Source organism: Martes martes (genome assembly GCF_963455335.1).
Source record: "Martes martes genome assembly, chromosome: 9".
In the NCBI taxonomy this organism is placed as follows: domain Eukaryota; kingdom Metazoa; phylum Chordata; class Mammalia; order Carnivora; family Mustelidae; genus Martes; species Martes martes.
This window is the reverse complement of record NC_137896.1, coordinates 139015035-139157061: the sequence shown is the minus strand read 5'-3', so window position 1 is coordinate 139157061 and position 142027 is coordinate 139015035. Positions and strand designations below refer to the sequence as shown.

Below are 142027 nucleotides of genomic sequence, written 5' to 3'. Positions count from 1 at the left end.
CTCAGCCCTCTCTGCTGCTAGTGCGTAGGACACCAGCCGGCAGGCATCTGCCTTCCAGCGAGAAGGAAAAGAACTTTTCTTCCCAAGGAAGGACGCTGGCTGGACCGAAGACCTCACTCCCTGAGGTTCAGGAAGTCTGCAGAATTACCATCTCCTCCGAAGTGCCCCACAGAGAGCCCCTGAGCGGCCCTCACTGATGATAGCACAGACCCGGTCCGCCCCAGCGCTGGGCACTGTAAAACGTGAACAGAAAGTAAAGGGCCACCGGACATTCGGGGCAACTGCCTGCAGGGGAAGAGGACGTGAGCACACACCAGCCGGTGCGCGTCCTCCAGAGACCGGGCCCCTCGACGCCGGCAGCATTCCTTGCTCGGCCCGTCCGGCCTGTTCAGGGCTTCAGCCGCGCACATACATCGCGCTGCCGTATGTTAACTGGTAGGAGAAAGCATATGAAATGGCCACTCTTACAGGGAAAAGGAGTCTAACGCTGCTCATTTCCCATGTTCGACATAACAACTTTAAAGAAATAGAAAGGATGGAAATAGCTCGGGGTCTAGGTCAGTGACCAAGGAAGAAAAGGGAGTGGAGGGTTTTAAAATCACCAAAGTATAGCAAGATCTGAGTTTAACGTTTACAAAGCAGGCGGATGCACAGTGTCTGGTCTGACCTTTCAGCAACTCTGTAGTCACGATTATCATGAACATATGCAAAAGTCCACATGTAAGTCAGTCTCGAGAAGTGCAAGACTGACCCAACGCAGCTACCGCGGGACGGAGCCCCACCTCCAGGTGCCTGACTCCACGCCCTCGACGTCCGTCCCCGGAAGCGATGGGGTGAGATGGGAACTCGGGGCACCGGGAGACAGAGGCGGCGGGAAGGGTGGAGGAGGGATAATATGCGAACGGGGAGAGAGAAGCCTGAAACACGGGAGTTCGTGTCGCGGAGCCAGAAGTTGCACGAATCCCCGTAATTAGAGAGCCTGGTGCTGGCAGCGACTCTTGAACGCACCCAGGGGAAAAACACTCATGACACTGATTCCAAGAAGGATAAACTTGAGATATTCCAGATGCGAAGCAATTAAACCCTCACTTGGAAAGAATGACCCACATAACTGCAAAATGTCCATGTTAAGAAATCTAAATCTATATATCCACAGAAAATGAAAAGAAAAGACCCGTCGGCTTTCTGGAGACCAAATTAGCAAATGTGGCACACACTCGCACACACACAAGCATATGCACACCCGCACACCTGGACAGCTGTGCTAGCACAGATGTGCACACGCCCATCGTGAGCCATGAAAAATAGGTCAAACAAGGCACTGGGGCCGCTGGGGGCGGCCCTTGGCGGGAGGACTATCGCCTCCCTGTCCTCCTGCTCTCCTTGTCTAGAAGTGAATCCTGTTCACACACTAAGACCTGAGCTTCCTGAATCCGACTCAGCTCCCTTTGGAACCAGGGGAACCTGTGTGACTCAGGAGACCGGACTCCACGTTCTCTGCCGCAGGCAGCCTCTAGGACAGACAGAGAAAGAAAATGTAGGCAGTGGAGGGTTGGAGACGTGCCTGCAAAGTCACTTCCAGCACGTCCCAGGACCAACTGTTTACAAATGTTCACGCAGAGAAGAGAGGACAGTCTGCAAACAGAGCCCGCACCGGGTGAACTTCCCTGCGGCTCACAGCAGTGGAAGGCGGACGTCTGCAAAAAAGTCCGAGACGTGGCTGAGCCGTATTCCACGGTATACATGGGCCACGTCTTCTTCATTCCTCATCCCACCGTCTGCATCAGCACGGACGGGACTGGAGGAGATGACGCTGAGTGAAATGAGTCAAGCAGAGAGAGTCAGTTATCATAGGGTTTCACTTACTTGTGGAGCATAAGGAATAACACGGAGGACATGGGGAGATGGAGAGAAGGGAGTTGGGGGAGATCGGAAGGGGAGACGAACCATGAGAGACTCCGGGAAACAAACAGGGTTGCAGAGAGGAGGGTGGGGGATGGGAGAGCCCGGTGATGGGTACTAAGGAGGGCACATAGCACACGGAGCACTGGGTGTTGCACGCAAACAATGAATCGTGGAACACGGCATCAAACACTAATGACGTACTGCATGGTGACTAACAGAACTCAATAAAATAGAAGATCCAGACACGAAGTACGACCACCTGTGTTGATGCCCCCCCACGAGGGTTGCAGGAACTCCGCGTTCCCTCCCCACCTATAGACCTCTGGCTCTGCTGGAGAAAGCAGCGCCTCAGGCTCCGGCTGGGCTGTGGGGACCAGCACCTGCCTCGTCTCCGCCCCCCGGAGCAAATGGCTGGGGCTCCGTGCTCCTCGCGCCCGGCACCTGGGCGACCAGAATGTCCATGGGGACGCTCGTGCCTCCTCTGGGGAGAGGGACTCCCAGCCCACAGTAGGGCGAGTCCAGGCCCTTTGGGGTCGCAGGCAGCTCCCTTCTGTGCATCGCTGGGAAGGCACACTGCGGGATGGTCACGGAAGCCGTGCTCTGACACCCAACTTTCGCTACTTGGTTCAGATTTTTCATCCCAAGTGAATAAAACATCTTTGATCTTTCAAATGATCTGTTTGGAAATGTGTAAAAACAAAACAAGTTGAAACTCTGTGAATCCCAAGGAAACAACATTCAGTATTAGCAGACAGCTCTTATGACCTAGGGCAACGCTCTCATGCACCTGACTCCCCTCCTTGCAGAATAAAGGACAACGAACCGAACCGGCTCTCAGCCACGCCTCTTCTAAACTTTGCAAATGTCAGCAAGTCCTCAGGCCGCTTATTTCTCCTTTTGAAAAAAAAGGCGGCGCCACTTGCTGTGTTCTACGTCCTGCGAGGATGGATCCAAGCGGAGGTCACAGAGCACACAAACTGAAACGTGTAGCCTTGGGAATGAGGGTCGATTATTTTTAGACATCATGAGCTTGGCTTTATTGACAACTTTTATTAAACATACCTTCCTTGCCAAACGCCGCAAGACGCCACGCTGTGGAGGTCCCCGTGGGCGGACGCCGTCGGAGACGCCGGTCGGTGACACGGGAAGGAGGGCTCAGCGCAGAGCAGCCGCCCCGAGAGCCTGTAAGTTCACAGGGTGCCGTTCTTTCTTTTAGAAATCTGTTTGCATTTTAAAGATTGTTGCTACATTTTCTTATGTAAGCTTTATGTACTGCAAGGTCTTAATTAAAGATTTTTAAATGTTGAGTAAAATGCTCACCAGTCTAGTTTGTAATATATATAATAAACCTGTCATGTAATTTAATTTTTTAAACAAGCTTCTTATACAAATTGCCCATGGAACTTTTATTTAGAATTTAAGGTCATTTGAGGCTTAAGGTAATACAAACAAAGTTCTCCAAACTGCTAAGGTCCTTTTTGGGGCTGCATTGCTATACACCATAATCAAGCCAGGTTTGGTCAGCTATTGGAAAAACAAATCTTTCTCGGTCTGGGAGCTCGAATGCCTCAGGCTGTGCCAGATGAAGTTTTCATTACTGAGTCATAAATTCCTAAATGCAGTGTATTCTAGAAAAACAGACACACCTTTAACATCAACATTTTGATCTGACAAAGGCCTCAGAGATTTCTCTCGCTCTAAAAGTTACAAAAAGGTGACCTTGATTCCCAGAAGGAACTTGCGGAGGACCTGGGCTCACTGAACCGGTGAGACACAGCGTGTGGATCAGGAAGCAGAAGGAACCCAGAATCCGTCCCACCTGCGCTAGGCTCCGGAGCGCGGGCATACTCCTCCAAACTTCAGTTTTCTTCCCGTTAACAGAAAATAACAATACTCACCTGCTAGGGCCAATGTGTGGATTAAGTGTGCTGCCTGGTGAGGCGCCTGGAATGAGGTCTGGCCCAGAGAGTGGAATCAGTACACGGATTCATTCCGTACCAGGCACTGGGCGAGGAAGGGCCAAGGCAGAAGGTGCTGGAACTTCAAGGAGCTCAACTCCCTCCTGCAGCGTGCTCGGCGCGCGTGAGGAGAGGGGGGACCGTAGGAGCAAGCAGGACTCGGATGTGGCAGGGCGCGGGGTGCCGTACCCACGGCCGAATTCACTCGCCTGGATCCCATCTTCCATGGTCACCTGTGCACAACAGCAGCCCCGAGTCCGCTCCCGTGTAGACAACCCTCATTTCCTGCATTGACCCACGAGCAACCTAAACCAGGCCTCCTTCACACATTCCCCAGGTGCTTTTAGAGTAGGAGGATAAATGGGGCGTAGTAACATGCACGACTCAACGCAGACCCACGAACCGTCTCAGAAGCATCAAGGTGTCTGGAGCGTGAGTCCCGAGTGGGCCTCGGCGTGCCGCACGCTCCGTGGGGACACCACCCGCCACGTCCCCGCGGTTCCGGGCACAAGGTCACCGCTCAGCCAACGCGCTCCTCTCTACGTGGCCAGCCAAGAAAGCGACCCATTGACCGACCTGAGCGTGAGGTGAAGAGGCGACGGGGGCCTCCGTGGTCAGCTCCACGGCTCCCAGGGCTGGGGATCGGGAAGACAAACCCAACGGGAGATCTTTCAAAAAGCAGATTTTTGTAGTTTCCAGATAGCCACTGTTCTTCCCTGGGGAAGAGGAACGAGTACGACTTGTATCCCGGTTCTTTCAGGAAGGCGAAAGTTTAAGCTTCCAGCTAAATTGTTAATCTGCGGAAATGGGTCTCTATTGTAAATGCTTGAAGGTACCGTTCGTTTCCATTTTGCTGGTTTTTGTAACGTAAAGCACACGTGATCGAGCTGCCCTGGGAGGGGAGGTGGCCTTCAGCCCCCGGGGTGGTTGCTCGGTCTTCTCGGAAGCTCGCTGGGCGCAGGCAGCCGGAGCGGACTGAACAGGCGCCCGGGAACAGGATTTTGAAAACACTGCACCGTCATCTGGTCCATACTGATAATAGCTACTAGGAAAACAACCTGGGGGCGCCTGGGTGGCTCAGCAGGTTAAAGCCTCTGCCTTCGGCTCGGGTCATGGTCCCAGGGTCCTGGGATCGAGCCCCACATCGAGCTCTCTGCTTAGAGGGGAGCCTGCTTCCTCCTCTCTCTCTGCCTGCCTCTCTGCCCACCTGTGATCTCTGTCTGTCAAATAAATAAATAAAATAAAATCTTAGAAAAAAAAGAAAAAGAAAAGAAAACAACCTGACTTGGGGCGCCTGGTTGCCTCAGTGGGTTAAAGCCTCTGCCTTTGGCTCAGGTCACAGTCTCAGGGACCTGGGATCGAGCCCTGGGTCAGACTCTCTGCTCAGCGGTGAGGCTGCTTCCCTCTCTCCCTCTCCCTCTCCCTCTGCCACTTGCCCGGCTTGTGCTCTCTCTTCCTCTCTGTCAAATAAATAAATAATTATTTAAAAAAGGAAAAATAAAAACCTGATTTGCATAAATAAAGAAAAAATTGTTCAAGACAAAAGCATCAGTGTTACTTTATAAGTAAGTTGTTAGTTTACGCTTGGAAAATCTCAAAAAAACTCTGGGAAACACATTGATATTAGCTATTTCAACTCCTTCTTTGTTTATCGGAGCATTTTTATGAATAAAATGTATGCGACTTTGTGCCGTTCCTCTACAACTCTACCAACAGCGTGCCTCTGGGGTCTTCCCGAAGACACACCTCACCGGGAAGACAGACGTCCACGTCCAAATGAACACATTTGCGCAGCGTTGCGAAGCGTCTGTTAATATGCATTAAAAGCTGTAAATACGACCTTTGACCTAGCAGTTTGGCAGTTTCTCTGCCCAAGCACGATGCTACAGGAAACCCGAAACCCAAAGACGGATGCGACACGTTCTGCGGGAGAGCAGTGAGGACACTCCATAACAAACAAGAAATCACTTAGAAGTGGGAAAAACAGGGAAATACTGAAGTCTGAGAAGCAATGTATAAAATAGTCATGCACAGCGCGATTCCAGTCACTTTTTATTTCATATAAAGTCCCGGAAGAAACAGTTTTTTCTTGATACTATCACATATTTCCAAATCCACGTACCAATGTCTCTAGTCCCACGTCTACTCGCCACACAGCACACGTGCGCACCCGCCAAAGAACGTGCGGCAGTAAATGGTACTTGAGCCTACGACACTGGGGGGAACGAGGACGGCTCATCTGATATTTTCCCTAATCATCCAGATGATCAAGAAGACATGTTATTTGTGTTAAAAACTTTTTGGTCGGGGCGCCTGGGTGGCTCATCGGGTTAAGCGTCTGCCTTCAGCTCAGGTCATGATCTCAGGGTCCTGGGATCGAACCCCGCATCGAGCTCTCTGCTCAGCGGGGAGCCTGCTTCCTCCTCTCTCTCTGCCTGCCTCTCTGCCTACTTGTGATCTCTGTCAAATAAATAAATAAAATCTTAAAAAAAGAAAAAAAACTTTGGGTCAACTATGGACTTAATGAGCTAAAGTGGACACCAGGGGAAAATTTAAAAAGAGAGTTTTTGTTGTTATTTTTAAAGAATATGCGTTTGTGCCAGAATTCAAGAGCGATTACATAGAGAGTTTATTTTTCTAAGAATATTTATAAAAGGTCTGGAGAGATGTTTTATTTTTATATTCTTCGAATATGGTACACATGTCAAATATAATTGAAATAATACTAAGTTAGTTGTTTTCCACACAAATTGTATCTCCCTGTTGGCTTAAAACCACTTGCTGTTAAGATTTTTTAGGTAAAAACAAAGTTTAAATTCCTCCACACCAGAATTTTCTCTCAAAGCCATTTGTATCCCGTACTTTAAGCAATGGAGACTCTTTGAAATGAGAACAGTTGGCCGTCCTTGCTCTGTGCTTCTCTCACGAGGCATAAGGACCTCTGCTGCGGTGCATGACACTGCTTGGGTACGAAAGGCAGCCGCGATCGCCACCTCACCGGGCGAAACCCGGACGAGCGATCCCAACGACACCTGCGTCTCTACGAGGACCCCGTGACCCAGGGTGCTCTGTCCTCAGTCCCCAAGAGAGGCCGCGCCTGCTTGTCACAGGGGCACCTGGCGGGCGGAGGGCCGTGCTGCTGCCCCGTACCCCACCCCGTGAGGAACAGCACCATGAAGAATTATTCAGGTCAAAGTGTCGGCAGTGCTGAGGCTGAGGAAACCTGAATTAAATGAAACTTCCAATGATACCTTTTTCTCTCTCTCATCCTTTTTTTCACTTGTGTATACTCCCTAACACCAGATGACAGACTCTACTCTTAGGCACCTCTTAAGGGAAGAAAATCACCAGCTTTCTCTATTAACCTAACTATGTGGTAATTGTGTGATTTAAAGCACATTTGCTTCAGCAGCAGCAACAGCAAAACAAATCATCCGGTTAGAAACGAGCAGGGGGGGCGCCAGGGGGGCTCAGTGGGTTAAAGCATCTGCCTTCCGCTCAGGTCATGGTCCCAGGGTCCTGGGATCGAGCCCCGCATCGGGCTCTCTGCTCAGTGGGGAGCCTGCTTCCCTCCCTCTCTCTCTCCCTGCCTGCCTCTCTGCCTGCTTGTGATCTCTGTCAAATAAATAAATAAAATCTTAAAAAAAAAAATGAGCAGAGGACTGGGACAGACATGTCTGCAGAGAAATACGCAAATGGCCAGTCTGCACAGCAAAGTGTCAGAGAAATCAAGTAAAAACCACAAGGAGAGGACAGCTTACACTCGTTCGGGTAATGATCAGGTGGTAGAAAGTATCCAGTGCTGGCAAGGACGTTCAGACTTCAGAATTAGAACCACCGGCACCGTGGGCGGGATCGTGAGTTCCTGCGGCCACCGTGGAAACCCGGATGCAGGCACCTCAGATCTCGACGGACAGAACCGCCGAGCGATCCAGCATCCCGCTCTGGGCATACACCCAAAAAATGCAAGGCAGCACCCCCAAGACACGTCTGCACTCCCACGTTCTCACTGCAGCGCTAGTCACAATCGGCAAGAGGTGGAAACAGCCTCACGGCGCGTTGACAGACGAACGGATGAAGAAAATGTAGTCTGAATGCGCAACGGGGTCTTGTTCAGCCTTAAAAAAAAAAAAAAAAAAACGGGCTTGTGACACAGGCTGCAACACAGATAAGCCTCAAATCTTGCACTAAGTGAAATAAGCCTGTCGCAAGAGGACAAATGCCGGTGAGCCCACTCCCAGGAGACATGCAAAGTCTGCAGCACCCCGGAGTAGAAAGGCGGGTGCCCGGGGCTGGGGAGGGAAGGGCGCCTGGTGTGCAACGGGCCCTGAGTGCCAGTTGCCGAACGCCGCAGGTACACTTAACCCTCCTCAGCCGTGTACTTAGGAATGTTAAGGTGGCAAATTGAATGTCCTCTGACTGTAATAACAATTGGAAGTGAAATTTAAAGTTTTTAAAAAGTACACGTGCTCCTGCAGTCATGGGCATAACCTCCCAGACCGGGAGAAGCTCGGGGCGCGGGGCGGAGGCAGCAGGGGACTGAGGGAATGCCCATATCTGCCCCACAGCCTGCCTTTGTGGACGTTGTCACCACCTGTTCTTCCAGATGACGGCCAGCTTTCCCCTCTCTGTTTGCACCTGTTCCTTGCTTTTTTTATTTTTTAAGATTTTATTTATTTGTTTGAGAGAGACGGAGAATGGGAGAGAGAGCATGAGAAGGGGGAGGTCAGAGGGAGAAGCAGGCTCCCTGCTCAGCAGGGAGCCCGATGTGGGACTCGATCCCGGGACTCCAGGATCACGACCCGAGCTGAAGGTGGTGGCTTAACCGACTGAGCCACGCAGGCGCCCATGTTTGCACCTGTTTCTGTCCAGCTGCCCTCCACCCCCTGCCACGCCCCAGCTGGCCACTCCTGCCAGACTGACCAGAGGGAACTGTCCAGTCGGTACAGGAGAGCAGCAGGGTCACCACTTCAAGGAGCGAACGAAGGAAGGATGGCACCGTTTTCTCTGCAGGAGAGCGAAGAAGGGAAGCGCAAGCACCTGTGAGTGTCGGTCAGACACCCACCTGCTGCAGGTACTTCTTCCGAACCCGTGCAAGAACCTGGTGGCCCGCGCTGCCGAGAGCCTCGCCTGGGGCCACCGGGCTGCCGTCGACCAGCCCTCCTGCCCCACCTCTGTGCTTTCCCTATGTCGAGGGCCTCTAGCTGCTTGGATATCTTTAGCAGTTTCTCCATTTTAACCAAATTCTCTCCTATTCGGACCAGACGGTGCCCTGGCAGTCGTGTCACCACTGCCCGTCTGTTGGACAGTGTGTTCATCAGGGGACCTCTGGGCTGTTTGCAGCTGGGGATCATGCGTGCAGCTGACGTAAGCGTTCGCGTGCACGTTTTCTTTCTCGCACCGGGATGTACTACCTACTATCAGAGGACGCGCTCCCTTTTCCCAGGTAGGTTTCTAAGAGTGGATTGTTGGTCACTGGGCTGACGTGTTTGATCTTGAGAAACTGGGACAATTTAGACAAGTGGCCGCGCTGTGTGTTGTCAGCCGCCACGCGGGACAGCGGACAGTGCTCGTCTTCGTGGTGGACACCCAGCGTCTGCCTGGAGAACGAGCCCTGGAAGGGGTGTGTTTCCCCGACTGCTGGGACCCCGGGATCTTGGGACTGCTCCCTCGCTCTCCTGTGGCCTCCGCCGCTCGGCCTTCACGCCCTGTTTCTCGGGAAAGCGTGGGCCTGGCGGCTCCCAGCCCCGGAAGATCAGCGGTGGACTTGACTCGCTTGACCGCGTCACGGGCTGGGCTGTCTGCCCCTCCCCCACAGCCTTCCACTCTGTCGTCCGGAGAAGCGCCGCGCCGGGCCCGGGACCCACACCGGCCCGGGCTGCCTCTGCGAAGAGCTCGAGTCCGCGGTCGCGCGCACGGACGCCTGGACTCGCGTCCTCACGGCCCCCTCCAAAAGCTCCTCTCGGGCACCTTCCTTCACCCAGAGCCCAGGGTGACTATAAATAGGCCACAAGGCACAGCTCTGTTGCTCAGAGTCATAAACAGTCCTTCCTGGGACATTATTCCCTTCAGAAAACATCTGACTCCTGCAGTTTTCTAGCTCTGGGGGAAGCACAGAAAGAGAGGGTTATTTTAGAAATTATTTTTAACTTTCCAATTTTACACAGTCGTGGCCCTTCTGTGGCCCAAATGGACATTTTCCCATAACTAATACCATGAGCCCAAGGAGAAGCTCGACAGAAAAACCACTAAGACTTAAAGTGTATTTTCTCCTATGAGCTCACAACCTGTGTTTAATGAACAACAGAATCAATAGAAATGAGTTCTTAACTGGGACCCTGTTTGGATGGGCTCTGGGCATGCAGCAGGGTCAGGAGACGGGAACCACAGACTGGGACGCTCGGTAGGTTTCGGAGCCGGGAATCGGGCGGGACAGCCCCTCAAGGACTGGGAGTCTGGCTCTGGTCGCTTACGACAGTCTCCCAACTACTAGTCTTCGAAGGAGGAGGCCAGGACAGTGCAGACACTGACGGCCATGCCCGTGCAGGTTTTCACGGGGCATTGCCGCTGTACCACCCTCCACCCTGATAATCGCTCGCACGTCAGTCACCTAGAGAGAGCGTGTGTAGAGCTTTAAAGAGCATCTGATGCAGAAACAATAACATAAAAAAAAACTCAAATTCCTTCTTTTTCCTCAAATTCTCTCTACCCCGAATCATTTCTTTGTATCCCTTGGTCATATGGATGAATCATGTTTACCTCATTCGAACCCTCGCTTAGAGCAAGTATCCCAGGACGGCGTTCCTTCTGCTACATCCTCTAAGCGTCACAATGTCTTGCTACCCCGTGGCATAAAGTCTGGGTTCTCGCACAAGACTCTTAAGAGTGACTTTCCGTGATTTCTCACGCTCACGTTTAGGTTGTATTATGATGATCCGTATTGACATGAGTCCTTTTGACCATCATTTCATTCTCCCTTTATTTTCTTGAGGTGCATGTCCCCGTATTTAACCAGGTAATACCAGAGACAGACTTTAGTTTTTACAAACTAGTGCATATTTAAGGGCCTGAAGTGCTGTGGTTGGCACCATCCTCATACCCGGGTGAGAGAAACGCGGGACTCCCCCACCTCTCAACAGAGCCCTTCCCCGGCCCCCTCTCCTCCCCTTCCCTGCGCCCTGAAGGCTGGCTTGTTTTCAGCCCCACACAATCACCTGGAAGGTTCCGGCTGGCTCAGGGGTGGCGCCCCTTGCTGTGGTCACCCCCAGCCGCGCTGTCTGCCAGGCCGCTCGCCCTGGGCCTCCTCTGGCAGCCCGGGGAGGACTCGGCCCCGGACCGTCATGGACAGCTGCGCTCCGTTTCCCTAAAACTGTCTCCCACTCTCCACAGCCACCGACCTCTCTCCTCTCTCAAGGGCCCTCCCAGAGACCCAGCTCTTTCTTTTCTGTGAGGACAGAGTCAGACAGGACAGCCTCGGTCCGGCAGCTCCAAACCTGCCAGTCCGTCCGCATTTGAACTCAGTGTTCGTCTTGCCTCCCGGGACAGCCAACGGCCTGGTCTGGGACGAGTCGCCCGCGTCTGGGCCTCCATCCCGCCCTGTGCCCCCACCAGCGGCATCGAACCCCTGCAGAAGGGCCTCCCGGTTCCCTGCCCACTGCTTCTGCCTTCCCCTCGCCACCTTCACAGCTGTGAGGTCTGTGAGGCCCCCACCCTGTGCTCAGCTCACCCCTGGAATGGCTGTTGGCGAGACCGTCCATGGCTTCCACGCCAGTGACCCAAGGACCTCTCCCCCGTCTTGTTGGACATCCCAGGGACCACTGGCCCCACCGTGGTTGCATCTGGTTGTAACTACTTCGTCTTCCTTCGCTTTCCTGTCCTTGAATCTTCCTGGCTTTGCCGACCGCTCACATCCCCAGCCCTGCTCAGTCCGGCCCAGACCTCTCCCCAGAGCTGACTCTCTTCCTCTGTACGTCACGTCTGGTAAATGCAAGCGTCCTGACCTCGACTCTTGCTCCGGCTTTAGATTTACAGCCGAGCTCTCCCCCCGAGAGCCCCCCTGCTGACCGGCTCCCGCAGAGAATTACCGTGCAAGTCCCCGTTTAAGCACGCGTACGCCCTTCCTCCCACCACGGGGGCCTTGCCCTCCCTCCCTCTCCCCTTCACCCTTCAGTCCGTGACGAACTCGGGGGTTCCACAGGTGCTCTGTAGCCTCTATTCACCCACTCCGACTTCCTTGACCACCACGCCCCAGCACTGGGTCACTTGCCCACCAGCAGTCTTGTAAAGGCCTGAGACTCAGGGTCTTGGCCCGTATGAACCTAACCCTGGACCATATTCACAGCCCTTTGTCCCAAAGAGGACGTGCGTTTGCCGTGCCTACTACCAGGCTTTACGCTTCAGAATGGGAGTTTGGGGGCCACGCAGGTGAGCTCAAACCCAAGCCGAAGCATCGTGTGACGGTTTCTCCCCCCGCTAGAGAGAGGCGTGTAGTTCTGTGAGGTCGGCTTCCTTCTCGCAAGTGCTGGAGTTGCCCCCCTGGAGGACCCGGATTGGCCAGCACCTGCCATCCGTGCAACGGAGTCCGCGTTCCGGCACCGAGGGCCAATGTTCTCCTCCGGCCGTCAAGACTTGCCTCTTCTCACAGGCAGACCTCCAGGCTCACTGTACGTTTCCACAGGGGTAGCCACAGATTCGTAAACGTTTCGTTTGCTTTAATGTTTTTCTGGCATCTTCGTCTGTTCTGGGCTGGGGAGGGTTCCCCGGTCCACGGATACGCCGTATTTTAGAGTGAGCCCCTCTCCGTCATTTGTTGCTCATCGTGATGAAGGACTTTGTGTCATTCTCAACCAATTTAGTCCAGTGAAATGCAAAACGAATACAATGTGCTACGTCCATCCCTGAGTCAGTGAGGAGCGGGTTCACGTGAAAAGGCTCTTTCACGAAGCAGGGGGACTTCATAGCCGTAGGGAGGGCTCTCTGACCCCACATCTCCAAACACCTCATGGCCCAGCACACCGGGGCTCTTCCTTCCTGAGGAGGAATCAGCAGGCCAGGAAGAACGGGGTGGGCCGTGGACGAGCCTGACGGGCAGGAGGTCAGAGAATGTTGGATTGCAAGGGCAGCCATTCCCCAGGGAAGCAGTAGGGGGGTTGTTCCTCGTTCCAGTGCTCAAGGGAAGGCCAAAGGCCCTTTCCTAAGGGGGAACCCTAGCCGAGGTTTGGCTAAGAAGCATTTTGTTCCAAATATCAGTGGAGACAGAGCAGTTCAGCTGCGTCGTTTATGGGACCGAGAATGGGAACTTGGAGGGTGTGCGTCTGGCCTTGTTACTGGTGACCAAGGGGCACTAAGGACATGGGGAAGGAGACACCTCTGTCTCGAAGCAGGAAGGGGGGCTGCCTCACCTTTGGTCTTTCCCGGGAGTGTGGGCTGGCGTAGAGGCCACATCTCCAGCAGCTACAGAAGAACTGTTGTCCTGCGTGGACGTCATCCTGTGTCCGAGGTCTGTCGTCCGTGCACTTCTCTGTGCTGCCATCCTCTGGGTTCTTATCTCAGCTCTGTCTCATCGACCACAGAAGAATCAGCCCACGGCACGTCTGTAACTCTGCTGGGGGTGCTGGCCCCTGCCGGGTCCGCTGTGCGCATGGCACAGGTGGGCGGACAGAGCGTCCTCTTCGGTGGAAAGAACACCGCTGCCCCGGGGCTACACTGAAAATGGACCTTGTTCCGCAGAACACGGGAACCTCGGTGAGACCGTGATGACCCCAGGAAGCAGAAGTTAAGGGTTTTAATTACTTTGTTTCTGTATTTATGTGGTGCGTGTCTGTAGGTATATACCGCACACTCGATCTTTTTCCACTAAACGTGGAACAGCTTTTTGAAGTCCTAGGGTTAAGAAACCCTCCCGGTGTTGCTGCAGACTAGGGGCCTGGCCCAAGTGGGCCCCACGGAGGCACCGGAGCCCCCCAGTCAGGCCCGGGCCAGGCGCTGCTCCTTTCAGAAGAGGGTCCGGCGAGGGTTCCTCCTTCAGTCCACCACACAAAACAAGGTCCCACAAGCAACCCCTGTGCTTCTTCGTGACTTCCACTGGGTAAAAAGCAGTTGCTTCTGATCGTTTGGAATTAAAGGCGATCAGGGCGCCTGGGGGGCTCCGTCCGTGAAGCGTCTGCCTTTGGCTCAGGTCAAGGTTCCAAGGTTCTCCTAAGAAAGAGTCGCGCGTCAGGCTCCCTCCTGCTTCTCCCTCTGCCTGTCTCCCAGGCTCATGCCCTCCTTTCTCTCTCTTTCAAATAAATAAGTAAAATTCTTAAAATAAAATAAAAAGTTATCTGTTGACACGTGCTGTAAGAAAGTTGTTCTCTAGGTGTGTGAACTGATGAGGGTGGTTCCCGGTTAACTTCATTTCAGGACTTTCGTGACATGAACCAGTCCACAGTGTAATACACTGACCTTGTTTCTAAGGAATCACCAGTGTCATTTCACAGGAAGGTCTCTTTTTCAGGATTTACGTTATAATAATAATCCCCTTAGAGGTGCTAGGGGAGACATCTCAGCTAGTTTGGCAAAGTTCAGCCAGAACAAAGCAAGACCGAGTGATACCCTGCTTGTGTTCATTTTTGTCTTTCAGAAAAAATTAATTCTACTTGAATTCTTGTTGTAGCTGTTATCATTAGTAAGAAAATAAGACATGCTTTAAAATGTTGGACCAAAAAAGTCTCAGTGCACAACCTCAGCACCCAACACACAAAACATCTCCAGCTCCATTTTCTTTCCAGGTTCTGAGCATGCGCACAGCTGCGGCCATAATACACACAGGGTTGTGGGAGCTCGGGCTCTTCTGGACAACAAGCACTTGTCTGTGCTGGTCTTTGACGGTCATAGTCCCAACTTTAATGGCTGGGCCACAGCTCAGTTTCTCCATCCTGATAAATCAAATGTTCGTGTGGCTGTGAGCAACACAACATTGTACCACAGTGGAAAACACAACCCGAAGCTTTAGGCGCTTAGAGAGTTAAATGTGTGACATGTACAGTAGCCTATGCTCGTGTACCTTACAGTTCACTAAATAGATCACAACGAAACCAGTTCACCTCATTGCTGGATCCTTCACGTCGAGTCATGAGCACCATGAGCTCCGCCTTGCCTGGGCCTCGTTGGGTCAGTACACGGAAACAGAGATATTAAACTCCTTCTCTCTATCATTCTCAGGGTCCCCTGCATTCCCACAGTTTAAAGTTTATTTTAAACGTTATCCTTTCCCACATTCTTTGGGTTTTTTTAGATAACGTGCATGTAATTAGGAAAATAAATTCAGATGGGAGCTGCCTTTGCAGGGACGGGTGCACAGCACAACGGTCACGGGCTGCAAGGAGGTGTTCCTCCCGCCCGTGCTTATTCCGGGGGAACGAGCTGTATCACCATCGCTTTAGAATAGTTAGGGAAATAAAAACCCAAAACACTGAGTGCAGTTGAACCCTGCCAGCCTGTTCGGTCGTCTCTGAGTGGCTCAGACAGGCCCCCCAGGCCGTTAGGACTTATTCAGCCTTCATTTCTCTGTGGCTTTTTCTGGCAAGGATGCAAGCATGCTAAGGACTCGCTTCAGCTCCGTGGAGCGTGTTGCTGACCGGACATGCGCCCTGACGAATGAAGGAGAATGAGCACAGCCCTGCCGTCGGGAGCCCAGTGTTGGGAGGGACGCAGACAGGAGAAAGGCTGTGGGAAACGCCTGGCTTCCGTGTGTCCAGGGCAGGAAGGAGACTGTCTTGCATGGGGCGAAGACGCAAGTGAAACCAGGTGAGTTTCGCTTCCATTCCGTAGCGCGGCCTCACCAAGGGTTAGTCCCACCCAGCAGTGCTTCTGAGGCGTCCTCATGCTGCTTTTCTGGGCCCTGGCAAGTGACGAGAACGCAAGCAGCTTCTGCTGTGCACCGGGCACAGAGCCTCGGGGTACTTCTCAGGAGCCCTCCACCACCACGCAGGGCAGGACACTGGTCCCTTTCGTTCTCTGCCTGGAGCGGTGCCTGGAACGTAGCCAACAACAGACACTTGTCGATCAAATCAATGGATGATAGAACCGGCGTGTCACACAGTGGATGCTCGTATTAAAGTCTTAGAGGAAGTGGTCTTCGTAGACGAGATGGTATAAAACCTGGACATGGGAACTACAAAACTTCCCCAACGGCCACTTATTAATGGGCATTTCCTGCACCTCAGTTAGCATGCTGAGCCCAGTGGGCACAACAACACAGTTTTTGTCCCACCAGGGAGCTACTGCTGTCCGGTGGGAGACACGGCGTGGAAGCCGGTGCAGAAATACGGCGTGAGCTAGAGGGCAGCTAAGTTGGAGTGAGGACCTCCGGGCACGGAGCTCATGGCCCATCCTCCATAAATGTGTGGCAGAAACTCCAGCCAGAACGCTCGGTGCAAGGATTCCTGCGTTAATGACCCTGTGTGATGCTCCGCGGGCTCCTACAGCTTGCTCTGGGACGCAGGCAGGTCTGTCGGTGACCGTGTTAGATGGCGGCAGAAGCCGAGTAGAGCACTGTCTCCACTTGTGCCTGGAACTGAACGACATGTTGGTCGACGGCGATCACCAGCTCGAGTGGGAGGTTTCGTGGGACAACAGGAGTGGCGCTTCCTTAAGGCTGTTGAGCATCTCCTGTGTGCCCAGGCCTCACATTCATTATCGTGTCTTGTACCTACTTAGCAGATGAGAAACCGGGATTCAAAGACGGCAAGTCACCTAGATGGGCCTTGTCCCACCGGGCTTTTGGGATCTGGATCTGGTGCTCGTCTAACCACAGCACAGCGTGGGGGCTCACAGTGGACGTGTACAGATGCAGCCACTCCCAGGGCAGGCCCCTCAACAGACAGCGGGGAACAGCGCTGGCAGGGTGTGGCCAAGAACGCAGCGGAGAAGAGCTGGTCCCCACGGGGTCCCCGCTGACCAGAGACCCTGCGAGGCTTCGAGACCGCCCTGCAGATAGTCCTCACCACCAGTATCCGCACAACAGTCCTGAGCCCGTTCAGTCGTGGGGCTCAAGGAGAGAATGGTTTTCTTTTTTATTTTTTTAAAGATTTTATTTATTTAGTTATTTGACAGAGAGAGACAGCAAGAGAGAGAGACGGCACAAGCAGGGGGAGCAGCAGAGGGAGAGGAGAAGCAGGCTCCCCACCGAGCAGGGAGCCGGACATGGGCCTCGATCCCACAACCCCCGGGATCATGACCAGAGTTGAAGGCAGATGCTCAATGGCTGAGACCCTCAGGCGCCCTGAGAGAATGTTTTTTTTTTTTTTCCTTACATTTAACTTTCTTGTATTTGAAATAAAAGTACTATTTCCACAGAGCATTGTGAAAACATGTTATGCTCACTTCCTGACCTCGACATGAAAAGCCTGGATTTCCACATTGGTCACGCATCGCTCTCTGTAGGTCACTCCAGAACACTGCTTTTGTCTTCTCACCTAGCGAGGCAACTCAAGAGAGAATATTTTTACTGGGAGAAGTAGGTGGCTTTGAAGCAGGCTGACCAACTTGTCCGTTTGTCCAGGCCTCTCCCACTTTTTTTTTTCTTTTCAGCGTAACAGTGTTCATTGTTTTTGCACCACACCCAGTGCTCCATGCAATCCGTGCCCTCCCTAATACCCACCACCTGGTTCCCCCACCCTCCCACCCCCTGCCCCTTCAAAACCCTCAGGTTGTTTTTCAGAGTCCACAGTCTCTCATGGTTCACCTCCCCTTCCAATCTCCCTCAACTCCCTTCTCCTCTCCATCTCCCCTTGTCCTCCATGTTATTCCTTATGCTCCACAAGTAAATGAAACCATATGATACTTGACTCTCTCTGCTTGACTTATTTCACTCAGCATCATCTCTTCCAGTCCCGTCCATGTTGATACAAAAGTTGGGGATTCGTCCTTCCTGATGGAGGCATCATACTCCATAGTGTATATGGACCACATCTTCCTTATCCATTCGTCCGTTGAAGGGCATCTGGGTTCTTTCCACAGTTTGGCGACCGTGGCCATGGCTGCCTCAAACTTTGGGGTACAGATGGCCCTTCTTTTCACTCCATCTGTATCTTTGGGGTAAATACCCAGTAGTGCAATTGCAGGGTCCTAGGGAAGCTCTATTTTTAATTTCTTGAGGAATCTCCACACTGTTCTCCAAAGTGGCTGCACCAACTTGCATTCCCACCAACAGCGTAAGAGGGTTCCCCTTTCTCCACATCCTCTCCAACACACGTTGTTTCCTGTCTTGCTAATTTTGGCCATTCTGACTGGTGTAAGGTGGTATCTCAATGTGATTTTGATTTGAATCTCCCTGATGGCTAGTGATGATGAACATTTTTTCATGCGTCTGATACTCATTTGTATGTCTTCTTTGTGAAGTGTCTGTTCATGTGTTCTGCCCATTTTTTGATATGATTATCTGTTTTGTGTGTGTTGAGTTTGAAGAGTTCTTTATAGATCCTGGATATCAACCTTCTGTCTGTACTGTCATTTGCAAACATCTTCTCCCATTCCGTGGGTTGCCTCTTTGTTTTGTTGACTGTTTCCTTTGTTGTGCAGAAGCTTTTGATCTTGATGAAGTCCCGAAAGTTCATTTTCTCTTATGTTTCCTTTGCCTTTGGAGACATATCTTGAAAGAAGTTGCTGTGGCTGATTTGGAAGAGGTTACTGCGAAGAGAATGGTTTTAAAAATAAATGGTAAGCCGTGAAGCCATGAAGCCTGAAACACACATGTAATACTTTCATTTGATCTGCATGACAGTGTAGACATCTTTATATTTTAAAGAAAAACACTACTCAATATTTTTAAAGAATACAATTATAGAAGTTTTAACATTTTGTTTTATTGGTGTTTTACCTAGACTCTTTGATCACTTTCTACTCCGAATGACATCAGTCATGTTGTATTGACTTACACTGTGGCCAGTGGGAATTTTGGGGGCTTCTGGTGGAGAGATCAGCCCATCAGAATCTGCACTGGCCCCACAGAACTTGAGTGAGTGTGGGTCTGAGCTCACAAGGAACGCCAGCCTCCCATTCATGGGAGCCAGAGGAAGTCTGGAGACACGGGCCGGCAGGACCCACTGAACACGGAGCTGTGTGCTCACAGCACGGCTCTGACCCGGCGGAGGAAAGAAAGAAATCACTCAGGACTGGCTTCTTTTTTTTTCAAACTTATGTCCAAGTCTGAGTAACTTTCCCAGAAACATTGTTTTAATATTTGATGAGCCAACAGCTTAAGGGCTGCAGACAGACTTCAGGTGGCCCCTGGGAACCCCAGCGAGAAGGGCCCCTTACCTCACGCGAAGTCGTCGCTGTCTCTACTTCCCACCCTTTGCTGACATGGCCCACGAGAACTGTGTCTGAAGAGAGACAGCTTTGCTTTCACTGTTATGATAATAAAAATACAATTATGAAATAATGCAAATGTGCATATAAAACATACAGAAAAGCCAAACCCAACAGTGACCCAGCCAAGTACAGCAGTCTAGCCATGATCCCTAACAATGTCAAAGACAGACTCAGGCCTTAAAGGCTTATTCAAACAGCACCTAAAAATATGCAAACTTAAAAAAAAAAAAAAACTCTACGCAAAAAATTCAAATGCAAGTCTGTATTTTTTAAATTTTGAAATAATTTTAGACTTGCAGGAAATTCACAAAAATAATACATAGGTTTCCCACATACCCATCATCCTCTCAAGTTAATATCTTATGTGATCACAGTACAATTATCTAAACCATGAACTGAATTACAGATTTCATGTCTTCACTGTTGCCCTCACTGCCCCAGGACCCAGCGCAGGCCCCACACCGCCTCTTGCTACCAAAACCCCCTGGTCCTCGCGGCGTCCGCGGTTCTCAGTCTCTCCACGTCGCTAGTGAGAAGAGGGGACGTGTAGAGATCGTCCCTCGATATCTTACCACCGAGGACCCCAACGCAGACCACTCGGCTGCGGCAGCGTCTGCTGGGTTTCTCTGATGCTCAGGTCCCTGTTGCTCCCCTCGTAATCAAGTGTGTTGACTGACCCATTATGCACACATCCGGTGCCTCTAATTCTAATCCAAGACTTGGGTTTACTCCTGACCCTGGCCTGTGCATGCGGCTTGTTTTTCTAAGGATGAGATGGGCACGGCTCTCATATCTTCAGTCTAGTTTTCCTGTTTCTTCGACCCTGGTACACACATGGAGTCTTTCTTAATGCTTATCCCATACCATTAAACAGCTAATTTACCAACTAGAATATAGTACTTGTGTACAAGTGTTTAATTTCTTTGCTACATGCACGCTATGGGATCAGAATGCTGTCAGAGTGACTCAGGCAAGTTCCTTCTCCTTCCGGCCCTCTGGCTCACATACAGCATTCCCTCGAAAGACGGTAAGTTTACTGTGTGGTTTTCCGGTCGTTTGAGGTCCCTTTCCTGATCTCTGACTCTGTTTAAAGTGAAGTTTTACTTACATGGTGGCTTTCCAAAGACCTCTGGTGAGGCTGGCGGAAGACAGCCCCGGGGAGGAGAAGGTGGGCATCTTGGCACCGTGGCCAGTGTCCCCCTGGGCTCCCATGGGGTGCGGAAACACTTCTGAAAGTACTCGGAGCAGAGACGGGACCCCAGACAGGCACAAGGCTACCTGCAGCTCATTCCAAGTCAGACACATCCACCTTTCCTGGCTGCCCCCACGCACAGGGACACTTTTCTCTATGCGGTTTGCTTCTCTGGACATTGGACGAGGGCAGTTTCAAGGTCCAGCAGAGATTAAAGGGTAAAACTCCAGGGGCTGGCAAGAGGCATGTGCACGAGGAGAGAATTACGTCTTGCGAGGATGGGCACGCGCGGACTTTCCGATCTCCGGGAAACTGTGGGGCTTACGGCTCGTCCGTCTGTCCTTCTCACCATCCCGCCTGGAGCTGCTAGGGTCTGACCCTCCCTGACGGTGTCCAGGGCAGAGCCGGACTCCGAGAGCAGGTGTGCCCCCCTCCCCCGCGCACGGGCTCTTCGGGGGAGGTGTGGGAGGCGAGGCGGGGCTGGGCCGTCGCCCTCTGTTCTTATCAAGGGTCAGTGGTTTTCCTTGGGTAAACGCTCCTCAGTTTGTCTTATGCTTAATTGTCAGAGTTCGGAATAGTTGTTTTTGACAATTTTGTCAAGCTTTTTCATGGCTTTTCGAAGAGAGTTACCCCGAGCTTCTACGCCGCCGTTCTGCTCATCCCCGGCCAAGACAAAAATGTTTTCTTCCCTTTGCCTAAAATAGATATTCCACTGCAGAACGACTGTGAGTTGGGGGTACGGGACTTCCCCAACCCCCACGTTTGCTTTTTTAATCTCCTCCTTTGCCGCACTCTAATCGATTCAATCCAAGGCGTGGGCTGTGGGGAGGGGAGACGAGGCCGACTTATTTTCACCCTGGTTGGATTATATCCTATTAGGTTTGGCCTTGGCTCTAGTCTGTAAGGATTTTGGAGAGTGAAATATCACTTTACATATTTGTTCTCCCTGACACATTTGCTTAATCCAGGAATACGGTAATCAAGACTTTTACAATGAAACCCAACGTGCTAATGAAATCTCTGAATAGGGATAGGCCTGGGAGGGGTTAGGGTTAGGGTTATTCTTCGAGTTTTCCGCAGCGTTTGTGCTGGAGCGGAGCAGTGCCCTTCTCAGATTAGGGTCCTGTTCAAGCCCCAGGTGCAGCTGAGCGCAAGGAAGCCAGCAGAGTGTTCACAGCTCGCACGCGGCAGGTTTGTGGCGCGACATAGAGAAGGTGAGGCCCACCGTGAGGCCGACTCAGACTGAGCTGCACACGCATTATGTGGGATCTCCGGGGACACCCGTGCGGCACCACCCGCATCCTTCCGCAGTGCTCGCTTTAAGACTCCCGCGAACCACAGAGAGGCGCCCGGTTTTGGTGAAAGTGGCTGTCGAGATCTCCTAAGTACTGTTTTTCAAACATCGATCATCTCAGAAGAGAATTCAATTTTTTAGTTCTGATGTTAAATCATTCTCCAAAAACCAACTTATGTGTTTGAAAAATCACAATCATTTTACCTCCTCTCATTATTAAATCCTCATTAACTTATAATCAAAATCAAGAACATATTTTAAGAAATCCTTCTGTTTCCAAAAGCCTTCCAAAAGCCGTGTTACCAGGAGTAATGGGTGGTTCCTCTGTTTGCTAGGCTATTCCGCAACGTCTACAAAGAAAGTGAAAAGGCCTATTTTCACTCACTACTGCCACCTGGTTTGAGGGAATATTTGTGATGTAATGAAAATGCGGAAACTATTTCAATCCGAGATATTTTCAGTGACTTTCTGCAACGTGAGGATGTGGCGCTCCGCTCTGAGCATAACTGACAAGGTTCACCGTCATTTTAAATCTTCAGCCGGCTTCATGGTACACATCTCAGGGTGCGAGTGGGAATGAAGCTTAGAGAATACAGTGTTTCTTTGGTTTTATTCATACTACCCGGAAATCAGAACATGAGCCGCAGACGATTTAGTTGCTGAAGTCCTTAAGTATTTATCCACATTTGTAAGTGCTCATGCCTATATTTTGTATAATTTACACAGTGCAGATTTTTATTAAAATACCACCTTTTGTCTTACCCTAACTGATTAAGTTTATGAAACAATGTGTTTGCTGTGATATCTGCATTTTTTTTCTAATTCACACGAAAATACTGACACCTTAACATATGCACACGTCAATCCAGACTCTCAGTTTGAAGGTAACTGAGTAAGTGAACGTTCCCCCTTTGTCCTCTGGGAAGTCACTGAAAAGCCACAAGGGCAATGCATTTTTAAAGAATGAGGAAAACTCCATTTTTAAAAAGCACATCAGCAGGTATAATCCGCAGATTCCCTGTGAATTCTAAGGAACGTGGAAGAGAAGTCGGCCTCGGTGCGCAGAGAGAACCTAAGGGCAGGCGGGTGTGGAAAGCAGACGCGCTTCCGGGTGCCGAGAAGCAAAGGCCAGACAGGAGGCCCCCGGGGAAGCGAACACCCAACCCGGCCCCACACCAGCCCTTTTCACACCGTGGGAAGGACAGGTGTGCCCAGGAACCGAGACAAACCACATGTGCGGAAAGCGGCGCCCTTCTGTGGCGAAGGAAAAGTGAGTTTCTGCATCGGGCAAACCGCGGGAGGAAGAGTACAGCTCCTCTCACCTGCCAGGGAACTCCAGAAAACAGTGCTCGGAACACCCACTGATGCGATGACTAGGGACACGGAAGAGCAGGGACAAGATTAACAAAGGAAGGAAGGAAAGGGAGGGAGGGGACCGGGGTGGGGCAGGGAGGGAAGGAGGAAAGCAGGGGGAAGGGGACGGGGGTAGGGAGGGAGGGAAGGAGGAAAGCAGGGGGAGGGGACGGGGAGGAAGGAGGGAGGGAGGGAAGGAGGAAAGTAGGGGGAAGGGGACGGGGTGGGTAGGGAGGGAGGGAAGGAGGAAAGCGGGGGGGGGGGACGGGGGGTAGGGAAGGAGGAAAGCAGGGGGAGGGGACGGGGGTAGGGAGGGAGGGAAGGAGGAAAGTAGGGGGAAGGGGACGGGGTGGGTAGGGAGGGAGGGAAGGAGGAAAGCGGGGGGGGGGGACGGGGGGTAGGGAAGGAGGAAAGCAGGGGGAGGGGACGGGGGTAGGGAGGGAGGGAAGGAGGAAAGTAGGGGGAAGGGAAGGGGACGGGGGGTAGGGAAGGAGGAAGGAGGAAAGCAGGGGGAGGGGACGGGGAGGAAGGAGGGAGGGAGGGAAGGAGGAAAGCAGGGGGAGGGGACGGGGTGGGTAGGGAGGGAGGGAAGGAGGAAAGCAGGGGGAGGGGACGGGGAGGAAGGAGGGAGGGAGGGAAGGAGGAAAGCAGGGGGAGGGGACGGGGTGGGTAGGGAGGGAGGGAAGGAGGAAAGCAGGGGGAGGGGACGAGGGGTAGGGAGGGAGGGAAGGAGGAAAGCAGGGGGAGGGGACGAGGGGTAGGGAGGGAGGGAAGGAGGAAAGCAGGGGGAGGGGACGGGGAGGAAGGAGGGAGGGAGGGAAGGAGGAAAGTTGGGGGAAGGGGACGGGGAGGAAGGAGGGAGGGAGGGAAGGAGGAAAGTAGGGGGAAGGGGACGGGGTGGGTAGGGAGGGAGGGAAGGAGGAAAGCGGGGGGAGGGGACGGGGGGGTAGGGAAGGAGGAAAGCAGGGGGAGGGGACGGGGGTAGGGAGGGAGGAAAGGAAACTACAAAACCAAGTAGCCACATTGTTTCCAGGGGTCTGTATCGCAACCAAACATCTCATGGATCCCAAAAATCCGTGCTATGGTCCAGGAAGATCAAGACGCAGAAAAGCAAAATCCTCAGGAAGAGACGGAGAGCAGAGAAGAGAAGAGGAGCCCGAGCGAGGAGAAGTCAGAAAAGTAAGGTCCCGTCCCACATGGTGGCAAACCCAGAAGCGGCATCTGGGTGAGGAGCTACCTCAGGAAGCTCAGTAGAAAGCAGGAAATTAAAGCTGGAAACAAGTGAAGAAAGGTTGAAAAGACTTTCCAACAGTGAGTCAGGCCTCAAAGTCTTTGTGGCGACGGGGTCAGAAAGAGGAGACTCGGGAGGGCTGGGGAACAGAGCTGACCTGGCCCAAAGGAGGGGCTCAGCAGGCAAACAGGTGGAAGGATCCTGTGGGATGGGCGCCCCGAGCAGCCAGACCCGTACTGGACTCCAGTGGGAGCTGGAGCTGCACGGGGGACACAGGACAAGCAGCCACGTCTGCGGCCCAGAGGCTGGCGGGAGACCCCAGGTAACCGGAAACCCCAGACGGTCACGCACGGCCGAAAGGGTTAGTGAGGAACGAGCTCTGCGCACGGAAGGGGAAGGGCGCCCGGGTCCCACGGCCCGGCTTGGGGTCCAGGCTCACACCACCCGGGGGGTCCCCCGACGGGGCCTTGCAGCGGGAAGTACTTCTGGGCTGGTAGAGCGCGCAGGCCCTCGGCAGAAGCACACTTTCTCTGCAGGTCTGCGACCGGAAGCCGAGACACAAGACAGCCGCCAGGAGATCGATCTGTTTCCGATCAAAAAATCACCAAACCGCACGGAAACAAGGCCTTGGCGGGCAAGAAAGAGCCCAGACCTGAGCAGAGTAAAGGACTCACGAAGGGCTCCCAGCGTTGGAGTTCTCACACGCGAGATGTGGAGTCGCAGCGGTCACACAGGCACAGCAGAGGCCAGCGGAGCGAAGCCAGCACGAGAGACTAACAAAGAGAGGAAGCACATCTGGAAATTCGGCTGGAGAAAGTCCAGTCAGTAAAAAGGGGGAGCACCGAAACGTAGAAGTTGGTGGCGCATTGCGCCGCGGCCACAGCTGAAGGTGAGTTTAGGGAACAAAAGGTCGCATCTGAAAACATTCTCCGAAGCACAGTCCGATGAGACCAGGAGACGGGAAGACGCGCGAAAAGCGTGGCCACGGCGAGGAGGAGGCTGGCACTTCCTGCGAGCTCGGGGGAAAAGAGGGAACCAGAGAACACGACAAAACTTCAAGGACGTTTGCTCAGAAGGCTTCCGAATGGTTGAAAAGGCAGTCCCGGGCCCAGGGAGCCCAGTGTGCTCTGACCCTGAGAAAAAGGGTCAACACTGAAAATAAACCCACCAAAGATCAAAGGGTTTTGCTCCGCCCCTTCTCACGATAGACAGAGACGGCTGCAAAAGGACCATAGACCTAAATACAAACCCCAAGCGGTAATGCCGCGAGGAGACCCCTGAGAGACTGCTCGAGGCGGAGGGTTTGGCAGAGACCGCTCAGGTTCACAGAGGAAACACCGATGAAGAGACTTCACAAAGCTCTTGCGCTCTAAAGTGCGGTGTGAAGAGAACGGGAAGCGGGCCGCACGCCGCGAGAAAATCCTTGCACATCGGTTATCTGGTTTTATCAAAATATATAAAGAAATTGCAGGACTCAAAAAACAAAACAAAACAAAATTAAAATGAGGAAAACACTGACCTGGGGAGTCAACTGCGTGTGATACAGGAAGGGCAGAGTATAGCATCCCTGGGGAAGTGAACGTGGATGCCGCGACCCAGAGCTGCAGAGCCGTCGGACGCCGGGCAAGGACCGCGCTCGGGGCCTGATTCTCACAGTGTCTGCCCACGGGCGCCCTGCCTCCCACCTGCCGCCGGGGGTCCCACTTCCCACCCCATCCTCAAACCCGCCTGTTCTCCAGCCAGTTAACGGCTTTGGAGCCGGGTTTCACCACCCCCCACCCCGCACCGTCCCAGGATCTCCTTCCATGCCCCCTCTTTGTCTCGGCTTCCCGTCCTGCAAGCCCCCCTCGAGGGCACTGTGCCGTCCACTGCCGCGAAGCTGACCACACTCCACACAGCAATTACCTCTAGTCCCCAGTTCTTCCCACTTCGTTACAGGCCCCTCTCTGGACACCCCAGATTTCAAGAGACCAGCGGGGCCCTGGCTCGGCCTCTGTCCCCCACCAGGCCTTCCCATCTGAAAGTCTCTGGGGAGGTGCCAAGGCTCAACCCAGGAGACATCCTGCACCCACCCTCCCTCCTGCCCACAGCCCAAGTTCCACTGAAACCAGCTCACGCCCACCCTCCTCCCAGCCACACACCTTTACACCTCGCTGGAAACCCTGGCGGGCTCCCTGCGGTGAAGAGAAGGCAGGAAGGAGGGAGGACTCGCGCCGGTGGCCTTTCTGAAACTCTCCCCCACCCTGTGTGAGCCCTTCCCTGGTGACAGAGGGCGCTTGCTTCCCGACCTCGCCCTTCTCAGGGGATTCAGTGCCCACGGGTGCTTCTGCTCGGGAGACATTTCCCGCAAACCCCCCAGCACCGCCCTCTCCTTCTCTGTTTCTCGCTGGAGTATCTTCACCTCCGAGGGACCTCTGCACCCCTGAGCAGCTCTCTTACCCCATCCAGAAACTCCAGTTTTGTTTTCTTTCTAGCATTTCTCACTTTCTAAAATTACTGTGGTGGTTCTTGTTTTATGTCCTGGGAACCGTGCATCCCTCCAGGCTAGCTCCGTGCGCCCGTATCCCCAGCACACCGGTAATACCGAGCGGAAGAGGCCCTCAGAAAAGTGTTTCACAAACCACCTGAGTCCGCCTTGGAGACGAGGAACTGCCAAAGAGCAAAGAGAAACCGCCCACCCGGGGACCCCGAAAGTCTCCCCCACGGGCGCTGTTCTCAGGCAGCGGACTCCTTCCAGTGCAGGCGGGCCTGGCTGGCGTGAGTCGGTTTGGGCTGGAAGCCTCATTCCTACAGGGATGACCGTCAAGGAGAGCAGGAACCGGTAGGAAGGGACCCTGAGAAGAACTCAGGCTTGCAGACTGGTATTCCAAGGAGGCCTTGTGTGCAGACGGAGAGAGAAGAGCCCTGCGGGCTTCTGCATGAGCCGGGCCATCTTCTGTATACAGACGGCATCACACCGTGGAGCAGAATCACATCGCTTCTTCCCTTTCCGATGTATCCTATCCGAACTCTCCGTGCCAGAGAAGAGCTGGACGCGCGGGGTACGCCGGTGCGTCTGGGGTTCTTCCGGTGGCCGAGAAACACACTAGTAACTGCGATCGCCGGAGCTAAGCTTGGGGAGCTGCTTACCGAGGACACAAACGCCCGGCCCAGGGCCTCTGCGCACGCAGCCCTGCTCCCAGCCCCGCAGGGCAGGTGTGTTCTGGAGAGGCCGAGTGAATTCTAACCTGTCGCAGGGAGTCATTTGCCAGCCACAGTGTGCGGTGGGCGGAAAGCCCAACGTCCCCTGTCTGCCTGCAAAACCATGTCAGAGGACGTGAGGGTCCCGGCCCAAGGCCGATAGGCACATTTCAAAGTTTTGGAAGAGGCAGCCGTCTCATAAATTCACAGGACAGTCGGATTTCACTTTTGCCTCAGTTTTAGGCGGAGTGATCTGACTTTTGGGTGGAAAATCCGTCATGTTCAAAGCTCTTGGATCCGCCGTCCTCACTGCAGGGAGCAGGAGGGGCCCAGCCGGCGTCTCTCACCTGACGGACTTGTTGGAGTGCGTTACGTTGTTGGAGATGTTTTCAGGAAACCCTGTGGCCGCATTTGAACTCTCCTAGAAGCAGTAAGGTAAACCACATTGAAGCAAGATTAAGACGGTTCTGCACAAAGGATTGGCGCGGTGACATCGGGAACACAGGAAGGAGTTGCAACGTTCATTGCCATCTTTGTAACTGTCTGCAGCTCTGACGGACAGCTGGCGATGCTGTCTCAAATCCCTAACCCACTGAGTGGGAACCTAGATGACTGAGGGTAACCGAACAAACAGAAAGCCGAGAACGCTGAAATTTACGGGAGGGCGTATGGGAAATGTGTGTTTTATACCACAGATGGCAAGGGCCGGCTCAAACTGGTTAGTGCTGCTGGGTTAGGGTTTCTTTCTTTCTTTTTTTTTTTTTTTTAATGTTGCTAATTCTAATTGAAACCTTATTTATTTGACAGACAGAGATCACAAGTAGGCAGAGAGGCAGGCAGGGAGAGAGGAGGAAGCAGGCTCCCCGCTGAGCAGAGAGCCCGATGCAGGACTCGATCCCAGGACCCCGGGACCATGACCTGAGCCGAAGGCAGAGGCTTAACCCACTGAGCCCCCAGTGCCCCTAAGTTACTGTTCAATCCATTCTTTACCTTCTTGGGTTATTTTCTTTTCAATTCCAAGTTTTCCATTTAGTTTTCTCCTATTATATCAACTTTCTGTTAAATTCTATACTTTATCGTGTGTGTGTGTGCGTGTGTGTGGTTTAAGTTTTTCTTTAAATCCCAACCAGTCAGCACCCAGTGTGAGTTTCAGGAAGAATCTGCTGGTTCTATCATGCACCCGGGGGCCATCACACGTGCCTCCTTCACCCCCACCACCCAGCGCCCCCACACCACTCCTCCCTCCGGCAACCCGCAGTTTGTTCTCCGTAGTAAAGTCTGTCGTGTGGTTTTCCTCTCTTTTTCCCTCTACGTTCGTCTGGGTTGTTTCTTAAATTCTACATATGAGTGAGACCCTATAGTATTTGTCTTTCTCTGACGGACTTATTTTGTTTAAATAATACCGTCTAGTCCCATCCACGTTGTTGCAAGTGCCAAGATTTCGTTCTTTTTTGTGACTGAGTAATACGCCATCGCACGTACCCTAACTCCTTCACTTTCCAGTCCTTGAATGTATACATCATCACTTGTTTATGATAATTCAATGGAAGATGAATACTGTGTCATCTTTGTAAGTTTAAAAGTTTAAATTTTGTAAGCTTCCAAGGATGTGAGGCCATAGCACACAGAGCCCGGGGGCACACGCACGCAGAAAGCCACAAAGCCACGTGTGGGACTGGGAATGCACAAGCTCGGGGGCGCTGACCTTTGAGGAAGGAGAGGTCCGGAAGGCTGGAGGGGGACACTTGGTTTTGTTTCCTGCTGGGTGGCAATAATGCGGGTCTTTGTGCTTTTCCTCCTGTCTTCAGAGTTGCCTCTGAACAGACGCTGACACGCGTGTGTGACGTACGGCTGTCGGGAAAGCACCGTGGGAGGAGAAGCCGGAGAGGGAGGACCGCGCTCTCGCGAGGCTGCTTCGCTGCTGGGTCAGAGCGAGGGGTCCTGACCGGAGACTGTTAGAAAATGCTAGGGCTGAGCCGACAGGGGCCTCATTTACGGTGGTGACACGGGCGGGTTGGGGTCAGCGTGCAAGACGAAAAGGAGAGTCAAGAATGACTCCTAAGTAGTCCTGCGGCCGAGGAAACGGGCGGACGGAATTCCCACCGGCTGAGAAGGACCAGGCCTAGCAACGGGCCAAAGTGCAGTTTGGGGCAGGTTATGTTTGCGATGCTGTTACCCGCCCGAACGCTGTCGAGTGTGTGGTTGGAGGTAAGCGGGGAGTTCAAGGAAGAAGCCAGAGGGAGCACGACAGCCCAGGTGAGCTCCTGAATTTGCGCTCTCCCATGGGTTCGCCGAGCACGTCACTACTTGGAGAGGAATCCCTCGGACAGAAACCCGGAGACTAGTTAGTCCTCCACGTTGGGCAACTAGGAAATAGCCACATCCAAACAGGTAGGACGGGGTGAGACACACTGTCACCTAAACCCTTCTCCCGGGCACAACACCAGCCCCCAGCTTCTCCCTGAAGAGCAAAGGTTTGGGGTCAGACACCTGGAGCCCCGACTCTAAGGCTGCCATCCAAGGGGCGAGCTCCCAAATGACTGAGCTCTGAAAGCCACCGTGGTTCTGTTTACAAGGCCCCTGGCTGCAGCAAACCGAGACGCGGTTCTTAGTAAGAGGGAGGACACTCACGGCACCTCCCCCTACCCCCTGGGCTCGGCCCCGAGGGAGCAGCAGAAACACCCACCTCCCATGTTCTCTGTCCCCTGTGCCTCTTTCCTGGAGGAGACGGGACCGCATCCTTCATGAGCTGCTGCCTGACGGTCCAGGCCCCAATGAGCACACATCGGGGCGCCGGCTGTGACCCCGCTGGGGCCCCGAGGGGCCGGCGGACACTTACCTGCTTCCTCCCTCTGGCTTGTTCCAACAATGAAACCACGCATCTCTTTGGAAGACTGGTCCCGCATCAGACACCCCATCTTTTAAAGCTGCCTTTCGAAGTGTGGACCCCAGACCGCCGACCTCGGGCAGCAGGGCTCGCGTTCACGAGGCCCAAGGACTGCAGCGAACCGAGCAGCGGCCCTCAGTGGGCCCCGGCACCCACACCAACCCAGGCTCAGGGCCCAGGGAGCGGGTGGGAATGTTTACCTCCCAGGTTCTCCCCAGAAAGAGCCGAGCTACTTGCTTTCTCAGTGCTGCCTCAGGGCCCAGCTTCCCATCGGCCTGCGTCTGGGTGCTGACCGGGACCTACCCTTCTGGACACGGGTGGTCGTTGGCACATCTTCAACCCCCAGAAGCCGCTCTGAACAAAGGAGATCGTTCGGGCGACCACGGGGTTCCGAGAGGCGGCCTAGAGCTCAGCAACAAGGTTGGGCTGCTACAGGAGCCCAGGGGACGGGACGCCCAGGAAACAGCAGGTACACGGAAGAGGAAGAAGCACGCGGGGGGCATCTAACAGAGGAAAGAACACGACGGACCTCGGAAACGGAACTTGGTAAAGGGGCGATCTGCGATGTACCCACCAGGAAGGGCAGAGTAACAGTCGCGGAGACGCTCGCGGAGACGCTCACGGAGGGCGGAGACGAGGACGGCCGAGGCGGGAAGTTAGATGAAGAGACGGAAAGTATGAACACGCACAAGACAGAAGTCGCAGAACTGAAGTCCAGGAGTGAACGGTTAAGAAGGAATCCTGGAGACATTCTCGGTACAAAAAGGTGTTTTTATTAAAGCACAAGGACAGGTCCCGGGGCAGGAAGAGCTGCCCCGGATCGTGCAGAGCCACGGTTGTACGTAGGTGGGGTAGAGAGGAAGGACGTTTACAGAAGATTTTCATATGTTAAAGAGGACACAGGATCCTAGAGTTAAGGCTCTTAGCCAGCTAAGGTTGCTTTTTGCCTCTAGCAAAGCATTAACATTAAGACAGCCGTGAATTCTTTGAGGATTATCATGCTCTGCTTGTCTCAAGGATTTGTGGACGCGCTGCGCGCTGCGAGTTGTAAGGAAAGTTAATTTTATCGACATTTCTTTTACCTTCATTCTCCTCATCAGAGGACACAATACTTGAACTGAGAAAGTCAATGGAGGGGGCAGAAGGGAGAATCAGCAAATTCCAGGGCAGGGCAGTGGAATTCATCCCGTCAGAAGAGTGGAGAGAAAAGGAATGAAAAGGAGTGACGACAGATGAGGGACTTCTGTGAGCCCAGGGATGCGTCGAGGGTCCTGGAAGGAGAGAGAGGGAAAGGGGCAGGAGGCTTACTCAAACTAGTAATGGCTGAAAACATCCCTCACCCGAGGAAAGAAGCAGACATCCGGAGAGTCCCAAACAGGGGCAGTGAGGCGGCGCTGGGAGACGTCGCCCTTTAAACTGCCGGAGAACAAAGACAAGGATAGAATCTCAAAAGCAGTAACAGAAAAGCCACTTGTTATGTCGAAGGGAAGCCCCATAAGACTATCGGCGGATCTTCCAGCAGAAACGCTGAAAAAACAAAACCCAAAAAGCAGAAAACACCTGCCAACCAAGAAGGCTCGTCCGAGTCGTCCTCCGGAACTGAAGAGGACAGAACGAGCTTTCCAGACAAACCGAAGCTGCAGGGATTCATCACCACAAAACCAGCCCAACAGGAAACTCTAGAGGGGTTGGTTCTGCAGCTGAGAGGGAAGGGCTCTCGTTAGTAAGAAAGAATACAACTCGCGGGCGAAGGTCACGATGTAGTTAAATTCAGAAAATTCTGATACTGTAACGATGATGGGAAAATCACAAAACTCTAGTATAAATAGTAAAAGAAAAGTATTGGGGCGCCTGGGGGGCTTAGTCGATAAGCGTCTGCCTTTGGCTCAGGTCATGATCCCAGGGTTCTGGGGTCGAGCCCCACGTCTGCTCCCTGCCCGGTGGGAAGCCTGCTTCTCCCTCTGCCACTCTCCCTGCTTGTGCTCTGTGTGTCTCTCTCTGTTAAATAAATACTTTTAAAAAATTTTAAAAACTATTAGTAACTATACAATAGTTTTAATGGATATGAATTGTAAAAAAATGTAAATTGGGACATCATGGAGAAAATGAGGGTTTATAAAGCTTTTGTGTGCATCACAGTTGTTATCAGTGTAAAGGGCACAGCTGTAGCTCTAAGATGTTTTGTGTAAGTCTCACGGTAACCACAAGCAAAAACCCGCAGAAAATGCACAAAAACAAAAAGAACGGCATGAAAACGTACTGACCATGACGGAAAACCATCATAAATGGGAAGGGAAGCGAAGTGAAACAGAAGAACTACACAACAGTCAGAAAGCAATGAACAAAGTGTCGACAGTTAAGTCCGCAACATTCCAAAGTCGCTTCAAATGTAAGCAGACTGAAATCACCATCACCGTCAGGAGACTGACTTGGAAAGACTCAAGTGAGCTTCACTTCAGACGTGAGGACACCCTCAGACCAAGAGTGCGGGATTGGAGCCCTAAAAAGCCAGGGGTCCCTACACTTATGTCACACAGCAGAGACTTTAGGCCAAAACCCGCAAGGAGACGAAGGTCACTACGTGATGACAACAGGGTCGACTGACGGAGCCCAGGGAACAGCCGCGATGACGCACAAAACACCAGAGCGCCCTGACTGCACACGGCCGAGGCTGGCGGGCCTGAAGGGAGAGAGACCGCAATGCAGGCCCGGGGGAGGGACGGCAACCGCCCGCGTGCGACAGAATGCATCATCCAGACAGAAAATCATGAGGAATTGGACTTGGGCTACTTGTCGGAGCAGCCGGACCCACAAACATTCCGTGCTGGGCGGCAGGACCACAGGCAACGTTCTCCAGGACAGATCAGCCCACGAACCACGTCCTGATGCATTTGATAAGGCGGAAATCCCATCAGACATCCTTTCTGAACACAGTGGTACAGCAGTAGAAATCCATTACAAGGAAAAACTGGGAAATCCGTCGGTCCGTCCGTCCGCATGTGGAGACGAAGCAAGGAGCACGCAGGACCCGCCCGCCGCCGTCATCACACTGCACAGGGAGCGCGCGACAGCGTGTCTCCGGGGGTGGGTGCGAACGAGGTGCTCACCCCTGCCGCTTCTGTTCAAGAAGGTGCTCACCCCTGCCGCTTCTGTTCAACGAGGTGCTCACCCCTTCCCACTTCGGTGCTGGGAGTCCCGTGAGGACAGTCAGGCAAGGAAACAAAGCGGGGGGGCGAAGCGGAGTGGGAGACGCAGACCTCCGGCTGGGGAGTGACTGAAAGACCACACCGGGGAGGGACAAGCACAGTGACCTCTGCTCGCAGATGACAAGCTATTGTGTGTAGAAAGCCCCAGTGTTCGTTAACAGATGAATGGATAAAGAAAATGTGAGGTTATATATATGGAAATCCTGGAGTTTGAGGAAATACGGATGGACCCTGAGGGCATTACCCTAAGTGAAACAAGTCAGTCCAAGAAACACTGTATGATCTCAATTACACGGGATTCTAAAAAAGCCCAAGCTCGCAGAAGCAGAGAGTAGTAGGGTGGGGGTCACCCCAGGCTGGGAGGTGGGGGAACCTAACATACTGGTCGAAGGCTACAAATTTCCAGGCATAAGAGGAACAAGTTCCAGGTCGAGTGTCCAGCACGGTGACTAAGTTTGGGAATATTGCATTAGATCACTGAGATCCGCTAAGAGAGGAGAACACCAGTGTTCTCACCAAAAAATAAGTAAATAAATAAGTAAAACAATGGAGATGATGATGGGTTAACTCGCTCGGTGGATCCTTCCACAGTGTGTCTGTACATCGAACCATCACACTGTGGGCTTTAAATACTACTGCGACTGCTAATAATAGTAAATAAATACCAGTGTATTTGTCAAGCATGCATTACTCAACCCAAAAAGAAAACAAGTCAGGCAGCCAATCACCGTGCTGGGTTTTGACCTTCAGGCCAACCCCAGGGCCTCTTCTTTACCCAGAGAAAGTAAGAAAAACAAGACATTAACTCATCATTTAAAGAACATTTATTTAGGCACAACTAGGCCATGTCAACATAAGTTGATTCTCCCACTAGAAATGAATAAACATAACCTCACGCAGAAGAAAAGTCCGAGCCATCTTCGTCCAACGCAGGGCAACTGAAACCCGCGACAGCATGTCTCAGCTACCAACACACAGAGAGGTGGTTTTTTAGGAAATAAAGATCATCTTTAAGTATTCATACTCTAGCTTGCCCCTACAACTAGGGTTACTAAATACCTTCCTTAAGCAGATTCCTTCTTCTCTAGGCGCTCTGCAAATAGAAATACGTGAGTCGGTATTCACGCCCTGCCCTTAAGATCCTCAATTAGAATAAGCAATTACCATATAGAGAGCCACTTGCGGGCTTAGGGCAGCTTGAAAAGGAACACCAAAGGACTGTGACCATATGAATTGGAGCATATTAACTATTAAATAGGATGTGTGATAAAATTAGTATGAAGTATTTAAACGTATGTAAGTTAACCATTTATAGAGAGAGAAAAAATCTTTTACATATTTGATAAAAGTTTAAGAAAAAGAGCAGTATTTTAGAACTTATATTAAACACTGCCTAACTGCAGAGTAAATCCTGTCCGTGGAGAAATAAATGTTTTATAATTCTCAAAGAAGAAAATAATATAAACTTTAATTCATGGCAACATAGTTGGCTGGGAAAATGCCAGTTTGACCTCGAAGCTTTCCCTCCCACCAATCGAACTGTGAGTCTGTTTTTGATATAACTGTGATTCTGTCTCCAGCTTGAAAATTCAAGTCCCCGGGCTGTTGTCCCTCGAAAGAATACAACGCCGTCACTTCTGCGGGCTCGTTCGGACAGCCTGGAACAAACAAGCAGAGGTACTTAGACTCCGCACGCGTCTGATGGGAAAGCCTGGGAAGGGTGTAGAGCTAAGACATAAATTCACTCCCGTACTTGATACTCCAATGCCTTCGTGCATGGGGTCTGTGAGATTTTCATCCTATTACTAAACTTGTGTTTTTCTTCTTCAAAAAGAGCAAGTGTTTGGTAATAATACTTCCTAAATCCACACAAGTCAAACTGCATATTATTATATACTTGACTATGCATTTAGCAAATATTTGTGGTTATAATTGTTGGACTTCTGGGTGATCTCTAAGATAACACCACAAGCCAACCCTTGAACAACACAGGTGTGCACTTACACATGGAATTTTTTTGTGATTAACAGTATGATAATGTAAATGTATTTTCTCCTTCTTTCCTTTTTTCTTTTAAATTAATTAATTTACTTGACAGAGAGCACAAGAGAGCACTGGTAGAGGCAGAGCAGGGAGCCCCGAGCGGGACTCAATCCCAGGAGCCAGGACATAGAATCAAAAGTGATATGTGGATTTTCAGCTGCTTGGGGTTTGGTGCCCCCAAATGCCACGCCCCACGTTGTTCAAAGGTCGAACGGTCATTATGGTTTCCATGAATTATAGCTGTTATGGTCACGGTTGTATCATACAGGATTTAATTGAAAAACCATGCTCCAGGATGGAACTAGACGGTATTGCGCTAAGGGAAATAAGTCAGTCAGAGAAAGACAAATATCATATGAGCTCATTCGTATGTGGAATTTAAGAAACAAAACAAATGTGCAAAGGAAGAAAAAAGAGAGAGAAACACACAGAAATCGAGAAACAGACCCAGACTCTTAATTCTAGAGAACTACGGTTACCAGAGGGGCAGTGGGTAGGGTGGGGATTGAAGAGAACACGTATCGTGCTGAAAAATAAAACAAAATGTTACAGAGGAGAGAAGAGGAACCGTGCTCAGGAGCCGTTGGTTTTGAGGGCTCCGGCTCCGAGGCATTTTGCCGGTTCGTGAGCGCTTTCCCCACGGGCTTCGGGGCTGCTCTCGTTTCCGCGCTCGCCCTACACTGTCGGAACAGAGACAAAACTCAAACTAGCGCAAGAAGAAGGTCTGCATAGGCTTAATCAGAGTTTCTCTCTCTCTCTGTTTTAGGATTTTATTTATTTGACAGACAGAGATCACAAGTAGGCAGAGCAGCAGACGGGGGCGGGGGTGGGGAGCAGACTCCCTGCCGAGCAGAGAGCACGACGCGGGACTCCATTCCAGGACCCTGAGACCATGACCCGAGCCGAAGGCAGAGGCTCAACCCACTGAGCCACCCAGGCGCCCCTTCATAAGAGTTTCAAGACAATGTGTAGAATTTTTTGTATTGTGTTAGGAAGAAAATACTTTGAGAACTGAGGAGTTAATATGCGTAAAATACAGTAACTTTACGAACTGTGCACCAGCACAAGAAATAGAGAGAAACAGATACTTTCTGTTCATTCATGCTTGTGCGCATATTAGGCAATTCGATGGTTGTTAAATGCGTCTTAGTACAGACACACTGTACTAAATAACCGAATTCTGAAACTCAGTTACTTATTTAACCCAATAATACTATAATAATAAGAGATAAACCAAATTTGGCTTGTCGGTAAGAAATAAAAAGTCAAGACTTGCATGACACCGCGCTGAGCGAGACTCGCCGCGCGTCACCCACACACGGCGGGCGACAGTCCTTCCCGTGAGAGCGGTGCCCCGGGGTTGTCCGAGTCCTGCAGAAACGACCCCAGCGGCCACCCAGGGTCACATCACAGAGACTCCGGGGCTCATTATTTTTTCTACCACACAGACATGCTCTGCCCGTTTCTGTAATCTACACCATGTGTACTTGCAGTCTGTCCATTTTAAGGAAGAAGAGCAGACGGGTGTCACCGAGAAGAAGAATCCTGGTGCGGTCTGGGCACCATCGAAACCAGCGGAGGGACAGCCAACACACACTAGTGAGCCCTCATTCCTCTGTGCGCGACAAGCGCAGTGGGACACCAGTCCTCAGGACAGGCCTCTCTGTCCTTAAACCAGAGGAATGCAAGCTGGTGTGAGAGGGAAAGTCGTTCTGAACAGCATCTTCTCATCAGTTTACTCACCGCCCACACACGAAGCTCAACCTCTTCAACCCGAGTTAACGGACACCCTCAAGAAATTCCTCCTCTCCCGTCTCCCAGACGTCTCGGATGACGCAAAGCACAACCCGGACGAGCCCCAGTGAGCATCAGGGAATGTTCTGGAAGTCATCGCCGTCTCGGCAGCCGCATGTGTAGCACTCTGCACAACGTAAGGCATCTGAAGGGACGAGGATGACGGTGACAGGTGCAGCCTGACCTGCGCTCGCCCGTCCCACATCTCTGGTGAGGGGCTGCCGCTGTCACCCCACTTCACAGGGCATCACGCTCGAGTGGAAGTGGGAGGCCATCTGTCCAGGGAGCGGAGAGCCGAGTCTCCGAAGTCCGTCCCCGGGGACTCCTGGTCACCACGGACCTCCTACCCCGAGGCCCTCTGCACCACACGACTGTTAGACTGCCGGCAGCACACAGAACGTCGATCTGGCTGAGCACAGCGTTTCCCAGGGGAACTAGTGTGCTTCTGCGCATCACCGAGTCATCCAGGCTCTACAGGTCGTAAGAATGTCGGATGAGGGTCCCGGGTGACCACTGATCCCTGAGCTGGTTCCCCCCGGCGGGAGGAGCGCACCCTGTGATGACTAATTAGAGGAAGAGGGCGTCGGGAACCGAGGGTCCCCGACTCGGCTGTCCGGTTGCCTCTGAGCTGTACTTTCCAGACGGACGAAGGACAAAGTGCCGACGGGAACGCAGTGCAGGCAGAGCAGGTGGTTTCGAGAGAAGGCAGCGGCACTGCGGGGCTTCCCCCACCCGAACTCTGGGCAGATGGGGAGGGCATCGTGGCTGACAGCGAGGGAAGAATGTGGGCAAGACAGGCAGCCAGGGGGGGCCCAAGAAGACTCAGAAGCTGAAGCCGTTTCAGGGAAAATCCACGCACAAGAACGCAAGGCGGGGAGCCCAGCCCGAATGGAGCCCCTGCAGGCCGCAGCCCGCAGGCCCCAGGGCCAGGCCCTACTGCCGTTTCTTCCAGCAAAATGACTTAAGGTTCTCCTTTACTGTAAATGTTAGGGTTACTTCCCATAAGGAAAAGTTTAATGCCCACAAAATAGCTTATTTAAAAAAAAAAAAAGTGGGTCTTTTTCTTCCGGGGAGGGGGTATGACCTTCCAGAAAGGGAGAGCCCCCCAGGGACCACGGAAACCGGCCTCACTGCTGATGGACGTGTCTGGCGTGCACAGATGCCTTCCCTTCTGAGTGATACACGCCTTCTAGTTTCCTGCTCCTGTGTTCAAGAAATACGGAGGCTCGTTGAAGCAATGAGCCATTTTCATCATCATATCCAGCTTGAATTCAAACACGGGCTACTCTTCTCTCCCAGGTCCGGCCCACAACAGGAAACAGATCACAGGCCCCAGTGACGGGCAGCTGCCCTGAGGCTTCTAATTGGAGAGGCCACGTCTCCTGGGTCTCACTGTGTCCCTCCCAGTTGCTTTCTCCGTGGTCTGCGTCATGAGCCACATGTAAGCAGCATCTCCGGCCCCGACACGGCTCAGGAATCTCAGCCTTCCGGAGGGCGTCTCAAGGCAAGCAGACGTAAGAGCACAGACACGTCCTCGGTTTCGGGTACATTTAATGTAGCGGTGAGCTGCGTGACTGACCTGAGTCCCCAGGTCGGGGTGGGGTCTGTCACTGTGTCCCTGCTGGCCCCCTCTCCCTCAGCAACTCAGCTTGTCTGTTGACCTCAAATTTAAGAACCGCTTTAACTGCAAGATATCTAAGTGTAGGTCTAATTCTAGCAGAGTCTCCTAAAAGACCGCTACATAAAATTCTAGACCTGTAAGCTCCTTGGGTATAAACATTTACACGTTCGCCACTTTTGCTTCTGAAGGATGTGTATCCGACGGTCAAATTACTGGCAATGTCAGTAGTCTCCAGCTGGCTGCAAATCACATTCAAAACAGCAAACTACATTTTAAAAGCCTCTTAGTGTTTTCCCACCGTGCGGGAGGCCACAGCCCAGCATGCTCAGACCGTTAAGCCCGGCGGCAGCCCCTCGGGCGCAGGGTGAACGCAGCGTTCCCGGACAACGCCGGGCGGGAAGCAGGCTCCACACCGGGGGAGTCAGGCTGAAAGCAAGTGGGAAGTCAGAAGCCCGACTCCATCAGGAAAGCATCAGCTTCCGTGGAAGGAACTGTGCTTAAGAGACATTTTTGAAATATCTTTACACATTAAAAGCAAAATGTGTACTTAGCTACCTTGACATCCATTTACATCAAAGCAGTGATGCTCCGTAGTTTACTTTCCCAGGAGTATGTGGTTCTGTGACTCCAGTGACAAAAGGTGACGGGAGAAAATAAACAGGTCATTTGACAACTGGTCCACCTTTGCCCTCATTTTGTGTCCCATTCACATTTCTAAATAATTGCTTAATTCCTCCAGGAACGTTTTATAAAGAATATTGAAATAAGACAGTGAGGGACTGTTTTCATCATAGCAAATCCTAATAAGTTTTACGAAGTAGTTCCCAATAATGGCAAAATATCTGAACATGAAAAATAAAAAAAAAAATCCTTAAAATATACAAAAATATTCACGGGGCTAAAACCCAGAAAAGATGTGATGATGATGAAGTTGTAATTCACAATGAACAAATCTTGTCATTCTATGGTGACAAGACTGTAAAAGATCCTGCGGTTTGCCCTCGGACGGGCCCCTGCGAGTCAGAGGGGCTCCGTCCCAAGCTGGGGTGCCAGCCCCCGACCCCTCCCCCCCCAGGAACTGCGCACGTGCCACTTACGGTTCCCCGACGCCCTCCTTATCGCAGATGAGTGCAACTAGGAGAGCAAAAGCACAGCATTTTTCAAACGAAGGACTTCTCCCAACCAGGTACAGAGCGCGTAAACCAGAGGAGTGCTGAATACCATCCCGGAGTTTTATAAACCGCCATTTAGTTAGAAAGTTTGTGACTATAAGATGCGCATGAATCATTTTTAACACACAGATATCGTATTTACCTGCTCTCTCCTGAAAGCTGGAAAGTTCAGGGTAGAGCTCATGCTTGTTTCCGTTACCTGCAAAACAGGGAAAAAAACGGGGGCGGCATTTAGAAGACTTATTAGCATATCATACATAAAAGCAGGTATCTTAAATCCCTAAGATTGCTAGAAATATCATTATTTTATTACACTTTAAATCCAGAGGAATGCCCGAATAAACCCGGAAAGTACACCGGATATAAGGCAGAGGGTAAACATCTGGTATCTGTAGGGTTAGAAACGCCAAAACTACAACTCTTGACCTTGGCACTGCGCGGTCACAGATAACACGCATACTTCCTTTTCCCAGAAGCAATCACAGACTACCTGCATTTTTAAAAAGTGTGTAGCCCCCAAGGCAGTGATTTTCAAACATCCTCGTTTGCTTAACTCTTAAACTAATTTTTAAACAGCACGTGTTCACTTGAATGTTTTTTTTTTTTTTTTTTTTTTTTTTTTTTTTTTTTTTTTTTTTTTTAAATTTATTTATTTGTTAGAGAGAGAGCGAGTGAGCACAGGCAAACAGAGTGGCAGGCAGAGGCAGAGGGAGAGGGAGAAGCAGGCTCCCCGCCGAGCAAGGAGCCCGATGTGGGACTCGATCCCAGGACGCTGGGATCATGACCTGAGCCGAAGGCAGCCGCTTAACCAACTGAGCCACCCAGGTGTCCCTCACTTGAATGTTTTTAATTAACACCTAAAATTGTTCAACGTAACCCTAAAACTTGTAAAAGTCATGCTCTGTGGCATATTTCAGCCTCAGTTATTTAAATTGAATGATCGCATCTCCTCCTGGGATAACAGAACCCAAATATCATCGTGTAATAGTAAGAAGAGGAACATGCAGGAGAAGTGCAGCCTCCGATTTTTCCTTGAAGTGAGCGGAGCGGTTTTAAACGCGCTGGCAAGGAAGCGCTGGCAAGGGAAGCAGTAAAAGGCTTCCACGTGTGCGTCACACGGTATCTGTCTTCCTAGTGAGGACACTTCAGAAACATTATGTACTTTAAAACTTATGCACAGGTCAGATCTCATGTGATCACTCAGAGTTAAAAAAAAAAAAAGACTCAGTGCCCACGTCTCGGGACTCACTGGCAATAGGAGTGTATGCAAATGAGCCACCTGAACGTGAAATCAGAAACAGGCCATCCCTTTTGGGAGGAGAAGGCGGCCGCCCAGGAGAGGAGGGTGCAGAGTACTCTGAGGGGGTGCGGGGAAGGAAGACCAGGTCCGGTTCCTGGGCACCTTCCTGGGGGGCTCCACGTAGGCACGTGAGAGGCCTCGCCAGGACCCGGTGTGAGCGCTGTGACTCCCTCAGGCCCCGGTGAAGGGGGCCGGGCTCGGAGCGTGAAGGAGGGACCACCTCCTGCCCTCGAAAGGACTTTGGTATTTCTGTTCCTCCTCGCGGAACTTACCATGTGTTTCCGCCCAGTGAGGGCAGCTACGTCTCCAGGAGGGGTCTCTCCCCTCCTGGACTGAAAGTTGTTCAAAGACAGGACGGAAGTCGGGCTCGTCTCTACAGGCTCAAAGCCCCAGCACAGGCTGGTGAGCGAGAGCGGATTATTACGTGAAGCGCCACCTCCTTTAGTTGCTGCTAACCCTCTGCGCCTGGAAGGCAGGATTCCAGGAGTGACTGTCCTACAAACCCGCGATGGAGAGAGGGATAGGGGCCAAAGCCTGGTGCTTCGTAAATCTGGTCTATTTGAAAGCCACCGTGTGAAATCCTGAGCTCCTGAGAACACACGGCGAACTTAACATTCAGAATGTGAATGTGTGAATAGACAAGAAAACCAGGTTATTCCGTCCCCGTTTCAAACCAGCAGGATGACTGCCTTTGGGAGAAAGGACAAGTAACAGAAACGAAAAAACGTTTACGATGAAGCTCTTGGTGAACGGGAGAAAGCAGATTCTGAACGAGAACAGAAGGGTCCAGCAGAGGATTGTCTTCGGTATTTAGAAGAGGCTGAGCATTTATTTTTTTCTTCAACACCCATCAGTCCTTCTATTTGACACTAAAGTTTAACAATATAGCTTGATCTCTTAACAATAATATTTAATAATGTATTTGAATGGCAACAAAAATACTTACTTTGGGCGCCAGCGCTCCGCGGGGCTCGTGCAGGTGACGGCGGTGGTCTCGACAGCGGTTTCGGAGGTAAGTCTCTAGCCTGGGAGGAGCAAAAAAAAAAATGCACATAATTTTAAAATACTTTTTTACGTCGGCGCATCTAAGGGCAGAATAACCCTATACGCCCGCTGAGAAAACACCGTAGCGCGCTCCTCTGGGCCGCATCTGGCCGGAACGGGCCCCACCCGTGGAGGCTGCAGGGGGACTCTCCTGTCACGGGAAGCGCGCCTCCTCCGGCGCCTCAGTCGCGGGGTCCCGGGGGGCAGGGACGACGGAGGCTTTGTGCGTCCTCTGTCCTGCTGCACCACGGGGTCAGCTGTGGGGCTCGGAGCCCAAAGCCCCCGACCTTCAGGGCCTCAGTGGTAGCGGCCGTCGTGGGCGTCACTGTCTCCGCTCCCGGCCGCGCGCCGGAGGGAGGCAGCTGTGGGAGACGGACCACGCCGCCCCTTGGAACTGGGAGAGAGGACGTGTCCCAGTTAGACTTTTCCACAAGAACGTCACGTGACTGACAGCGTGAGGGAAGTCGGGGGTTACGGGGAGGCTGAGACCAAGGGCGGACCGCGCTACGGAACGACCGTCCGGGGACCGCGGGGACACGGGACCGCGGGGACACGGGACCGCGGGGACACGGGACGGCGGGGACACGGGACCGCGGGGACACGGGACCGCCGGGACACGGGACCGCGGGGACACGGGACGGCGGGGACACGGGACGGCGGGGACACGGGACCGCCGGGACACGGGACCGCGGGGACACGGGACGGCGGGGACACGGGACCGCGGGGACACGGGACGGCGGGGACACGGGACGGCGGGGACACGGGACGGCGGGGACACGGGACCGTGGGGACACGGGACGGCGGGGACACGGGACGGCGGGGACACGGGACCGCGGGGACACGGGACGGCGGGGACACGGGACCGCGGGGACACGGGACGGCGGGGACACGGGACTGCGGGGACACGGTACCGCGGGCCTCCTCCGCTCCCGCGCGGCTCTCCTGGCGTTGGCTCGCTGTCCGTCGCTCTCGTACTTCTCGGTGAAGGAATCCAGAATCTCATAGAGGTCCTCTGCTTGCGCAGGCCGCGGCGTTTCTCCGAATAAAATGTCATAGGCTCGGATGTCTCGACAGTAAAACCTGGCGAGAAATCTCACGTGAGGCCCTGACGGACCCGGGTCTCTTCTCGAGGTCCAAGGAGGACCGGCACCTGCGTGCAGGCCTGTCTCCGCAGCTGGCGCTTCCTGGGAACTCTTTTCAAACCCGCGTGAAGCCCCTGCATCCACCCCCCAAGCTCCTCTAGAGCCAGTCCCCGAAAATGGTCGGACACGCATAGCTTTCCGCCGATAATATAAAAAGCCCATCACGTGTACATACAAACACACACACGCGGGCGCCTGGGGGGCTCAGAGGGTTAAAGCCTCTGCCTTCGGCTCGGGTCATGATCTCAGGGTCCTGGGATCGAGCCCCGCATCGGGCTCTCTGCTCAGCGGGAAGCCTGCTTCCCCCCTCTCTCTGCCTGCCTCTCCGCCTACTTGCGATCTCTCTCTCTGTCAAGTAAATAAATAAAATCTTTTTTAAAAAACCACACACACACACGCATAAACACGCGTGTGCAAATGTACCCCCGCTGAAGCCGGCACACCTAGAAGCACATACTTTGTACAGATTTTTATTTTTAAACGTTCTTACAAAAATGGTGCTTTGTAATATGTAACAGCAAATATGGCTTTGTAATTTCTTTAAAATGTTTACTTGTGTCAAAATTATCTAAAGATTTGCCTTACATATGTAGAAGCCCTGCAACTGAGTAAGAAGTATATTGGCTTGAGTTTATTCAGGATTTATGGGAACTTCAAGGAGAAATTCTCCCGAAGGCCTAGAATCAGAAGTTTCTAAAAGAGTTCTTCATTTAAATTTCTCAGATTAATAAAACCAGAAGTAAAAACATCTCTCTTGGCTCTGTAAGGAGCTCTGCAAACCTCCGGTTTTCCTGTTCCTCCTACTTTCCAGCTGCGTGGCTTGCACGGTCGCACGACCGTCCCAGGTGCTGATGAGCTCCCGAGGGACGGCCCAGTCTCCTCCGCACAGGCTTCCTTCCGCGGTAGGGGGCTTGCCGTGGGCACCTGCCCGGCCCGTCCCCACAGGCTCACAGCCCGCGGGACGCTGACAGGGTCTGGAAGAAGCTACTCGGTCCGTCAGCCTCTCCTGTCTCTGAGCGGCCAGACTAATATTTTAGTGGAAATTTAGAAGAACAGTTTGGGGAAAAACTAGCCAGATGCCAGTTTCAAGCAGAAGTTCTTCTCCACCTGTTAAAGTATTTCTAAATCCCTTTTTTTTCTTTTTTTAATTTCTTTTCAGTGTCCCAAGATTCACTGTTTATGCACCACACCCAGTGCTCCACGCAGTACGTGCCCTCCACAATACCCCCCACCAGGCTCTAAATCCCTTTTTAAAAATCAAAATTCGTCTCTGTTTCATGGAAGGAAGACAAAGACAAAGTATAGTAACAGAAAACCTCTCATCTGAGGGATATTTTGACTGACCTACAAGGTGTATAAAACATACTTAATGACAGAGCCAACTGATGAATATTATGGAGCCATTAACTTATATTTAAGATTCTTCTAGTGCTAAGTGGAAAAAAAAGGACTCGTAATCAGCTCTGGTATGATTAGAATCAGACGTGGCCAAACAAGTGGAATTTATGCTCAGGAAAACACTGGAAGGCGATAAAGCAAAAAGTGACTAGTGTTACTCTTAAAGGGGTAGAACGGCTTTTTTAAAATAATTTTTTGTATTTTCTACATTTTCTTAAGTACATGTTACTTCATATTGAATCTTTAAATAAATAAATATACAGTTCGAGTCGAATGTTGTGTTAGAAAAGAATACACAAGGTTACTCTGTAAACTCTGAACTGCTACACGGACCTCTGAGCTGTCACTTTTCTCATCACACTTGCCTGAAACTGGTGATGATTACTCGGCCTGCACTTACTTCCGATTAGTGTCTTTCCTTTCAATCAAACAACTGCCTTCCAAAGACACGCCGGCGAAGAGCCCTCTTGACTTGCAGTACGTAAAGACAGCAGCAGAGCTTCTCAGGGCGACGTTTCCTTCTAAATTCCTGCAAAAGAGAAGGTTTTGCGTCATGGAATCCCGCCGGGCCGGGCCCTAAGATGACGGCGCGGGCAGCACTGCGCGTCTCGCTCAGAAGGGAAACGCAGTGTCTGTGTGTCCCTTCCTGTCGGCCTGGGCGAGTCGTGCTCAGCGCGGGCGGGAGCAAGGCCGGGGCACGGGGAAGGACACGGTACTGAAACCATTATAAAAGGGTGTGCGAATGCCGAGGACAGCACTGCACCGAACACACGGAGAGTGGATACTTTCCGACCTTGTCTCCCTTTCTTGAAACAGGAGTGTACCTTTCAAGAGAACTAAGGACTGTGGGTTCTTCTTACACTGAGTATTTTCAGGGAATTTAGAAACCTTTCTAGAAGACTGTATGGTCTGCGTTTTCAGTGTTTCTACATTGCTTGAATGACCCCAAAATAGTTGTTCATTAACAGAAGGGTAAAATGCACTCTACGTACTATACACATCACTCTAGTGAAAAGCTTCTATTTCAAATTTTCCATAATTCAGTCTGAAGGAAATCTTTTTTCTTTCTTGATCAATGCTGCCTTTTATCAGTTAATGAAATTGGGCTTGGCTCCTTCAGAGCTTAAAGGTAAATTTTATGTTCCCTCCCAGTAAATGTAACGGCCTACGTTTCTGAAGTATTCCGTTTCTTTTGTTTTGTTCCAGTTTCAAATTTTCTCATTTTATCACACTGGCTGTGCTTTACAAATTTCTTATTTCCAAACAACCTCAAACCCTCTGGGACACATATAAACCATAAACCAGCTTCGTTTCAACTGAAGCTTCCTCTTAGGGCAAAAACATGTATAATCTTTAAACCATTACTATCCAACAGCTGTCCAGAAAGTACTTTATGGTACTCACCTTCCCAGGGGCCCAACTGCCACAGTGAAATTCCCTCCAAGGGTCAGGTTACCACCTTTTGCAAAAGCTTCTACTGCTCTGTCATAATTCAAAATTATTACCAAATCTGATACCTGAAAATGAAGAGACCCATTTCTTTAAAAATAATTGTGTACAAATGTCATTTAAAATACATGCTGATTAAAACTCAAAATACATACCATATGATGTAGCAAGAACTTCAATGTAGACAGTGAAAGAAAAAGAGAATCATTTTTATTTTGAGCAGAAGACGTAAGCCACGGCTCTTTCCACGAGTTAGCACAGCAAACACCGCGGAGCATTCACTATGCACAAACACATCCTGGGGGGCTCCGCGCACACTCCCGGTCCTCTTGGCAGGCTTGTGATGTAGGCAGTGACAGAGGTCTAGTGAGGTGACTGGACTGTCACAGTGAGAGCCAGAAGAGATCCAACAGAGGTCCTCAGAAAGTACTCCCTTCGACTACCCATGCCAGGAAAGGCAATCAAAGCCCAACCAGCTAGGACTCAGGGCGTAAGATCCAGGGTCCTCAGTGACATTTCCACACTGAAGTCCCTGGCAAGGTCATGTGTCTACACTGATAAAGAGCATGTTGTCCACTTTCTTTTAGGGGCAGAAATTCAGAATAATAGAAGGAAGCTAGTAAACTATTAGTTCATGCCCCTACTGACTTAACTCTCCAAGTAAAAGCAAAAATCAGAATGTGGGAATAACGCCCCAGACAAGCCAGCGTGGAGGAGGTGCTCCCCGCCGCTGCACACAAGCCCAGTGAGAGCCCAGAAGCGTGGAGAGCCCTCGGGGCTGGAGGCCCGAGCCCGGTCTGGCCCCTCCTCGAGAGCTGGGTGACCGGTGGCGTTCTGACCACTCTGCATCTCTCATCGTTTCCTGCGTGCGCTCTGCCTCACTCACCCCTCTGAAGATGGAGGGGTGTGTCACGCATACCCTAGAAAAGGAAAGGCGCACCCACCGAGGCTAAGAATTTGGGCTAAAAGTCCAGCTCTTTGGGTGTGAATTCTACTTCTGCCTCTTGCACATCGTGGGATCTTAGGCAAACAATTGAGCATCTTGAAACCTTAGCTCGTTTCTCTGTTTTAAGGTGGGTATGATAACAGGAGCCACACCTGTACGTAGACTCTGCAGACAGGTAGGCACGTGCAGAGACACACGCATACAGTTGTTTAAAGGGTTAGCCGAAATCCTTTGTAAAGCCTGGCGTGTTCACCACAACTCAATGAGACATGCAAAGGCCAAACAAACTGCTGTTTCAAAGATTACTTAATTCATATAGTTCTTTAATGTTTTATAATGTTTTCAAATCAATTTTTCATGGGACTCACAGGAGATACCACCAAAAGAGACCGCGCTTGAAAAGACCTAATAGAGATCCCATGACAAGTAGATTCTTTCAAAAATGCTAAATTTGAATCATTTTATGAAAAAAATACAGTTGAATTCCACAGCACGAACTAAATACACCAGCTAACTGACCTCTAGGAAATACTTCACCGTGAGTCCTATCAACTGTTATTTCCATCTCACGTGTGGACAGTTTCTAAAGACCGCAGTGTCGAATAATAATTACCTAGCATTTTTAAGCAAAATTAAGTAATATTGCCCATGATTGTGTGAGCTATCTCTTACGTGCGTTTTCAGGTAATACATATAAAATTGCTTTGCCCCGTGCTTGGTGTGTACACACGCAGAGAGCGCACAGCCCTGGCCCCGACCGTGTGCAGACCCGACTGGTACTGTCCCCTCTACCTGTGGCACCGCAGTGTAATTAAGGGAAAACTCTAAACGTCAGCGAAAGAAAAAGATGACCCTTTAATTTTCTGGGTCACCTCAATCCAGCTCTCTCTGAAGGAGAGTAAAATGACCCTGTGTTCCTTGGTGATGTCGCTCGTGAGAGAACCAGGTCAGACCTCCACAGAGGTGGAAGAGGGGCCACGTTCCAGGTTCGTTTCCGCAGCTTAGAGGAAAAGCAAACAGATTCCCTGAGAGAAAACTGGCGAGCGGGCGAGTAAACAGGTAAGACAGACGTCCGCGACCCAGACATGGGGTCCGCTCTCTTAGGAGGTCTGCAATGAGACGTCGCTAAGTAAGATGCCGGTTCTGCCGTTAAATGCGACCCTTTCACTAAAGAATGAAGCAAGCCTGATCGCCCTGCAGGAGAAGCTGGCGGAGGCGTGCTAACCCCAGACGACCCCCGGAACAGGGTGCTGCGGCCGGGAGCCCACCCGAGAGGCCGTCATCACCAGGAGTCACAAAACGAATCCATGCGAAGTTGGCATTTGAAGTAATCCGCAGGCCGGACGGGGCACAACCGGGGGCTACCGCACGTGAAGGCACACCGTGTGAAGCCTGGTGTGCCCGGGACCCGAGCTCTACGGCCCGCCACGGACACCAGCAGCCCCGAGAGCCCAAGCCACAGGGGGCCAAGGACAGCGTGGTCCCTGGGAGGCGCATCTGTTCCAGAGACACGTGGAAGGTGGGGGTGGGCAAAGGGTGAACGGGCCGAGCTCTACTCCCCATGAAGAACACGGGAGACACCGGGCAGTCCTTAAGCGGGCATCTCTCTGGAAAATGAAATACGGGTTCCGTCGGTGGTGAAATGAGAACAGGAGGTAGTCTCGCAAGTTCTGTGCAGTAAGTTTCAGCTGCTTTTAGAGAAAACCGCAATTGTCTGTTTCCACACTTACCTCAATTCCTACTTCGAACCCTCCACCGAGCCCAGCTATCCCGATGGCTGAAGGCGCAGACCATTCTAATAAAAACAGAGACACGGACGTTACTCTAACATTAAAGCCCCTTGGCACAAATATGGGAAGGAAAAATGCTACAATGAGAATGAACAGTGTTTCTTTTAAAAATAATGAGAGTCTGGCATTTCTCCCTGCGATTTTAATATTATTTAATAAGCATATATATACGCGTGTGTGTGTGTGTGTTGGTATGTGTGTGTATAATCAGTAAAATACTGATTACAATATCAATTCACAGCAACATTTCACAGAGCTAGTCTACAAATGAAGGACTGGATCCCCATGTAAGAAAGAGCCAACGACACCATTAAATCAGGGTACAAGACCACAGTTTGGTTTAAAGCTTTCTTTTTTTTTTTTTTAAAGATTTTATTTATTTATTTGACAGACAGAGATCACACGGAGGCAGAGAGGCAGGCAGAGAGAGGGAGGGGGAAGCAGGCTCCCCGCCGAGCAGAGAGCCCGATGCGGGGCTCGATCCCAGGACCCTGAGATCATGACCTGAGCCGAAGGCAGAGGCTTAACCCACTGAGCCACCCAGGCGCCCCAAGATTTAAAGCTTTCTAAGAGCTTTCACCTACTACATTCACCTTTCTGAGGTCAAACTACTGAAAAAATTGGATTCAAGTTGAGTTTGCTTTGACTGAAAGGTGCTAAGGTCAGAATTAGAATAAGGTATTTCTGCGGGTGGGTTTCTGTTCAGAGGTTGCTCACAGACAGCACCCTCCTCCAGACCCCCGGCACCTAGTAACAAACCATGGGTGAAGTTCAAAGGGTCATCATTTCCTGCAGTATGAAGCACCTTTTTAAAGTTCCTTCACCAAATGCTACATAAATTATGAAACTAGAGGTATATTTTTATGACAATTACCATAGATAAATTTGTGAACAAGATATTATCTATTTCATCAAAATTCAATGTGCAGAATGTTGACAAAACAACTTTAAGAAATGTGACATCGTTGGGGCACATGAGTGGCTCAGTGGGTTAAGCCTCTGCCGTCAGATCAGGTCATGGTCTCAGGGTCCCGGGATCGAGACCCGTATGGGGCTCTCTGCTCAGCGGGGAGCCTGCTTCCCCCTCTCTCTGCCTGTGTCTCTGCCTGCTTGTGATCTCTCTGTCAAATAAACGATTAAAAAATCTTTAAAAAAATGTTTGAAAGGTATTAGATACTGAGGCTCACGGACTCACAAATCCACGTCCCTTAGTCTTTATAAACGTGCGTAAAACATCCAACTATGGAACCCTCGTACTAAACACACATAGCATTTGATCACTGCAACTCTCAATATTTATATGTTTTACAAAATAATTGAGCTGTATAATTCCATTTTTTTAGTTATAACTTTATCACTGATATAAGAGAGCAAAAGGAGTCAGGAGAAGTTTATTATAATCACTTTCAAGGGCAACACATAATAAACTGCTTCTATTGTAAATCTCTGAGGACAAAAACTGGTCTTTTTGTACCTAGTAGAACAAGAAATAGCCTACAAATTCAAGATTACTAAGATTTTAACAAGTAAATTTCCTTACACTTGAAAACTAAGTACAATAATTCCACTTGAATTAGGGGAAAAGATTAATTTGATGGGGGGAGTGTGGGATCGTATAGATAAAGTACTTTCTGAAAAGGCTTCTTAGCTTCCTAAACCTAATTTTGTATTCTAGATAACAGGATATTGCTCGGATACATTCAGAACTAATCTACCAGGCTTAAGGGAGTTTCGATTACAGAAATTAGTGTCATATAATCCCAAAGTTGTTTTCCATTTCCTATGTTAAGAACCGTCCCTGTCTGAAGACCGTCCATCTGGCCAGGATCTGGGGAATTTGCTGCTTCATCGGGGCAATTACCCTCTGCAGACAGAGCAGCTGGCCTTCAGGACGGCGGGGGAGGGAAGTGTAGGTAGAAAGGGCCACCTGTGGGGCGCCTGGGTGGCTCAGTCCTCAAGTATCTGCCTTAGGCTCAGGTCATGACCCCAGGGTCCAGGGATCCAGCCCCGCATCGGGCTCCCTGCCCAGCGGGAAGCCTGCTTCTCCCTCTCCCACTCCCCCTGCTTGTGTTCCCGCTCTCGCTGTGTCTCTCTCTGTCAAATGAATAAATAAATAAATTCATCCATCCTTTAAAAAAAAGGCCACCTGAGGTTCTGAGAGACCCCGGAGGTTGTCAGGCCTCTCCCTCTGCAGACGGCCCCCCGTCCACCCCCGGGGGAACCGCTCACAGACACTGAAGACCCTTAGTGGGTCTCCACTTTGTCTGGTGTGACCCGGAGGTCTCTCAGGAGCCCTGGTTGTTTCCATGTCATAGTCAAGGACTGAACCACGAGATGCTGGGCCACAGCTTCGGGGAGAGACTCCAACTCACTCTGGGGACACGTCACAGGACACAGTGGACCTGACCACCGAGGTTCAGTGGCCACAGGCCCCACAAACTCCCAGATGTATCTACGGTCATTGTCCTACGCTCTCTTCCAGATTAAAATTAACTTACCTACACTCGAAAACATCTATTAAGAGAGAAATATGTTCAATTATATGAGCAAAATGAGAATGTTAAATCAGTATAAAAAGCATTTTAGTTGGTTATGACGCATGTGCATACATTTTAAATGTTACTATAAATACTGGCTAAATCTTTGGGAATTGAGGGAAGTATGTTTTGATTTCATCTCTGACAAACCAAATGTTAGATTTCACCCCAGAAAGTAAAACCAAATTGTATGGTCCCGATGTGCTTCCACCTTTAAAGTACAGGCTTTAAACGAAAATTTCAGGTTTTATCCTTTCCTGCGGGAATAGCCAAAAGCTTACAGATGGCTCTGATCTTCTTATCAGCTTCCAGAGAACAAAAGAAAAGTTGTCCCACAAAGCTGAAAATGAGATTCATATTCCACACCAGAAATGCAGATATTGTCACATCCAGTATCTGCTCCATGGAAGGAGTACAGAACGTCTGTAAGACAAAGCCAGATCTACGCGCGCAAGTCTCGTGGACGGGACGTGCGGACTGCGCGCTCCAGGGTGACAGGACCAGGAGGCTCCCTGCCGGGGGTGCCCAAAATGAAGACAGTCGACTTACTTCCGTCCGGAAGACGAGCCAGCACGACCCCACTGCCTCCTCTAGCAGTTACTAGAAATCCAGCTTTTATCACCGACAAAACCGCAAGGCCCTTGGCTTTAGCGATGACGTGGGCTGCAAAATTGAAGACATCAGGCAGGTGAGCGTCTGGAGTGGACCTGCCTGGACAGACGGGCCTTAAGCCGACGGACGCACAGAAGCTCTGACGGGCGGGACCCCAGGCTTCTCAGGACCGTCTGGGCGGCACCGGAGAGCCAAAGAACACTCGCCAGCGGCGCCCGGGCCCACTCCCCTACCGGCCCGTCCTTCCCCGCGCTGTGTTTCCAACGCCCTGGTACGCCCACAACGCCGCAGCGGATGGGATACGTGATGAGATTCTTTTAGTGGACATGTACTAGCAGGACAAATAATTTGGAAATTTCAATTAATTGAGAATATAACTCATAAAAAGCAGGTTACTGTTTTAAAGGAAATGCGATCCACAGGGAACCAAGTACGAAGGAGAAAGCCAGGAGGGCGTCCGGCAGAACCTGGTCTCAGAGCCGCACAGCTGGCTCACCTTCTACCAACACGAAAATTACATGTGGACACAGAGAAACCAAGTGATTTGCCACTTTAGAAGAGTTTTAGCTTCCGTTCAAGTATTCAAGTACCACGTGCGTCCCAGCGCACTGAGGACAGAGTTTACACACTTGGTTACATCACATAGAATGAGTTATCAGCACACGCGCCCCCAAACACCGCCCCCGCCCCGTGGATTCCCGCACACAACACCGCATCTCCCAATGACAAGGGGAGACGGCTTGGTCTACTGTCCTTGGTCAAATATTCCACCAAGAAAGCCAAATCGGATCCTGTACTCAAATACAGGGAAACGCTCTTGAGGAGGCCCTAGAACACACGTTTCTGGTGTAACTATGCACACCACTTCAAAATGTCAACGGCAGAGTCTCCGAGATAACGTGTTCACGAGCACGAGGTCCACACGCAGACGTGTGGAGCCTCGGAGCCCAGCAACGCACAGCAAACGAGGCTGGGCTCGCGGGCGGCAGCCCACTAGGCCTGACTTCCTCCGGGATTCTGCAGGGTTCCAAGTGCACTGTATGAGGCTGGGACCTTACTATCTGTCACGGGGGGTTATTTCTACAGCCATGTGTTGGCAGAACATCTTCTCCTACAACTCACTCTCCACTCTCAACGCCCAGACAGTCAGGACGGCCTCTATTTAGACAGAACAAAAGTAGATGGACGTATTTTCAACGTCAGGTTTGTTTTTAATAGATTTTCCATCCAAATTCGGGGACACTAAAATACCAATAATGCCTAAATAATTTGTGAATTAGCTTTTCATTTATAATATAGATGCACTGATTCCAGATTCCCTGATGGAATTTTACTGCACAAATTCCTTGAGAAATAATCCATACTCAGATGCTTCTATGTTGGGAAATACAATTTACCCATAAACTGGGCTAGCAGGCTGTTTGCTGACGCAGATACATATCAGAAAGGTCCTCTATCTCCTGTTCCAGAATATCGCTACTGAAGACTCAGTTTCTCTGGCTGAATTTTCTTCAGGCCCTAACGCAGTACTTATCAAACTGGCATGTGCGGACAGATCACTGGAGATCTTGTGAAAAATGCAGACTCTAACTCCTTGGGCCTCAGTGGGGCCTGGAGGTCCTGCATTTTTAACAAGCCCCAGGTGACGCCCAGCTGCTGGTCCAGTCTGCACGTGGGGTAGCAAGGCTCCTCAGAGCACTGTCTTCATGATGGGAGCAGTAGTGTCCGGACCCAAATAATAATAATTATTATTATTATTATAATGATATATATATGGTATTATATATTAAATATAATAATATTACAACAACAAATTAAACTTTTTTAACATTTAAAGTTCGGCTAAACAACTTTAAAAAAATCTGGTGTAAGAAATTAAACTAGTTTTAAAAAAAGAAGTTAAATTCGTTTTGTGATGCGGGATCAGTTTCCCAGGCCCCTGATTAATGAAGAGGGAAAGCTGCCGGAAGCTGTCCCCGAGCTAGTTTGCATATGAATCTCTGCTCCTGGAGCCACCCTGTAGGAATAACTGGGAGCAGCCGGTTCCCAAAAGCCCGTCTCTAGCCTCTGGCCTCCTGCTTCCGCCACAATCCCGCCCAGGCCACTCTGCTCCCAGGGTGTATTTGGCAGGTTTTGGGGGGGGGGTAGAGGCGCTATTATTTTAACGATCCAAAGAATCTCGCACACAGCTGGGTGAGGAATGATTGATTCATGTCTTCCCCAACCCCTACAAAACGTAAATACCTGACCTCAAAAAAAGAAAACCCGAAGTTAAAATTGGTTTATGAGACTGGCTAGTGATTCTGCAAAATAAGCTTGTAAAGGCCTCAGAAACCGAGGACGATGACAGGGGAGTTTGGGGCAGCCCAAGTGGGCACTACAAGGAGGAGGCGGGAAGGGGGCCTCCACGGGGGCGGAGGGTGGAGGGAGGGTGGGGGAGGGTGGGGGAGTGTGGGCACCCCAGGAGCCCAGCCGGCAGACCAGCCAGGAGGAAAGCGTGTTCTGCGGGCCTGCTGCTTGGGGGCCTCCGTCTGAGTGCACCAAGCGACTAATACAACGCAACACAGAGAAACGAGAGGCACGTATTTTATTTACCGGGAATGATCTTATCAGGTCCGTTTCTGGAAGTTATTTCCGTGAATTCTCTTAGAATTTTAGCTGCCTTTTTTGCTTCTGATTTCAAATTGGAAGGTATAGGATTATTCACTGAAAGATTAAAAAAGGAGATTTTAATGAAAAAAATCTAGTAAACAGGAGTTAGAAATTTATTATGATTTCAGTTTTTCTCACGCACAATCGAGCATTGACCGATTCCATCCTTCTAGACAAAATAAGTGACCTGGAGACCCTCAAATTATTGTCTCGTCTCTGTTTTCCTGATAAAGTAAATTCACTCTGAGATTGGGAAACCCTAAATTCTCAAAACCCCAGAAATTATAAAATCCTGGGCTTCTAAAAGATCTTAAACAAAGTCTGGTCCAATCTCCTAACTACGTGTCTGCTCTCTGTAACTCTTAGCTCACCGCAATACTAGTTAAAAGACATTAAAATTTGAAGAATTAACAAAAGATGCAACTTACAACTGTGTATAATACAAAATACAAAATTTATCCGGATGTTTTTGTCAAAATCGGAACTATCTGCACAGATTCTCCTTGTGAGTACAGTTCTGAGAGACTCTGGTGTTTGCACGGCCTCCGCTCTCAGGCTTGCCTGGGCGGCGAGTCACGCAAGCACGGGTTTGTCCCCGTAAGCACAGACACCCCTCGCAGACCCGTCGCCGGCGGGACGGAGCGCCCTTGCCCACGGGAAAGGCAATCTGAGCGGGCGAGGAGACCGCCAGGCTCCGATGTCGAGTCTGTGGCCTTTTTAGTGCAAAGACGACGTCCTCAGCTCCGCAAGTTCACTTGCTTCGGTTCTTTCCGTTTCTGTTCTCGATAGATTTTGGTTGTTCTTTAAATACTTGAGCATATTTTAAAAAGTGTCGTTTTTTTTTTTTAATCCTTGTCTGATAACTGCATCATCTCTGGCCTTTCCGGATCTGCTTTTGACCGATCTTTCTCCTAGTTATGGGTTAGATTTTCCTGTTTCTACCCACTTCTAGCAAAACCGGACAGTTGCCGGACCCGCTGAATATGGCCGCGTGGAGTGTCCAGACTCCGTCGTCGTCTCTGGGGCCGATGCCCTTGGCGGCAGGCAGTGCCGGGAGTCACGCGTCAGCTCAGTCTCCCCAAGGCCTGCTTTTGCGGGAGCCTGGGCGCTTGTCAAGTGCTGGGGACAGGAGCGCTACAACCACCGCGCGGCTCTCCGGTCTCTCGCTGCGTCCGGGGGCTTCACGCGCTCCCCCCCCGCCCCAGTCACTGAACTGGAAACTGTCACCTCCTGGCTCCCCGGTGGTGGCTCCTGGCTCCACCGCACACACGGGGATTTGCGGGGTCCCCTCGCAGAGTTCTTGAGCCCGCCCTTGCCCTGGCCCCCTGGGCCTGCGTCTCTCTCAGGCAGCGCAGCCCGGTCCGGCCCCAGCTGCCCGGGAAGGAAGGTGCCTTCAGGCAGGAAAAGCGGCGGCCTCCTGGCTCCGGCCTCCCCGAGGTCCCAGACACGCTCCCCGGGCGCCCCACATGTGCAAGCAGACGCCCGCTCTATTTTGCCCAGTTTCTGGGGCTTACAGTAAGCGGCGGTACGTTTCTGTCATGAACCTCCCCGCGTGCTTTTACTTGCCGAGTCACCTTAAGTATCTTCCCGTTCTGTTCCCGTCAAACCTCTTAACGCCCTTCTCTGTTTCTTATTCATTTGTAAAGTAAGGAAATTAACCTTTTTCTAGAAGATAAGTCACAAATATTGATTTGCTGTTTGTCATTTGTCTTGAATTTTCCTATGATGGTTTTTCTTTCTTTTTTTTTTTTTTTAAGATTTTTAAGATTTTTTTAAAGATCCATTCACTTGACAGAGGGAGCACAAGCAGGGAGCAGGAGCGGGCGAAGCAGACTCCCCGCCGAGCAGGGAGCCCGCGGCGGGGCTCGAGGCCAGGACCCTGGGATCACGACCCGAGTCAAACTCAGAGGCTTAACGGACTGAGCCACCCAGGCGCCCCTTATGATGGTTTTTCTACTTTTGTCTTCATGAAATCAAGTTCACCTTCTCTTCTAAGTTTTACCAGTATCTCTACTAAACGAAATGATTCCCAAGTTCATATGGAAAAACAAACAAGCAAGAGAATATAGAGAAAAAGTATGTAAAAGAAGAAGAATGAACGAGACAAGCTCTGCCCGAAGCTGCCGCAGACTGCGATGCCTGCGCATTGTACCGTAGAGGCAAAAACAGGCAGAAAACCCAGTTTTACAAAATAGAAAATTCAGAAACTGACTCGAACATATAAAATAATTTACTACATAATAAAGACAGCACCTTAAATCATTGTAGAAAAGCTGTATTACACAATAACTGGTGATCTCTGGGGGAAATTCATGCACCGCTTCATGTAACAGACAGTTGTAAACTCCAAATTCATCAACAACTTGAAATGCCCAAAATCAAACCACGAAAGAACCAGAAATTACGTGAGAATTACTTTTCAAATTCATAGTGCAAAAGGCCCAAGTATGACAAAAAAGAGTCTGTATTTTTAAATGATCAGAAATTATGGCATAAGCAGACTGTGAGCAAAGGGGACACGTGCGGACACCGTGGGAGGCGGCCGCTCCCACCCTGGGCACCGCCAGGACTACTGTCTGCCCGACGCTCACTGACCCCTGCTGCTAAATGTGTGCCCTATTCCCATTTTCGGCTTCTGTAGATACAGCCCTTAGCTGGCAACTGTCTTCGGATAGGGCCCTAAAGGTGGGGACTGAAGAATCAAAGAGACTCAAAATGTCAGCTTTGTATTACATTGCCAAATTGTCTCCCCAAGATACTACCCACATTTAACTGACTGGCACCCAAAACACCACCCACATGTAAAACCACTGAGTATTACCATAAAAAACTGCACTGTTACAGCTGACACTGGGAAAGGCAAAGTCCGTACATCAGAAAAACAGGATGACAAATTTTATTTGAATTTATCTGAATACTAGCGAATTTTTCTTTTGTTCGATTATATTTCCTGTTTCGCAGATTTTCTGCTCATATACCTTGACTTTTTCTGGTTCCATACTCCTTCTGCCCATAATTTTAATCATGTTGCAAGTCTATGTCTCAACTTGCTTTTTTAAAAAAATTACTCAGTTTTCAGCATTTGTTTTTATTTATATGGCAATACTTCTCTGGGTTTTCTACTGTTTTCTTCTTTCTACTACTGTGACTAAAGGCCTTGATTAAAAACAAAAACAAAAACAAAACTGATACAGCCAATATTCCACGTTCTCTCCCTGAGCTTCTGTTTTACATTAAATACTTGGTCCATCTCAAATTGGCATAGGATAGGAAGAACCTAATATTTTTTACATACACAACACAACTTACTGAATAATACACAGCACTTAAAAACGTCACCTTCATGACAAAAGCAAGGAAAATATATTCATATATGTACTCACATACTTAAAAATATGTGACAGAGATGACGTGGTAGTTTAATAAATTATTCTGGAACAACTGGTCATTCAAATAAAAACAAAATAAATTTAGATTATAATATCACATCATACACAAAAAAATTCAATACCTGATTGCCTTAATACTAAAGGCAAAGTTGAATACTTTTAGAATAAAAGTAACGGAAAATATCTTTATTATCTGGGCAATGGAGGATTGCCCTAAACAATGCACAACAGTAAAAGAAACTACAGATACATTCAGCTACAGTAAAGTCAAGAAAAAGTGTGTCAACATACATTTGAAAATAAAATACAAGGGAGAGGCCGGAAGATATATGTCATACGTATAAAGGGCAGCTATCTAGGGTCCAGAATGCATAGAGATCTTTAAAAATCAGTAAAAACACACGTAGCACAACGGAAAACCGGGCACAGTGTTTGCTCAGCTGATTCACAGACGAGGAAAACTCTGGGGCCAGCAACCACCTGAAAAGCTGGACGTGCCCCATAAGGCCATCGCGAGTCACCAGTGCTCATTCCCTGGGTCGGCAGGCGTGGGACGGTTTGCCAGTGCATGTGCGGGTCATGGCAGAAAGAGGGCCCCAGGGAGGACGGCAGGCGGGAGCAGTCCCTACAACCGGCCTATTTCACTCCCAGCTGAAGTCGCAGGTAAAGGTCCCAGGTGTGCTCACTGAGGCCTTGGTGAGTTGAATGCTGGCCCCCAAATTCCTGTCCACCTGAACCCTGAGAATGGGACCTTGTGCGGAAAAAGGGTCTTTGCAGGGTCTTTGTAACTAAGGTTACAAAGTTACAAAGGGTCTTTGTAACTAAGGTCCCAAGGGGAGCTCATCCTAGGCTACCTGGGTGGGTGGACCCAAATCCAGCGATGGGTTTCCTTGTGGGACACAGAGGAGGGAGGACAGCGGGGCCGCCGGCCGTGCAGCATCTACGGGCCCCGCAAGCCCGAGAGCCCAGGAGAAGGGGCCCCGCAGGCCTAGGAGGGGGTTGGCCCTGCACACGACGGATCAGTTCCCGCCAGTCTTCAGCGCCCGGAACCAGCACCGCGCCTGCGGAGGGGTCGCTGAGGCAGTGCTCCCCCGAGCAAACGAGGAAGAACACGTGGAAACACACACATTCAAGGAAGGACACGATTTCCCTCAGGGAGAGGCTGGATCAGGTGCAGCCCTCCAGCCCCGTTCTCCACAGACACCAGCGGCTGGCGGACGCGCACCAGCGCGGGAAAGTGGGCACAACAGAAAGGAAAAACAAGCTGCATGACGACGTAGGGAGCATCGCAACATTCACGGCGACGTTGTGAGGCATGAACAAAAATAAGAATATGTTTTCTATAAAATATAGAATTTATAACAAAATACATATATTTGTGTGTAAAACTTATGCATAAAATATACATAGGTATAATCAAAGGATAATGCTATTTGATTCGGGGGTGGGGTGGTCCTGGGCAAGGCTTCTAGAGGGGGACTTGCTTGAGGCTTGTACTCTTCTCCCTTCACTATGTGGTGGGCCGTGCATGTTAACTGTGTTATCCTCAATAGTCCCTTGTGGGTCTGAAATATTGTATAATGAAGACTGGTTGGCAGAAGCCGAATATTATGTAATTAAATATTTGCTATCTTAGTGGCACCTTATGACCCCTGCTGTAAACATTTATATTACGGATAATGACCCCGTAAGTTGTCTGTCATTTCGAATCCGACCTCGCAGGGCCAGCAACGTTCGTTGCATGAAGAGGCATGGAAAAGCAGAAACTGTATGCTTACCATTTACACACTCTTGTGCACACACAGAGACACCCCCCCCCCCGCCCTGCACACATAGGCAAACAGGCACGAACAGAATTCCAAGGGGAGGACTGGGTGGGAGGCTGCACACTAAACACTTTTTTGTTACGGTTTGCACTTGGATGACACAGATAGCTCTGGAATCGGAGTTTTTAGGAGCCAATAGAGAGTTACTCCTCATCTTCCCAGTCATGTACTTATTTAGAAATGAAACTATCCCGTCTTCATGACGGTACTGAGATACTGAAAGCTGATAGTCTTGTGGGATTGCTCCTTTTATTGGCAATGCTTCCTTCTAAGCACAGAGATGAACACAGAAAAGTCTTCAGAAGCATGTGATTTTTGCAGAGGGAAGCAATCTTAAGACAGCCGCTCAAAATTATGTCAACTTACTAGTAACCTTTAAATCTGTCCTATTATTAATGCTGTGATTATACAGTTTGGATTGAGAGGGTCTCAGAAAAAATACAAACTAGAAAAATTCCAATTTCCATAGTTATAAAGACATTTGGGCCTTTAAAGTCCATTTTATGGAGGTAGTTTTCAGCCGTGACTCCAGCTGACACACTAATGACATACAATTTTTTGTGTTCCCTGTGATCTAGAAAATACATACATGGCAAGGGGCGTTTCCAGCCTCCAGTCTTCCACATTTCCAGTACAGGACGGGGCCAGCGGGCAGGAGCTAAAAGCCACAGGGTGAGCACGCACCGTGACGGCAGTGGCTCGTCTCCCTCTTGGTGGCTGAGGGGAGGGGGTGTGAGTCGGGAGACGCAACCGGAGAACTACCACAGAGTGGCCTGTCCCTAAGGTACACGCCCCGGCTGTCACTCGCATTATAACCGGACGGGGTGTCTGAGTTCCTCACTCCGGTGCGGCCGGAGACAGGGCAGCGCAGCGCACCTTTCACAGGACGGAACAGCGGCACCCAGAGGTTCCGCGTCGCAGGCTGTGTGGCTGGGACGGCCGGCCACCCGCCCACGTGTCCTTCTGTCCCAGCGGCACTTCTCTCCACCCTCCCTCTCCTGTCGCTGTCGCAGCCCCGAGGGGGATGGACGGAACGTCCCCAGGTCAGCGCCCGGGGAGAGCGGCCCGGACCCACACGCACACTGGACTGCGGTCCCTGAAGGAGAGGTGGCTCTTGCTGGGCTAAGTGACTGAGATCTGGAGGCTTTTTACCGCAGCTAGTATCACCCTAATCACCACGTTTCCAACATCACTTCTGCTCTCTGAAGGAGAAAGATGGTGGGGAAGTATCTGAGACTTTCATTCTCAGACTTAAGCTGCGGCCTGTCCTGCATCCGTGCCGTCACTTCACTGGTCTGGAGAGGCGGGAACCTGGGCACCGACACCGAGTGCGATCCCGCCTCTGCTAACGCCCTTGGTTACGGGGTCTCCCTCACACGCTAGTGCAAGTCCCTCTAAGAGGAGCCAAGCAGCAGCTTTGCCTATTAAACGTAAAACATTTAAAAAGATGCCCCTTCTCCACACCAGCAACGCCTCTCAGCGTGCCCTGAAAGTGACAGGGAGCTCTGGGGCCCTGCCCCGCCCGGGCTCCGCGGCTCCCTCCCACCCGAGCTCCCTCCGGCCTAGGCAACTCCCCCTGCCCTCCAGAGCCAGAGGCAGAACAGGACAGTCGGCTGTGAGAGTGACTCGCCCTGGAGGGCGCCCAGGGCTGAGGGAGCGCTCAGCAAGGACGGATCTGGAAGGGGTGCACACGCCTTGGACAGGATGGCCACGTTCTCCCAGCCCGGACCTGCTCAGCGGCTGGCGGGCCACCCTCTTGGGGGGCAGGTCGTCCGCGGCCAGTGGCGCGGGCCTGTGGTTGGCGTCTGGGTGCCGGCAGGAGCTGTGGAGCTCTGGTTTCTGAGTACAGGGGCCTCTCCTGGGCCCGTGGCTGGGTGGGCTCCACCGGCATCCTCTCGCCACATGCCTGACCCCTTTCGGTCTCTGGCGATGTCCCTCCCATGGCCACTACTGGGGAAGGTCGTCACTGTGCCTGCCTGAAAGGAGTCGTCCTCTAAGGGTTGCTGCTGCCGGTCCCGGAGCCCACACTGAAGGGCACCCTGGGAGCTGAGGGGCAGGAAATGGATAGGGGACCCCCCCCCCCGCCCCAGGGTTGGCCAACGGTGGCCCTGGGCCGAGTCCAGCCACCATCTATTCACCTATGGGCTGGGAGGTAAGAAGACTTTCTACATTTTTAACAGCTAAACAAATTAAATCAAAAGGGTAATAATATTTTGTGTGAAAACACATTCTCACGGATGTAACCGGTAAGATCAGTTCTGACTGAACATGCGTGATTTACTTTGATGATGAGGAACATTAACTCTGAACCTCAAGTAGCAACATGTTCTCCCACATGACCACATCTGACTCCTCACAAGACTTGCATTACAAAGATTTCTCAATTATTATCCTTCACTTTTTATCAACTAAAAAAACTATGGTCATTGTTTTCTGTCTTGTGGAAGTGTCTACATATAACCTCAAATTTTGTTTCTTGGCCTGTTTACCCTAATATATGTACTATCCGGCCCTTTAAGGAAAACCGTGGCCAGCCTCTGGCCTCTTGAAATATAACTCATTCTTCAAGATCAACGTAAAATGCTGCTTCTAAGTGAAACCCTTCCGCACACCCCGTCGGACCACCGAGCTGCTGCCGGGCTGAGCGCGGGGACAGGCCGTCTGAGCAGGAACGCGGCGGGGGGTCGACGAGGCAACCTCCGTCTCCTGCCGCCTCCGGGGCTGTCCTTCCTGGGGCTGCAGAGCTTCTCCACCGGGGCGCCCGCCAACCAGGCAGTGACCTGCGGGCCCCAGGGACAAACCTGCCCCCGGGTCTGGTTTCTGGGTTCTCACAAGGACCCGGCAGCCACCGCGGCTGCCGGCACGGCCTTGACCCGCCCGCAGGCAAGGGTGCAGAGCCAGGGGCCAGGGTCCCCTTGTCCCCCGGCCCCCACTCTTTCCCTCCTCTTCACCACCAGCCTGGCCCAAAGATGACCAGTCCTCGTGGTGGCTACCCCAAGCCTCCTGCCTGGTTTCTCGGTTCCTCGTCCTGAGCCCCTGTGGTCACTTCTCCACAGAAACATTCCATTTAGGTAATCGCGAAGAGAACGGCACCCCATTGCTTACATCCGAGTTTTCCCATCATCGTTAGTCTGCACCACAGCCCATATCCTTACGCTGTAGGTCGACCACACGCATCTGTCTGCACCCATATCTGTCCCATCTGCCAGTCAGGGACTCCTGTCTGTCTGTATCTACGTGTCTGTCTGTCCGCCCTGTCATCCGTCTGCCTATTGTAGCCTTTCTTGTACGTGTCCTCCGCAACAAGGCAAGCGCATGGGGTAAGTTCTCTGACTGTCTTACTACCTGTGGCATCTCCAGCACACGCCATAATGACATACGGTAAAACGGCCGGCTGTTGGGAGCCAGGAGGCCTGGTCGAGGGCATTGCCCCACCAGGTTAGGGTTTGAACTGATGCAGGCCTGATCCTGCCGAGGGCCGGGTCGCCCAGCAGATAAGCACGGCCTGATAGTCTCTTGCCTTTTCCTCTCATCCCCGTATCTCTCTCAAATAAAGAGCCCCTTGCTAATCTGCCGCAAACATCTCTTAAACATTATTCTGCACCTCGGACACTAGAGAACTTTAGATGCGCACCGCGACCGACGGTTTCCTCCCTGGGCTGACGTCTGTCCAAGGCTTTCACAGCTGAGCCACTGATACACACCCCGCCTGCTGCAAAGGGAACGTCTTTCCGTCCCTACTTCTCTCCTGTATACTTAGTTTCTCCAGACAGCTTCTCATTTTCCTGTTTTCCTGCAGACCCCAGAATAAGTTACCCAAAAGCACATATTTGTGCTACCTCCCATGGCTTTCTGAGGGATGTGATTACTCAAGAAGCAAGACCCTGTCCCCTATCCCTGGCGCCAGCCTGTACCCATTATAGCTTAACTAGAATAACACGTGCTGAACAAAGAGAAATTATTTGATGAATGCTTGAGTCCTTTGATGTCCTTTGCACGAATGTAACCCCCTGCCCCAAGTAAGCTGCCTACATAAGACGCTCACTGAGTGGCAATAAACGGGAGATGCCTGACCACTGACCAGAACTCACTGTCTGGCCTCTCATTTCTCTCGCCAACACCGCCCCTCCTTTGGGACACCTGGACCTACCGAGGCTGGACACCGACACCTGACACATGTGTTAACTGTATAAAGTATTTGTACAGCTTTTGGGAATTAGAGGTCAAATCCCTGTGAGGACTAGACAGAGTTCATATACATACAAAATCCAATGGATTTAGAAAAAAAATGTGCTGAGTAATAGAACATTTCTCTGCCTCTCAGATGTTATATTTCCCAGACCTCACGAGAGAGGAGGGCCAGAGGGAAGCAGGGGACACGTTCATGGTGCCTTCAAGCAGCCCTTCCCACATCCTCTAAAGAAAGGGAGGACGAGAACAGGGAAGGAAACCCAAGGGGGTCTGATGGCCATGAGACCAGGGCTGCAGCCCCCTGCACGCCCAGCGCCAACAGGGCTCACCCCATGAAGCTCCTGCCAGCCCAGGAGGCATGGGAGGGCCGGCAGTCCTGCCCGCAGGAGGACACTGCACTGTCCTCTCGGCCGGGACTGTCAGAGCCTTGCGCATACAGCAAGGGGCAGCTCAGCAGCCTCTCCAGGGTCAGTAGCACCTGAAGATCCAAAGCAAATCTGAGTGGGCAGTGCTAGCCCAGGCCTGGCGTTGGTCTGAGACACGACTTCCTCCAGGGAGAAAGCAGAGACACAAATCGGACAGAAAACCAGGGCTCAGGGCACGTTTTCATATTTTTAGCACTTGAGTTTGTGATTTGAAGCTCACACCCGCCCAAATGTCTTCTCTTCCTACTTCCCTTTGTGCTCCCAACTTTTTCTTTTTGTACCACTAAACTACAAGCCTCAGGGGCCAGAAGCAGGAGGTCGACGGATCTGTGTCCTGCCGTGCCTCGTGCATATGTCTGGACGCTCACGACAACTTCCTGAATTGGATTAGCAAACTGGGGCAGAAATGTGTTTCCTTCTCCTCCGGAATACCTCCGTCTCATTTCAGAACCAGCACAGTTCGCCTCTTTCACAGACACCATCCCTGGAATGGAGCAGGTGACCCAAGTGTGCAAATCAGAACACATCTCGGGCCACAGCAGAGCTTCAAACCAAAGCCGACCCACCAGCATCTCACCAAGGGCTTGTGCGGAGCTGCTGGAATTCCTCTCTTCCAGGCACTTCCCTTTGGACTTGCTCCAAGATTTTGTCACCACAAGGGGAGAGCCTGAGAGCACAGCCATGCAGAAGGGCACTGCCCAGAGCTGCAGAGAGGATGGGGGCTCTGCCGGCCCCGGGCTGGAGCCCAGGACCAGGGAACAGCTAAAGCCACAGCAGCTCGGCACTGCCCAGTCACTTGGCCCAGCACGTTTTCCCTTTCTGCTAAAGCCAATTTGGATCAGATTTTCTGACACATGCAACTAAAACTTGGTAAATAGTACATAAATCTTATCCCCAGAAGACTTTCTGCTCTGAGCCCTATCAAGCAAGCAGAACTGAGCCAGTCAAGTAAGCAAATTCCACAGTTGAGAGCCGCTATTGCAAACATCCTGCTGTGGGGAAAGGTCGCAGCCTTTTTTGTAAACACGGAAAGGGGGCTATGGGACTTGGGAATTCAGATCTCGCCTGCACACCACAGAGTGGGTCTCTAAGCCCTGTACGCTGGGGGCTCACCAGCCTGGTCACGGCCAGGATGCCTTCGGGTTCAGCTGAACTACACGAGACTCCAGATACTTTGTTTTAGCACAGACTTTATTAAATTTCTGACGAAGTCATATTGCCTGGTCATAGTTACGTATAGCAAATTTCTCTGTCAGAGTCAACAAATAACAATAACAATTTAGACGTAACCCTCCGTTCCTGTCCTCAGCATCAAGTCGTGGCCCATCCACTTCCCCCTGCGCTGTAAGGGATACAGAGAGCACCATCTGCTCAGGAGGCTGGCATCGATCTGACCCTGAAGTTATGAAGATACAGGTCATGACTGAATAGGCCTTTTAACTTTTAAACCATAGTTAGCATCTGAACATTCATAAAAGTTTTGAGTCTCTTGAATCCCAAGGCGAAGCCAATTCTCTAAGAGTTTCCGCCTGAGAGCGAATGGCTGCCAAACCTTGAGCTAAGAAACTTAGCTTAAAAAATTTTCTTTAAAAAGTGATTAAAACAGGGCACCTGGGTGGCTCTGTGGGTTAAGCCTCTGCCTTCGGCTCAGGCCATGATCTCAGGGTCCTGGGATCCAGTCCCACATCGGGCTTCCTGCTCAGCAGGGAGCCTGTTCCTCCCCCGCCGCCCCCGCCTGCCTCTCTGCCTACTTGTGATCTCTGTCAAACAAATAAATAAAATCTTTTTAAAAAAAGTGATTAAAACATCTGAAAATGTCCTTAATAAGACAATTTTATTTTAAATTAAGTTTCTAAAATACTGGGAAGAAAATTTTTACTTTGGAAACTTTAAAAGCTTACAAGGAGCTTAAGCTGTGGAAATGATTTACATTATTAATCATCGGCAATAAACTAGGGGCTGGGTCGCTGGGGCCAACTTGCCACCCGGGGAGAGAAACTGACCACGGTTAAGCACCCTGCACCCACTTCTCAAGGCCAGGGCTCCCCAGATTTTCCTTCGTATCAACAAGTACCAACAATGCTATGAGAGAGGCATCTACAGAAACAGGTTCGCCGTTTAGAAATGGTTTTCCAAATGCCCATTAATTAGATATTGACCAAAATATGAAGCCTTATAACTTCCATGAAATAAAGGTTAATTCGCTGAATTGATAAAACCCTTCCAAAATCAAAGAACTAGAATGCTGCTAAGGAAATACACAGAATAATTAAATTAAATTTTAGCGCAAGGAAACTTCATACATCTATGTAATTTTTAAGAAGGCGTTGGCATAACACCCTTAGCTCAGAAGCCTTACTACAACATCACCGTCCTGAATGCCCCTGCCACTGCCCGCCAACCAGGGACGACGTTTCTCCAGCGGATTCTGAGCTTTCTGTGGCCTTGTTAGTTAAACTACTTCCTTTGACTCAAGGGGACCGAACTTGTCGGTTCCAGAAATCAAACCCAGTCTCTCCGGTCACCCCAGCAGCCTTCCTAGTCCATACTTTTGGCCGCTGGAACCCCAAACATTAGTGTAGCCTGCACTTCTGCCCTCCCCCGACCCCAGGCTGCGGATGTGGGGCAGAGCGAATGCAGCTTGCGGCGTCAGGAGACTCGGTTGACGCGCACTTCAACTTTCCTCCAACTGAAGGGCGGCCGTGGCTCCCAGCCGGACCCGCGCACGCCCGTCTGATCACCAGGCGTGGACAACGACTCTCCCCGCGAACACGGAAAACGCGCGGCGCCTCGGTTTCAAATCGCACGGGGCTGCGCCTTCTCATGACACGCTCGCGAACGGGGCGGCGGGGAGAAGGACGACTGCGCCCAGGGCCGGCGGCACGGCCAGGGGACCCGCACCGGCTGCCCCCGGAGGGCGCGTTCTGCTTCAGCGGGTCGCGGACACCCGACGGCTCCGGGCCAGCACAGACTGACCCTTGTCTTTCAGTCTTCCACAGGGTGCGGGTGCGGGTCAGGGTCAGAGTCAGGGTGAGGGTCAGGGTGAAGGTCAGGGTCAGCGTGAGGGTCAGGGTGAGGATTTTCCCTTGACACAAAGTCTGTTCAGACCGAACACTCGCAAACCGAACACCTGTTCTCCGTACGTTCAACAAGGGGGTGGACGGAAGTCGCGGTCACTCCGGCTGTCCGCACCGCCAAGGCCATCTGCGAACACCCCGCGGACGGCACCGCGCCGGTCATCACGCGCAGCCCCACAGGGAGGCTCCGGGACACCGGCTTCGTCTGGAGGGCGCGGCCCTAACTGACCGCCCAACTCACGGCTCATCGGGGGCCCCCAGGCCTCCAGGACAACAGTCCGAGGACGAGAACGCCGGACACGCGTGTCCCGGAGGCAGAAGAAAACCCGGAAACCCCGTCCCCTCCCGGCAGAACGTCCCGGGCCCGTCAGACCCGGACTCGCGGGGGCGGGGGCGGGTCCTTCTTTCCCACGCAGCCCGGCGGCGGCCGGACGACGCGGAAACGCGCGCGGAAACGGAGGGAGAGGAAACGTCCCGGCGGCCACCCCCGTCCCCGCGCGCCCATCGCGCGTTCCAGCCCGGAGAAGGCGCGCGGCACCGACGGCCCCGCCGTCCCGGGCGCCCGAGAGGCCAGGCCAGCCCGCCCGCCCCTTGTGCCCCGGAGGCTGTCCACTCCCGGGGGTCCCCAGGCAGCCTGGCCGGGCCCCGCCAGCGGCCCGGTGCGCCCGCCTCGCCGCGTCCCTCACGGAAACCGACGGGGAAGGACGGTCCCGGACATCGACGGTCACGAGCGACAGAGTCAAGTCCTTGAGCCGCAGCGGCCGCGTCCGGGGCGGGGGCCGGTCACTCCCGTCCGGGGCGACCTGCGAGCGGACGCGCGTCCCAGACGCACCCCGGCCCCCGCCCTCCCGCGCCGACCGCCGGCCCCACGGCCCGGCTCCACGGGGAAGGGGCGACCCCCGTCCAGGGGGGACCCCGCGGCCCGGCTCCACGGGGAAGGGGCGACCCCCGTCCAGGGGGGACCCCGCGGCCCGGCTCCACGGGGAAGGGGCGACCCCCGTCCAGGGGGGACCCCGCGGCCCGGCTCCACGGGGAAGGGGCGACCCCCGTCCAGGGGGGACCCCGCGGGCCGGCTCCACGGGGAAGGGGCGACCCCCGTCCAGGGGGGACCCCGCGGCCCGGCTCCACGGGGAAGGGGCGACCCCCGTCCAGGGGGGACCCCGCGGCCCGGCTCCACGGGGAAGGGGCGACCCCAGTCCAGGGGAGACCCCGCGGCCCGGCTCCAGGGGAAGGGGCGACCCCCGTCCAGGGGGGACCCCGCGGGCCGGCTCCACGGGGAAGGGGCGACCCCCGTCCAGGGGGGACCCCGCGGGCCGGCTCCACGGGGAAGGGGCGACCCCAGTCCAGGGGGGACCCCGCGGCCCGGCTCCACGGGGAAGGGGCGACCCCCGTCCAGGGGGGACCCCGCGGCCCGGCTCCACGGGGAAGGGGCGACCCCCGTCCAGGGGGGACCCCGCGGCCCGGCTCCACGGGGAAGGGGCGACCCCAGTCCAGGGGAGACCCCGCGGCCCGGCTCCACGGGAAGGGGCGACCCCAGTCCAGGGGGGACCCCGCGGCCCGGCTCCACGGGGAAGGGGCGACCCCCGTCCAGGGGGGACCCCGCGGCCCGGCTCCAGGGGAAGGGGCGACCCCAGTCCAGGGGGCCGCCGGCCTCGCCCACACCCCTACTCACTGGCGACCCCGAGCCGGTGCCCTCGGCGCCCCGAGCCCCGCACAACCGCCGCCGACAGGAAGGGCTGCGCGCTGGGCCCGCCCCCCGGGGCAGGGCGGCGCGGGCGGGGCGCACCTGGGCAGGTGAGGGGGCGGGTGAGGGCGACGCCGTCCGGCCCCGAGCGCGCGTCCCGGAACTGGGACCGGCCGGGCCGCCCCGAGCGGACGGCTGCGGTCGGGGGGGGCCAGGCGGGGCTCTCGGGGCGCGGGCGGACTCCGCTCACCCCCGGATCGCGGTGTGGGGCGACGGGGGACAGTCCCGACCCTCGGGCACCCGCCCGGGACCCCGCCCTCGGGGACGGGTCAGCAGCCCCGCGCACCCCCACCGCGTGCTCCGGGCGCCCTCCCCCGCCCTCGGGTGACCCGAGTCCAACCCCCACTGGGCCCGCCCCCTTCCAGGTGACTCACGGCCCCGCCCCCAGGCCGACCCTCTCCTCGAAGACCCGCCCTCTCCCCCAAGGCCCCTCCTCCCACTCCCGACCCTTAGCCCCGCCCCTACACGGCCCCTCCCCCGGGGCGCCCCTTGGGTCCTCCGGAGGACCGCGGTCCCCCCAGCCTCAGTACTGCGCAGGCGCCGGGCCCGGACGCGCGCCCCGAGGAAGCGCGGAGGCCGTACTGCGCAGGCGCGCGGGCGGGTCGCCCGAGGTGCGCATGCGTCGCGCAGGAAACGTGCCGACGCGCTCCGTGGGCGCCTGGGTGCGCGCGCGGGAAGATGGCTGAGCCGGGGCCGAAGTCGGTGCTGTTCGTGTGTCTGGGTGAGACCGCGCTGGCCCCGCCCCGCTCCGGCTTCCCCAGACGCTCGGGCCGGGCCTCCTGGGTCTCGGGCTGCGCCGCTGGGCCAGGGACGGTGATCGCGGGGAGGCCCGGGACGGGGAAGCCGGGGGTGGGATGCAGCGCCCCGGCTCTCCCCGCGCGGCGCCCCTGCGGCGGCTCCCCGGGCCGGGCCCGCTGTCCGGCCGGGCTCCTCCCTCCCGGGCCCGCTTACGGGCGCGCGGCCTCTCGCCCGCTCGGCCGCATCCGAGCCGGTGCCCGTCGCCGGCGCAGTCCTGTGCGGGCGGGTCCCCCGTCCCCGCGGTCCCCGTCCCCGCGGTCCCCGTCCCCGCGGCCTGCCCACCTCGCCGCCCTCAGCCGCGGCTCCGACCCCGCAAGCCAGGGTCCTTCGCGTTGCGCCCGCCGGGCCCCCTGTGTCCTTCCTCGAGTGCGCCCAAGGCCGCGGGGCCGGCGCACGCCCCCAGGCGCGTCGCAGCCCGGGCTCGCCGGCTCGTTCTCTCGATCCCCGCCCGCGGACGGCGAGGAGTCCGGACCTCTTGGCTACAGAAGCCGCGCCGGGGAGACCCGGTTCTCCAGGGGTCTCACGGGACGCGCGCCGGCCTTCCGAAGTAGAACTCGGGCTCCCTTCGGGTTCGGGATTCTTCCTTTGCAGCGGCCCCGCGGGGCTGTGTTTCTCGGTGTTGGCGCCCCGTGTCCTTGCCCTCCGAGAGGGGACGGCCTGGGTCACCAGTAGTCCGGGACTTAATGTCTCCTGGTGAGGCGGCCTTTCCTGTGCACCCAAGTTCCCCTTCCTTCCGTGCTGGCCCTTCAGGAAGAGGACGCGGGTCTGCCCGTCTGCTTACGCGTCCTCTCCGCTCCCCTTCCTGCCGGTGCCCTGTGATTCGTGTGTCCCAGCGGTTCAGGGCCTAGCGCACCTCTGCGTGGTGGTTTCCGGGCACCCGCATTGCGTTTTCCCCGGGAAGACTCTCTAAGGTTAGATCCAGGTATTCTCTTCTTTGCTTTTCCCAGAGCCTCTGAGTGGAAGTGGTTTACCTGCAACCCTTTGTAGACACCTTTCAATGTGTGAGTTTTATTATATTACTTGGTAGCCTCTTGGGATCACACCTGGATTTAGCCCTCTTGAGGGCAGTAACTCTGGCTTATTTTTCTGCATTTCCAGCTTGAAGACAATTTGTGAGGACAAGTAGGTACTTGCAGAATTGAATTTTTGTCAAGGGAAAGAGAATAAGGGCCACCTTGCTTCACTTTGGTAGTGGGCCTCCATTGATTCTTAAGCTCTCCATTGAAGACTGACTTACGGGATCAACAGATTGGTTAAATGGCTGTTCAGTTCATGTTGGGCGTCTAACAGGAGTCCCTTGCCTTGTTTATTTTACTTAGTGTTGTCGTTTATGCGGACATAATGCACATGGTGGCTATTAATGGGGATGTGTACCGTGTATAATGTGTATTTATCTTCCGTACAATTTTTTTCTTTTTAAGCAACTGCTGTATTACCAGGTACTGTTCTGAGTGCTAGGGATGGGTGGTGAGCAGAACAGGAGTTCCTGCCTCTGCACAGCTCACGGTCTGTCACCTACACCCGAGCACTTGGTCACTCACTAAGCTGGTGATGTGTCTTGAACGGTAGAGCAGGGAAGGGAGTGGGAGTGGAACTTTTAAGTAGAGCAGTCAGGGATGGCCTTACCTACAAGGTGACATTTGGGCCAAGACGTGAGAGTTGAGAAAGCAAGCCTTGGGTCTTTGGAAAAGTGTCCAGGACTCAGAAGAAAGCGGGTGAACGGGTTTGAAATGAGAGTGCTGATCTGGTTCATATTGGCAGGGAAACCACTGTGGCCTGGCCTAGAGACCCAATAGCTTTTTTCAGCCAGACGTTTTTTGGTACCTGAACTCGAAGGTAATTTGAGTGACTGTTTTCTCGATGCCACCATAAATGCGTAACTAGAACTATTCTGGGTGCGTAGGGAAGCTCATTCGTTACATAAAAATGAACACTCTGGGGCGGGAGTCTGTGAACTCCTTATGTAAAGAACTAGAAAGTAAATATTTGGTGCTTTTCGAAAGCAGACCTAGACAAAACATAAACAATTACTCTTGACTGTGTCCCGGTAGACTTCACGTATGGACACTGCAGTTTGAATTCCATGGGATTTTCTCATGTCACAAGATATTATTCTACTTGTAAGTTTTTTCAACTGTTTGAAAAGGTAAGAATCATTTTTGCTTCTGTGGGCTGTACACAGAGGTGTACACAGGTGTACACCTCTGTACACAGAGGTGGTGACCATGGATCATAGTTTTCAGATGCTGTTCTAGGCCCTGTAGAGGACGTGTCTGGTGAGGCCACTTGAGGGCTTGGGCTTACTCTGAAGGAGATAAACCTCTAGAGGATGAAGCCACTGAGCAGAGGTGGGGCGCTTAGAAAGAAGTGCTCAGCTGCTACGTTGAGATTAGACTGGGCAGGGGCGAGGCCCCGGGGGTGAGGCCAGGGGTGCAGAGGAGTGTGTGCTGGGTCAGAGAGGGCATCGCTGGTGGAAGTGCTGAGTGGTCACATGCTGGGCAGGTTTGAGGGGTCAGTGAACGCTGTTTCTCATGATACCCTGTAGATACCCTGTAGATACCCTATAGATACATAGAGCTGTAAGAAGGGTGTATTTTTGAAATGAAAAAAAATTATTCCTTCAGAGCATTTATTTGGGCTCTTTGCATCCTGACGTGGAGAGAGGGGTTCCAGGTGTTTTCCTTTGGTGAGGCTGGTGGCAGGAAAGAGCTGCACTCCTTACTTCGGCAAGAGTATTGGACATGTCCCATGGTTTTGTGCCGTAGAGATGCACTGAACTGTTGAAGGCACTGGTGTTTGTGCCACAGCCAGCGTGGCTGGACGTGGTAACCGTTCGTGCTGCCAGGTTACCTGATACTTGTTAACTGAAACTTACCGGTGCTTCAAATGTGCTGCGCATTGTCGGGTAAGAGACACAGCCCCTGCCCTTGGAGAATTTCGTTTTTTCCCTTTGTGAGGCTCAGATACTGAGTACGTATCAGGCTGCCTGATATGGAAGAAACAAATGGAGACTTAACAGATTGAGCTTTTTTCTAAAGAAATCTGAAGATGACATTTTAAGTTTTTAGAACTTTTCCAAAGGTGGAAACTGAATTACTGTGTTTTACTATGAGCCCTGTTTTTAAATAGTGCATTAATTTGGTGATACCAATTTTTTGAAAACAAGAGATCACGTTATAAGGAAGGAGGATTCTGCTAATTTTCTAAGTAGTATCACTTCTAATTTTTATAGTAGCAATTTTTTTTCCATCTCTACTTAAACATACATCTTGCTCTAAACATAACTATCTGGGAAAAAATATTTATCTGAATGATTATGCCTTGACTTTAAGGCAGTAAGTAAACCTAGTTTTTGTTTTGTGGGGAAAGCTGTTATTTTGCAGTTAATAATTATTTTTAAAGGGATGAGACTAGTTTTATTATATCTTTAGGTGTGAGATTGTAAGTGTTTATTCTGGAGTTTTAAAATAATAACCGTTGTCTTAAACTGAATAGAGTGGTTGCAGATAAAAGTATTCCCAGGGTATATGGTGACAGATAAAAGAGTTACACATCTGTTGGAGCCTTTCAGTAATTAACGTAGCAGGGATGATAATACTTATTTTAAAAACTAAACAGAAGTTCAGAATGTGGTAGGAAGAAACTTTACAATACAAACTAGCTTATAGAGGACGTTGGGGATTAATTCCTGTCCGTTTCGTGGTTGAGTGGTTGATAGACTTCACTGCTGTGGAAACCACAGTCTCTGTGGAGAAGAAAAGTCCTTTATAGATACATCATGAGGCCCAAGTCTAACGCGGAAGCTGAAGAGTAGAGTCAGTGTTGGGTTCACGTAACAGCGCGTCAGTTGGGTCTCACAGCCCGTCGGGAGGTCCAGTTCCACATGCGTATCACAAACCCGAAGATTCTAACGTGAGTCAAGAGTGACCCGTGTCTTCTTAACTCAGCTCCTGTCCATTCCTGGTGTTTTTTGTGTTGGGCTCTGTAGGCTGCCTCCACCGAGCTTCCAGGCTCTCCAGCCCTGCAGTGTCCCTGACTTGTGGGAAGGGTCTTCTCTTCAGACCTTGCCCAGTGCTGGGCTTCTGCGCCATCCTGCAGAATGTGGGACGTTCCCTTCCCAGTGGGCCCTCTGAGTGCACGTTCTGGGCCCAGTTACGGTTCCTGTAGCCCAGACCCACCAGCGCACATTCGTTGCTTATTCCTACAACCCCCTAATTTAAATGTCCAGCAAAATCCTCTCCCTAAGAGATCAATTCCAATCTTCCCCTCTTTCTCTGATGAGGAGTTTTCTCATTACCTTGTTTCTGCTTGTAGCATGATTCCTTAGGGTAATGGGAGTGTTCTGTTGCTCCAGGAGGTCCGTACATAGTTCATGCGTGGAGGGTGGGTCAGGGTGGGGTCTGTGAGCCCCACGCTGGGGACAGGGGAGCTGGAGAGTTAGTTCAGCTGCATTCCCTCAGTCACGCCTACCTAATGAAACTCAGTGAAGCCTTGGCACTGGGGCTCTGGGGGGAGCCTCCTGGATTGACAATACCCTGAGTACTGTCCCTGTTTGATGACGAGGGTGACATGTGTCTGAGGACCAAAGAGCTTCAGGTTCGAAACTCTTCCACAGTCTCCCCCATGCGTTCTAACTTTGGCTCTTTCTGCTTTGAATCTTTTTGTTATGATAAAACTATAATCCTAAGTCTAGCATTTTCCTGAGTTTTATATGTTCTTCTATAGAATTATTGAATGTGTGGGGACTCACGGATCCGTAGCCAGCTGCTCTGAAGTGAGGGTGGTCCTGGGGACTCCCTGAACTTGTAGCCGATGTTGGAAGTTCTGGGCAGACTTGGTGACCTGGAGGGCAGCACCCTTAATACAGCCGACCGACTCCCAACAGACTGCATCCTGAAATGTGTGTGTTTGTGTATTTTATGAAACAGTATTAATCCTTACGTGTAATTTACTTGAGAATACATATTTTAACCCTGTTGTATTTCATTTTAAAATAGGCTCATTGCAACCCACTTCATTGATTTCGTGAGTTACTTATGGGTCACTGAGAGCAACCTAAAAAACAGTGATTTCAGTTGTAACTGATTTTTTTACCTCCTGGTTTTTCGTACTTTGGATACATGGGCAGCGGGTGTCAAGTCATGGGGCTGGGGTTTGGTCAGTGGTTTTCCAGAGGCCCCGCTGTGCACGCACTGGTGGGAAGCTGACCGGCTCTCTTAGGGAGGTGCTGTTGCTGTGTGTCACGTGGGTGAAGTGAATGCTGGAATTTGCCCTAGCGTCAGGCCTGATGCCCACTCTCTGCCTTCCCCTCTTTTTAAGGTAACATCTGTCGGTCACCCATTGCGGAAGCGGTGTTCCGAAAACTTGTAACTGACCAAAAGCTTTCAGATCACGTAAGTACCTTTCTCCATGTTAAAGAGGCCAGCCTGACCGCCTCTGCGGCAGGAAATCGCGAAAAAAATTCTTCTTTTCTCCTGCAGTGGAGGGTAGACAGTGCGGCGACGTCCACGTATGAAGTAGGAAACCCTCCTGATTACCGAGGGCAGAGTTGCATGAAGAAGCACGGCATCCCCATGAGTCACACTGCCCGGCAGGTACCGTGCGGGAGCTTGAAGCCACACATGTGTGTTCTGTGTTGCAGTGGGTCATTGACAGCGGCGCTGTTTCTGACTGGAACGCGGGCCGGTCACCAGATCCAAGAACTCTGAGCTGCCTCAGAACTCATGGCATTAACACGGCCCATAAGGCAAGACAGGTAGAAGAGATCTCGTTTACTTTCTAATCCTGGAGTCCCCTAACTTGAGAACTCGTGAGCTTAACCACGCTGACGTGCTAATGAGTGTTTATTCTGGGTCCATTGACGTAGCCACGGGTTCCCCATTTTGTTTCATTGCTGGTTTCACAGTTCTGAAAGGTGGGCATGATCTTGAAATTTACTTACTAAAATGCATTTATTTTTATTTTATCTATTTATTTTTTAAACAACAATACAAGAGAATAAATCTATACCTTTATTTATTTTCTTTTCATTAAGCTTAAATCCTTGGGGGTTCAGCATCACACGGATTCTGGGCCAGTTTGATGGGAGCCACTGTTTCCTTGGGCTCCAGTCACGTTTCCCAGATTACTGTGGTTTTGTTTGGCTTGTGCATAGAAGCACATCTCTTGCCATCTAGAATTCAGTTTCATCTTGAGCATAAACACCTTCAATTTTACGAAGAGTTGTGTGCTCCCTCTAGTTCTGGAGACCCCACTGATTGCCAGCAAAAATGGCCTTGGGGGGCGCCTGGGTGGCTCAGTGGGTTAAAGCCTCTGCTTCGGCTCAAGTCCTGATCCCAGGGTCCTGGGATCGAGCCCCGCATCGGGCTCTCTGCTCATCAGGGAGCCTGCTTCCCCCTCTCTCTCTCTCTGCCTGCCTCTCTGCCTACTTGTGATCTCTGTCTGTCAAATAAATAAATAAAATCTTAAAAAAAAAAAAAGGCCTTGGGCCACAGCCTTCCGGACATATGCGGCATTTTAGGAGTGCTGTTCCCAGCAGGTCTCGCTAGGCCCCAAGATGGCGGAAAGAGAAAGGCTAAAATGCATTTATAATCACATAAGTGATCCTGGTGAGAGCCCTGCCTAGGACCTAGAGATCTGAATTAGAATCTTCTTTTTTCATTTCTGTCTGCGTGATTGAAACATTTAAGGCCTGCTAACCAGTCTGCTTGTGGTATAAGGTTGTTGCTAGAATAAATGTATTTTCAGCTGTCAAGTGACTTAGGGACACAGGGTAGTCCTGGCATCATTATGGATGCATGTCCTGCAGGCCCGCAGTAGGGCTTCTGGGCTCAGGTTCTGACGTGCTGTGCAGTGGAACGTTGTGGGATGAGGCAGGTGTGCTGCGTCTGCTCCGTTCAGTGTGGAAGCCGCCAGTGGCTCTGCTACCTTTGCAGTGCGGCCCGTGTGACGGAGGGACTGAAGTTCCCACGTTAACTTACTTGAGTAGCTGCCTGGACCTGGTAAGCGCCCAGTGGGCCGCGTGGTTCTAAGATTCACACGCAGCGGCCGGGGGGGAGCGTGAGGATTGTGCCACCGCGGCCTCCGTGGGACACCAGAGCTCAGGGCAGGCCCGCAGAGCTCCATTGCTCGGAGCGTGCCGCCCGTGCCCGGTGCGTGCTCTGGCCTCTTCCATCACCGCAGGGGCCGGCTGCCGAAGAGACGGGCTTCGTTCCTGACTCACAGTGCTTCCTGGACTGTCACGCAGGGAAGGTTACTTTTATCACTCTCACGACTTTGTGGAGACTCAGCTGGATGTTTGCAACTCCCGGCCGGGGCGCCTGGTAGCTCAGCTAAGCGTCAGCTCTTGATTTCAGCTCACGTCGTGCTCTTGAGGCCATGAGATCGAGCCCCACATCAGACGCCCCACTCAGCAGGAGTCTGCTTGTCTCCCTCTTTCTCCTCCTTTGCCCCTTCTCTCATTCGCTCACTCTCTCAAATCAATCTTCAAAAAAAATTTAAAAAGAGTTAGAAGTTAGAGTCTTTTAACTTCTTTTGTGTCCAGCCTCACAAAATATTCAGGCTCTGAAGACCAAGCAAGGCTGTGGGTCGGTATCAGAAGCAACGGGCAGTGTCCAGGGCTGAGAGGCCTTTACACTGAGAAGCTGCCGGCTGCCGTGGAAATCGGTTGTCAGATACGTACCTAGTTAGAGGTGTGGCTGGCGGCGTGCGAGCTACAGTGTAGTTTTAGTGGCCGCACAAGAACTTTGTAGAGGAGGGACAAAGACTGGTCGTCGTTACCTCCGACCGTGTCTTCACCGAAAGCTTCTCACACTGCTTTGCCACCGAGCGTTGTGCTTCTGTTTTTGACCGTCTCAGTCTTTGTCCTCCATTACCTTGTTGGGGGAGGGAGTAGTTGGTGAACCTGTTTTGCACGTGGAGGAACAGTTCTGGAGGGAAAATATATATAAGTCATCAAAAGTCACCCAGCTTCAGAGGCCTGGAACTGGGATTGGACCATAGGCTTACTTGTTTGTTTTAATAAAAACGTGTAGGTGTGAGCCAGGAAGTTCACGAAACACTGAAACACTTCTGATGCGTTAACAATGTCTCAGAAGCTAGTGACACACATGCTGTTTTGGCTTAGGTAAGTTTACTCTGGAATCTGTGAACTTCTCATTTCTCGCTGTCAGATGACTCTGTATGTTAACAACTAAGTTAACTGCCTTGAGGCCGGGCCTGTTTCAACATCGAATCTTCATTGGACAGAATAGTACACATTTTGTAGGTCACGTGTCCTCATCTCCAGGATCTGCACCCCTTGTCCATTTCTACTTCCTGTGTGTTAGAGAATGCGAATTCATTCTCAGTAGTTCATGATTTCAGGCAGTTACACTTTCATGTTTTCTGTTTTTAGGATCAGATTGTTTTTTGTACAGAAGTATATAATTTGGGTAAAAATGAAATACTTTAAATACACATGTCTTAAGCTAGAAACTTCTCATTTTTAAAGGTCAGTTGTAGTTGTTGGTCTTAGAATGTTCCCACACGATCTGTTTCTTCCTTTTTCTTTTTCCCTGTCCCTTTTAAGAAAAATTTCTCAATGACTTTTTTTTTTTTCCCCCCAAACAATGGTAAGGTGGGGCGCCTGGGTGGCTCAGTGGGTTAAGCCTCTGCCTTCAGCTCAGGTCATGATCTCAAGGTCCTGGGATCGAGTCCCGCATCGGGCTCTCTGCTCACCAGGAGCCTGCCCCCCCCACCCCGTCTCTCCGCCTACTTGTGATCTCTGTCAAATAAATAAATCTTTAAAAAAAAAAAAAACACTGGTAAGGTATGTTTTGTAAATTAGTATCGTATCTTCTTAAAAGATTTTATTTATTTGACAGACAGAGATCACAAGCAGGCAGAGAGAGACCCAGGACCCTGAGATCATGACCTGAGCCGAAGGCAGAGGCTTAACCCACTGAGCCACCCAGGCGCCCAATTAGTATCATTTTAGATCTTTGTTACCTTTTAGCATCTTGTGATTGCTTACAGGTTGTTTTTTTTTTTTAAGATTTTATTTATTTATTTGACAAAGAGCACAAGCAGAGGGAGCAGGAGAGGCAGAGGGAAAAGCACATTCCCCACTGAGCAGGGAGCCTGATGTGGGGCTCAATCCCAGGACCCCGGGATCATGACCTGAGCTGAAGGCAGACGCTTAACTAACCGAGCCCCCCCAGGGGCCCATGCAGGCTTTCTCTTTAGCGGCTGTCAGAATTTGTAAGGGAACTATTCTGTTACATTTCTTAAAATTTTGATTTTCCTAATACTTCCAGCCTGGGTTTAATAAACTAAATATGTGTAGGGTGCTCCGGGGGTTTTGGGTATCTGATTGCACAGCCGGTCAGTTCTGTGGAGACGCTCATTTCATTACACAGTCCTTTTCCACAGACCTTTGACACTGCACGTGTCATCAGTGGGTGCTTGGGACCAGTCGCGCTCCCTCCTCTCCAGAGGTCACTACTCACGTTCTTTCTGCCTTTTTAGTTTGGGGCCCTGGAACCCTTGGTGTGAGCTCTTCCTGTTGGCTCTTCTCCGAGAGTGGCCGGTCTTGGAGCCGCTGCTCTGATGCTGCGCCCGGTACCTCGGTGCAGTCCGGCTGCCGAGGGCGCACCTGTGCCACGCCCGCTGGGCCCTGGGCTGCGGCTTGTTCGGGCTGAGAGCCTTGGCGGGTACACCTGTGCGCAGCTCTGTTGGACGCACACCCGGTGTCACACCTGTCGGGTGTTTGGCCTCATAAAACCAGTCAGAAATGTTCCCTCTTTCTCTGTTCTCTTAAGAAGTTTGTTGATCACTGATAGTATTTTGCTTTACCGGCTGTGCAGGTCATTGAATCGGTTGTTGCTGTGCCTTGAAATCGCCCTTATTTTCCCTGCTGTCTTTACATTTTTCCTTTGGATTCTTTTTCTTGTCTTTTCCCAGCAGTTTTACTGTGGGAAGCCTGAATGCATCCTGAATTTGCGCCCTGAGGGTCTCCATCAGTTTTGGAAAAGTCTGTGTTTTCTTGTTGCATTTTCCTTCTGCTCATTCTCTCTTCAGAGGTTCAACTTCTCTGTAGTTTGGACATAAATTTCTGATGCTGTCCTCTCCATTTTCCTTCCTTTCCACCTGCTGGCCCTGGCTCTGTGGGGCGTCCACCGTGCTGGACTGTTCCCCCTCCTGGGGGGGGTCTTCCAGGACCCCTGCATGGGAATCCCCACCCCCCACCGCGTGTGCCCTCAGCAGGGCTCCTCCTCCTCGGGGGCTGCTCCCTCACCGGGTTGCTGCAGCCTCCCCGTGGCCTCTTCATTTTTGCCCTGAGTAGTTCAAGAACTTGGCAAATGGTTTGAGAAGAAAGCTTGTGTCAGGCTCTCTGTCCTGCCAGCCTTTATGTCCTGCTTTTCTCTTCGGCCTTTGGGGTTGCTGCCTGGTCCCTGGAGCTTCTCTTTTCCAGCAGTGGCCCTGTGCCCAGGCTTCTTAGCGTCTGGAGCAGGTGCTTGGCATTGGCCCCACTGACCCTGCATCCGGTGGTTCTCTGTTGTGGGGCCGTCCTGGGCCCTGTGCGATGTTTGGCAGCATCCCTTGTCTCTACCCACTGGATGCTGGAGCACCCCTTTGCTCCCCATCATAGCAATCAAAGATGTCTCCAGACATTGCCAACTGCCCCCCTCTTTGAGAATCACTGCCCTCAAATTCCCCAAGTATCCAGGAGGTCAAAATTATTCACGAGTAAAGGATCCATTCAAAATGTTAGGCTGACCAGTGGACTGGAACAGAGTAATAAAAGTTTACAGCTATTTTTCTTTTCCTACTCTATATTGAAAGTAACCTTTTTTTAATATATATATATATTTTTTAAAGATTTTGTTTATCTATTTGACTGAGAGAGATCACAAGTAGGCAGAGACACAGGCAGAAAGAGAGAGGGCGAAGCAGACTCCCTGCCGAGACGACAGCCCAATGCGGGGCTCGATCCCAAGACCCTGAGATCATGACCTGAGCCGAAGGCAGAGGCTTTAACTCACTGAGCCACCCAGGTGTCCTGCTTGTGTTGCTTCTCTACCTGCGTCTCTCTGTGTCAGACAAATAAATAAAATCTTTAAAAAAAAAAAAAGTTTCAATATCTTCTTTGTAGTTTGCTGGCACTCCTGTATTTTAGATGATTTTTTAGTGGGGAAGGTTATTACTGAAAATTACATTGTTAGAAATTATTTCCACCTTCATTATGTGCCTATCGTATTCCTTTCTTTCTAATTCTGCCAGTATTTATGAAGGCAGAAATCATCAAGTAATTTCCCTACTTACATTTTAGTGGGCTTATATTGATGAATTGTGATGTCAACAAACTGACCGAATCTGTAAAAATACTGAGTGGCCTTTTCTTCCGTGTCGTGTTCAGACTGTGCGTGCTCAGGGGCGGGAAGAACCCCGCGTCCAGGTCCTTGCCTGTTTCCTTCTTGGGGACTCTTCTGTGAATACCCTGCTTCACGTTTTAGTTTCCCATCTCCCCCAGCGCTCTTCATGGCTGTGCTTGGTGTTGCCTGCCCTGCGCTGGAGGGAGGCCTCCAGGGACAGCCACCCGTCTCTTTGATTGGGTGTTTGTCACCGGGGCTAGGAAGTTACCTTCTTGCAGAATGAAAAACGGGGTAAGACAGTGGAGGGGGTTAAACGTGTGACAGTTTAGTATGTTAAGTGAATTATACTTTGTTACTAAGAAATTGCCGGAGGGGAGTATAAACTTTGTGTTTACATATTACACTATTAGGGTTATTCCAAGGAACTTAATAATCCAAAGTTTTTTGCATTACAGTGTCACAAAATAGGTTAACTCTATTTTAACTTTAAAATACCCTAAATTATTTAACTTAAGTCAGTTAACAGGTTCAAATATAGCAAATTTTTTGTTTACTGCTTTGGATCCTCTAGGTTTGGTTGTTATAAATATAAACACTGTGTTTTTGACTTTATTTAATTTTAGGTTACCAAGGAAGATTTTGCCACATTCGATTATATACTGTGTATGGATGAAAGCAATCTGAGGTAATCACATTTTTTAAAGGGTTCTTGTCTTCAACTCCCAGTTCAGTAATAGGCCAGTTGTTTGTGGTCAAAATGACTTTTTTATTATCTTTGAGTTTTAAAAGTAGTGATGGTCACAACATACAGAATCGTGTTTAGAGTAGTAAGAAACCAGCGAGGGGCTGAGAACTGTCTCCCAGCAGTAGACAGGCTTTCAGGGGAAGGGGAGCCCGGTGAGCCGGTGTAGCCCGGGGACCGGCCGGGCTGTGAGCAGCTTCATGGAAGGTGGGGTTGTTGTACAGGAGAGCGACGCGGTGATTCCTGGGCCTGTGGTGTTCTGTTGTCTCTCATGGGATCCCCTGTAACTGCTGCCCCCAGCCCCAAAAAGGAGGATGGGCGAAAAGGGAAGCTTTTGACGCTCTGAATTGTTGCTTGCGTTCATGGATAGAAAAACAAACCCAAGCAGGCCAGGCTCTTAGGTAACGGGCTAATTGTGCCGTGGCCTCTATCAGGTGCTCCGCACACCAAAGCACTTAACCCTTGTTCCGCATCTTATCAGAGAGGCACGAGAGGTCACGTTACACGTGGAGCAGATTGGTGGGGTAGAATTTTAGCCTCGGCTTTGTGAGGCAGAGCCTGCTGTGCATCTCACTGTCACCTCGCGTGGGGACGTGCATTTGGGCGACAAGGAACTTGGTGGCATTTCTTGAGTGAGCTTTGTGTGCCTGGCACAGTGCCAGACATGGAGACCCACGGATGACGAATTGTTGATGCTGCCTACCCTTGACGTGTGCAGTCTGGCGTGGGCTTCTTGTGTTAGCCCAGAATTGCCCCTGACAGTGTGATACCATGTGATCGTGCCAAGAGCCAGTGAACGCGGTGTGTGCGGCAGGTGTCGGACTGTTGAGGGTGAGACCCGAGAGAACGTATGAAGCAGTTCGGGTTGGAAGGCCGGGGCCCTGCGTCCCTTTGTCACCCGGCCGTGTATGGTCTGCTGTGCTGGGAAGCAAGGCGGCTGCCTGCCCGCTGGCTGGCCGCCCTCTGCCGGCACAGAAGAGGCCCAGGACGTGCCCCCGGTGTGACTGCAGGGATTTCTTCACTGAATCCGTGCTAATTCACAAGGACTCCACGCGTTTTATGAATAGAAACTGTTTCTGCTTTTAACTGCCTTTGTAGGAGTGTACAGCTACACTTCTGCTTTTATGAATCAGGAACATCACCAAAATACATGCATTTTCTATATTTATATTTATTTATTATATTTCTATTCTTGTTTTTCAGTTGTTGGTTTGTCTCGTCCTCACTTTTCTCACGTGCGGGGATTGTCAGCAGGGGCCTCTGTTAGCAGGGTCTCCGGGGTGGGAGGGCGTCCCGAGCAGGGTCTCCGTGCAGAGTGGCTGGAGTCCACACGTTCGCCTCGGTGGCTGGGGGGACGCGTCCTGGAGCTCGGAGGCCTGGCCAGCCTTCCCCCCACACCAGCAGTGTCTGACGTGTCCTAGGCGCTCCGCGGAGGTCTGGCAGCTAAACGGGGGACAGATCAAAGCGCAGCCGAGGAGCTTGGCGCTCTCCTCACGGCCGAGCAAGTGCGGGGGACAGGGTGGTGAGCGGGAGCTGCGCCCTCAGCTCGCTTGGGCAGAGGCTGGAGGGGTGCGCGGTGGCACAGGGAGGCTTGTGCCAAATGCCGTGTCAGGATGCCTTGGGACGGGATTGGCAGCCCTCTGGGACTTGGCTCTTTGAGTCCCGTTCTGCCACCTTTGTCTAATGTCTGGAATAGGAGCTTTCCGATGTCATCGTCTCAGTGCGCATTTCGCAGGAGGGTAGAGAGTTCTGGTCTGGCTGAGGGATGCATATTTTGGGTAAAAGCATGAGAATATGCCACCGTTACAGACCCTCTTGCTGGTCTCGGAAACCTGTGGTGCGAGGGTCACGCAGGTCCGCCGGGGTTTGGTTTCCTTCGTAAATCAGGTCACTCTTGCTGGATTCTGATACGGCTGTTTCATAAAACCCTAGCAGATGTCCCTGTTTAACTTGAAACCGTCGATCAGAAAACTAAGTTCATGTTTCAATTTTACAGAGACTTGAATAGAAAAAGTAATCAAATTAAAAACTGCAAAGCTAAAATTGAGCTACTTGGGAGCTATGATCCACAAAACCAACTCATTATTGAAGACCCCTATTACGTAAGTACACCTCTCACCTCTGGTGTGGCGTGATGCGAGTGGCAGTGTGGGGACTTGCCTGTGTGTCCTGCCTCCTGCAGCGACAGGTTCAGGTTCTCCTGGGGGCGTTGGGTTATGCGGGTTTTGTTCTTTCTTCTTCCCCTGTGCTTCCAGGGGAATGAGTCCGACTTCGAGACTGTCTACCAGCAGTGTGTGAGGTGCTGTAAGGCCTTCCTGGAGAAGGCCCGCTAAGGCCCGCCCGCGCTCCCCCGTGCCCCGCTGGGCCCCGCAGGCTCTCCTGTAAGGCCGCGTGCCTCCTTCACTCGACCTTCGGTTTCTTACTTTAAGTCATTGTAGATGGAAATCAGTTACTGTATTTGACAGACAAATAAATAAAAAATGTTTCATGCAGACAGTTTATGGGGTCGTGAAGTGTTCTTAGACCCGCTGAACCTCCCACTTTGTCCCAGTTTCAAAAATAGTGGAACAAACAAAATAGAACAGGCACCAGAGCGCGAGGACTCCCAGCGTCCCTTCTGGCACATGAGCCCCACCTCTCCCTTGAGATTGTGCACGACCGATGGGGACCGTGGCCTCCGCTGTCTGCACAGGCCCGCCCCAGCAGCCCATCCACAGCTCGCCGCCGAGACTGGCCGTTGCTCACAGTGCACACGGTTTACGTGGAGCCGTCGCAGTGTCAGTCTGCAGAAGCTTTCCTGCCTGCTAGCCTGTTTCATCAGGACGTCAGCTTGAGTGCATTCGAACGTTTTGCCCCTGGAAGTTTACAGCCAGAAAGAAGGAAAATGTATGCTGGTCTGTCTTACTGTCAGTTTGAGGAACGTGTCTGCTTTTCATGCCTATGGAACGCAAGTGTCATATATAGATTAGCTTAGGTGGGAAAAAATAGTTAAAAAGTTGGGAAAAGTTCTTTTTTGTTGGGATGGTTAAATATCGAGACATTAAGGTTCTCTCATCAGTGCTTACAAATAGGTAATTTCTATGCACTTTGAGATAACTGATCTAAAGTTCATATGGCTTTATGGCAGAAAAGATCGTTTTCAAAATAAACTGCGGAAATTATAAAAATACAACTAAGAAGTATGGTGTCTGCCTGCTTTTTTATTGATAAGTGAAGGAGAATTGGAAAACAGTGGCTCTCTTGTCCCTTTCAGATGACCTGTGAGGTTCTGTGTGCATGTTTGTCTTCAGTGTTAGGGAGTCGAAGGACAAAGGTCCATTGCTTCTGCTGCTTTGTGGAAGAAGTTTGAGGCCCCTGCAGCCATACACCTGTCCTTGGCTGGCCCCACCGTCTGGGGAGTGTGGCGGTCTCCTCCTTGGAGCTGGCCGTCCAAGCTGGGCCTTCCTGGGAAGCCCGGCTGGATGAGTGAGAGCTTACCACGCTCCCCGTCTGCCCCCTCATTCCCAGCCGGTGGCCCAGAGTTCAGGGAGGACCCCAGGTGTGGGCCGTCGTCCTCCAGAGCCTGAAGGGATCATTGCTCAGAAGTAGGAGGACTTTAGAGGAACAGCTGCCCCATCTGTGTGGCTGCTTCTGGGTGTTGTGGGGCTGCCTGTCCTCAGAACCTGGGGGTCCCGTGTGGGGGGTCGGGTGGGGGCATTAAGTCCTGGAGGATGATCATGGTGGCTTTGTCAGCACCCCTCCAGGACGTGTGTCTGGCTCCCTGTGGGATTTCCCAAAGACGGGCCTACCTGAAAACCTCTGCAGGTGAGCGGGAAACTTGAGAGGTCACATGGATTGAGAAATTGGTGATGGTGTTCTAAAAAGTGAAGAACGGAGTGGGGAAGGTAGAGTAATTAGAGAACAGGACTGAGAGAGAGCACAGCAGGGTTAGCTCTGCCCAGTCCTTCGGTAGTTGCTTAGTAATCTCAAGGTGACCCCGTACTCCGTCGCTTCAGGATCATGAACAAATCCCTGCAGTCTGTTTTCCTTACAGTTTGCATCTGTATCTCAAATACAGACCTCAGACCTCTCCTGGGAATCGTGTCTGCTTTAGCCGTACAGCTGTTCCAGACTAGAGGTCCTGTGGACAGAGAAACTCAGGGTTGAATTCACCTGTCGTGAATGGAATGCAGTCAGATTTGTTCAAAATGTATCACCTGTAAAAATCAGCTGCTTAGAAGTCTTACCCTTAGCTTTTTCATGATTACGGAGCCACACGGGAAGATACAGATGCAACCTCATTTGAATATTCACCACCGTATTGGCCTCTGTCTTAAGACATGCCGCCGTGACACAGTAGCTCTCCTTTTAAAAAACGTCAGTTTAATTGTCCCTTCCGAGAACTCATAGCCTTCCCCTCTCATGTATCGATGCCTTTTAGATTCCGTGACATTCTGCCAGTGTTAGGGTCTCTTCATAGGGCGTTAAGTCATGAATTCCCACTGGTAAGCTTGTTAGAAGTAGAGTCACTTGGAAGACTTGGTTATCACAAACACTTCGTTTATTACTTGTCTTATTTACAGTATTTACATATTGCACAGCATCTGGGTACTATCTTACATTTATGATACAAAGGACAAATGAAATTAGCCAGGATATGTTCAAAGACTTACACTCCACTGTCTCCAAAACACAAGTTTTTTTGTGGGTTGTTTTTTTTTTTCCATGCAGTTCCAAATAATACTCTGGGAATTTAATTGTAAAAGTAACAAAAATATTAAATCATACCAAATGCTGTATGAAAATATAGCTTCAGATTCTGTTTATGTTTCTAAAGAAATACTCTTTTGAGATTTCACCTACTGAGGAGGATGAAATAGCTCTGTCTGTCGGTTATGGCACTACGCGTTGGATGTGGAGCCTTCACTTTTCCCCGGCAGCACGGACGGCAGGTGTTTCCGTCAGGGACGCTGTTTCCGTCAGGGACGCTGATCTACTGAGTACGCATCTGCCAACAGTGTCGACAACGTATAAAACTCAAGTTAAAGGGACTATGGAAGAGTCTGTCTGCAAAAATAAATCTCTTGTTCACAGGGGACATGTTCGTGAAGGCAGCAGGTTCTGCTCCCTGTTGGTCTCCAAGGCACTTCTCATGGTCCGTGGGCTCTCGGTCCTCCGCAGCTCTGCTCACTGCTGGAAAACACATTTGGTTTCGTAGAACTCCACACTTTCTTACCAATTCTAGAAGACCTGTGCGTCAAATGATATAATGTGTCTGAAAACACAAGCGATCACAGCCTGCATGTGTATTTCTCTTCTGTTCCAAAGTGTCGTCTTACTTTGGAAATGACCAAGTTCTACAATTGGGTCACGCCTGCTGTGCTGAAGGAATGAAAACCGTCACGGGGGCAACCGAACGCTCACGGGGTTCCTCCTCAAGTCTGAGGAGCAGCCCGCAGTCCTGATGTGTGTTGTCGGGTCCTCTAATTCGGGCCACAGCGGTGGACAGTCTGGCAGTCCTGAGAAACCGCTCAGTGGCCCTTATGCCTCTGTCTGCGTGAGCATTTGCAGAACTAAACACCAAGAATAACCCTACGTTCTTCTAGCGCTCCGTGCAGTGCGCCCGGACCACTGGTACACTGTTTGTTAATATTAGAAACCACGGTAAGCTCCGGGGTCACTGGACTTAAGCTGCATTTTGTGGACTGAACTGGCTACTTGTTACTCAGAACTCCATTTCTAACTTAGCTGAGCCTTTGAACTTAACTGAGCTGCAGGTCTAGGCAATGAAGTGGTGCGTGTGAGAGGTCTCGAGTGTGTCTGACTGGGGGAGAAGCTGGGACTCTAGTGTCTCTGGCTGGAGACAGTTAACAAGACAGGCGGTGTGTAGCCTGAGCAGTTGTTTCGGAGAGGACCACAGGGCATCGGTCTTCCCTCCAAGAAGCAAATGGACGTTCTTTCTGAGCATATGCCTGGTTCATCTCTGGACGCGGTGCTCTCGCTATGGAGGCGTGCTTGGGAAAAAGAACGTTCCCGTCTCCCCTAGCACGTCACCTGCAGACACTGAAGGGAATCCAGTCCCTGCTCTAGAAAGAAGCCTCTGTGTGCAGTGTAGGCAGTGAGAGAAACAGACAGGACTCGGATGGGAGCTGAAGGTGGAGGTCAAGGTAGTGCACGGCACTTCCCAGCTCGGGCGTGAAAAGCCATGCTTCTACCTCCCCCACGTGACAAGGCCGTGCGAGCGTCTCTGAACCCGCGGGGATCCAGTTTCACGGTCCTGCACTAACCCACACGCTTCTGTCCCGACCGGTGGGACTGTGACAGGGAGAAGACGGTGCTGGCGACGGCAGTGGCTGTGCCTGCGTGCCCAGACGGTGGCTGTGGTTTGGCTCGGCCCCCTGGGCACTGTCCAGACCTTTATGGGCACAGATTTTCCCGCAGCGAGCGTGTCTGTGTGGAAAGAACACGACTCCCGTGCCCACGCACACGAGGCGGATGGCGTAGCCACGGCCTGTGCACGGTATCCCGTCCCCTCTGCTCACGTTTCCGGACAGCCCGTAGGTTTCCCGGGAACGGCCACCGAGGACCAGAAGCAGGTCTTGTCTGTGGGGGTAAAAGTGGCCTCTCGCAGTGCCCCGCACACACCAGACACATCGTCAGTGTGAGACTATGAAGTGACCGTTTCGTGCCCGAAGTCCACGCATTTGTGTCAGGAAGAGAAACCGGCCGGCGGGCAGCGCGGCTGATCGTTGGTGCGCATCAGCGCTCAAGAGGCCGAGGCTGAAAATTTAGTTCATAGATTCAATATGCTTTTATATTTTACCATTGGAGGCTGTGGGAAAGTAGCTGATAGAAACAGAGCGAAAATAGCTATTCTTGGCTGTTCCTTATGAGCTTCCTGGCATAACGATAGATTCCAACTCACACATTTGCCAGATCTGTCTGTAGAAGTTGCATGGGTTAGGGTTAGTCATATACTCGTTTATGAGTGTAAGTGAATGAGTGAAAGCCTAAAAGTGAACAGGCGTGATTTCAGCTATGTGTCCTCGTTTATGCATGAAGTCATGTGCTGAAATTAGTCCACGGAGGGGATGCATTTCCAGCGAGCGCGCCCTGCCCGCTGAGCGCTCCGGGGAGTCGCTCACAGCCGCCGCCTGGGGCGCCGTGCGTAGGCTGGCGGGGCGCCCTTTCCTGATGGCCCACGTCTGAGTGTCAGGTCGACCTTACTCCGAGGAAGCCTACTTAAGCCAAAGAAGGAGTATTTCTGAACTCCCATGAATTTTTCATGTCCCGAACGGGATTTAGGTCCCTGGTGTGTGCACCCGCGAGGCTGCGGTCAGCTTACCTTAGCCCTCCGTGCACATTGGACTGACAGCCAGCCGGGTAAGAAGCCGGGCACATCTTTTATAGTCTGTAGGGAACATAAATCGTGGACCCTTGTCAGTGACATCAACAACTCCTGAAGTATTTTTAATATCAACTGCTAAAACCATTGATTTCTTTAAATATTCTGAATTCCCTGGGAGTGAGCCGCAGACAGTCATCTGAAATCATGGGCTCTAAGTTGTTGACTGAATCGTTGACGCTACTTGAGGGCCTTTCGTGTCCCCTGGCAGGAGATCCGTGATGGGACTGGACACTGGGCGGGAGGGCCGGGTGCAGGGTCTCCTTGTGCCCGTTTTTCTTGCCCGGCGGCCCCTCACGCTCATCCAGATGACTCTGGTTTTGCTCCCTAGACCGTCTCCCGCGCCCCGTGGGACTTAACTTTCAGGGCTCCTGCAGGCTGGGTCCCCGCTTGGGTTGATCGTACACAAAACCCTCTGCGTAAAAATGTAAAGAAAGTGGGTCAACAAGTAACAGAGCAGAAAGACCCAGGTTGGGTGGTGAAAGCAAGCAGTATGCTAATTTCCGAGTACACATGGGTTTTCCTTGATATCTCAGCTAATTTCCTGTTAAATCACTCCATAGGTGCTACCTCAGAGAAAACAAGGGAGGTTTGGTGATCACGGCCACAAAGGAATTTCCTCAGTTTGAAGTTCTGTGGAAAGCTACAGCAGTTGATAAATTACTGACGTTTACTTCTCAAGAGTCTCAAAATCCTACTTAAAGATGGAAGAATTCATGCTCTTAACTGAAATTCTGAATGAATGAGTAAACTGATAACAATGAATTTGCACAATATGTCGGACAAGCAGCTACTCCCAAAAATGCAGCTCCTAAATATTTAGACAACATAATGGTTCGTGTTCAAAGGGGGAAAAAAAGGCCCAACAGCTGGAGGCCGGGTCATCTGGATTCCTGGGATTTTTTCCCTGTTCCCTGGTTGCACCAGATGTTTTAGAACGCGGCTTTCCTAGATAGAGTATGAGCGGATGCAATGTCGTGTGAATTCAAGGTAAAGCACATCCAGAGACCATGAAGGTGACCACCATCCCCCCCGACCCCGACCCGGCATATCTCCAGCTCTAACATAATTGGGATCTTGTCGGTGCAGCCCGGGGAGACTTCAAAGTTCTGCTCTTCCCAAGAGCTGCCTTTGGGACCACGCTTTGAGTAAGAGGGGTCTGGCTCCTTCCAGTCCTGACCTCCCATTCTAGTTTTCTCTCGTGCAGCCTAAAGCAACACAGAAGGGGTCCAGCTCTGGCTCTCTACCTCCCTATGGGAAAGTGTAAGTATCCACTCCCAGTGCACACACCTGCGGGCTTCCATGTCTCTGAGGGGCCCGAGGGGAAACTGTGATGGACCCTGGTGGCCGCCTCCCGTAACGGGTGAGCAGAGATCTGGGTGGCGTGTGGCTGAGTCACTCCGAGCAAAAGGAGGCAGTGAGTGTGGGTGCACACGGTGTCCTGGGGAAGGGTTTGCAGAGTCGAGTGTGGGTCTGTGTGTCAGGGCACAAGGAACTGAAGCATGTTGTCCGTTTCCTCATCCATGTGTGAAAAGATTAGAAGTAATGACCCCCAGAGATCAGTTTCAGATTTAGAATCTCTGATCCTGAATTGTAAGATATTTAAAAGTGTAGACGCATGTAAACAATAAAAATGAGAAGGTTTTCTGGCCCCTGGAATAATGAATAAGTCTCGAGCAGAAGATGATTCCATGTCAGAAGAAGGACGTGCCCGGTGCACAGGGCACGGACGGGCGGACCGAGGCCGCGCTGGAGAAATCATCTGGCTCCGTGGGACACGCGTGCTGTCGGCCGTGGCTGAGCCCTGTGCAGCACTGAGGGCTTGAAGGCCGAGCACCCCAGCTCCCTGGGGAAGGCGGTGCTCCCAGGTCCCGGCCACCCTTGGCGGTGCGCCCAGACAAGGAGCGCCACACGGCAACACCGATGGTTTGGGGCAACCTTCCTGCCTGAGCAGAAAACTTCCACTTCATAGAAAGCGCCTTATTTCTTTACTTCTCGTGTTTTGAAGGCAGGAAAGTCTGGTCTGGACACTCAGGGTAGGCTCTGAAAGCAGCTGGTGAGACATCTGGGGCGTCTGCCCCACCTTCCCCCTGGGAGCCTCTCGTGAAATGGAAGGTGTAGCCCCTCCAGGAGAAACGGGCTCAGGTCTCTAACTGGTGGTCACCGTAGCCAGTAAGTCACTTTGTCATCATTACGTGTTTCGTGAGGAGCGCTAGCAACCCTCTTTGGGGGAATAAAATACACTTTGTTACAGATCAGCAACCAGAAAGCTGCAGCTGGGTGCTGGATGGAGAGGGGAGCCCTGCATCCCGGGGTTGGCGAAGAGCAGCCTGTCATCCGGGCGGGGCGGCCCCGGCTACTGCAGAGCCTTCCCCTGCATGGGAGCCAGGGCAGAGGCTCATTCTTAACGTCTGCTGGTCATAGACACAAACGCGGACGTCATGCCGGGCTCATAAGCCAAATGAGAATGTGAATGGAAGAGTTGAGCCCATTCCAAGAGTTGATCAATTCCATTGAATGTGAATAATTTCCCCTTCGGCACTAGCAGAACACAGTCACCTTCCTCTACGGGCTGGTCCCCCTAACCCTTAACCCCATAGTTAGGAGGGAACATGTATTGGCAAAGAGCAGATTTAGAAGGAGGGGCGGGGACAGGAGAGACACATGGTCCCGCACTGGTCTTCCCAAGCAGTCAGGAAGCTGTCACTTACATGCAGGGATGGTGCAGTCTCTGGTGTTGTGGTAAAGTCTGTGAAAGTGTTTGCTGCACTTTGGGCTGAAGTAAAGAGGACCTGGAACATGGAAGAAGAAGCAGAGTGTGAGGCCTTGAGGATGCCCGGACCTGGGCACAGGCGAAGGAATGACACTTACCTGTAAGATGTTTGAGGAACTTGTCCTTCACCCGCAGATCTCGAGGAACAATTTCTGTTGGAGGGAAAGAGGCTAGTTACCGCATTGCTCAAAACAAGCATTTTTTCATGTGCTCTCAGTGCTGAAGAAGGTTCTCAGAAACTTCATTAACCAGTAACACTGCACTGTGTAAAACAGATCGGAGCCCCCGATCACTGTACATGACCTAATGTGAAGACGTGCAATCAGATCACAGTTTCTTCAGATAAAGTATTAGCTGTTCACAAAGCTTCAACATTGACTTGTCTCTGCCACTAGTATGAGGACAGTGACCATAAAGTTATATCAGGGTGAAGAGGTGTGCGTGTGCGTGTGTGTGTGCGTGTGTGTGTGTGGTTGATAGTTAGCTTCTGATTTATAAATCGCGTTTAGACGTTTTCATTTTGCACAGCTTGGTAATCAAATACCACAAGCTCTCCAAGTTCCCAATCCTTCTAACAAAATTGTCATAAGACTTTTTTCTAGGTATATACTTAGGAAAAGGATTAAATGCCTTCAAACCACCCGTTACGAAGGCTGGTGTAGACGCAAGGAGAGAGACATGTAACTGGCTTGTAAGATTTTCGTAGACTTCGCAGAGAAAGATAGCGCTCCGTTTTGCTTGGGGACGAGCAGGGCTCTCATTCGTTCTGCTTCCGGGCGTGGTTTCTTCTTCACAGTCACCTGTAAGCGTTTGTCACGCACTCGTTCTGGGTGGTAACTTTAGCTGGGGTGGCGTGTGGTCCACTTTGTCCTACCCGAACACTGCTCATCTGAGGAGGGAACGTTTCCTACGACGGCTCCCGAATGTCAGTCTGTATGAAATTGACCTTATCACATTTGACCTAATTGTGTCAGGAAAGCATTAAAAGCTTGCATGCTTTCTCTGGAAATTTCCCACGGGGCACCCACTCTGGGAAGGCTCTGCCGTTGGCAGAGGGTGAGGGGAGGGGGTGGCTCCGAAACATTTCTGTCTGGGCTGAAAGTGCTTTGCTGAAAATATTTCCATTTCCTAAATACCAGATGACAGTTCTGTGCCAAAGCTCCCGACCTAGGTAACAACTCACGTGTCTTGCAAGTGGGGTAGGGATGGTTACACGCCAGGCATCAGCCTGTACCCACCTCCTATTTTTTTTCTCAAAAAAAAAAAAAAAAAAAGCCTAGTTTTTTCCAAGCACTCGAAACGGTTTTATCTTGTTAAAATACATCCGCTTTCTCGAAGTCGGTTCTGTTTCCGAGCAGACGCGAGTTCAGTGTCTGCGGAGACCTGGCGGGTACGCAGACGCGCGGGGGTTCCCTCTCCAGCGCACACGCCCCGAGAAGCCTCGCGGGCAGGTCCCCCGGCCGCGAGCCCGACGCCCCGACACTCACCCACTCGCTGCTCCTCGGGATACACCGGGTCGTCCGGGACCTCCCTGCGGCCCAGGGCGTAGTCGTGCGGGCCCGGGAGTTGCAGCCTCTTGGACTCGCCCGAGTGGTACTTCCTGAGCTCCTGGAGGATCTCCACGACGAGCCGCAGCACGGTCTGCCCGTCGGCCGCGTCCCGGGGCTCGGCGACCCCGCGCCCCGCCGCCGCCAGCACCAGCAGCAGCCCCAGGAGGAGGGGGCGCCCGGGCCCGCGCATCGTGCGCTCGCTCGGCCGGGGGAGCTCGGCTCGCTGGAGGGGCTGCGTGCGGGGAGAGCGGGGAGAGAGTCGGCGGGCGGCGGCGGGGCGCGGGGGAGGCCCCTGCGGCGGAGCCCGCGGCCCCCGCCCCCGCGCGCAGACCGGGGGCCGGCGGCGGAGGCTGCGGCGCGGTGTCCCCGGGGCCCGCGCAGGCCCCGCCACGGCGCGGCCGAGAGCCGGGCCTCGGGCGCCGCCGCCCCGCTCCGCGCCCTCCCCGGCCCGGCCCGCCCCCGCGCCGGCCGCCAACTTTCCGAGGGCCGCGCCCGCCCGCACCCCGCGCCGCACGCCACCGCCGCCGCCGCCGCCACAACTTTCTCAGCCTCGCGAGCCCCGCGGCGCGGCCGCGTCCACTCCGCGGCGGGCCGGGCGCGCACCCTCCGGTCCGGGGCGGCCGGAGGACGCGCGGAGGGTCCCCCCGGGCCCCTCCCCGCTCTCGACCCCCGGCGTCGCGCGCTCCGGGGACTGGGGGCCGCGCGCCCCGCCCGAGCGGCCGCGCTCAAGTTTGCCTTTGTGTGGTGGTCGCCGCCTCCTCCCGGCCGGTGTCCCCCAAAGTCCCCCCCCGCGCCCCGGGACCCTCGCGCCAGCCGCGCGCAGTGCCAGGTTTGAGACCCCCGCCTCGCCCTCGGGGAGGGGACGGACCCCGGCCCACACCTGCCCGGGCCGCCCGCGGGGCCACCTGCGCGACGGCGCGCGGCCAGGCTACCTGTCCCGGTGTCCGGAGCCGGGGCGTCCTTCGGCGGCTGTCCCGGCGGCTGTCCCCGCGTCCGTCCCCGCGTCCGTCCCCGCGTCCCGGAGCCGCCGCGCGCCGCTACTCCATGGCCCACGGCGACCCGGCGTGCGGGGCGCCCAGGACGCGCGGGGATGGAGACGCGGGGGCTCCGCCGCTCGGAGCGCCGGACGCCGGCTGCTGGGCTGCGCTCGACCGCGGCCGCTTCTTATGCCCGCGCCCGCCGACGTCAGGCCGGTCCCCGAGGGCTCCGCGCGGGGCTTTAATTAGAAGGCGCTCGGGTGCTCGTACCCCCGTGCGCATCTCCGTCAGACCCCCCCATCCCCTCCCGCCGCTCCCTACCCCGCCGCCCCCCCCGCTCTCCCCCTCGCCCCATCTCCTCCTCCCCCGTCTCCTCCTCCGTCATCTCCTCCCTCCCCACCCCAGCTCTACCCTCTTCCCCTCCCCCGCCCCGCGCCTCCCTCCGCGGTCTGCCCCTCCCCCCCTCTCCCCCGGTCTGTTTCCCTCCGTTCCTGTCACTTGTGACAGGATGAGAAGAAACGCCTTTACCAGGAACTCGGATCTGTTTTTGTCTAAATGTAGATCTTGGGCTATTAAAAAAGGAGCTGCTTGATTGCCTCGACATTTAATAAGTCAATTAGCGTCTGTCCTTCCGGAGGAACCTTCCGGCGTGGCTGGGGGCCACTGTCAAGACCCCAAGACGTGTGCCCCGCCGCAGGGGCCGCGCCGGAGGCCGGGTCCCCGGGCCGGGCAGCCCCCAGGGCAGGGGCTGCGTTCAGGGCGGGACGCGAGCAAGGCCCTAGTGGCCTGGGGGTGCACACAGGTACCCGGCAGGACTCGTGGCAGCCCCCCCGACCCCCCCCGACCCGACGTAAGGACGAGCCCCTCCCGCGGGGGACAGTGGCCCGCGCGCCGTCTCTGGGGACCGGCCGCTCGCTCCCCTTGCTCGGAGACGCCCGCGGCAGACCTCCGGGCCCTCCCTCCGGCCCGTCTTTCCGAAAGTTTGGGTTCTTCGGGTACAAGCGGGCGCGTTTGTGAGGGTTCCACAGCTATCTGCTTTAATTCTTTTTTTTTTTTTTCTTGTAAAATGTATTATCAGTCAACTGCGCGCTTTCCCATTTTATTGGCGCTTTCTGGGCAAGAGCTGGACATCCTCCAAGCGAGCGATCGGAGTGGGAAAGGTGTTCTCAGAAGGACGCCCGAAGGGAGGGTGCGCGCAGGAACGAAAAGCCTCACCCTTAACCGGACCAGCCCCCGGGCGGGCCCGGGGCGGAGATCGGCGGCCCGCGGTGCGGACCCCTGAGCCGGTGCTGGGGGCCTCAGGGGCGCGGACCCCCAGGGAAGGAGCTCGCTCAGTCTGCGTCTCTTCGGGTCCCTGTCTGTCTCTGCCGTCTCTCTGTCTCAGTCTCTGTCTCTCTGTCTCTGTTTCTCTCTGTCTCTGCTCTATCTCTGTGTCTCTCTCTGTCTCTGTCTCCCCTCATGAGTTCTGTAGGTGTTTGTCAAAGTGAAGCTGGGGTAAACAGAATAGAGACAGAAGATGCTAAAATGTGATCATCCAACCCCCCCCCCCATGTGTATACTCCGCTCTCCTGAAAAGGAAATGGTTTTATTTCTCAGTGAGCTCTTCATTTGGCAGGCAATAGGACTAAAATGCAAACGTTTCTGCTAAGATATACTCAAAAAAGGGGGGGGGGTTCTTATCAAACAGTTCTTACACAGATAAAGTAGGATTTTTTTTCCTTTTTCCCTTTCCCCTGACGGAGGGGTGCCCATCTGTTGCCCAAGCGCCGCCTAGTGACAAAGCTCCCGTCTGTGGGGACCTGCAGTGGCCGGTGCAGGGAGCCTCCTTCCCACCCAGCAGAAGGGGTACACGGAAGCTTCTGTTGTAGAACATTCTGGTGTAAAACTGTCTTTGGGGGGGGGGGAAATATATATATATATATACACATATAGCTGTAGTAAAAAAAGAAAAGAATTTAGCCTAATCACGTATTAAAGTTTACATAGAGTCTTTCCTCTTAAATACTATTTTACAAAATCAGGTGAAATCAATGAAGAGGATTAAGAGGCACAAAGTTCCTGTTATAAAATAAATAAGCCTCAGGGATGGGAAGTACAGCATGGGGAGTACAGCCGGTCATACCGTAACTGTGTGCTGACAGATGGTCGCTACACTTACGGTGAGCGTTTTCTAATATATGTCGTGTGAAATTACTATGTTGTACACCTGAAACTAGTACTATATGTCAACTATACTTCAATTAGAAATAACAAATTAATTTTAAGGATTAATATTTTTAATTTAGGTTTTTCTCTAAAAAATACCAATTAGAACTACTCCCCACCCCCACCCCCCGCAAATTCTACCAACCAAGGAAGAACAGTAATTAATATTGTCCTGTTTTCTTTGTGGTTTTTAAGAAAGATTTTATCTATTTATTTGAGAGAGCGAGCATGAGTGGAGAAAGGTCAGAGGGAGAAGCAGACTCCCTTCTGAGCAGGGAGCGGATGTGGGACTGGATCCCGGGACTCCAGGATCATGACCTGAGCTGAAGGCAGATGCTTAACCCACTGAGCCACCCAGACGCCCCATCTTTGGTGGTTTTTAATGGGACAGACAAATGGATTTTTTGAATGACTCCATTCTATCCCCCAATCCTATATGCCAGTACTGTAGCCCAGCTCGTCAGATACTTACACGCGTAAACAACAAGGACAAAAATGGTGCTTGGTTGGTGTTTAGTTTCACAAGATCCGTGAGATCTGGAAACTAGGGATCAGACCGTCGTGTTTTAATTCATTCATTTTTGCAAAGCTCTGTACTGAAATGATTCCAGGAACCACTCAGTTTGTATAAACCATTTTTACAGACTTTCTCAACGAAATAAAAAAGTGCAATGAATTGTCATCTCAGCTGACTGTTCAGTTTACGGTGTTGTCAGGAAGAGCCACTTGGAGTTCTCCAGTCACCGGAAATACGGGTTATGCGTCCACTGTTAGCACACTCTGACTGGCTAAATGAATGGTCTGTGCTGGTTCAGGCAAAGCAAAATACACGTAAACGGGCTTACGTGAAAATACAAGCTATGTTTGACAAGCGGCTTGGGCTCTGCACTTCTTTCCTGTAACATGGGGAGATGGGGCTGGACGGTGTCTGAAGTCTAAAGCTGAGTAACTCTGTTACCAAAAAGTCAGAAAACCAAAAAAGCAGTATTCCTGCAAAGACCTGAAGTTATTCTCTAAAATAGTCACTATGAGTTTCGTCATCTGTTTTCATGCAAGAAGAGGTGATACATTCATCTTAGATAATTTAATTCCCTTCTTTAGTCAGAACAGCCTTCTACTGTGAAGGGTTCAAAAGAGACAAGACAGTGACACGGCCCTAAGGTCTATTGGCAAAAGCAGCTTCTGCTAGATTTGATTTCGTTTTGTTTCCTTTTTGAGAAAAACTGTGTTAGATCATAGAAAGAAAATTAACAAGAGAGGGGAAAGTCGTGTTTACCCCACTTTTATTGTAGATCTATGTTGTAAGATGGGCAAGTTATTTTTTTTTCAATTTATAAATAGTATAAAGCTCCAGTGTTTCAATTACAATGACTTTTCACTCTTCCTGCAAAGGTATAAATTTCATTTGAGATGACTAACTGCCTTCAAACACTGCTAAAATAGATATATATTAGCTACGTGTTTTTCAATGAGTTATTATATTTGTCCGACCGTTATGCTGATCATTTAACCATCTAACTAGGATGGTATTGGAGAGGAAAACTATTACCTTCCACTAAGGACAACTTTATGTTGCTATAAAGAAACGTTACTACGTCCTTACCTTTCCTCGGCTCTGTTACTGTTACCGATACATTGTCAGCACACCGGGAAGGCACCAGAAAGCCTAGGAAGTGTTCAGGAAGACACAATTTCTGACGGGGCGGGTCCTCCTGGAGTCAGCGTCGTCCGCGTAGTCTCTGATAGTGAGAACGCACGCGTGCGGCCCCGCGGCGCACTCCGGATGGATGAAGTACCGCCCTCCGCCCAGTCCTCCCTCTCCTGCGCAGACGAAGCAGACTTGGGCGGGGGGGGCTGGGGTCCTCCGCCTCCTTCTTCTTTCTCCATACGTGCTTTACACCCGCAAAGCCACACTGTGGTGCCAGTCCAGCAGGGACAGGAGCCGAGGGTCACAAAAGAAGGCTTGGGATGCTCTGTGACATGACCGGTTTGCTCTCGTGCAGTTTTCTTACCCCATGGCCAAGAGGAAGAGGTTTGTTAATGGGGAGGCTTAAAGGGAGCGTGGGCTTGACCTTGTTCCCTGTGCAGAAGAGCAGACTGTAAGGAGAGGGGAGGGACACTCTCTGCAGAGACAGTGTTACTGGTGTCCACTTTCTTTCAGGAAAGCAGCACACAGTGAGCATGAACACGGCTGCGGGTCACCGAGACTGGCTGGGGTTCTTATTCCCACTCACCAGCCTGTGAACTTGGGCAAGACAGTGTCTCTGAGCCCAGTTTCTTTATGCCGAGAAGGGAAATGACTTCGTAGTATTACGTCAGGGGCTTTGTGAATAATAAATACAATAATGTATGTCCACCTTTTAGTTCAGTGCCTTAAAAAAACTGGCTGAACATTTATAACTATTACTAAATCGTTCATGGTGTATACTCTCATTAAGTCTTTTTCTGTATTTCATAATTTCTTACAGTATTTCATAAAAAAGAGCATTACCTGTATTCTATAGTTTCTGGGGCAGCATGATTTTTAACTCATTCAAAACGACACAGAAAATCTGAAGTTAGGAAGGGGACTAAGATATTCTAAGTTGTTAAGTGTCCACACACCCGGTAATCAGAGTAGTGAGATCTCAGGGCACTGAAGGAGGGCTCACCCCAGTGAGTAAGGACTTACACCAGTAGGCGAGGGCTCATGGCGGTGAGGGAGGGCTCGTGCTTGGGAGCAAAGACTCCCACCGGTGACTGAGGGTCCACACAAGTGGGAGGGCTCAGAGGAGTGTGTGAGAGTTCACAGCAGTGAGGGAAGGCTCATGACAGTGAGTGAGGACCCACACCAGTGGATGGGGGTTCATACCAGCATGGGGGCTCATCCCAGTGGGGGCGGGCTGCTGCTAGCTGGAATGTGGGACGACACACCGCCTGCTTCTGGGTGAAGGTAAGAGGTATGTGTGGTTGCCTAGGGATACGAATTCGTACGCGTGATCGGTAGTTGGCTCACCTCACCCTTGCTTGTAATCATGGAAACCTCTGACTATGGCAATAATGCTGCTTCTGAACTTCTGCCGCTGCTATCGCGCAGCCCAGTAGACAGAGAGGACTTGGGACGCTCAGCGCCCACCCGAAGCAGGCCGATCCCCGGCTCTGAGAGAACTTGGAGTTCCAAAGGGCATCAAACGGAAACCTTCCATCCTCCCGTCCTCCTGGAGGAGTGGAGAGCCCCGCCCTCACCGGGGGTGCCCGCTGGCTGGGGTGCTGCTGCCCGTGGGTGAGCGCAGGGACGAGGGGATCGCCTGCGTGCGGAGCTGGAGCTGCAGGGGAGCGCAGGGTTAGCTGGGAGGGGACCCGTGGGCAAACCTGGCACGTTTGGAACATCTGTGGGTCAAGAGGACCTGAAGAGTGAAGGAGGTGTCTTGAGTTCCCAGAGCAGTGCCTCCGAGTGGCCTGGAAGTCTCTGTGCCTGCGTGCTGCGGCACAACATGGCTGGCGCGCGGGTGTTGGGAAGGAGCCCTGGATGCCTGCCTTCCCCCGTTAACAAATGACCAGTCGGGCGGTCCGATGCCTGTAAGGGATCCTTTTCCGATGGGTTACAGACCTGAAGTCGTCTTAAGGCGAATGTGGTGCGTCCTCATCCCCGTGGACACCCGGCTCACAGTGGGGCTTGACGGGCCTCCACTGGCTGTCCTGACCCCCGCTTACTTGAGCCGCCGGGAAGCCGGTGCCGTGATTATGTATCTAATACGACGTGTCACACTGTCGCTAGCTCCCATGCAACCATTAGTTCATGTTTACAAAAGCACCCATTAAGAGATATCCGAGGAGGGATAAGAAGGACCTATGGTAACGATGTTTCAGGAAAAAATTAAACAGTATCTTGTACAGCAGGATTTTGGCAGATGGCAACGGGTGATTATTTTCTCCCCACAGAGTGGGAACATTTGAGTTTGAGAAGAGAGCCCGTCTTTAAAAAGGGCACTTTATTTGTGTGTCCTCAAATCGCTATGACTTTACCAGGATCGAAATATATTTTAACTGCCTTGAACGTTTTATTTTTTCTTCCTCCCTTTCTTTCCTTTTTCTTTTCTTTCTTTCTTTCTTTTTTTTAGAGAAGGAGAGAGAAAGGAGGGAGAGAGGGAGAGAGAATCTTAAGCAGCCTCCAAGCCAGGCACAGAGCCCAATGTGGGGTTCGATCCCACAGCCCTGAGATGAGGACCTGAGCTGAAATCAAGAGTCAGACCCCCAGTTAGCTGGGCCACCCAGGCGCCCCTGCCTTGCGCATTTCAATAATCGATATTATGTTGTATTTATATTATAAAATAAAATCCGAATGTATCTGCAAGCAGGAAGTAAGTTCGGCTTTCGTTATTCGGAGCCCTTGACATCTGACATCCTTCAGGCGGGGCCCTTGCTAAATGTCAGCTAACGTTATCAGTAACCACGATGCTGATGAGAATATAACCAATCTAATGAAGGTCTGGATTGAAATAGTCATTTCTGGAATCGACTGGTGTCATTTTAAAAGCATTTCTAGTTGAAGTGTTCGCAATACAGGGTTTCAAGGGATCTGTTTTGCTGAAACTCACAGAGAGCCGCTGCAGGTGCAGAAGCGGTCGGCGGTTCCTACGTCTCATGACCGTGCTATTACTCGAGTCCTGCCGAGCATTTCTGACAAGGGGTTTGACGCACCCATCACAATAGGAAGAAATTCCATTTTTATTGTTCGCATGCCGAAATCACAGGCTGGTGGAATATAGTGGATGTAAATTTAAGTCAATCCAAAAGCTTTCACTGGGCCCAGCTGTTTTCTAGTACAACTTGCATGTACAAGAAGTAAAAGAGCTCTTTTCATTTTTGACTTTTATTTGAACCCTTACATTTAGCAGGTTTGTGAAAGAATCGTCCCATATGTAGGGGTTTGGTAACTCTAAGTTCCTCCCTCTTTAAAAGACATTTAACTTCGAGAAACTGAGGTGTACTGTAGCAATAGCTACTCCACAAAATGCAAAAACATTTAGATGAAAAATGAAAAATGGAATCAATCATTCAGATGCTTCCAAATGTTTGGCATCTGTAGAAACTCTGCCCGAATGACTGGCTCAATTTTTTTCTGAAGTATTTTTGCAGAGCTGACCCTGAGAATATGGGTGAAATTTAAGTCGGATTGAATCTTAAATACGCTAAGGATGTTTGTTATTTAAAGAATCTGTGGTTAATTTATTTTTAAAGAAAATAAGCACTTCATAAAGAAAATTCATTTTTTCCCTTCTTTTTTTGGTGAATTTAAATTTATGTCACTGTAGAGATGGATTTTTAAAACACTTGTGGCTATTTTAGAATAATTTTGATTATTTCTTTTCATTTTATAATAGTTATCCTAAAACTAATATTAAAGCTATAATAAGCTGCATAAGAACGTTGTTCTTTTGTATCTGTATGAACAATGTTGTATCTGTATGTTGTATCTTTTGTATCTGTACTTGCAGATAAACAGCGATGTGTTATTTACTGCTGGAGAACCTTTTCTTTCCAAGCCTCATCACTACCAAGCAGACTCTAGCTAGACTTGGTCTAGGGCTTTGGGGAGTAGGGGCAAGGGGTTTTGGAAAAACATGTAGAAGTCTACTGTAACTGCTAGTGTTGCTCAAGCCGGAGGCATCTTTCCCATCATCATCGCCATCATCATCATCGCGCTCTATGAAATCTTCTGGAAGGGAGAGACTGACTACTCCTACATCACGTACACATTCTCTACGCATACACGGTTCTTCCCAAGAAAGGCTGACTTGCGTCAGTCGGGTCAAAGGGAATCTGTGCCCGCACACACACACCCTGACGCTGTGTACACCCCACAGCGGACCTAAGGGCTGCTCCCTTCTTGGAGCCGCTCCTACTGTGCGGTGGGGGCTGCCAGCTGCCACCGATGCCGTCTGGGACCTCGCTCCCCAAAGTCAGGGGCCGGCTCTGTGTCTTCTGGGAACTGTTAGAAATGCAGAGTGCAGACGCCCGGCCCCACTCACCTAGAGTTTCCGAGTCTGCTTTTTACTAAGACCTTGTTCCCCTGAAAGGTTAGCAGCACTGATTTTCCTGACTTTAAATTAATTAGATGATGTTACATAATGTCTCTTGATTTTTAGGTATGGTAAAGATTCTCACCAGCTCCACTCCCCTCTGTCCAGGGCAAATGTAGTATTTCTTTGTTTTCTCTTCTCCACTGGAAATTCCAGAGCACACACAGCTTGCTCTCAGGTTCAGTACGGATCGTATCACCTGACCTCTCACCCTGTACACGCTGTGTTCCCCTCGCTCTCCTCCCACTTCCAGCTCCGGGCCTCTGCTGTTTGTTTTCACGGTTGACAAGTCGTTCCACCGATGAGAATATCGTGTTCGGGCTCTAGCTGACCTAGTTGAGAAGGAATGATTCAGTGATGATTTTCATAATAAGTTACAGAAAACTCAAAAGTAACTTGAAAGTGTATATGCGAACTACACACACACATAATGTCCCAATACGTGTACCTCTCCATGCCCAGCCACACATACCCAAGAAGGTAGGCAGTGGCTTCTGGGGCTCACCCAGGGGTGCCTGGGGGATGTGAGGTCCAGCGCCGCTGTCCGGTGGACGTTTCGTCAGGGTCACAAGTTGGCTGCCTCAGACCGAGGGTTTTTTCTCCCAGGATCATGTAGAGGGTCTTCTGTGTGACCGGGGTTCACTGTGTACTCTAGTGCTGGTCCTCTTCCTCCTCCACTGACACATGTTGGGAATGTGGAGGGCAGCTCATTCTGTCCGTTAAGCGAATGGATTTCTGGAGTGGGGCAGGCTCACGGGCCTCAGGGGGACTTTGGACTGAAAGCAACATGCAGGTGAGAATTTTGTAAAGGTCCTGAGGAGGGATGTGTACGGGTGCCTGGTGGTCAGGAGGGACCCCATGCTGGGGGAGCTGTTTACTGACTCTCTTACTTGTCATTAGAATATGGAGGGAAGAGTTTGATGCTGTGATTATCTACCAAATCATGGACAAGTTACAGGGAAATCACAGGGCTGGTGTAGTACCAGGAGCTTCTCCCACCTCCAGACCCAAAAGCCTGAAGGTGAGAACCCTGAGTATGACCTTTGGTGGGAGGAAAAATCACCTCGAGAGGACTTCACAGGACGGAGAGCAACCCGAATTTTCCTCCTCTCCCTCTGATGCTCTGTTGGGCTTTCCACCGGCTGGACCTCGCTGGAAGCTGGAAGGAAGGGGTCACGAGGTGGGTTATATTTAGTCCACTGGAGCAGACGTGGGGAGAAAAGTTTGCAGAGCCTGTCATAAGGCCAGACAGATCGTCTCCTCTGCTTCTTGCTAACGGACACCCATCTGTGAACAGTTACACACGTTATTTCTTATGCTCCAAGAAAAATCCAAGTTGAAGCCATTAGAGCAAAAGTGAAATCCAGGATGTGTGAAGCAGAAAAGCAGTGGGACCGTGGTGGTGCTGGGGGCTTGCCATCTGAGGGGTGGGTGCGCAACCATGGCCCACCTAGTTTACGCAGAAATACTTCTCCACTTAGCCGCTGGCCTTCCTGGTCCATGCAACCAAACTAGCCCCGTCAGAGATGACTTGCATGGGTCAGTAAGCCAACCTGCCCGCCAGGCATGAATGGTGGTGCCTTGGAGCTGGGACTGTGAATAGGAACCCAGATCACAGTTGACTCTTGCCTTTTATGTCTTTCATCAGGAACCGAGGCATCTCCATTTTACAGACGTGCCTGTGTGTGTGTGCGCGTGCGTGGTTGACATGTCTTTGTATGAAAATCTCTGTTTGTTACTCCTGATTTTGATCGGTCGTAGAATACTGCCTTGGAACTAGTGCTCATGTTTCCAGTGCTCCAAGGAGCTGCATGATTTACGGGGAAGTCTGCACCTTCCGGTGTTAGGTCCCCAACCCTCATTTAATTTAGAACAACTCTGGTTTCATTTTAAAATTGGGTTTCTGTTTAATTTTACACTTAACAAAAAATTTTGGAAGTTTCACTGCTTCATAAAAGTTGAAAGTTACAGATCTAGTCTCATGTTCTCCCTTTGGAGCTTTATCCAGAGAGGTTAAGTTTCTAAAGGTCACACAGCTTCTTTTTTTTTTTTTTTTAAGATTTTATTTATTTATCTGACAGAGAGACACAGTGAGAGAGGGAACACAAGCAGGGGGAGTGGGAGAGGGAGAAGCAGGCTTCCCGATGTGGGGCTCCATCCCAGGACCCTGGGATCATGCTCCGAGTGGAGGGCAGATGCTCGGCAACGGAGCCACCCAGGCGCCCGGTCGCACATCTTCTTAAGGAGTAGAATCAAGGCCAAAATTCAAGGCTCGGATGTGCCCTGTCCACCAGGCTCCGTAGTTTCTCACACTAATTTTTAAAGGTACTTATGCAAATAGGCTTATTTTATAAGAAGGACAAGAACCGGGGGTCTGAGTGGTTAACAGTGTTCCTGGGGGACCCGCCGCGTCAAAGAAGGACGAGGGGCCGTGTCCCCACCAAAGCAGGCTGAGGCGAACGTGAGAGCCCAAGCCGCGCCGGACGGGCTGTCCTGACCGGGGGTCCGGAGACCCAGCCCCTCCAGCCCACTCGCCCACGCCCTGGTGCGCGCGGGAGGTCCCTTGTCACTGACGTTCAGTGACATGAAGGAATTTTCAAGCTGAGGTTTTCTGGGAAATCTCAGTGCCCATTGGTGGCTGAGAAAAATTACCGTCTTACACATACTTAGTATTTTATGTTGGTTTATTTCTTAGTGTAATTTATGAAAAATGCCTTGGTCCGTGTGGCCCAGGCCTACCCAGACAGAGCACGTGGTCAGGGGAGACTCTGGGCAGGGAATTGTCAAGATCAATGTACTCGACCAGAACATCAACCGTGATGCTACCTGTTTCTGAGGTAGGTTACTCGGATCCCTTAGACTTCTCCGTTGCCATGGTGACCACTCCTGTTACTGTAGCCTCCCCGTTGAATGGAGCTTTAATTAGCATTCAGTTCCGTGTTTCTGCCGGCCGGAGGCTGGAGTCCGGGCTTCATAGCCAGCCGTTCCTCTGCGTAGCACGTTCCCTCCTGAACCTTTTTTTTTTTTTTTTTAACAGCTCAACAGTTACTGTGCTATGTGGACGGCTAACTCTCACTAATAATATCTCTAGAAGGACAGTGTGATGTAGTATTCCTTCCTGCTTTTCACTATTAAAGAAAAACACTTTGTGTTCATACAGACTAAACCAGGTTCTCCTTCCTGCTCTGCTTGCCTCCCGGCTTGGAGAACCCTCCTTGTCTTGACGCGTTTCGTTTGGACTGAGAGGCAGAGGAGCTCTCTTGCCCTCTGGCCCTGGCTCTCTCTGTCGCTCTCTCTAGTATAAACTCTTCAATCGTTTGTACATTTTTAAATAAAACACAGCTCCTTTATTTTGCCTAAATGTTTCTACTGAAAGCTTCTTGCTTATCCAGAGATCAGCATTTTTCCTGGGCCGGCCGTCACTCAGAGTCTGATTGGAAATCCACGTTGACAAGGTTGACCATTTAATTGAAGAATATGTCTTTGATGTACAACATTTTCCTCTACTAGAGGCTATAATGCCCCTTAAATAATTCCATAAAAATATCAAAATAATAAAATGATAAGCGCATTAATCACCCCACGCTAACAGTTGCCTTGGCGTAATTCCACGGGCTTGAGGACGTGAAGCGGTTCCCTCGGGAGCGCGGTGGTGCTGCCGTCGGCGCGAGGCACTGCTCTGCCTCCCAGTTTCGTCCAAGACAGTCAGTCGTTACAGAGAGCAATTTGTTCTCAGCAGACATGTTAGCCTCCTTCCCCAAAAGGACAGGACGGGGTGTTTTTCTTAGTGGATCAGGGTTGGCCAGAGTTAGTCTTGAGAGGAGATCTGCTAGGGGCACATCAGCAGTATCAAGGTCAGCTCAAGGACGGAGATCTTGCGTCTGTGCTGGAACATCTGCCCCCGGACAGGGAGGTGCGCGACTGCTGACGTGCGCGGGCAGACGCCGCGTCTTCGAGGGACGGCCTTGCTGAGTTCTCAGCGCTGCGCGGCCACACTGTCGCTCGGCCTCTGTGCTGTGTAATTCACTGCCGTAGTTATTAATGACCGAATGTTATTACAAACATGAAAGGAACATGCCTCCAAAAAGTGATTTTTAAAAATTCTTCACATTTTTATCAAAGTTCTAACCACCCCAAAGTGCTCAGCTTCGTTCCCGCTGAGGGAAAGGCCGGTCTTGTTGGGAGACAGGTATCTTTTTGCTGTTACTTAGTAATGGATAGTTACTATAATTTATTGGGATAACTTTTTTCTTAGCTTTCCTTAGCACACGTGTAACATTGTGGCTGGTGGCTCGCTGTTTGAAGATGCATTTCTGGCTGTGAATAAGGATGAAATTCTACTAGAGAACCAGGTTTCTTGTAAGAAAGCAGTGACTGAGGCGTTGAAACGTGTAGATAGTAGGGAGTGGCTCATGATCTCTGCAAAGTGGGCAATTTAACTGGCACCGATTCTAGATTCCCGCGGCGCGTCTGTACTGTTCGTCGTTGTGGGCATCTTGGAGCGCCTCCCTCTGTGTCCTGCGTCTCAGTGAGACCCGGACGACCCACCCCGGAGGGGCGCTGAGACCCCTCCTGCTCGCAGGCCCAGCCCCTGAGGCCGGGCGACCGGGGGCAGCGTTTGCCTTCGAAGGGGCTTGCCAGGCGCGCAGCGAGAGGCCGGCCGGCTGTCCTGCAGACACTTCCACAGTCTGACACCTTCCGGTGACTTACTTTTCTGCTTCAACTAATTACAGTCTATTCTCTCATTTGTAAACAGAAACAGAGAACGGCATTTTTTTTTAAAGATTTTATTTTTTTATTTGACAGACAGAGAGCACAAGCAGGCAGAGAGGCAGGCAGAGAGAGAGGAGGAAGCAGGCTCCCCGTGGAGCAGAGAGCCCGATGCGGGGCTCGATCCCAGGACCCTGAGAGCATGACCTGAGCCGAAGGCAGAGGCTTTAGCCCACTGAGCCACCCAGGCATCCCGAGAACGGTATTTTTTAATGTGAAACACTTAACAAGTATTTATAGAAAACCTTTGGTGCAGAACGTTGGAACTTACTAAAACGTGCTCTGAAGACCATTCGTGTCAGAGATGTTGGCCGGGCAGGGGACCTACTGAAGGCCTCAGCAGACACAGTCCCCTCCACCCTCTCTGGCCTCCCCCCAGAGTGCAGCCATGCGCGGGGTCCCGTGCAGAACGGCCTGGGGACTCTCGTAAGCAAGGACAGGTTTGAAGGTCAACCACAGTTTCATCTGAGGCTGTGAGCAGGGGACAAAGCCGCCTGCGGCCGCGGGGCCTGAGCTCCTGCTTACGCGGTGGCCGCAGAGGCGAAACGAGGTGCAGCGGGTGAGAGTGAGCGCCGCAGCCGGACGCGGGTCACGGAGGCCTGGGGTAACAGGCGCGAGAGCCGCTGGTCCCCTGGCCCGGGTGGGGGCTGAACCCCACCGTCATTCCGCGGCCCTGGACACTCACAGGGGTGGCCCTCGTGCCAGCAGCCGCTCGGAGCTGCAGAGGGACGCGTCTTCACCCGACAGACCTTTGTGGAGCGCGCTGCTCTGGGGGCTCGAAACACGGCGTGACTCGGTGGGTTTGCCTGCCCGAGAGAGGAGGACGGTGACAGACGGAAGAGAAAACGACACGTCGGGGGATGAAATCCTGGGAGCCCAGACACGGGGGGCTGTGTGCCGCCGGCTGGGGTCACGGGCTCTCCCTCGGCTTCCGAGCGGTCAGTGTTCCGATTCTCACCACGTGGAGACACGGGAATCCGGTCCTGGGACCTCCATCACGTGCCCCCTGCCGCATTAAGCCGCCAGCAGCTGAACTGAAACCCAGCCCCGGGAGTCTAGCGGGAGCTTAGGGCCTGAGAAGGCTGAGCGACACACGGCAGTGACTTGTCACAGAGAGGCTGTGGCTCATGGCCCTGCCGCGTCGCCCCTGCGTCTGGAAGGCCGTGTGCGTGAGGACGGTTTGCGTTCGGTCCCCTCGGGGGTGCCTGGGCCGGGCACCCACACCATCTGCTGGGTCGCTCCTCCGACCGGAGGACAACACAGAACTTCTGTGCTTGTAAAACATCTGGAATTGAATTCAGATGGAAAAAAACCCTACATGTAGGCCATCTTCAGGGCAGGGGTCGGCCAGGCAGTTGGCTGTTGGAGCCTGTGCCGGTCCTGGGAGAGCTTTTCCTGAAAGGGGCCTCTCGGGCTGTTCCGAAATCGCTAGCGTCCTCCACTTAAACGAGTCCAGAGCAAACAGAAAGGTGGCAGAGGCTGCTGAGGCCCAGGCTCGGGAGGAGGAAGACACGGGGCTTCTGTTCATCCGGGCAGGACCCGGAGGGCCGGCCCGCCCGCCTCCTCTGTCGCCGGGTCGGGACCGAGGCTTCCAGCTGGGCTTTCTCTGCTGAGGCCGGGCTGCACCCTGCTTCTCTCTCGCCATCTCCGCTCGCCCTGAGGGGTGCCCAGAGGCCTGGCCTGGAGAGGGCCACCGGTAAGCCCAGCTTCGTGACAGGTCTCTGCAGCTGAGATCTGTAATCCGCCAGCCCGGCCCCATCCTGCCCCCCCAGGGCGTCTCTGATGTCACGGCCACTGCCCAGGATGTCACTTGGGTCTCACTTTTCAGCTTTTGTTCCCAAGTGTGTTTGTTTAACGTCGGCTTGATTTCTCCCCTTGTGCTTTATGAAGAGGGTGTCTTGGAATGAAGGGGAGGAGAAAGAAGGGTGAACAGTTACTTTTGCAGTAAAACTGAGGTCCTCCGGTGCCTCAGTGGTGACCCTTGTTATGAACTTCTGCCCGAGAAGCTTGTGGGGGTGCAGCCAACACACGGCAGGAAGGGAGGGCAGCTGCTCCCGCGGGGCTGGGAAGGTGCCCGCTCGGCTTCCCCAGGCCCGTGATCCCCGCAGAGCGGGCCACGCTTGGGGCGTGCTGGGGTCAGGCCGGAAACATCAGAGCGCCCGTCTGTACGTGTTTCTGGCCCGTCACCCCTCACCCGCAGGGGTGTGTGAGGTCACGAAGGACGGGGTGTTGCCGACCCGCCGTGCTTATGTGCACCCGAGACGCGAGCCCGCAGCTGGGGTGGCTGAAAACGGTGGGTGGGGGGAGCCCAGCCCCGCTTCTCATCCGGACTGTGAGCGGGTTCAGGGCAAGAGCAGCTCTGTTCTCTGAGGGCCGTTCCGTGTTCGGCGGAATGTTTGAAGGGAGGAGATGCCCCACAAACGTTTCTGAGTGACTGAGTCCATCGCTATCTTCCCTCCATTTAACCACCAAGAGTGGACGTTTTTAGACTTTTAATTCTTTTCAAACCCCAAGTGCTTACCCAGGTGATACTGGCCTGCTGTCCCGATCTAAGAAGAGGCCGTTCACGTAGAGTCACGGGGGTTCTTGCAGAAAGGTTATCCAGACGGGCCGGATCCACCGCGGCGGCTGTCAGTGCCTGAAGAGGGGGTTCCCCCGGGGCCGGGGCTGCCAGCAAGAGCTGACCCGAAAGGCACTGATGGGCCCCGGTTGTGTATTTCTCGTGGGGGCCAGACCAGGTGCCCTGCAGGACACGGAAGAAGCGTCGAGGTTAGGGCTTGTCCTTTCAATATTACCTCACAGCGTTCAGATGCACTTTGGGCTCCTCACGGAGCAGATGTGTACAGAGTGGGGACAGCGAGTGCTCAAGGGTTAGGGCCCTTTACCACCCACCCTAGTCTGAGTATCGTAGGAAACTTCAAGCCAGATTGGCAGGAGAAAGCTGGATGATTTAGTTTGTTTGTCTGAGAGACAGAGAGAGGGAGAGAGAGAGAGCGAGCGAGCGAGCAGGGTGGGAGGGGCAGAGGCCGACGGAGAGAGAGAATCTCAAGCAGATTCCAGGCCCAGCGCGGAGCCCGAGACTGGGCTCGATCCCAGGACCCTCAGATCATGACCCGAGCCGGAACCAAGAGCTGGACGCTGAACCGACTGAGCCGCCCCAGGCTCTGGATGTTCTCCCACCCACCCATCTCGGGTCTGAGAGGGGTGAAGGAGCAGGAGCTCTGAGTGCGTTCAGCCGAACACATCTCTTCAGTGTCGTGGGACGGAGCCTGGGCGAGAAGGGAGAGACCGGGTCCGTGTGTTCTGAGCTGTTGGTCTCGGGTGTGGGCGGCTGCGGGGCAGGGGTCGCCACACTCAGGCCCAGGTGTGGGTCCCAGAGCCACTAATTAGCTTCTGGCCCTGACCAGCTGCTTGCCCTCTTTGGCCTCTGTGCTCTACTGTGAAATCAGAAAGTAAAACTGGAACATCTCTTAGGACCCCGTGGACGGTGTCATCTGATGAGTCACCACTCACTCAGGTAAAGGGCATTTTTCACTCCTCAGCTGTGTGACTTTCTGTTGGAGTCAGACCCGTCAGCCCGCAGCGGGGGAGGGCGTTCGAAGCTGGGGTTCACCGAACCCCCTTCCTGTGCTGGAACAGAAGCGGGTCTGTCGCTCTCAGCCCTGCTGGGGGAGGGTCTTTAGGGGCCCCGGGGGCCGTTCCGACGGTCAGATCTGGACTCTGGCCTGTCTGGCGGGACCACACCGGCCTGGGTGTATACGTGAGAAGGTGGGAAGGGCTTGTGCCGGGGGCCGGGGCGCCGCCACCCTCTGCTCCCTGGACCCGACAGGATGACACGCAGTGACCCAGCGGCTGCTGTTCTGGGCTGAGAGCTGCCCCTGGAAAGGTTCACTGAGTCAGAGGCCACAGCGAACCCTGTGGATCGGCACCTGAACCCGGGTCAGTGCAGAGAGTTTGTCTCTCATTCTGCCAAAATGTTTTCTTATCTTTAAGAAAAAACTTCTTTTTGGCCTTTTATCGTCTAAGATTCAAGTTTCCTACTGCCTTGCAACTTGTCAGCTTTGTTTTAGAAGAGATAAGCCCTCAGGCTGGAGCCTACGTCGTGGTGCCCAGAGCGATCATCTGAAGAGAAAAACGTAAGCTTTGTATTGTTTCGGAGAAGAGAAGCCGATGCCCGCAGAGTGTGCGGTCGGCCTCGAAGGGGCACCCGCTTCTGGGAGCAGGCGCTCCGGAGGACAAGCCTTCCCCGGTTGCACAGTCCCGTCAGGCGCCCTCACGCGGTGTGCCGGCCCCAGGGGAAATCCAGGCCGAGGCGTGTGGCCCAGAGCAAGGGTGGGTGGCCCCGTGTCAGGCTCCCCGTCCACGTCCACGATGACCGACGCCGACCAGCCGAGTCTTAGGTCGTGCGAGCCTCCTGTCCACAGTGGAAGACGCCGGCTGCTTGTGTCCGTGTCCCTGGAGCGAGCACTGTTCCACTCAAGGGCCTTCCTTCCACGGGCACACGACGGGAGGATGAGGTCCTCGGCCACCATGTTCAAAGTTCAAACAGAAGCTGGAGCTTTCATCGAGAAACATACGTTCAGCCTCTGTCCATCTTGCTTCGTTTTCTTTTCCCATCTGGTACCCAAATAAAGGCAAAACCCCACCGTCCCTCTGCATGGCGGACCCCTGCCACTCGCTTGGCTTCGGGCCAAGTCACTTATGCTTCGCCACGCCCCGGATTTTCGTCTTCCCGTGGTGGCTTGGTAAGCGACAGGAAAAGCGTCAGGCTGTAGACAGCCCGCACCGTGTTTGCAGTGAGGCCGGAGAAAGGCCAGCCCGCCCAGGCCCTGGCACGGCGTCTCCTGACCTGACCCGGCGTGGTGGAGGTTCTTCACACTCACGCTCCTTGCGGCCGCTTGCGAGCGATACCGCACGCGCTCGTTGGGAGACGGTGACTGAAGTCGGGGTTTGGGTTTAGGCTGGACTTGGGCTGCTCTCCGGGGACATTGTGCCGTGACACGAGGGCAGGCGGGCTCACCCTCTCCGTCTTGTTCAGAAATGCCCCACCTCGAAGGGAAGGAGGCATCTGAGAGTCAGAAAACGTTCCCGTTTTTTGAAAGCAGAATCCGGGTAGGAAACCCTCCCTCCCAGCCTTCGGGCCAGGGCACGGCTCAGAGGGTGAGGCTGCTACTGAGTTTGGGGGCTTGGAGCAGACCAGCAGAAGGGGAGGGACAGGCCTCGGCTGCTCTGGGGACAGCAGGCTGGTGCCTGTGGAGAGGAGGTCAGGACTTCTTACCACACCAGGCGGCATCTGGTGAATGCCACACCATGGGCGTTTTTTTAAAGTTTGATTTTTTTTTTTAAATAAAAGTAAGTAAAAGGGATCTACAGACTCTTGAGCGATAGGAACCCCCCTTTTCTATAAACCCAGGCAACTTTCTCTTTTGCCAGTTATAGAATATATAAAAGAGAGACACAGAAGTAGGATATGATTGTTTCAATTCCCTGTTTCCGCTCAGATGTCCTTTGTCCTGTGGTTTCGGGGCGGATGCAGATCTGCTCCTAGGACGAGCAGACACCTTCGGGCCTCACTCAGTGACACGAACGACTGTGCTCCCTGTGCTCATCCCTGGCTGCTTTCCTACGTGGGTCTCACCCTGGGGTTCGTGCGTTGGCCGTCAAGAGCCACACTCGGCCTGCCCGCGGCCCTGTCTGCGGTGCGAGCGGGTCTCAGGGGCTGTTCCCAGGTTCCAGCCGGTGAATGCTGACCGTGTGGGGCTCTTCTTGGGCCCACCTTTCTCAAAAGTCAATCTGGTGTGAAACTGCTGAGTTTAAAATGTCAGAATCCACCAGCGTTTCTCTTTTCCTTCCTTTGGTTCCAGCAGGACCTGACCAATGACCAGCGCTAGACCCTCAGGCTCCAGCTTAGGGGACGCCCAGCCACGGAGACCGTGGCTCCTACTGTTGAAGTTGGGTCGGGAGCCCCACACAGCGCTGCGGAAGGCAGCGCGGAGGTCTGGGAGAGCAGAGCTCTGAACCTCTCCCGCGGGCGGGCTGTCGTCCCTCCACGTCTCTCTGACGGTGAACGTGTTTCTCCACTCCAGGGAGACGACCCCGCGAGAACCCTGCAGTGCTCCCGGCAGCTCCCAGCCTCTGAGGATGTGATCCCATCTCACCAACCTTGTGCACGGTGCTGGGCCCGGGGACCCCCGCAGAGGCTGAGGGATTCACCCCAGGGAGCCGACAGGACCCATGCACCCCTGGGATCGCCCGTGGCTGAAGCCTTAGGTGACGGATGGCACGGGTTACGTAATCAGAACCTTCAGGACAACAACTTCTATTCACATATGATTTTTAAACAGATAAAGTGAAAGATGTTTTATAGAAGCTTCGTTCAGGGAATACAAGACCTTTCGTGCGGTTGTAGCGGGACATGGTTTTTCCGTAATCACAGAGATGCGCGGTGGAGAGTCCTAGCTTTGCTGCTAACGAGCATGGGCAGGTGTCTTGTCTTCCGCAGTTCTTGGTCTCTACGTGTGTGAGTTCGAAATGTGCGCACAGGTCCCGGCCCTGGGGACGTCCAGAGAAAAGGGCAGCTGTGATGTGTGGGGTCACTTCTCTCCCTACTTGCTGCTGAGGGGTTTATGACTCCAGGTCAAAGAGGCCATGAACACCAGGGTGAGAAGTACATGCCCGCTGGAGACGGAGGACGGAGCAAGGGTGGGGATGGCGAGGTGCGGACGTGGGGTCAGTGTCCCGGGGAGCCCAGGCAGGAGTCCGCCTGTGCAAGCGAGTTTTGGGTTCTCGGTTTCCTCACATAAAACAGGAGTGACGCCCCTAACACATGGGGCTCTTGGGGGCATGTGCCAGCTCATACATGAAACAGGGTCTACACAGTGACCAGTGCAAGGGTCACTTCCACTTGACCAGTGGTGATTTACCCCCTTTTCAACATAAATCAGAGTGGTGTTTCTCAATAAGGTATAAAACTGCTTCAAAAAATTTAAAAATCTATTACACATCTAAAGTAGTATTAATTGTTAGATATTAAAATAGATTGACTTTGGATTTGAAATACTAAGATTAGTATAAAAGGTGCCCTTGAAAGGGGGGAGCACTTCTGTCGCACCGTTGTTCCCTGCAGGAGCGAGCGGCCAGGCAGCTGCCCCCGGGCTGCCCACCCAGTAGATCAGGGGGAGGCGGCAGCCCGTTCGAGAACCAGCAGCTGTCAACCCCTCTCGGGAGGCTGAACCGGTCCGTACGGAGTCGGGCTGCTCCAGAATGCTCTGGGTCCCGAGTCACAGCACGGGAGAGCGGAAGAGCTTCGCATCGGGTGTTTGATCTTTGGGTCTCCAGAAGCAAAGACAGAGCAACGTGTTGCTTCTTCGGGATACGGGGTAAAGGATGAGAATCTCAAGGTGGACGGATTTGCTTTAGGGGCTAGTGTGGAAGGGGATCGTCCGCCCTGGGAAGACGAGTCTCTGGCTGTGGGACCACCAAGAATCCGCCTGATGTTTCTGGAAGAGAGCACTTGGCTTCTCTCCTCTGGGCCAAGCCTGCCCGTCACTGGTGCTTCCACTGGCCCGCAGGGGATGCATTCAGAGTCCCCCCTGCTGGATGCGTCATAGGGTCCCCTGGTGCTTTGTTGCTGGCCAGCGTGGGCCTTTGCTTTTTCAGATCACAGCATCGGGGGCTTCGTGGGCTGATTCCATGAGTTTCCCCCAGAATTACCAAGTCCTTTTCAACAAATGGTCAGTGCTGAGTCAGGGCTGGGACAGTGAAGGCATCTCGTAGTTCTTTCAGTCATGAAGCTGCCCTGCATCGTTGGGGTGAAAAGGCAGTCAGACCTCATGTCACCACGGGGTGCCTGGCTCTGGCTCGTCCCAGGTTCCTCCTTGCCCCAGGGCAGCGTTGGAGCAACAGCGTTTGAAAAGAGAAACCCTTAGAGCGGGAAAGGAACCTTAGAACCCCTGGTCTATTCACTTTGAAGTAGGTGTTTTTTGGAGTCCCAGGGATATTCAGAGTTTTTGGCGGGTGTAGGAGCCGACCGGCCTGACCTTCAGGGCCCCGGCACCGCGGTGCGGTTCTGGTCCCGAAGCAGGAGCGCTGTGCGGCCAGGAAGGAGCCCCCTGACCTGAGAACTTCGTGGGGATGCGTGTGAAGGACGGAGTGTTTGTTTCGATCCTCTGCATCTCCCGGAGCCCACGTCTGTCTGTTACGGCCCCTGTCGTTCCCCGGATCTCCCTCGGGCACCGAGGAAGAGGCAGGTGTTTGGGAAGCCGCACGCGGGAGCCAGGCAGCTCAGCCTGGAGGAGAGTGTGCCGCTGGGAAACACTTTTGCTTTAAACTAAGCTTTCGCTTTCTTTGTGGTATTAGTTGTTGCCTAACCACGAGTTCTCACGCCCTGCGAGAGTCCCATGGCTTGGCCTTTTGCTCCTAGCACGAGCTCTACGCACAGTGTGGGCGGACTGTGCTTGTCCGAGGGACGCGGAGGTGTCTGCAGCCCTCGCGTGCGTGTCCGCAGACCCTCCAGGGCACAGTCTACGGGGGTGAACGTGAAAAACAACGCTCCGTTGCTAATGCCGGCCTGAGTCCTGGAGTTCCGGGCTGACGCCGGCAGCTCTCCCGGGCCGGAGGCGGACGGGGCGCGAGTCCTCGCCGAGCCGAGCCGGCTGGCAGCGGCTCACAGAGCTCCGTCGTCTCCTCCAGCTTGGTCTTGCAACACACGACTCGATGTGTCCAGATGGTCTGAGTTTCATGGTGTACAGACCCAGGACCCACAAGCCAGAAACCTTATTTTCCACACCCTTGGGACGCCTCCTGCTGACACTGGACTCCGAGTTTCTGACTACGTCAGGTCTGTGACAACAGCTCTGTGGCTCCGGTGAGGAGTGACGACGGCGTGGGCTGCCCATCTAGGGGCTGACGTTGTCTAGAAGGTCCTGCGGACACACTGTTGAACTGGTAAGTTTTGAACTCTCATGACTCAAAAGACAGACCGTATCTGTTGGTTTTTGTTCAATTTTCCAAGTTTTATATAGAGTTCCCATAAATAAAACATTGTGCTTTGAGAATGTGAGGCCGTGAAAACAGATAGAGTTTAGCCAAAAGCAGTACCTAATATTCTAGTCTCCTGGGTTGTTTCTTAGGAACCCTGATTTTTATGCCAGAAAATAATTTAGGGCTCCAAAAGGTTACCAACTGAATTTTTCATTTATTTTTTATTTATACATGAAGTCTTAAAATATTTATATGTAAAATCTTCTTGCTCCCTAGAGTAGTAAGTATGAGCATGGGAACTCCCACAGGTATCAGAAACATGACCACAACTTAGTGCCCCCTTACAGGCTGTGGCAGAGTTTGGATTCATACCCTGACTCAGCTGTAGGATGGGAGTGAGCTTCAGGTTTGTTTATTTATTTACTTATTTCCTCAGTGATACATATTGATGATGGTGTACCCATGAGATATATTTAAAAACTTGTTATATTTAAGAGATTTTTGAATTAATGACCAATAGTGTTTTTGATAGGTCTTACTCTTTCCCTGATATAGTTTTATTCTCTGCTAAAGCAACCTCAGGACATCATATTTAAATATACAGATAGTCCTATATATTTTTATTTTTAGCACCATTAATTTTTTCACAGGGACATTATAACCTCTACCTATATGCCGATTCAATAACAAAACATAGGTGATATTTTTGGCTGCTTGGAGAAGGAACTATAACTGATGGGTTGTTGGAGATCTTTATTTTTGAAAGAAGGGGGGAAGTCAAGAATGGGTAAATATATTTAAAAAGTAGGGCTTCTCATGATTAAAATGAAAGCTTAGGTGGGCTATTTGGGATGACCTGAGAAAACATGTCATTTTTTGAAGGTGAGAAGAGATCTTAGAAGTCAAACATATTCAAATGAAATAATTCAGTGAATAAATTTAGCAGAAGTTTTTGTTGTTGTTCTTGTTCTGTTTTGTTTTGTTTTGCCCAAAGTGGGTTTAACAACATGAGGAAAGTGTCAGGCAAAGAGACAATTGGACTAACTTAGAAATGGAATGATAAGAGGATGTATACGTCAAGCAGCTAATTAAGTAAACAGTGCTCAGTGAGATAGTATATCAGTTAGTTTTGGCTGTGTAACAAATGGCCTCAAAAATTAGTAGTTAAAACAATCGCCACTTTATTTAGCTCACTATTCTGTGGGTTACTGGGTGGTTCTTATGGCCTGAGGTAGTTCAAAAGACCTCTGAAGGGCTGTCTTTCATCTGTGGAGAGATGACAGGTCTACTGGTGGCCAAGGGCTGATGATAAGCTGAATTCTCTAACTCTTCTCTATCTAGTTTTTCATTTATCAGCATAGCTTAGCCTCATTGCATGACAGACAGTTCCAAGATGTGAATCTAACCATGCCAGTAATTGCGTTAAACGTAAATGGGCCAAATATTCCAATTAAAATGCAGTGATTGTCTAAAGAGACTAAATAGAAAATAAGGCTTACTGTAGGCTACCTGAGATTTTAAATATAACAAATAGGTAGAAAGTAAAAGGATGGAAAAAGATATGCCATGCAATGAATATAGGAAACTTGATGTGGGTACCTTAGTACCAGACAATGTAGACTTAAAGACAAGGATTGTTACCGGAGATAAAGAGGAACATTTCACAATAACAAAATGGTCAGTTTTTCAGGAAGACATAATAATTGTTATGTGCAGCTATCCAAATACCTCAAAAGAGCCTCAAAATTCATGAAAAGAAAACTGATAGAATGAGAGAGAGAAATAGACAACTCTAAAATCACAGTTGCTGATTTTAATACCCCTTTCTTCATAATTGATAGAACAACTAGGAAAAAATCCAGTGAGGATATGGAAAATTTGAACAATGCTATCAACTAACTTGATTCAGTTCACTTTTTTCTTTTCAATTTACTTTTATAGAACATTCCACACAACAACTAGGGAGTAGACATGCTTTTCAAGTTCAGCTAAAATATTTGCCAAGTTAGACCATATGCTAGATCATAAAATAAATCTCAATACCCTTTGAAAGCCTGAAATCTTACAGTTTCTGTTCTCTGATCAAAATAGAATCAAATGAAAAAAATCAACTACAAAAAAAATAGAAAAGTCTTCAAATGCTTAAAAATTAATAAATTTCTAAATAATTCAGGGGTAAGAGAGGAAAACACTAGGAAATTGGAAAATATTTTAACATAAAATAACTGCAATAATAACAGCATTTAGAGGGAAATTTAATGATGCTTCTAATGATGATATTAGAAAAAGAAAATAGTTTAAACTCTCCCTGTGTTTCCACATGAGAAACTAGAAAAAGGGAAGTAAATTAAAGTCAAATAAACAGGATCAAAGAAACTAATAAAGAACTGAAATACGTAAAGTAGAAAAAGGCAAACAATAAAAACAAAATACTGTAAGTTGGTTCTTTGTAAAGAATAATAAAATAGATAAATCTGTAGTGAGACTAGTCAAGAAAAGACTAAGAACAGAAAATATTAGAATGGAAGAGGGAATATCACTGCAGTTTTTATATAATTTAGAACAAGTATAAGGGAATATTATAAGCAGAGTTGTTGCAATAAATCAGATTACTTAGATGAAATGGACAATCTTTGACACATAGTTTACCAACATTGACACAAAAATAAATGGAAAATTTAAATAGTCTTATATCTAATTTAAAATTTGAACTTTTGTATTGAAGATTATTAAAAAACCTTACCACAAAGAAAAATTTGAGCCCAAATGGTGAATTTTAGAATGATGGAAGAAATAATATTACAAAAATTACCAAAATTGGCAATGAAGGAGTACTTTCTCACTGATTTTATTCACACAGCCCACACAGCCCTGATATGAATACATGATAAAATAAAAGGATAGTGTAACATTGCCAAGTAGTATATATTCCAGAATTCCAAAAATTAACTTAACATTTGAAAAATCCATCAATATAAAACAATATATTAACTATAAAAAATATATGATAATTTTAATAAATGCAGAAAAATATTTGACAAAATTAAACATTTATTTGTGATAACAAATTTTCAGCAAATGCAAACAAAAAAATAAAAGAGGAACTTCTTCAATCTGACAAAGGGCATCTATGAAAAACCTACAGCTCACTTAATGGTAAAGTATTGAAGGCTTTTCCCCTAGAATCATGAACAAGGCAAGGATGTTCTTCCTGATTACTTAAATTCAACATTGCATCAGAGTAGCTAGTCAGTGCAATCAAACAAGAAAAATAAATAAAAAAGCATACGAATCGGAAAAGAAGATAGAAAACTATCTTTATTCACACACGGCACAATTACTTACATAGATAATTCAGAGGGATATACGAAATAACTACTAGAAATATAAGTGAATTTAGCAAGACCATAAAATACAAAGTAAATATAAAAATTAATTGTAGTTGTATTTCTATATACTAGCATCAAGCAAATGGAAAATGAAATAGAATCTAATTACAATAGAATTAAGATGGACTATAAAATATTCAGAAGCATATTTTATAAAAGTGGGAAATAATTGTTCAAGAAATTAACAAATTTAAATAAGAAATATTTAATAAATGGAGGGAAATTTAAATAAATGGAGGGAAATAATACTGTCATTAATTTAGAGATTCATTTTGTTAAGAATTAAAATACCCCCAAATTCTTATTTAGAGTCATCACACTCTAAACAAAATACTAACAGGCTTTTTTAATAAAAATTTACAAGTTAATCCTAAACTTTATACGGAAATGCAAATGACCTGGAATAGCCCAAATACTTTTGATCATTAAGAAGAGAGAAGAGGAGTCATCCTACCTAGTTGCAAAACTTACTAAAAATCCACAGTAATAAAGACAGTGTGGTATAGACAATTACATCAGGGCAAAACAGGTAGATAGCTCAGAAATACACAGCCGTAATGATGATAAATTGATTTTTGGCACATTTTTAAATAAATGGTGAAAAGGTGTGTTTTTTAAAAAATAATGTTGGAACAACAGAATAAACAAATGGACAAAACCAAACAATTCTATCCCTACCTCTCACTACACATATAAATACATTTCAGTTCATATACCAAATAAAAACAAAGCTTATAAAGCTCCTTGAAGAAAACATGGGAGAATATTCTGCAACCTTTATGTAGGCAAAGGTTTCTTAAAAAGAAAAAAACAAGCGCTGACCCATAAAGAACAAATTGGAGGGAACCTGGGGGGCTCAGCGGGTTAATCCTCTGCCTTCGGCTCAGGTCATGATCCCGGGGTCCTGGGATCGAGCCCCGCATCGGGCTCTCTGCTCAGCCGGGAGCCTGCTTCCCCCTCTCTCTGCCTGCCTCTCTGCCTACTTGTGATCTCTGTCTGTCAAATAAATAAATAAAATCTTAAAAAAAAAAAAAGAACAAATTGGAAAATCAGACCGCATCAAAATTTTAAAATCTTTAAAACGTGTTGTTAAGAAAATACAAAGTCAAGTCACAGAGTGGGAGGAGATATTCATGATACATATATCTGACAGAAGACTTATGAACAATATATAAACAACTCAAATGAATCAATAAGAAGAGAAACCGAATAAAAATGATTCAGTGCCTCCTTCTGATGTTCCGGTAAAGAAGATGCACAATAGAAATGTGCCAAGGTGGTAAAATGTGTTAGATGTCAGGGAATGCAAATTCATACCAGAGTGTGACAGTACAAGTTGCTAAAATCAAAGATGTAAACCCACCGAATGTGGAGGTGCGGTTAGGCACGACCTCAACGTCCATGTTGCCCTGGGAGTGAGCAACGGCTTAACCACTTTGGAAAACTTGGCAGTTCTCGTAAGGTCGAAATACACCTGCCGTAGGACTTAGGGGTTCCACTCCGGTGTCTACCCACGGTGTACGGAAAAGGTCTGTCCACGACAGCTTCTCAAGGATGTCTGCGGTAACGTCTCTCACGACCCCAAGGCTGTAAGAATCCAAAGACCCGTCGGTAAAGATGTTTAAAACGCGGCGCAGTCGTACCGCGGCTACTACTCAGCGATAAAAGAAGGCCTGACGGTGACTCACGGCGCAGCACAGGAAAGTCCTGCAACAGCACGTTGGCCAAAGGACACATGCACAGAGAGTGTGTGCTGTCCTCCTCCCTTCCCAAGAGAGGGTAAGAGTGGACAGTCCATGCTACAGAGACCAGCGGTTGCCCGCGGGGGTTACTGTCCACCCCCGGTAGGAATGACACAACTTTCTGCACGATAGACAGGTTTTTATATCTTGACTGGTGTGGTGGGTCGAAATGGTGGCCCCAAGACATTCAAGCCCCAATCCTTGGGCCTGTGTGTGTTATTTTATATGGAAGGGGGACTTTGCAGATGTGATCAAGTCGGTGAACTTGAAATACGGAGACCATTCTGGATCAGTGTGTCCTGTGAGGGGGGCAGAGGGAGGACTGAAGACAAGAGAGCAGCAGACGAGGTCCTGCAGGAAGGGGAGACGTGGTGGGAGGCAGGGCCGTGAGTGCCCGATGAGGACAGCCTCCGGGAGCTGGAAACGGCAGGGAAACAGACGGCCCCCGGGCCTCTGGAGGGAGAAAGGCCCTGCCAACACCCGGACTCTGGCCCAGAGAAGCTCATTTTGGGTTTCTGACTGCCAGTTGGTGAGAAAATAAATGTGCGCTGGTTTAGCCACCAAGTCCGTGGTGAGTCGTTGCAGCAGGATCCGGAAAGTCATGCCCTGGCACAGTGGTTTGTGATGGTGGGTTCGTCGGGAGAGCAAAAGGCACCCCCAGCGAAGCTGTGAGAACGATAGCGCAGTCAGCGGCTGCCGGGGGTCGGGGGCAGTGAGGCCGATGAACGGCAGAGCCCAGAGCGTTCTTGGGGCAGTGAAGTGCTCCGTATGGAGCCGTCCTGTTGGACACGCACCGCAGCGGGAACAGCACCACGTCTGCACCGTCGTGGAGACCCTGGACTTGGGTGATGATGTGTCTGCGGGGTTCATCCTTGGTAACGGACTTGCCTTCTGGCTGGGGTGTGGACTATGGGGGAGGCTGTGCATGGGGGGCGTGGGGTGCATGAGAACCCGCGAGGCCTCCCTCCCAGCTCTGCTGTGAACCTCAAACAGCTCTGAAAAATAAAGTCTTTTAAAAATGTATCCTTAAGATCTGTGATTTTGACGGCATGAAAATTTTACCTCAATTTAAAAACCCTCAAAAACAGCAATAAAAAAAAGAAAAACAAATCTATTTCATGCTCAGACACGAAAACACACACCCAAGACGGGAGATCACATCGGAGGTGCCTTTCTGGAGGAGGTTCCAGGATATTTGGTGTGTGATTCTTATTTTTTAAAGTAAAAAGTCCTCAACAGAACCTGCCAAATCTCTAAATCGTTCCTCTAATTTAGTCCCTTTCCCAGACTCCTCTGAACTACTGGTTTTGATCCCACTGTCCATTAACTGGTGAACCCTCTGCCCCCCATAAACCGGAGGGACACCGCTGACCTGCCTCATCCCCTCTCGCACGGAACCTGCCCGCCGCCGCCCTTCACCCCTCGGTGGTCCAGCCCGCCGCACCTCTCTTTGGACGGCGGCTGAGCAGAGCAAGAGTGAAAGCGAGGTCAAGGGAGACCCGCATGCCCGCGGAAGGGCAGCTTCTCCCGGGGGGCGGGGCGCGGCCGAGCACTGGGCTATGAGCCGGGGCTGAACAGTGCAAGGGGAGAGGAGATGCGGCAGGACCGGACGCTTGCAGAGGATGTTCAGAAGAAGATGGCATTCCCGTCGCCACGTGGGGCGCGGACTCCACATGGCTCGGTGGCGAGGAGGCTGCAGGGAGCCGACTGGAAGGAACCGAGGGCAGCCGGGAACCCCCGTTGCAGGGGTGCACAGAGCCACACAGCGGGGCCCAGACAGAGGGCCAAGACGCACAGAAAGAAGGTGCCAGGGGACCAGCTGACGGGCAGGCAGTTTGCAGGACAAGAAAGGAAGACGAGCACACAACACCCAAAGCCCTGTTGGGCACGTTTCACCCTGGGACAGTCACTGTGGGTGAAAATAAGGGGGTTGCCTGTGCCTGAGTCAGTGTGGAGACAGGACAGCAAGGGGTCACGGCCAAGGTGAGACATCCAGCCACAGGGAGAGGGTCCCGTCTGGGGACACATGGGTGGGGAGGGTCTGTCCACAGAACCTGCCCCGCAGGTGTGCCCTCCCTCTTCTCAGTCCACAGGCTTCTCTTCTTTCTCTTTCATTCACAATTTGCAGTAATTGTCCTTGTCTACATTTCCAAATTTAATAAGAAAAGGTTTAAAATAATCTCTGAACAGTGAAAACCAGAAAGGACTATAAAAGGTTAAAAATAACTTTGAACATGTTTAAAAATATAATTGCTTTGGATCCACAATCTGTGGCTCTCAGCTGCCTCCGCTCAGTGCCAGCACTCTGTGCTTGAGCTGACGTCCCTCCGCTGACTCGGACGGAACCAAGGGCAAGCACGCTCCTGCCGGTCCTGAGCCGAGCGACCGCCGCGTGACACGATTTCCTGACTGATCCGCACTTACACCTCAGGCCGTGATTCCAAACCCCTCACGTCTTCGTGTTCCTCGTGCGCAGTGAGGGAGGTAAAATAAGCCGTTCCTCGTCTTACTTCCTCTGCAGCTGGCCAAGCATCTAAATCTTCCTGTTGGCAGCGTCTCCCTGCAGGTGCTGCCCGGGCTCTCTGGACGGGCTGGTGTGAGCCTCCAGGACTCGGGAGGGGAGGCCAAGTCCACCTCCCGCATTCCCGGAGTTGCCAGCCTTCTCTGGGACGTCCGAAGCCATCATGTTCCTACCCCTTTCCCACTACACCTGTTCTCCTTACAGAGGTTAAACTTCCAAACCGTCCTTCTTTAGCAAGAGACGCTGCAGACTACGTCACGTAACACTGGGACGAACACTGGTGCAGATTCACCTGCACAGGCGTCCTCGGTGGAAGTCATTGCGTCAGGGTTCATGACAGGCTGCCTGTCTCCCAGGCATCTTCATTCCGAGGAGGATGGGAGTGAGTACTGTGTGTTCCCTGAGCTAGCCCTAGAGATGCCCGGAGAGAAATGACCTTCCTAGAACTCAGAGCCCTTTAGCACTGGAGTAAAATCCAAGCTCAACCCCTGAATGGGGTTAAGTTGGGTCCACTGCAGGGGGGTTGAGTGACACGGAAGGGGGTGTTCTATGAAAGAACTCCAGTGAGTACCAGGCGGACTACTAGGAGAGACAGAGAACAGAGAGACAACAAGTAAATGTATGAATCTGAAGACTTTGCAAACAGAAGAAAATAAAATAATCGATACCATCTTAAGGGAGGTTAGAGAGGATATCAGAGCCTCCCAGTGAGAACAAGATGGTATTACACAGAATCAGTCAAAGGACAATGAACCCTTAGATATGACACATATATATAACATATAATTATTATATATATATTATAATTATTATATATAACATATATAATCTGTATGTATTTGTATGCTTATTTGTATACATATATATAACATAATATATAATTATATATAACATTATATGTGTGTGTGTGTGTGTGTGTATATATATGTGTGTGTGTGTGTAAAAAACACAAAAAGTTAACTCAGTTAAAGAGCTGGAAAGTATCGTTGTGGAAACCATCTTTGGAAGCTAGAGTTAGAAGATGAAGAGATGGAAAAGATGACAGAGAAACTCAAAGTCCACACAGGTCCTGGAGGATCATTGTATTATAAGTTAAAATTCTAGAATGAGAAGGCAGAGGAGTTAGAAGGAAGGCAATAACTGAATTGGTTAAAGAACAAATTTCCAGAACCAAAAGTTATGACTTCCCAGTTTGAAAGAAAAAACTGAGGGCCCACCACAAGGTATGAAAATCTAGCCAAACCAAAGCACAGCGCTGGGAAATTCCACAACAGTGGCAAAGCAGAGGCTCTAAGATAAAAACACAAAAAGGCCAGAACCATTTACATTCCACAAGCAGCACTGGCATCAGAAATAAGACAACTCAAGTTTCCATGAGAAAAGATTTCCAACTGAAAATACCATACCCAAACCATCAAAATTGAGGCAGAACACAGGTATCTTCCGATATTATCAAACTTGTCCAGACAAAGGTATTTGCCTCCTAAATGCCCTTTCTAAGGGAGCCACTGGAGCGCGCCCTTCACTGAACGGGGAGAACAAGGGTACGGGAGAAAGGGAAGGGCATTCCCTGGGGCAGATGGGCCATCCCAGAAGAGCGTTTGTGTGTCCAGTTTGCAGGACACCCAGCGTAGCTAGTTCCATTTCCAAGAAGGAAAAAGTGGGAGAAACCTCGGTGCGTCTGAAAGCCTTGAGAGAAGATTTAGTATTGTATTACTTGAGTGACAACCAAATAAAAAAGAAGGCAATTACTAACTCTAGAAATAACAAAATCTTCTTTTAAAAACGGATTCGTAGTCTACTGTATGTCTTATGCCAATTGAATTTGTGGTCACAGAGAGGTGAACACCAAACACTGATTTGGCCTGAAGTACAAGATGCGTATTTGGGGAAGATGAGGAGTTCGCGCTGGAGTCTGGAGAGGGGGATGGGGCCAGCGCCCATGGCGCAGTAGTGGGAACGGAATAGAACGCGCCTCCTCTGGAAATTTCGAAAGCACGCATTCAGACTTGTGATACAGAGATGCGGAATCCCTGCGCAGTGGCAGGAGCTGACAGGAAAAACCTTTTTCTCTGGGCCTCCATGACCTTGATAAAAATAAAGAGTAAAACTTTCAGTTAATGAAGACAAAGCACAGATGCTTGTGGTAGAGCGGCTGGAATCCACGCGTGAGGGCTACTTCCCCACGAGCTTTCTGCTCTTGCTCTCGGGAACGCCGGACCGAACTCCAGCTCCATCCTTAGGAGCCATTCAAACAGCATAATCTCCAAGAAAAACACAAAAAGGGCAGAGATTTCGCGCGACACGTGCTGTAAACGGTCCACTGTCCCAGGGCAGGTGCTGGAGCAAGACGGCAGAAGGCAGCCTTGATCTCCGCTTCGAACACGGCCTCGAGCAGCTCAGACTCGCCTCTCTGCGTATCTTCAAGAAGCCCTGTAGCGAGGGCTGATGTACGGACTTCAGGGTCCAAGTAAATTCTGGTGAGTGGGTGAATTCACGAATGCCTTGTAATAAGTTTTAAAATTAGGAGGTGTGAGTCGTCCTACCTTGTTTCTCTTTTCCAAGACTGTTTTGGCTACTTTGGGGTTCCTTAAAACGTCCTATGAATTTCAGAATCACCTTTTCCATTTCTGCAAAAAAAGTCATTAGAATTTGGAAAGGGATTGCTCAAATCCATAGATCACTTTCCGTATTCATAATACTGAGTGTTCTAGTCCATGAACTTGGGATCTCTTTCCATTCACTGAAGCCTTCTTTGGTCAGTGTCCAAGTATTTTATTTCCTTGGTTCGATTTCTTTCCAAATATTTTATTCTTTTGGACTCTATTATAAATGGAATTGCTTTCTTAATTCGCTTTCAGATGATTTAATGCTGGTGTATAGAAACACAACTGATTTTCTGTGTTGGTCTTGTACCTGCAACTTTGCTGGATCTCTTTATTTGCTCTAATAATTAGTTTGTTTTTGATGTGGATTCTATGGGATTTTCTACATGTAAAATCATGTCATCTGCAGACAGACATGGTTTTACCTCTTTCTTCCCAATATGAACGCCTTTCACTTCCTGCTTTTGCCGGACTGCACCGGGAAGCACTTGCAGTAGCACACGGCGTAGCAGCGTGGAGGTGGGCATCCTGTGTTCCAGATTTTAGAGGGAAAGATTTGGTCCTTCGCTAACAAGTGTGATGCTAGCTGTGGGTTTTTCAATCACCCTTTATCATGTCAAAGATGTTCTTCTCCATACCTAGTCTGCTGAGTATTGTTTAAAGAAGCAAGAGTGTTGAATTTCGTCAAATGCTTTTTCTGTATCTATTGAGATGATTGTGTGGGTGTTTTTTTTCATTTTATCATTGTGGTATTGCATGTGGATTCTCTTACATTGAGCTGCCCTTGCATTGCTGGGATAAATCCTACCTTGTACAACCTTTGCATCATGTATAATCCTTTTAAGGTGCTGTTGGATTTAGCATGCTAAAAGGTAAAGCTACTTAGTAAAAAATGTTCACACCTTTGTTAAGTCACTTAGCTTGAGCTTAATTTAATGAGTCCAAAGCTCATGAAAACATTTGTCATTGTTATCTGACTTCACATTTAAAAGATAGGAATGTATGAAATCTGATTTCATACAACATCAGTATCTCCTTTTTTCTTTTTACCAATAGCGACTTGTAATCAAATGTAGTTTTGAAATGTTTTCTCTAGATAAATATTTCCTAAGGATTATTATGTTTTTGTCTGGTGCGTATCAAAGGAATAATTAATTGGCTCCCCACCGACTTCTGCACTTTCTCTATACTATTGCTTCCAGCTGTTGAGTTAATTTTCTTTTTGGTGTTAGTTTTTATTTTTCATTTGAATTACAAAAGTAATAACTTCCTGTAGTTATGTTTTTGTCAATAATATATAAGGTTTTTATAAAAAATGCTATAATTCTTGAGATAACTGTTATATTTTTCTAAGACATTCTTTAAAAACTCATGATACGCGTGTATGAAGTTCAATTCGTTTTTTTTAAATTCATGTCTTCTCTCCACATTTGGTTTTGAAGATATTAGAGGGTAAAATTCTTATTTCACATTTAAAAAAATCATCTCTTCTCTTAAAAGATAAAAATCCAACACCTTTAAATTTCCTTTTATTTTAGATAAACATGAATAAAAATTGATTTATTACAGGATACAACTTATGCTATTAGAATAATTTTAATAATTAAAATTACACAGATATTTATATAAAGTCCATTTTTAGCTCCCTGTGTTCAGCATTAGCACAGTGTATTACAGCTCCGGCCACATCTGCAAGAGTGTGGGCTCCATCAGGCCAGGGCTGGCCCGCGGGGTCCCCGTGGCGGCGGCTGGCACGGGGTCAGTGCGGGGTCAGCGCGGGCTGGTCACCTCCTTTGTCCTGTTCCTTCTCGTCACTTCGTGCTGCTTATTTTGTTTCTTTCTTCGTTTGTTCTTCTTCATTTCTCCTGGTTTTCCCTTCTTCCTTTCCTTCCTTTTTTTCCCTGTTTCTCTTTCTTCAACCACGTTTGTTGAATAAGAAAGCATATGGCCTTAAGGAGTGACTTTATTCCTCGCCCCTCTAGGTAACATGGTTCAAACTACGCGTGTGCCCGTGCCCTGGAACGGATCCGCCTGCTGGGTTAAGTTGAGTTACAGATTCTCAAAATTCCGCAGTGCCCTGGAGGTCATTCCCGATATTGTTTGAAATACTTTCCTTTTCTCAGTATTCATGTACTCCTTGTACAGTATTTTGCAGAAAGAAAAAAAAATAGCATAACTGAGAACATAATGGGTGCACTTTGATAATTCTGATTTGTTTCCAGAAGAAAACGTGACGCCGCTTTGCATTTCTGGTCCCATCCCCGACTAGCACTCGTTCCGGCGGTGGGAGAACCGGTGGTTTGGTGTTAGAAGGCAGTAAGGCGGCTTGTACCCAAGGACGTGGGCAGTTAGCGCAGAATGGACACCCGCAGTAACGGCGGCTCTTCTACCAGTGAGTCACGGCCATCTTGTCCAGGACGTCTCCGGTCACGAGGACTCTGTGCGAGGCACGCTCGACCGTCGCGAGCTACTCGGGGCTTGGGAGACCCCCTTCTGCTCCATCAAGGTGCTTCTTAGGAAAGGAAGCCCTGAGAGGGCACACCCCAGCGTCAGAGGTGGGACAGCTGGGGGCGACTGGGTGTCAGACGCGGAGAGCTGCTCCCCACCCCGTCCCTCCACTCACTTTCTCTAAGGGCTCGGGCTTCACAGCTTCATCCCTCTGTCAGGTGCAATTTACCAAAGTCGTGAAGAAACTCGCCACCCATCCGTCTTTTGAAAGAAGATGAAATTCCTTCGCGAAGACACCCTCTGCAGCATGAGATCTGCAGTTAGAAATACGTATCCAGGTCCCGTCACTCAGATCTAAGCAGGGAAGAATCGTTGTCCAAGTCTGGCTGAGGGAGAGAAAATACCTGATTAATCAGGAATATAATTATTCTTTTTGAAGAGTAGATTTTGTTTGAACTCTAACAGGACAGTGGGGGATGGAACAAGGAAAGAAGTAGAGGAGGGAGGCCAGTGGCCGAAGTTACCAGCTAGTCCCCATCACTGGTCAGTTTCTAAAGAATTTAAATATACTAAAATACAGGGAACACAAATTATAGTACATAATTTAATCTCGCCTTGGTGACTCAGAAACAGTTCAGCACCTTGTTTCGGGGCCGGTGTTACGAACATCTGTGGACGTGGCGTCGTTCTGTGCTTGAGAAATTTGCTTTACCGGCAGCATCGGCTGATGTGCGAGGAGACGGTGTTCTGTCTAAGACCCCGGTGTCAGCAGCGCGTTGCCGTGAAGTCTTACCCCTCGGTGGTCCAAACGTGGCAACTTCCGGTTTCAGAAGCAGTAAGTCATGGAGATGAAGCGTGCCGTCGAGTGACCGGTTTGATCGCTCTGCATTATACATTTTGAAGCTGCTGCGAGAGGAGATCTTGAAAGTTCTCTTCTGGAAGAGGCCCGCCCGGTGGTGTGGATGACACGCGCGCTGGGGCCTCCTGCAACGCCCGCGCCTCTCGGGTAGTTACGTTGTCCTTCCGGAGCCCACGCGGTGCTGCGCGACAGTCACGGCTAAACACATCGCGCTAGAGACGCCGTCGTCTTTCCGCCAGGCTCACGCCTTAGCCCGCGTCGCTTGCCGGGAGACACGCCGCGTGAGGAACTGCCGTGCGCGTCCTGAGTCCAGCCGTAGCACCGTGTCTTCTATGCGTTCATCGGTGGCTGTATCATTGTGACACTTTCTCAATTAATACAACTTCAAAATACATTTTAATGTCAGTTATACAGGTGTCAACTTACCGCACTTTATTTTTTTTTAAATTTATTCGTGAAAGACAGAGAGAGAGAGAGGAAGAGGGAGAAGCAGGATCTCCGGAGCAGGGAGTCCCGTGCGCGGCTTGAGCCCAGGACCCCGGGAGCATGACCCGAGCCGAAGGCAGACGCCGAACGCACGGAGCACCCAGGCCCCCAACTTGTTCTTTAAATATGTTTTTTAAATTGATTTTTCTCTGTTTGTCTCTGTCGATGAGTTTAGGTCTGTTCTGAAGATCATACGGGAAGTACGAACATCCCGCCGGCTCTTTGCTTGAACTTGAGACCTGTCTCCTGACTCGTCCAGGACTGACTGTAGCATTGTCCCCGCCGGCAACTGACAGGTTTACCACTACAGTCCTCCATGCCTGGCACTTCGTGGTTTTGTCGCAGTTATAAACATAATCTTTCCCATCACATTTTGGATGTCAGGCTGGTATTTTTCACTTCTGCTTGTGCCCGATGCCCTTACGTCATTACTGGTTTCCAGGAGGCTCCCTTGGGCCTCGTGGCTGGAAGGTCTCGTGACCCACAATCACTAATTTCATCTCCTGTTTTCCATGTTGGCTTGTTTCTTCTTTGTTTTGTCTTTTTTTTCTTCTTTTTTAAGTTTATGTATTTATTTGAGAGAAAGAGAATGAGCACTGGGGAGAGCAGAGGGAGCGGGAGGGAGACTCTCCGGCAGGCTTTGTTTCCTCCTACTTGATCAGGTAGAATTTCCAGGACGAGGAAATCAGTGACAAGTGGTCAAAAGCAGACTCAGACCAGCTTCCGTCCCGGGCCTGCCGCTCACGTCTGCGGGACTTTCCCGACGTCTTGGCCCTTTGAAGGTGTCCGTGTCGTGTTCGGTAAACGGGGGAAGGAAATTCACTTTCATGGGTCAACGCAAGGGTTGGATATAATTTTTGTCATTACCTTGGGTCAGAGGCCAAAATGTACATTTCATCACAGTTATTGTTTATGCTAAATAATTCTGATAATATCGGGCATGCTTGTTTCTTCTTGATTTTAAGAAAAAGCATCCTTCCTTATTCATTTTTAAGAGTGAATTCCTTGCATTAGTCTGACATTTAGGTTTTTGATGACGGTTTGCAACCGATTTGTTTTAAAGCCAATTTCTGTATAAACAGAAGATTTTTTCCCCATAAATACATGGTGGATTTTATTTTAAGGTAGTTTTATGATCCCTATAAATAATATTTTTCTTTGACGAAGGGACGTGATAAATTTTGATAATGCATATATTAATGTTAAACTATCCTTGCATTTTTTATATAAATGCTACCTGGTCAAAATGTGTAATTATATTATTATACCTGGTTTTAGATTAGTCAGTACATAATATATAGGGTTTATATTTCTAGGATGGAAAATACAGTTCTTCATAACTGCATTTCTAATGCTGTGATTTTACATTTTCTTTTATTTCTTGAATACACTTGGAAAATAATTATTTTATTGCTTGTTTTTAAAGAATTAACATTTGAGTTATGTAATTCGTTGTTTTTCTTCTAATTCTTTATTTTTGTTTTATTGTTCAGACTGTCATCCTTATTTTCCACAAAATTGGTTAATTGCGTGCTTGCTTTATTTCCACTTCTTAAAACTAATCATAAAACATTATTGACCAGTATTTTAGATGCTACAGGCAATTTGTATTATAATCATTTTAGCCCGTGTTCCCCAATTGTCTCATTCAATTTGACAACATCCTACTCTTAAAACCTACGTTTAAAAATAGGAGTCACTTTATGGCACATTGTGCTGGTCTGTCGTGTGGCCCTAACGAGCTACCGCGGGCTTGACGGCTGTACACACACTTGCGTGTTCTCTGGTCCGGGAGGCTGGGGGCTGGGGTCAGGGCGTGGGCCGGGCCGGCTTCTGGGGGGCTCTGTGGTCTTCGCAGGCACATCACCTGCGTGCCGCTGTGTCCTCCTGTGTCTGTCCCCTGAGAGTGCTTCCTGGGTTCTTCCCGTTCTCGTTAGGACACCAGTCCTCTGGGAGTAGGACCATACTCTGTGACCTCGTCTGACCTTCATGAACCCCCACAAGGCCCTCTTCAACTACAGTCACGGCTGGGGTTAGGGCATCAACCTATGGACTTGGAGGGAGCACAGTTTCACCCATAACATATGTCACTGTACTTCGCATTCCGTATTTTGTGACTGAAACGTATCTTCAATATCCGAGTCTGTTTCTGTAATGAGATTTCTTTAGACACGTCGATGTTTAACTGGTTTTACTACTTACCGGTATTTTCCCATTCTTGAGTTCTTTGCTTGGATTTCTGTCGTGCTGGATTGGAATTTCTCTCCAGGGGGATTTTCCAGAACGCCCTCGCCAGCGGGGTTGCTTCGAACTCTGCTATTTCTGTCTGTGAGATCAAACACACCTTGATGGTTAAAACGTCATGTTCTCTTTCACACACTGATAGGCCGTATTCCATTATGTTTTGACATTTAATGTTTAAGAGGAAAATTAGATTTTGGTTGCTGAGTAGGCAAATTCCCTCTCAATAATTGCTAACAAAACTTAGGTTCTTCTTTTATTCTTATTCTTGTTTTATCTGTTGTCACTGTTGCTGACTTTTTTCTTTTTTCATTTCTTTTCTTTCTTTCTTTCTTTCTTTTTTTTTTTTTGGTCTGGAATGACTGTATCTGCTGCTTTTTAGCTCAGGAAAGTTGTCTTACATAATTTTTTTTCTATTATGCTTCTATATTCCTGCAAGCTTTCTTTGTATCACTAGAGATCTTTATAAAGTTCTTCTATTTTCTGTTCTCCACAAATATCCCCTTCACTCATGACTTTTTCTACTTCATATTCTAGAGCAGCTCCCAGTTTTGCCTTCACACCTCAGCGTGTTTATGAATGGTTATTCAACACTTGCCAGCAGTTGCCTGCACTGTTACCAAGACTCTTCTCCGCCCTTTCACAGAGCTATTCTGTGACAATTGAACCTCCCTGGGGTAACCTACTGTGTCCTACCCTCATGGCTTTAACAACCAATTTCCTGAAAATGCCAAGTTTTGCTTGAGATGTCCGCTTCTGAATAGCCCAAGAACACCTGTGTGGACAGGGCAGCCGGCAGCATCTGGCCACCAGGATCACCCTGTGAATGTTCTAGAATGACGGACGGGCAGCAGTTTCTGGAGAGGACTGCATCTGCATTCCTAATCTGGGGGCAGATTTTCTAAGAGCTTCCAAGGGTCTTCCCTAGTGGACGGAGTCCTCAGTCATTTAAAGCCAAGCCTGGGCACACTTTTCCCTCGGGCTTCCCCTGTCGCACAGGAGGAAAAGATTCTGCGCAGGTCAGGGTTACGTGTACGTCTGTCTCAGCCTCGGGGGCTGTGCATTTCCAGCTGCTTCTCTTCAGGGCCTGGAGGGGAGAAGGGGGAGGCGGAGGATGGAGGTGATGTGGTAGCTGCCTTCAGATCCCCCCGAAATTTCCCGTCCTGCCTCTGCTCGCCGTGCCTCTGCACACCCCTCCTCACTTGCTGAGGGGCAGGGCAACTTGGAGGAGGGAGAGGAGGACGTTCTGTCAAAACTGTGTTTCTATTTAGCACAGTGTGCTGGTCTGCGATTACTTGCCAAATCTCAGTGTATGTGACTGAACTTAAACCCTTTAAATATTTTAGTGCGTAGAGACTTGTGTGTGTCGGAACAGGGACATTTTTCATTTCCAAAGGGTATGAAAAAGACTTTTGCTACATTCCACTAAAATTTTAGGAGTCGACACAAAGTGCTTTAGTTGTTCCTATTTTAGAAGTCTATAATTTGGGTTTATTTGATAACCCAGAAAGATCATGTGAATTTCCATAGATTATGCAAATAACTGTAACGGTGTGCCCGTTGGTAAGTATATCAACATCTCTGGACATTTACTGAAATCTTAGACACAGGCTGCTTCATTCATGTGGGTTTCGTTCAGTTCCGGGCAGGGTCAGGTCCTGGTGCCGTTCGCGGACCATCTGGGACAGTGAATGGTCTTTTTACTGTTCCGACAGCGACATATCACGCTCACTTCTGTGGGTTCACGGGAGGGTCAGGGGGCTTCCTGCCAATGCTCTGGGTCCTGTGGACGTCCCGTGTACACTAGGGGTTCCCGCCCATGGGTGATTTTCGCGCTGACATTCTGGCTGTCCCTCCTCGGGGGAGGATGCTGGCATCTGGCAAGTGGAGGGCCAGCGGCCACCGACACCCCACAGCACGCACGACGGCCCCCCCGTAAAGAACTAGCTTGTCCTAAACGTCCGTGGTGCCAGGCTCAGCCGCCGAGACCCGTGCTGGGAAGCTGTGATGTGGCTCTTCCTGTCCTGACGGTGTCGCTTGTCTGTCATGTCACGGCACAACCGACGCCTTTGAATTCATCCTTCACACGGCTGCGAAGCCTCAGTGCGCCTGAAGACCATTTCGTTTTTTAAAGTACATATATATATATATATTTTTTTTTTTGCCTACAAATGCTCAAAGCACATATAATAAAAGTGCTTTAGTTGTTCCAAAAAAGAATGCTGTATTTATTCCAAGATCTAAATACTGCGCTTGAAAGAGATTTTAAATCCATATGGTCCACATGGAAAGGCTCTTTCATGAGTACTTGCTGGCTTGGGACGTTACCAGTATCATATTTCAAATGACAATATTCCCAAGAATCTTAAAGAATAGTATAATTAGAATCGTAGAAATTTTGAGCTGGAATGAGTTTTAGGGACCATCCAAAATTTGAGATGTTCAACCAGACTGTCTCCAACACTTTAGATGTGACAGCGAGTCCCAAAGAGGGGAGCCCTAACGACCCCCGGATGCAGAGCCGTCTCCCTGGGTCCTGGGCCAGCCGGTCACCTTCAGCTACAGTGAGTGATTTCCTCTTCTCCCTCTGCCTGCTGCTCTCTTTGCTTGTGCTTCTACTTTCTCTCTGAGAAATAAATAAACAAAATCTTTAGAAGAAGACGCAGGAGGAGGAGGGGCAGGGGGAGGGGGAGGAAGGGGAGGGGAAGGAGGAGGGGGAGGGGGAGACTCTCCTGACCTGGTGGGGCTCACAGTTTGGTGTTCTGCACGGAGTAAAAATCGTCCCTCACGGACACCTGTGCTGAATATTTCAGCGGCGCTTCAATGGCGCGTCATTATATTGATTTATCTCACGACTGTGCATGTCTGCACATGTCATTAAATTCTGTAATTGTTGTAGATTATCTGGTGTATCCTGGGCAGTGGCAGGTGCCGGACGTACACTTGGAAGCCGTCAGAGTTTGGCGTGTGCCCCTCAGGGGTGGCCAGTCTCACGGTAGACAAAGATACTGGAGGAGAAGAAGGCCGAGGTCGGTAATGACGGGTCGCAACAAAGTGACGGGAGATATCCCGGGAGCTAGCGGAGGCACTCGTGGGCTGACCAGTTGGCTGAGGGGTCAAGGGCAGCCTTTCTGAGGAAGCCGCCCTGGAAGGACGAGTACAGGGGGCTTGGGGACAGCGGGTGGGACGGCCACTCAGGCAGAAGGACTGGGAGGGTCTGGGGGCCTCGCTGCTGGGAAGCGGACGGTGCTCCTTTGCGCCGCCATCAGTGACCACACGGAGTTAACCGACTTCCTGAAACACGCCGGTCTCCCCACAGGGCGGGCTGATTCGTGTGGCGTAGCCGTAAGAAGCAAAGGTTTTATTTGGGGTCAGCTGACCTGGGCTCCAAGCCTGTCTGTGATTTGTTACCAGAGGGACCATGGGTGTGACTGGCCTCTTAGGCTCTCAGCATGAGCCATGCCAGACGTTGGGATGACCTTCCTCCTCGTGTCCCTGGGCCCAGCTCCTCCCCAGTTTGTTTTCCCTCAAAGCCGTCTTCCCCTGAGGCTTGGCCCTTGTACTTTGACTTGCAGCCCTTCCTTACCCCAGGAAACCCTACACCCTTTCCTTAGTTTACTTTTCTTAGCATACCAACTTACCAACTACCCATAGTTCTACACATTTTCTTTGTTTATTATCTGTCTCCTCTACTAGAATTAATCTTTGTGAAACCAGGAGTTTTCTTTTTTTTTTTTTTAATTCACTGCTAAACCCAGTGCTTCGAAAAGTAGGTGACATATCAGACATAGAATAGATACTCGTTGAAAGCATGACTCTCACAGGCTTCTTCAGAATCTTAGAGAGAAAGCATGCAAAGATGTTAATATACCACCTGGCATAGAGTAAATGCACAAAAATGGCAAACATTTTCGCATTTTAATATAAAAATTAGTGTTTAAATAGAAAAAAATGTTTAAAATGCTTCCTTTTAAGATCTTTTCTTTTTTTTTTTTTTTTTTAAAGTGAGCACTTTCTGGACAACGTCATCAACAAATTGTGTTGGGAAAACTAGATATCTGCATGCAAAAGAGTTAAGTTGGATCCTTACCTCACACCATATACAAACGTGAACTCAAATTGGATCAGGAATCAATCAAATTTAGTCAAAGTTTAATTTAGTCAAAAATTAACTAAAGAGACATAAGTGTCATAACTATAAAACTCAGAATAAAAGAGAGGGGAAGCTTCATGATACTGTATTTTCAATGATTTCTGGGATATGATACCGAAAGCAGAGGCAGAGAAAGGAAAGTAGGTAAACCGAGCTTCGTTAAAATTAAAGACTTCGGTGCATCAATGGGCACTGCCGACAGGGTGAGAAGGCAACCCACACCACGGAGGAAACACTTGAGAATCATATACCTGATGAGAGATCAGCGTGTGGAACACAGAGAGAATTCCTACAAGCTCAAAAACAGTCATAAAACCAAACGAACCAATTAAAAAACAGGCAAAAGACTTGAGTAGATGTTTCTCCAAAGAAACTGTACAGATAGCCAATAAACATATGAACATGTTCTCAGGATGATAACTGTTAGGGAAATTTAAATCAAAGCCACAGGGAGGTACCCCCGCACCCATCAGGATGGCTCTCACTAAACAAAGAGAAAGTAACCTTTGCTGACAAGGGTGCAGAGAAATCAGAGCCCTCGTGCTATGGCTGGGGATGGAAAATGGAAAACAGCACGGGGTCTCCTCAGAAAATCAGATGCAGAATCGCCCTGAGACCCAGTCCTTGTACTTCTGGGCACACACCCGAAAGAACGGAATCGGAGACTCACACCCGCGCACACCGTTCTCACAGCAGCGTCATTCCACGGCGAGGATGTGGCAGCAGTGCAAGCGTTCGTCAGCACGTGGATGGGTGACACAGCGTGACACGGAAGTGCAGTGGGTCAGCGCCGGCCTCTGAAAGGAAGGAAGCGAGGACACCGGCCTCCACGCGGGCCTCGAGGACGGTACCCAGTCCCATGAGGACACACTGCACAATGCCACTTAATGGAGGTGCCTGGTAGTCAAATCCATAGAGACAGAAAGTAAAATGCCGTGGGGCCGGGACGGAGAAGAGCGGGGTCACGGTTTAACGCACAGAGTTTCGCTCTGGGGACATGAGAGAGTTCTGGGTGGCACAGGGACAGTAAAAATGATGACCCTGTGACAGACACTATCAGTAATTCTAAAGGTATTTCAACATTGCATAATTTATGTAATTCACATTTTCAGGTTGTGACATCAGGCATTTCAGCACCTTTTCCCTTATGTTTGCCTCCTGTGTTCATTTTCCTATAAAATAATCCAAAGCTTTAGAAAATCTGCCATTTTGGAGGAATCAACTTCAGACTCTCTTACCACAAGCTATTGGATAAGAAATAAAGAAATTGAATATACTAGTGGGTAAGGAAGCCACTGATTTCTGGACATTGACTTTGTATCCTGCCAGTTACTGAATTGCTGTACGAGTTCTAGGAGTTTGAGGGGGAGTCTTCTGGGTTTTCCATATAAAAAGAATCATGTCATCTGCGGAGAGGGAGTCTGGCTTCTTCCTTGCCAACTTGGGTACCTTTTATTTCTCTTTGTTGTCTGATTGCCGTTGCTAGGACGTCTAGTACGAACATACCAGTGGGAGTGGAGACGGATGAAAGCATTTTCACCTCTACCAGGAGCCAGTTTCAGGCCGTGTTGTTGAATTCTCACGGTCGTGTGGCAGGTGCTACCTCGCCAAACGTGAGAGAACCACAGATCAAGAAGCCGAGTGTATTTGCCGAGGCTGAGACACGCAGGAGACTTGGTGCTTTTTGAACTTTGGGGATATTAACTTTTTATCACCTTCATATTCAGATGTCGAGGTCTGCCTGTTCATGACCCTTTCTTTTTCACTGACTTGATCATCTGAATGAAGCGCACGGCTCGCCCGCCAGGCTCCGGGGATTCGGCACAAAGCGTCCCGGTTCGAGCCGTCGGAGCTGAGGCCCTGAGGCAGGTGACGCCTTCCGATAGCACAGCCGCCGTCCGCGGGGACGCTCTGCCTCAGTTTCAAAATCATGGCTTCTGTTGGGGCGCCTGGGTGGCTCAGGGGGTTAAGCCTCTGCCTTCGGCTCAGGTCATGGTCCCAGGGTCCTGGGATTGAGCCCCGCATCGGGCTCTCTGCGCAGCGAGGAGCCTGCTTCCTCCTCTCTCTCTGCCTGCCTCTCTGCCTACTGGTGATCTCTGTCTGTCAAATAAATAAATAAAATCTTTAAAACAAAACAAAACAAACAAAAAACAAAATCATGGCTTCTGTTGGACAAAATTCATTGACGTTCCTTGGTCGAGAGTGTCGTCTGCCAAATGAATTCCTAATCTACCTAGGTTGGTTATTTTATGATTTCATGTTTTTCCCCTTAAGGAAACGAAGACAGAAACTTCTGTCCTGACCGCACCGTTGAATGTCCGTGTCTGCGGCGCCTGTGCTGTGGGATCCGGACCCGGTTCTGGAAGCTTCCCCGCGGCCAGGAGCGCAGGGCAGGCCTTGGGCGTTGCAGCAGCTGGGCTACGGGCTTGCAGCTGCGAACGCAGACACGGGCAACAGCGTCTTAGAACAGGAACCCGGCGGCTCACTTGACCCCAAAAAGGGAGCCGCATCCGGCAGGTGCCGCGGGCCCAGGGAACCGGCTGAGCCGCTGAAGCTCCCTCGGAGCCGCACGGATGGGAGGAGCCGGCCCAGAGGAGCGCCGTGAAGTCAGGGGATGCCTCAGAGCAGACGGACGGCCCGACGGCGTTGGTCACTGAGCGGCTCTGAGTACGGAGCGCGGTGGCCGCGCCGCGGCTTGTGTGGCCACGTGGAGAAGGCCGCCCGGTCGCTGGTGTGCTCACTGCAGTTCTGTGGGTCTTTTCACAGTTTGGAGCTTTGAAGTGGCTCTGGGGACAACTGTGCTTGTGGCACCCACCGGATAAAATCACGGCCCGAAGCCGGGGTTACATCTTCTCCAAGGTCACCCAGGCGGCTCGTGGCACGGTGGGAACGCAGCTGTGGGACTCATGGCTAAGGGGCCATCGATGCAGAGGACATTGCCATGAAGCTCGTTTGAGCTCTGATCAATAAGATTGTAATCTTAATTAATCATGGGGACAGGACACAAATAGAAAGTGAGCATCCTGTGTCTACAGGGAGAGACGACACGTGATTCTCCCACAGGGTCTTCAGGGGCGTCTTAGTCACCGCCCGGCATGCCAAAGCCCTGAGGAGTCCAGAGGGGACCCGGGGTCTCGTGAAGTGCGCGGGTCTTGTCCTTGAGCAGAGGCGAGGGGTGACCCCAGATGCCATCAGCGAGGACGTCCAGGTGGAGAGGGGCCTGCTGTGGGGCTGGGCCTAACCTGGGGCCACCTCACTCCCTCACAGAGCTCACCGTGTTTTCCTGCTTACCTGCTTTTTACAGTTTCTGTTACGTAGGAAAGAAGGGATGTTCAGACTTCACTCAGTGCGTCCCTGTATAAAGGGGTCAGTACACAGGCCCCCGGCGGTGGAGCTCGTGCTCGTATCGGAGGGACTGGAAATGCGGAGAACTGCCAAATCTCAGAAGCTAAGAAGACACTCATCTCCGCTCAGTGAGCGGGGAGGGAGGCAGACCATGAGAGACGCGGAGCTGCGGGAACACACGGAGGCCGCTGGGGCGGGGGGCAGCTGGGGGACGGGCACGAAGGAGTGCGTGATGCGAGGGACACGGGTGTTCCGCGCAGCTGAGGAATCGTGGAAACAAGGAGGTACTGTGCCGGCTAATTCAATCCGAATAAAAAGTAGTTGTCAAACCCAAAGTCATCGTTGAGACTCATTATAATCCTTTTCACAAATAAATGATGTGTTTGTTCTAAAAAAATCATTTGTCCCCAATATCTGAGTAAAAGTGAGCGTCTAAGAAGATGCCGTCAGCAGCCTCAGAATTCGGGTCCCTTCGGCCACACTCTCTCCCCGCGGTCTAGGAACCCAGCCCCACAGACGGCGCACTCAGCCTCCAGCCCCTGCGAGGAGAGCAGACGTGCCTTTCCCCTTCTCTTCTCCACGGCGGCCCACAGGCCCTCAGTTACGGACCGAGGCCCAGGCAGACGCTAACGATGGGATCTGTCCGACCGGCCAGGAGCACGGGGAAGGAGGACAGAGCTGGCGGCGGACAGACACGCACGTCCTTCCTGGAGTCCCTCACGCACTCTGCCTTCCGCAGGCTCGGGGGCTCCGACGTGGGAGACTTCTGCCCACGGCGTTCCATCCGAGGGAAAAACACGGGAAACGGGCGACGTACACCGACTCCTATGAACGCGATACAAGCGAAACTAGGCGAGGGGCCAGGGCTTGACTGGGGGTTAGTCCGGCTCCCAAGAGGGAGTATCTCAACAGCCCGATGTCCGGTCCC

The 142027-nt window shown here is 51.0% G+C and overlaps 3 protein-coding genes across 14 annotated transcripts; 1 reads left to right on the top strand and 2 right to left on the bottom strand.

The window, feature by feature from the left end:
* Nucleotides 1-35011: 35011 nt before the first annotated feature.
* On the bottom strand, nucleotides 35012-69719 carry SH3YL1 (SH3 and SYLF domain containing 1). Its single transcript, XM_080814647.1, has 10 exons — nucleotides 69641-69719; nucleotides 55004-55114; nucleotides 52346-52459; nucleotides 49200-49264; nucleotides 46479-46591; nucleotides 45475-45603; nucleotides 43446-43614; nucleotides 42437-42515; nucleotides 40333-40389; nucleotides 35012-35218 (listed from the first exon to the last, which is right to left on the bottom strand). Coding segments are annotated over exons 1-10 (1029 nt in total). The 5' UTR covers nucleotides 69642-69719; the 3' UTR covers nucleotides 35012-35027.
* A 589-nt stretch (nucleotides 69720-70308) lies between these two features.
* ACP1 (acid phosphatase 1) lies at nucleotides 70309-85102 on the top strand. Of its 12 annotated transcripts, XM_080812955.1 has the most exons (8): nucleotides 70365-70433; nucleotides 75236-75410; nucleotides 75830-75903; nucleotides 75991-76026; nucleotides 76152-76265; nucleotides 82488-82549; nucleotides 84603-84708; nucleotides 84862-85102. In XM_080812955.1, exons 2-8 carry the CDS (start codon nucleotides 75323-75325, stop codon nucleotides 84937-84939), a joined length of 558 nt encoding a protein of 185 aa, XP_080669081.1. In that variant the 5' UTR covers nucleotides 70365-70433; nucleotides 75236-75322; the 3' UTR covers nucleotides 84940-85102. The 12 variants fall into 12 exon arrangements, 11 of the variants coding, with proteins under 11 accessions (XP_080669090.1, XP_080669088.1, XP_080669083.1 ...); XM_080812964.1 differs by lacking the exon at nucleotides 75236-75410 and having other exon boundaries at nucleotides 70309-70433; nucleotides 76152-76256; XM_080812962.1 differs by lacking the exon at nucleotides 75236-75410 and having other exon boundaries at nucleotides 70309-70433.
* Nucleotides 85103-87126: 2024 nt separating this feature from the next.
* ALKAL2 (ALK and LTK ligand 2) lies at nucleotides 87127-94503 on the bottom strand (the record flags this gene model as incomplete). Its single annotated transcript, XM_080812954.1, has 5 exons — nucleotides 87127-87778; nucleotides 89931-89996; nucleotides 92702-92782; nucleotides 92862-92915; nucleotides 94251-94503. The coding sequence occupies 4 exons, from the start codon at nucleotides 94501-94503 to the stop codon at nucleotides 89932-89934; spliced, it is 453 nt and encodes a 150-aa protein (XP_080669080.1). The 3' UTR covers nucleotides 87127-87778; nucleotide 89931.
* Between the last annotated feature and the right edge of the window lie 47524 nt (nucleotides 94504-142027).

Bases quoted from the DNA above. Each gene is read 5' to 3' on its own strand.
- SH3YL1 (XM_080814647.1), bottom strand. The intron at 46,592-49,199 runs GTAAGTGTGGAA...CTTCATTTTCAG, and splicing joins GGTTCGAAGTAGGAATTGAG to GTATCAGATTTGGTAATAAT. The intron at 42,516-43,445 runs GTACCGTGTCCC...TGCTCCTCCCAG, and splicing joins GGGAGCGGAGGAGGCCCGCG to GCTAGAGACTTACCTCCGAA.
- ACP1 (XM_080812955.1), top strand. From the start codon at position 75,323: ATGTTGGAAGTTCTGGGCAGACTTGGTGACCTGGAGGGCAGCACCCTT. The intron at 76,266-82,487 runs GTAGAAGAGATC...ATTTAATTTTAG, and splicing joins CGGCCCATAAGGCAAGACAG to GTTACCAAGGAAGATTTTGC. The intron at 84,709-84,861 runs GTAAGTACACCT...CTGTGCTTCCAG, and splicing joins TTATTGAAGACCCCTATTAC to GGGAATGAGTCCGACTTCGA.